The sequence below is a fragment of the Eschrichtius robustus genome, chromosome 15 (genome assembly GCF_028021215.1).
Source record: "Eschrichtius robustus isolate mEscRob2 chromosome 15, mEscRob2.pri, whole genome shotgun sequence".
NCBI classification, from domain to species: Eukaryota; Metazoa; Chordata; class Mammalia; order Artiodactyla; family Eschrichtiidae; genus Eschrichtius; species Eschrichtius robustus.
Window position 1 is genome coordinate 84,056,066 of NC_090838.1, and position 112,549 is coordinate 84,168,614.

Genomic DNA, 112,549 nt, shown 5'->3' on the forward strand with positions numbered 1-112,549 from the left:
AATAAAAACAACTAGCTCTTACATTTCTTTACACTTATGAACGTGATCTTTAGAAAAAGAATTTTTAATGACAACATTTTGGCCTGTTTAGTGTGCTACTTAGTTTTGAAGGAAGGTCCTTGTTTTTTATTAACGTGATGGATTGATTAATCCTCTCAAATATCTTACTTCTTTTGAGTAAATGTGTTTTGCTGATGCATAAGTGCAGTGCATTTAGAAGCAATTGCAATTAGATTAAATTTTCAATTAAAAAATGTGAATATGTGTATTGAAAAAAAAAATCGCACTTTTTTCTTTTTTTCCAAGTTGAATGCAGCCGTTGACAGGAGATGTACACTGATGGATAATTCTGGAGGCACTTGCCACGTTTGGACATAATACATTTCTAGGAAACTTTCAAAGGCAGCTATATGAGCGTTTGGAGTTACATTAGAATCTCTACTTTGTCTCTATTGTAGCTATGTTACTTAGATCTTACTGTAGCTAATTAGGAGAGACATTTCTTTGCAGTTTTCCGAGGACGTCTGAGGTAAACAGTTGCTGTTCCTTCTTGGCACTTCAGTTTTTCCTTTCCCCTATATCTGGGGGCATCAGGATCTCTTTGGAACTTTCTTTAGGGTCTTTGGTTTGCCGTGGTGTGGAACAATGAATACAGTTCTCACTACATGAAAAGCCTCCTTCCTAACCCTTGATGCACACCACTTAATAGGGCGTCAGGCCCTGGTCTTTTCCCTTGGGTAACTGAAAGGGAGTGACAATGTGGGTGGTATGGAGGGCAGGAGGTGGTGTTCCTTTGAAGCTATGTGCTTCGAATCTAAAAGTGCTCAGAGATGTTAGATAAAATATATTTAAGTTGAGGGCTAATCCAAGCTCAGCATTCCTCACCTTTTCTTTAACTGCCTAAATTAAGAAGGCATGCATTCATCACACAGATTAAACGAGATCATTAGTTTTCAACCTCGTAAATGTTACCTAACGTTGAAAGATGGACCATAAGAACTGCAGAACTCTCTGCACATAACCCCAGGGAAACCTCTGCCCCAAGAGACAGCTATATTCTAGCATGACTTCTAGCAGCATAAGACCAGACCCTTAGGAGGACTCTCACCTCCCATTAAAACGCCCATCTGAGAAAGCTCAATGCTGCCAGGAGAATTACTGTTTGTTCTAGCCAACACCTGACACAGGCCCCTAACCCCCCCTGTACCTTTGTATCTCCTACAATTCAGGAGTGTCTTTCTCAAGGACCTAAAAGCCATTCCTTTGAAATGTAATCATCAGGAAGATAAGCCCCTGTCTCCCAGTCTCTGGCGGGGGGCTTTACAAATAAATACCTGTTTTAATCACATTCTTTGGAAATTTTCCAAAGAAAAACAAGCACCTGGATATTAGCCCAGGCTTTGCAAAAGTGCTTTCAAAATGTTGCCTCCCAATGAGATTAAGATACTGACACAGATGGCAGGCTCCATCTCCGGGAAAGACGGCGGTGGTCTCTTCTCTAGTTCATGCTCTCTGATAGCCTCAGATGGAAAAGGTCAGGATTGGTCCGTAGTACACTTCAGGTGTCTGTCTCAAACGTAGAATTCAGAGGTCAATAAATCATATCAGGGGAATTCCCTGGCTGTCCAGTGGTTAGGACTCCCAGCTTTCACTGCTAAGAGCGAGGGTTCAATCCCTGGTGGGGGGACTAAGATCCCCAAGCTCCACAGTGCGGCCAAAAAAAAAAAAAAGTCATCAGAACTTCCTTAAGCCTGTTTCTTAAATACTTTCCTCCGAATTCTTTATTATTCTTCCCCAAAGATATTGAACTCAGAGGAAGCTCTCAGCAGTTGTGAAAGCATTTTCTGATGCAAAAAACAAAAAACAAACAAAAAAAATAGTCTTTATTTTAGGATATCACTTATGTACACCTGCAGTAGAAATGTGGGTTTGTTTGTTTGTTTTTTCCATTAGTAGGAATGGGATGTGCTGAGCTCTATATATCCCTGACCCCCACCTTTTAATCTTAGGAGAATTGATTCACTGATTTGTTTATTCAGCAAGGATTTATTGATCATGTCACTATGCTTTAGATATTGTGCTATTTTCTGAGCACAAAGTTGTGGATAAACTACTTGGGATGTCTGTTCTCATGGAGCTTAGAGTCTAATAATTTGCACTTGTGAAGTTTGCATTTATCAAAATACTAATTGGGGTCAAGGGTGCTTACTCAGTTAAAATTGAACTTGACTGCATATAATGAAAACTCAGCTATATGGCTTAACTAAAAACAGGTTTTAAGTTTCTTTAATAACAAGATATCTGGAGGTAGGAGTCCAAGACTGATGCAGATGCTCACAGAAGTCATTATAAACACAGGCTCCTGTTGGCTTCTTGCTCTGAAATTCATAGCCCAAAGCTTTCATCCTTAACTTCTAGCTCAACTATCATGTGTTCTAGGGCATGGTCTATATAATATCTATTCTTTAAAATGTATTGATGCTTTATGTACATGATTAATTTTTATAAATATTCCATGCTTGCTTAAGAAAATATAAATTCTCTCAAATGCCCGTGATTCTGTTTCAAAAAAGTTTATTTTTTATTTTCTCCTCCCACGAACCTCCCAAGCTGCCCCCATCCCAAGCCCAAGACACCCACCATGGACAACATTTCAAAGTAGCACCTCCTCCCGCAAACTCCACCATTACCCTTGGATCCCCAGTGGTTTCTCACAATTTTCTGTTTCTTGTTACTTTGTTAATATTTTACTCTATTTGCTTTAGTGTACTACTAGTTATCTATAGTTCCCTCTATCCATCCATCAATCCATCTAACTTTTTGACACATTTACTTGTTTTTTTCTGTGGCTGATTTAAAATTTTTCTCTGCTTTTCTGCAGTTTCACTATGATGTGTCGAGGCGTAAATTTCATTTAATTATTTTGCTTGGTATTTGTTGAGTGTCTTGATGTGTGCATTGGTATGTTTCATCAAGTCTGGAAAATCTTAGCCTTTTCTCTTCAAGCATTTCCTCTGCCTTGTTCTCTTTCTCTTCTCGTGATTAAAGTTAATTATATTTAGACATTCTGATTTATTATTGCTATTTCTAATAGTCCCTTTTGTAGATTCTTTTTTTAAAGAGGGGGGGGGTCTCTCTGGATAGTTTCTTCTGACTTGTCTTCCAGTTCACTAATTTCCTCTTCTACCCTGTCTAGTTTTCTATTAAAGACTGTCTTATTAATCAAGGTTCAGTCAGAGAAGCAGAATCACTAAGAGATAGATAGATTTACAGGCAATTTGTCTAATGCAATTGTGGGAACCGTTTAAAATAATCTCTGTAAAGTTTTTGTCTGAGTCTAGAACTTAAGATCTTCAAGGCAAGGGTTCAGGAAGGGAAGTTGGATGTAAAGAAGGAGAGTAGAAATGAACTGGAATCCTTAAGGACAAACTAGAACCTGTATTAGTCTCTCACCACATCCAACTTTTATAATGTGGGTGCTTTGAAGGAGAATCTTGTGCCTTTTATCATGGAGCTAAACATACCTTGCCCAGAATTTGGAGAAGCTGAAGGAAGGTCTGTGGGAAGGTGTGTCAGCTGAAGGTCTGATTGTTGCCCCATTTCAGCAGGGTGAACTAGCCGATAAATGATAATGTGCATGTGTTGCACCAGCATCTGTCACCCCTGCAGTAACTTCCTGAGTATAAAAACAATATGACTGCTGTTTCACTTCCACCTTCCAAATTTTGTGCAAAAATCTCTCTGATAGCCCATTCTAACTGGAAACATGCAAGGATAGGAATCCTGCAAAACGTAGAGCAGCCCAGCTGAGGTGACACACTAGAAAACCACCACGTACACACTTTTCAACCAGGCACCCATGTGTACCACTTTAACTCATACTTAACTTCCATCCAGAATAAAAACAATGGCAAAGTCATGCCTTTGCCTATTATGATGCAGCTACACGATGTTCAGCCAAAAACATGTTAACCCTTTCCCCTAAAAAGGATAAAAACTCTTTTCCATCTTTGAGTGATGTTTATTCTTCTAGTTTTTCCTTTAGCTCAGTCACACTCCTTTCATATCAAATAACTTGAGTAATGAGATATAAAGGTAACTGCTATTAATATATCATGTGTTAGTAGGAGAATGGGAGAGGGGAAGATTTCATATATTATATAAAATATATATTTATATTTCACACACATGTATGTGTACACATACACATTTATATCAAATTGAGGATGAAATATTCATAACCACTACAATCATTTTTGTTACTGGCCATTTGGGAATCAATCTACCACAAACATATGCATAGCTTTTTATAGTCTTTATCTGAAAAGGCTAGTATCTGATGCCTTTGCAGGTCAGTTTTTCTTGCTTGCTGATTTTGCTGTGCCTTTTTTTTTTTTTTTTAACCTATCACTTTAATTTCCTTTGGTTGCCTGGTTATCTTTTGCTGTATGCTGGACATTTTAAGTGAAAAAGTATGTATGGTAATAATTTTTTTTTTTAACTTGGGATCTTAGCTCCCCGACTGGGGATGGAACCCGCACCCCGTGCAGTGGAAGCGTGGAGTCTCAACCGCTGGACCGCCAGGAAGTCCTATAATGTGAGCTTTGAAATACAGCACTTTCCTCCAATGAAAGGATACTAAAGGTAGCTTAATTCAATTTTCCTCTTAATTTTTAGTAATGATTCATGTACAAAGGAAGGTGACTGCCAATAATATAAACAACAGGGGAAAGTACAACTTCTCTGGGGAAGATGTCTGGCTTCAAAGAACTTCCCTTGTCTTGTCTGTGAAGTGGACCCTGATACCTGCCAGGAGTCAAACAGTCCTTCACTAAGAGAAGCAAGTCAGGCTCTCTATCGTTGGTCCAACCTACCTTTTGAGGTTTTTTTCCCACGATTCCCTTATACTGGCATTATATTAAGCAAAAGTAAACAATTCCCCATTTTTCAAACGTGTACTTTATTTTCCTGCCTTGATACGTTTCTCTTCACGTGTGATGCCCATTTAACTTCATCTCTTCTAAAGGAAATTACCTCAAGACCAAGCTCAAATATACCCCTTTTAAGAAGCCTTCCCAACCATGTGCTTTTTTCTCTTCTGAATCCTCTTGGCACTTAGTACCCACTCTTTTTTCCCCCAACTAACCCTGGGCATCTTCATTTCACAAAAGCCCCCTATCAACTGTTTTTTAATAGACTTTGTTTTAGAGCAGTTTTAGGTTTATACAAATATTGAGAAGTACAAAGTTTCCTTGCCCCCGCAAAACACAGTTTCCCCTGTTATTTACATCTTATGTTAGTTTGGTATATTTGTTACAATTGATGAACCAATATTGATACATTAACATCCATAGTTTACACTGGATTCACTCTGTGTTGTACATACTATGGGTTTTGACAAATACATAATAACACGTGTCCCTCATTACTGTATAGTTTCATTAATAGTTTCATTGCTCTAAAAATCTGCTGTGCTCTACCTATTCGTTCCTCCTTCCCTACCCTACCCCCAACCCAACATTTGGCAACTGCTGATTCCAAATAATTGACCAAAAATCCTGGAACTAACAAGCAATTAAAGCAAGGTTAATATACAAAAGTCAATTGCTTTCCTACATACTAGCCATGAACAACTGAAATGTGAACTTGATATCAGTTACATTAGCACCAAAAAAAAAACAAAACAAAACCCTCAAGTGTAACTCTAACAAAATATGTACATAATCTATATGAGGAAAACTACAAACCTCTGATGAAAGAAATGAAAGAAAATCTAAATAAATGGATATTCCTTCATTGCATTTTAAAAGCAAACTCTCCACTCAGTGAGAATCAGTGACCGGCAGGGCAGAGGGGCAACCACTCATTACAGCCCTTGATTGGCTTGGGCTGGCTACACAGGACCCACCTCTTAAATCAGAGATTTAGAAATGCCTTCCTTCACAATGATGGTTAACCAAAACAAATCCCGCAAACAAAGGTAGCCCCGCAGGTGTGCAGCTTCCAGTGAAAAGCCCAGGGCCCTCACCTTGTTGCAGCAGGCAAAGAGGCGACAAGATAAAATACAAACAAGCGTTTCGTATTTATGTATAAGTCCTAAATATTGCCTGGAGCGTACTCATACTAAAATGTAACAAAGTTATTTGTAGCTTAGCCAAAATTCAAATGTAACTGTGTCTCCGGTATTTTTATTTGTGATATCTGACAACCCTACTCCAAGGCCTCACTGTGGCAGAGACTTAGAACACGGAAAAACAACAAATATCTTAGGTGTATTCTGTGCTTGACAGTTTTCAAAGCCTTTCAACTCTTTTCTCTCAGGATCTTACTACAAGTCTGAGAGGAAAGCAGAACAAGCATTTCCATTCTCATTAACCAGATGGGAAAAAAACCCCAGACACCATCCCACCCCCACCACCACCCCCCCCCCCAAAAAAAAAAACCTCACACAGCAAAAAAAAAAAAACAGAACAGGGAACAAGAAATGGAGGGACGCTTACCCAGGTCAGGAACACAGCTGGCTCTGATCATTCTTAAGCCCACCTGTTGAATTAGCCCAGGTTCAACCTTGGAATCACCTAGGGAACTGCCCAAAACCCGCTGATGCCCGGACCCCACTCCTAAAGTCTGGACGTCTTTTAAAAACATTTTACCTATCTACTTATTAATTTAAATCAATTTTTTTTTTTTTTAACCTTTGGACCCTCTTCACCCATTTCTCTTAGCACGTGGTACTTTCAGTGGACTTTTCGGCCTTAAAGGCATCTCTATTTTAATCTCATTAGATTGTAAAGAGTCTGCAAGTCGCAAAATCAGTCCACCGCTCCGGTTACTCATCTGAAAATGTGGGAGGTAACAGTGTATTTCTTAAAGGGCTGTTGTTAAGATTAGGTGAGCGAAAATGTGAAATGATGCCTGGTACAAAGTGAGCGCTCAAATAAACGTCAGCTACCATGCCTTAGAAACACCGTGACTTCGATCGAAGAGTTTTCACTAAAGGGAAATAAAGGAGGACTAACTTTTACAATTCTACTAAATACTTGAGATAACGTGTCGAGAAGTACACACGCCAACGACCGGAAGGAGAACGGCGCCTGCGCAGGGCCGCGGGGGCGGGGGCGAGAGCGGGCGTGCGCAGAGCCGGGGACGGAAAAGCGCATGCGCGGGGCGTCCTGCCCGTGGTGCGCGGCGTCCTCCTCTTGGTGCGCGGCGCTCTCCTCACGCCGTGCCTGTTCGTCGGTAGCTGCTGGGCTCTGACGAGAATGATGGATTTTGAGAATCTTTTCTCCAAACCCCCCAACCCGGCTCTCGGCAAGAAGCCCGCCACGGACTCTGACCAAAGGTGACCCCCGGTCTTTTCATGCTTTGAATGCAGGGGATGCAGTTAGGTTCCGCCCCTTTGTTCCTTCGGGAGGCTGCGCGGGCAGGGCCGGCCAGGTCCCAAGGGGAGCGCGTCGGGCCGGCCGGGCCGGTGCGACGGCCGGGCGCCCACAGGTCGTTCCCGGGCAGGGGTTAGAAGCCGGGGATGGGGCCCGGTTCATAGGCCGCCAGAGCCAGCGGTGCCGGGAGCCTGGGCCGGGGGGAGCGGCGGGGCCCAGGCGGCGAGGGAGGCCCGGGATGCTCCTCTTTCTCTGCGCCCCGGCCCCTCCGGCCAGGTGGGAACCCGCCTGCGGCCCCATAGCGCTTTGCACTTGCAGGCACTCAGCTCCTAGGGGACGGAGATCATTTGTCATTCTCACTGCACGTGTTAGGCGCTTTTGGGTAGAAAAGACGTGCGGTGAAGGATAAGGAGTCTCCTGATTTACATCGGAAGATCCTACAGACCATAATAGAGCAGCGAACTCCATAGGGATATAATAGTTCCTTTAGGTTGAAAAAGGCACTGAGACTGCCACGGAGGAAATGGAAGCAGGTTAGGGAGGGAAGAGAGGATGGGATGGTAGGGAGGAGGTAGATCTTTTAAGGACGGGAGGTGAGGAAAGCCTCACTAATAAATAACATGGATAATTAATATTTGAGTAGGGACCTGAAGGAGGTGAGAGAGGTTGATTATCTAGTGGGAAGAGTATTCCATATAAAGGTCCTGAGGTGGAGTGAGCTAGCTGTGATGGGGTGTTGGGAGCGAAGTGGCCAGAAGGACAATTGGCGTGGAGTAAGAATAGTGGGGCTGGAAGAGAGGAACTCGAGAGGTATTGGGATGGGGGGCGGAGGGGGAGGCAGCTTGTGTAGGGACTTGTAGGTGCCGTAGTAAGGACTCTGGCTCCTACCCTGAGTGAGGTGAGAGGTCTTGGAGGGTTTTTAGCCGAGAGTGACATATTAGCAGGACCATCTGGTTATGTGGAGAGTAGAACGGAGTGGGGGCCAGAGTAGCTTGGATCGTAGTTTTAGCGACAAGAAGTGGTCAGGTAAGGATATATTTGGAATATAAACTATTTTCTCACAGATTGGCTGGGCAATCTGAGAGAGGAGTTAAGGTCAACTTCAAGGTTTTTGGTCTGTATCATTAGAAGGTTAGAGTTGCGTTTCAGATTGCAGGAGGATTAGATCAAGAGTTCAGTTTTGGGGAGTTGCCTGGCGGTCCAGTGGTTAGGACTCGGCGCTTTCACTGCCGTGGTGCAGGTTCAATCCCTGGTCTGGGAACTAAGATCCCGCAAGTTGTGCAGCGCGGCCAAAAAAAAATGTTCAGTTTTGGATATATTAAGATTTTGTCCAGTTGATATCCAGGTGCATATTTGGAATAGGAAGTTGGCTCTGCCTGCCTGGACTCAAATCTCAGCTCCACCATTTGCTAGGTTTGAAGCAGGTTACATAAGCCTTCCGTATTCCGTTTTCTCATCTGTAAAATGGGCTTTTAAACCATAGTGTATATATATGTCATAGGGCTGTTGTGATGTGTGTAATGTGCATGGAACAGCGCCTGGCGCAGAGTCAGCGTAATGCAAGAGTCAGCTGCTGCTGTTACTGCTGCTGTGGTCATTATTGCTCTGCCTAAGGAGAGGTTGCTTCCTACTCCATAAGATGATTCATTACTGCAAACCAGAACAGTGAAAGTCACAGCATTTGGTTTATTGGCTCTTGTAACGCTGGCCTCTGTAGAAGGCGCACACCTTGGTCTCCCGTCTGATGGACGTGACTGAAGCTCTGACTAGGGGCAGATCGGCGTAGTCAACTGTTGGATTGGATGAGGCTGTGAAGCCTGAGCTCCTCCTGTAACTTTGAAAGAAGCACAAAACCACTCTTCACATTCCAGTGCTAGCAGTGCCCTTCCACTCGCAACGTGTTCTTTTGAGAACATACACATCGCCTAGTCCTTGCCTTTATCTGGCGTGCCACTCAGATCTTAAGCTTTTATCTCTTGGTCACTACTTGCTGAGACACAGTTGTCTTCAGACTTCTGTGTCTGTAGCATCAACCATTATTTAGATTTACCTGTACAGTTTATTGACTTGTTTGTTTCTTTTATTTCCCATCTTCATCTTGCTTAGGTTTATTTTTAGTTTTGCTGGAATAACCTCAAGTAGTCATCTCAGATGGTATCTATGCATGTTGAGCTACTCAGTCCTAATGACCCTGAAAACAACTTTTCTTTTTCATCTTCCCACTTGAATATAAGTTTAGTTTTCTCCTGACCTCGGAAGGCACCCTGCATTCTACCTGAAATACTCTTCTCCCTGACATTCCTCTTTGTTTTTAATTCTTACATATCTTTTAGGTTAGGAAAACTTTTGGCCCCCGAATCTAGGTTAAGTGTTCCTCATGTATGCGCTGATACTTAGCACACCATACTGAAGTTGCTTTCTTTTTTTCTCCCAAGTAGATAGAAAGTTCTTAGAAGGCAGGAACAAGGTCTTTTTCATTGTTGTATTCCAGGATTTAAGGTCCAGAGCCTGGTGTATGGTGGTTACTCAGTATTTGTTGAATGAATGGATGATTTATATAGCTGCTAATAGTTGAACATTAAGGTTATGTAATATAAAGTTTCAGCTTTGTGGTTTACTCATAAACATATGTTGACCTTTACTACTCATAATTTTGTACCTTATTTCTCTGGAATATTCGGGGTAGATTTTGAATTTGGAATTTCTTTGTGGGCAAGTTGAAGGTAAACCAAAGCAGTGAATTTTAATGTTATGGTATGAACCCTTTTCAGGTTGAAAAACCCTTTTGTGTTATTTGATATTTTTGCTGCAGAATCGATGGTGAAATAGATGATACAGAAGTTGAAGAAACACGAGAAGAGAAAATAAAATGGAAAGTAAAACTGAAGTGTGAGCAAATTTCCAAAAAAGTAAGATTAAGTTGGTGTATTGAAAAAACAGACAGAAATGGATGTGAGAAGTTGATTAGGGATCCTATTTGTCTCCTTGTAGTTAGCATTTGAGACCAGGTTACTTATATCAAAGGAAACCTAGTTGTTATATTTTAAAAAAAATTTATCATTTAAGAACTTTGTTGTTTTTTAACACGACCTGTTTTTAGTGCATTGTCTTTATTTTGGTTTCCCCTATCTTTGAAATGGTTGTTAACGGTTTCAAAAACTTCTTTCTTTTTCAAATTAGATAAAAAATTTTGTTTTGCTAACTTAACCTTAGTGATTTATAGCTTGAAGCTTGTATTCAGTTGCTAGGACTGCCATAGCAAAGTACCTCATGCTGGGTGATTTAAACAACAGAAATTTATTGTCTTGTGTTTCTTGAGGCTGGAAGTCCAAGAGCAAGCTGTCAGGAGGGTTGGTTCCTTCTGACAGCTGTGAGGAAGAATCTGTTCCATGCCTCTACCCTAGCTTCTGGTTGGTTTGCTGGCAATCTTTGGTCTTCCTTGGCTTGGCTTCCAGAAGCATCATCTTGATCTTTACCTTCGTGTTTGAAGGGCATTCTCCCTGTGTGAATACATGTGTGTCTAAATTTCCCACTTCTATAAGGACACCAGCCATATTGGATTAAAGCCCACCCTGATGACCTCATCTTAACTAATTATACATATAATGGCCCTATTTCCAAATGAGGTCATAATTTAAGGTACTAGGGGTTAGGACTTCAACATAAGAATTTGGGGAGGACACAGTCAACCCACAGCAAAGCCAATATCTGCTCCTTTCTTGCTTTTTCTCTTTTTTGAACTTTTTTTTATTGTGAATTTTAACGCACTGCAAAAGAATGGGTTCAAATTGGCAGTGAGACTCACAAGACAAACATGGGCTTTAATATGATATTCTTTTTTTTTTTTTTTTTTAAAGAAATTCACGTTCTTTTATTTATTTATTTATTTATTTATGACTGTGTTGAGTCTTCGTTTCTGTGCGAGGGCTTTCTCTAGTTGCGGCAAGTGGGGGCCACTCTTCATCGCGGTGCGCGGGCCTCTCACCATCGCGGCCTCTCTTGTTGCGGAGCACAGGCTCCAGACACGCAGGCTCAGTAGTTGTGGCTCACGGGCCCAGTTGCTCCGCGGCATGTGGGATCTTCCCAGACCAGGGCTTGAACCCGTGTCCCCTGCATTGGCAGGCAGATTCTCAACCACTGCGCCACCAGGGAAGCCCTATGATATTCTTATACTCAGCTTTATGAAAGGATACAGGACAGAAAATCCAGCAGGTACAGCATCTTCATCTCCTCAGGAAGCCTCTCAGCTACCCAAGTACATAACTTCTTTTGCCCTTTGGGGCATATATGGCTGCTGTGGACGAGAGCTGTGGTTGACACCAAGAAACTGCAGTTTGGGTTTCCCACACCTTTTTTATGCTATTTTAGTCATGTAGGTCCCAGTCTTTCATGCCCACTTAAAGTTCCCCAGTCCATGTGTAACACCATACAGGAGATGGGCAGGTACAACCTTCTATGATTATCTTAAGGAGTTTCCCAGAAACAATACTGTGAGAAGATGGATACCTAGATTATTTCTAAGTAGGCTTACTCCAGGCCAGGCTCTTTACTTATGAGTGTGTAAAACATGAATGTATAGTATCACAGCTAATTAAAAAGAGAGCACCCAAGTAAACACTATGCAAGTCAAGAAAGCTTTACCCACAGTGCCTCTGATGCCTCCTTTTTCAGTTGCATTCCCTTTTCTCCTCCTGGAGGTAACTACTATCCGAACTTGTGTACTGATCACTTCCTTGTTCTTTACAGTTTTACTACTAATGCTGTCACCCTTCAGAATGCAGTTTTCTCTTGCCTGTTTTTGCACTTTATAGAAATAGAGTAGTGTCGTATGTGCCCTTTGCTGTCTTCTTTTTCTCACCGTTCTGTTTATAAGATTCATAGTATACACGACATATACATGTAGTATATACATAGTATACACAAGTGGCGTATACTGATTTGTTCATTTTCTTAGCTGCATAGCATTCCATTATTTGAATATACTAGGTTCTGGTGTTGGTAGACATTTGGTCTCATGTCCGGTTTTGGGGGTTATGGGCAATGCTGCTACGTCTCTTACTTGTATCCTACTGCACATCTACTCTCCACTTACCGAGGAGTGGAGCTGCTGGGTCTGAGAGTACAAGCATCTTTCCCTTTACCATGATGCCAAACTGTATTCCAGAGTGGTTCTACTGATTTTTATTCCCAAAGGCAGCGTATGAGAGGCTGTATTTCTACTGCTGCTCACTTGATATTTGTTACCTTTCTTATTTTCTGCCATCTGGTGAGATGTCTTCATTGTCATTTAGTTTGCATTTTCTTGATTACTGTTGAGCATCTTTTCATGTTTGTCCAACTTGGATTTGCCTCTTTTGTGTGCCACTTTAAGTCTTTTTTTCATTTTTTTCTTTATTCTGGATATAGGGGATTTTTTTCCCCTTCTTTGTGGATTATGTGTTGCAAGTATCTGCTCATTTTGCGGCTTTCTTTCCAGTCAATGGCAGTTTTTGATAAAAGGTTTATAATTTTAATGTATTCAAGTGTATTAATCTGTTCCTTTATAGTTAATGTTTTATATGTTTTATTTAAATATCCTGAGGTAATAAAAATATTTCCCTACAGTGTCTTCTAAAAGTTTTGTTGTTTTTCTTTCCCATTTATGTTTATAATCACCCAGAATTGATTTTTGTGTATACTGTGAGGTATAGGGGACAAATTTCGTTTTACTTTTTTTTCATCATCATACCCAATTGCTCCAGCACCATTCATTGGGGGGAAAACACTTTCTTTTCCCCCATGAGTCTGCAGTGTCACTGTTGTCAAAAATCAAGTGTTTGTGTTCGGATGGGTCCGTTTCTGGACTCTCTCTTCTCGTCTGCTGGTTTATTTGTCTGTCCCTTCCCCCAAGACCTCACTGTGTTGATTATTACAGTTTTATTATAATAAGTTTGGATATCAAATAAGCAAGTCCTCTCACGTTGTTTTCCTTTAACTGTCTCAGCTATTCTTAGCCCTTTGCATTGCCATATAAACTTTAGAAAGAGTTTGTCAAGTTCCACAAAAAATCCTGTTGGGATTTTCACTTTGGAATGCATTGAATCTTTAGGTCATTTGGGAGAGAATTGACGCCTTTAGAATATTGGATTGTCCAGTCTTTAACTCCTCTTTAATTTATCTCAGTAGTGTTTTATAATTTTCTTTGTAGATGTCTTCCATCTTATATACCTTTTGTTAGATTTATTGCTAGGTGTCTGATGAGGCTATTGTGAATTACATCCTTTCCTTTTTCTTTTTTTTTAAGCACCATTTTCTAACTTGTTTTCTCATTTAGCTGGCATACATTGTTACATAGGAATGCATGGAATTAAACTTTTGAGTTCTTGTAACATTTCTGAAAATATATTGACTTTATTCTCATAGCTGATAGGTAATTTGGCTGAAATAGAATTAGGCTTGAGCTTATTGCCCTGTTTTCTTCTGCTGTCCAGTGTTGCTAGTGTGAAGTCTTGGCAATCTAATTCTAGTTACTTTGTTAAGTATCCTGTTCTCCCTGGAAGCTTTTAGAGTCTTCTCTTTATTCTTGGTGTTGTTAGAGACTGTTCATCTTTTTTCATTCATTGTGCTTAAGTGTTTGGTGAGACTGTTTACTCATACCCTTCATGTACAAGGAATATCTTTTATTTTTATTCTCTTTGCCTTTTTTCTTTATATTCTAAGACATTTCCTCTATTTCTGTTTATCTTCATTTCATAAATCATAATTATCAAGAGCTCTTTCTTGTTCTGTTTTGTTGTTATAGCTTTCTAGCATTTTTAAAAAATATAATACCATCTTGATACCTTTGTGTATTTATTTAAAAATTTTTGTGCTCTTTTCTTTTCCTTGAATTGTATTTGCTTCTTCTGGATCAGGTTTTCTCTTTCTCCTGCTTTTTTGTTTTATTCTCTAGATTGGGAGTCAGTAAATATTTTCTGTAAAGGATAGGCTTTGCAAGCCAAAAGCAAAATTGAGGGTAGAATGTAGCTACTGATATAACAAGTGGGAGAAAACAAATTTCCACAGCATTTTTATTGACAAAATTTAACATATAATAATAATTGAGTTTTTTGTTGTACAGGTTTACTAGTGAGAATGAGGGGATTCTTCTTTTGGGGATAATAATTTGTTTAACTGGAGTTCAAAGTTAGTGTTCCCTATCAAAATGGATTGCAAAGATTCATCTGTTAGTGCTGATCTGTAATTAGACTCTATACGTTTCATCTTTAAAGATGTCTTTTTACTGCAGGTACTGCAGAAAACTCTTATCAGTTCACCAGCATGATTGTTATTGAGTATATTCATTGCTTGGAAGGCATTTTTAAAACTTTATTAGATTTTTCTCTTGAGATTTGTCTTTTAGCATGTCATTACATTGCAGATTAATTACTTCCAGTTGAAGGTTAGGTGATAACTCCTCAGTTGCACAGTTAAATGGATTTTGAAATAGCGATTTCGTTTGCATATACATTAAAATCTGAAAAACACTGCTGGAACTGTAGTTTGGGCCTGGGAGATAAATCTACTGCAAATTTGCTTGAGAATGGAGATCTTGCTTCTTGTTTTAACTTTGGACAGCACAGTGATATGAGCGATGTCAGTAACATCTGTCAACTCATCAAGAGCCAAGGAAAACCACTTGATATCATTTGTCTTATTTTTTTAGTTGTCAAAGTTTCTCCCAGTTTCCTCACGTCTTTGAGAAACTTGTTGCCAAAAGGCCAGTTTTCTTAAACAACTTTTTCTCTGGACAGTTCTTCAGTCGCTGCAATCAAACATGGTTTAATTAACTCACCATCAGCTTTCTTTGGCTAACAAATGAACCACTCAGAAACTTACTTTGATTGCAGCCTCATTTTCATTTTTGGTTTTTGTGAGGAAATAATTTTGTGATGAGATATTTTGCTTAAATTTTCTAATTTTTCTTACCATGGCTTTCCTGTGAGTTGGGATTATTGTGATGAATGCTTAATATTGTCAATAATGTCAACATATATTGTATTCCTTCAGCACTGCTGTAGTATCATTGTATAATAACCGTAATGCTTTGCCACCTAATTTGACAGTAAAATAATCCACACTTTACTGTGTCTTAAATGCATGGCATTCAAAGTCTACTTTTCATGTTTTGACATGGTGGGTGTGCACTGGTAATGAAACAAAAAAGTATCATGACTTGGTGATATGTGACGTATTCAACATGCTGTCAAGTTATAACTGTCAGGGCTTCCCTGGTGGCGCAGTGGTTAAGAATCCGTCTGCCAGTGCAGGGGACACGGGTTCGAGCCCTGGTCCGGGAAGATCCCACATGCCGTGGAGCAGCTAAGCCCGTGCGCCACAACTACTGAGCCTGTGCTCTAGAGCCCACGAGCCACAACTCTGGAAGCCCGCGTGCCTAGAGCCCGTGGTCCACAACAAGAGAAGCCACCGCAATGAGAAGCCCACGCACCGCAACAAAGAGTAGCCCCTGCTCGCAGCAACTAGAGAAAGCCCGCGCGCAGCAACAAAGACCCAACGCAGCCAAAATAAAATAAATAAATAAATAAATAAATTTATTTTTTAAAAAAAGTTATACCTGTCACTGAAATTCATGGTATGCTGAGCATGAGTGTAAAGTGATGAGAGAGCCACAGCCACTTATGGTCTCTTTTGCATCTGCTCAGCTCTGTGAAAGCAGCCAGTGTAATACGTAAATGAATGAGCATGGCTGTATTCTGATAAGACTTTATGGATGCCGAAATTAGAATTGTATATAATTCTCATGTCTCATGAAATGTTATTTCATTTTTTTTCCCCCCAACCATTTAAAAAACGTAAAGACCATTCTTAGCTTGCTGACCATTACAAAAACAGGTGGCAGGATAGATTTGGCCCTTGGTTATATTTTAATGACCACTGCTCTAGATTTCATCACTTGCTTTTGTTTTTCTTTATGTCTCTTGATTGAAGAAAGGCCTGGAGAGCTGATGGATGTTCTTTGCTGGTCTGTTGGTAGGTCTATGTCTCCATAGGCCTTTCTTCTAAATGGGAAGCCTGATCGGGCATTCAGTACGTGAGTGGGCTGTGTGCATCTGTAGATTTCCAGCAGCATAGTAGTTCTTAACCTTCTTTGTGCCATGCACCCCCTTTGGCAGTCTGGTGAAGCCCATGGGCCCCTCCTCATAATAATGTTTTTAAGTGTATAAAATATGTTGGATTATAATGGAAATTGATCTTATTGAAACACAGTTATCAATATATTAAAGAACAAATGTGGTAAGAGTAATATGCTCTTTATAAATGCACTAAATAGTAAGATCCAGCGTTAGGTCTAATTATTGTAATTTTGACATAGTGATGAATATAAAAGATATTTTGAGGTCTGCAATAACTATAATATATGAAAGTGCCTGTGATTTCTAGTGGTGACAGTCGCAGCTGCTGCTAATGCTACTGTGGTTTGTTGCTGGTGTTCAAAACAGAAGAAAATGCCAAATGTCAATTTAGAGGTTGATGAAAATAATGTGTGATTTTTATTACTATCCAAGTTCATTGAATTCTATTTGTAGACCCTTGGCCATGGGCAGGGCAGGCTGGGGCCATCTCTGGACAGCAGGCTAAGAACCCTGATATAGGGTGAGTGGATAGAGTGTTCTTCTGGTGGGAGTTGCTCCCAAATGTCAGAATATGGAGGACTTCACTCTGGGGTCTTAGTACCCATACAAGAAGACTTGGCGTTCATCAGACATTTTAATACATTTCTTTAGCGAATAGCTCTCTTTTTGCCCAGGGTAAATTTTTTTTTTTTTTTAATAAAGTTTTAAAATTTATTTATGGCTGTGTTGGGTCTTTGTTGCTGCGTGCGGGCTTTGTCTAGTTGCGGCGAGCGGGGGCTACTCTTCGTTGCGGTGCACGGGCTTCTCATCGCGGTGGCTTCTCTTGCTGCGGAGCATGGGCTCTAGGCACGCGGGCTCAGTAGTTGTGGCACGTGGGCTCAGTAGTTGTGGCTCGCAGGCTCAGTAGTTGTGGAGCACGGGCCTAGTTGCTCCGCGGCACGTGAGATCTTCCCGGACCAGGGCTCAAACCCGTGTCCCCTGCACTGGCAGGCAGATTCTCAACCACTGCGCCACCAGGGAAGTCCCCTGCCCAGGGTAAATTTTTGTTTGATTGTATTCTGGGTTGGGGGTGGGTGGGCAGAGATAATTTGTTACAATAGCTTTGTTTGTTTTTATGTAGAATTTTAATTCATTCTCATTTATACCCCTATTTCTCACACTGCACCCTAAGCCCAACCTCCAAATTATAACTTGCTTTTTGTTTGTCAAAAATTTGCCAGGAATTTGTTGAACTTTTCTGAATTCCTAATGAGTGTACTTCATTCCCCGTCTCCTGTACACACACTATTTTAGGACTATTAATTTTTATATTTCTGTACTTTTATTTCTGTGGAATTTCAGGAGGCCATATGAGTGCTATATACTATCCTGAATCAAATGCAAGAAAATCTTTTACTTAAAAAAGAAGAAAAATACTTTATGTAGACTCCTTTATAAAACATAAAAAAGTTGTAATATCGTGTTCTTATACTTTCCAAATTATATAGAGAACAACAGACATCAAAGCAATGAGTTTATAGTTAGCTACATGAAGAAAAGTATTTAAGCAATCATTTGTATCCTGTGTATTTTGTTGCCCTCTGAAAAGAATCATATCAATTAGGAATACTTCTCTATAGTAAAACAACATAGTTGATGATTGTCCTGGTTTTATAATGTTGCCAAGTCATCTCATCTCTTCATTTAATACAAATAAGTCAGTTTTGTTACTACTTGTAGTAAAAGGGGTCTGCTTCAGTAGGCTTCCGCATCTTGTGCGGGGGAGGGAGAACACGTAATCACTCATTTGGATCCTCATAATATTTTGATTCAGATGCGCTGAATAGAATTTCACGTTTAATTGAGCTAAAAACTTCTTGTGAACTGTTGCATATTGAATGATTTTTTTGTTCTCCCTGTGCCTACTAAATAAAATTAAAGGCCAGAACCAAGGTAAACATAATAATTATCGCAGGAGTCAGCCAACTTTTTCATAAAGGACCAGATAAGTGCATCTTTTTGACTTTGTGAGCCATATCGTCTCTGTCACAGCTAAGCAGCCATAGAATGAATAAATAAATGAATAGCCATAAATGAATGAATGAGTGTGACTCTTCCAGCAAAATGTTATTTATAAAAGCAGGAGGCCAGGCCTAACCCCTGACCCGAAGCTGTTTACAAGTTTGTTCTATGGTATGCTGGAAAAGGGTGCTCTTTTCTTGAGGACTCGGCGATGAGAAACTTGGAGGCTTGAAGATTGGATTGGTTGGTAGTCTTGTCTGGTGTAATGAAGATAAGATGTACAGTGACGCCCTTGTCAGTTTAGGCAACCTTCTCAGCTTGTTCGGATTCTTTAATCAGGGGGCAAATTCATTTTCTAGGCCACAGTCAACCCTCCAGTGGTGCAGCTCCTAGCTTGGAAGTTAACCATCAAAGGTAAACCGTTAAACTGGACCACCTAATATATTTTGTGATTCTCCTTTGCTGCCTTCATCAGTTATGTGAGGGTGGATGAGACCAGGCCCAAAAGCTCTGGAGCAGGGTAATTGGCCAATTTAATGATAGACATATCATCTCTTCCTGAGATCAGAATAGGAGCCCTTTGGCAGTTGGGCTTTTTAAAAATAAACTTTTTAATTGAAATGTACTGGTTGTAGTTATACAGCTTGATACACCTGTGTCACCAAGTATAGACACCTGTGTAACCAGTACTTGGAAATTTTTATATGCAAAGTGCTTTAAGTTGTCTGCTTTGATCACCTCGGGCTGTTTCAGGGTCAGCTGCCGTACCTGAGTTCCTGTTCCAGTGGATGCCTGTGTTTGTAGCTGTCACCTTGGGGCAGCTCCAACAACAGAGTTAGAAGCCTATTTCTGAAAGTAAAATTAACTTAATTACAGAGAGTGGGGCAGTTCTTCCTTACTTCTCATCATTGCTGCCACATCCTGTGCCACCAGTGCTGTGAGTTATAGGGAAAAAATAGGCTTTGGTATCTGTGATGTATCTTATTACTTAGTATAGCGGATTTTCAATTGGGCCATTACGTGTACTTGTTCTTTTATGAAATGACGAGCTATTGAATTAAACCGTTTAAAAGTGTAGTCTATGCAAAGGGAGAGATAAAATGTGAACTATAATTCTGTAGTTCCTTTGCATCAAATAATTAAGATATGGGGCTTTAGTCTTTCTTTTTTCTTTTCTTTTTTTCTTTTATTGGGGTATAGTTGTTTTACAGTGTTGTGTTAGTTTCTACCGTACAACAAAGTGGAGTTCCCTGTGCTATGCAGCAGGTTCTCATTAGTTATCTATTTTATACAGATTAGTGTATATATGTCAATCCCAATCTCCCAATTCATCCCACCCCCCCCCCCCACGGCTTTAGTCTTTCAATTCAGTAAAGTATACACAGTGTACAAATTCAGAATCTTCCCTCAAACCATCTTTAAGGATATATATATATATATTTTTTTTTTTTAATTCTGGAAAATTTCATATACATAAGAACGCAAAGAATAGCATATGAAACCCCTGTGTACCCATCTCCCAACCTCAACAATGATCAATTCATGGCCAGTCTTTGCTTCTTCTTTATAACCAGATTGTTTTGTTTGTAAACCAGATTGTTTTGAATCATGCTGGGTTTTAAAAATTGAAAATGTAATTTTCACTTAGTTTAGGCACTTTGGAAACTCTACATCACGGAAGAATTTGCAACGTAGAAAATCAAGAAGTAAGGACTATGATGTATATAGTGATAATGATATCTGCAGTCAGGAATCAGAAGATAATTTTGCTAAAGAGCTTCAACAATATATACAAGCTAAAGAGATGGCAAATGTTACTCAATCCTTATCGCTTCCTGAAGAATCTGTGAAGAAAGAGGGAGCAAAGGATACCCAGAAAGGTAAAGGTAAGAGTCCAATTATTTTATCATTTAAAGTTATCTAGAGAAGCAGTCACATTTGTCCATATATGGATGGAGGGGAGGGGTTCGCTTGCATTTTATCTCATGATAAGATCACTTTTCCTGGATCTTTACACCAAATGTGAGCTGGTCACTTGGTGTACAAACGCTCAGTTTGCGGGAGGAGCGGAGAGTGCAGGAGGGTTTTCAAAGGACATGACTACTTTGAAAGGGAGAATGCTGAATCCCTGGCCTCAGCTTGTGTGAAGGACAGGAAATACCTGTTTGCTGTCCTCTAAAGAAGGATGGGTTTAATTAATGTCTGGGATGGTAGTGTATCAGACTAAACTCAGAAATATATTCTTTTAGATTACTAAAATGAAATTAAGCCACAGATATGAGAATAAATGACAATTGTAAATGAAATTCTTAATCTTCTCATTTTATTTTTTTTCCCCTCTTTAAATGTTCTTCTATTTAAAATGGATCTATAGATAAACTTAATATATATAAAATGTTTTCAGTGAGTAATCTGACAGCCATATATGAGTTCATTTAAAACATTTGAAGGTTTTACTGTTACAGTGCTATAGCAGTTCCTACTTAGATCCATTGTACTCTGAACACTTCAAAAGGATCTGGCTGATGGCTAGCAAGATTGATTTCATGAATTATCTTGTTTTTTTCCCCAATAATACCTTATATATTTTCACAAAGAATTAATTTGGGATCTGGAATATATTAATCCAAGAGCTTCTAGAAAGACAGGTCGGCATCATCCTAGTTATTACTCTTTGAGCAGTGGAGAAGTTTTCCTGGATTATTATAGAATATACTTCTTAAGAGTAGACTGCTTTTGTACTGTTATATCATCTTTAAATTTAACTTTCTTGCTTTTAGCTGTTAAACAAAAAAATAAAAATAAAAACCTTAAAGCTGTTCACAAGAATGGTAAACAGAAGAAAATGAAGCGAAAATGGCCTGGCACTGGAGACAAAGGATCAAACGCTTCCCTGAGGAACAATGGCTCACAGGAACAGGTATGAGAATATATGCCTGTCGGAGGACACTGCCTGCCCTTGGATTTTTATCTTGCACCCCAATGGGATCTCCTCTTACCTCCAGTGGGCTCCGTGGGTTCTTTCTCACTGTTGGGCTGCCTTCCCTCACACTCGTTACCTGCCAGCGCCCACTCAAGCTTTAGTGTCGTACCTGTTGCCCCTGTATACATGCACACAAGCCCCCTGATTTCTGAGAGCTGTGCAAAAACAGATTTGGGAGGCAGGGAGAATATAAGATAGCCATGAGGGCATTCCAAAGGCTACAGAGTCTTACAGAATTTCTACTCTTTTTTTTTTTTTTTTTCAGAGCTAAGGGTCTGGCTGGCTATCTATCTATCTATCTATCTATCTATCTATCTATTTATTTATTTATTTATGGGTGTGTTGGGTCTTCGTTTCTGTGCGAGGGCTTTCTCTAGTTGCGGCAAGTGGGGGCCACTCTTCATTGCGGTGCGCGGGCCTCTCACTGTCGCGGCCTCTCTGCTGTGGAGCACAGGCTCCAGACGCGCAGGCTCAGTATTTGTGGCTCACGGGCCCAGTTGCTCCGTGGCATGCGGGATCCCCCCAGACCAGGGCTCGAACCCGTGCCCCCCGCATCGGCAGGCAGATTCTCAACCACTGCGCCACCAGGGAAGCCCCAGAGTTTCTACTATTAAAGTCCCTGGTCTGTTGGTTTTTGACTCCCTCTGGAAATTAAAAATGAATATTTTTGAGCTTTGACCTTATCAGACACTCCCTACCCTCCTGGAATTTTGATTTTGCTTTGTAGAAGTTCCTCTTCCTTGGTCTGCAGATGTAATCACGGTAGAACAATAAGTGACTCCTCTGGACTCTGCTTTTCTGAGGGCTTCTAAGCTGGATGGCCACCTTTTTTTTTGTTAGGATTGGTTCAGGAGGCAAGAGTTGAGGGTGGTAAAATATTAGAAATACCAAATATTATAGATTGAAATGTATTTATATAAAATCTATTTTACAAGGGAGGAATCCGAAGCCCTAGGGTTTAGGTAACTGCCTGTAGTCACAAGGGCCAAGGTAGGGCTAGACCCAGGCAGTTTCCCTTTCCTTTGTTTTGTTTTGTTTTTTTTTTTTTTAATATATATTTATTTATTTATTTGGCTGCGCCAGGTCTTAGTTGCTTCATGCGGGATCTTTAGTTGCGGCATGTGGGCTCTAGTTCCCTGACAACCTGGGCCCCCTGCACTGGGTGCGTGGAGGCTTAACCACTGGACCACAAGGGAAGTCCCCCCTTGCGTTTGGTTTAGATTGACTCAAATGATTATTCAGCCAAAACTGACAGCCCTGCTACATGAGGAACAAATTGTAAACATATATGTTAGAATTTAATAACATAATCAAAATAAAACCCAGAGTTAAAACTGACATATTTATTAGACACGTAATTTTGATGGTGCTAAGTGGAAGTCTGACATTATTGCAAAGCAGATCACATAAATATACAGCCAGCTCCCTACTTTGTACTTAACTGAATTCCTAAGACTGTATGCGGGTATATGGTACGTAGAAGCTGTAAGTTGTACCACAAGTTAACACATTAAAAGTGATTTATGTTTCTAAAGACCTAAAATGAAATTCCCCTTTTGTTTTCGTACCTTTATTGCCATTTTTGAGGGTATATTTCTAATTATGTTTGTTAATTTGAGCTCATCAGTACACTCTGCTCACACGTAGTGAGCATCTCATTGAAATGAAAGATCACACTACTTTCGGTTTACCTTATGATTTTGAGGTTTGTCCCCATTGTTCTAAAGAGCCCTTTTTAATCAGAAGTAGTGGTACTTTCCTTTTAAAATTTTTTAATTAATTTTTTAAAACAAGGGCAAGGTACAGTAAAATATTCATAATGTTCAGTGATGGAATGCTGTTGAAACTGACAAAACATTCATTTTTTTCAACTGATGTACAAAAGTCCACATCTTACCTGCAGGCCAATTCAGAAGAGTTACTTTTTAATGTTTCTAAAGGTGGTTTAAAATAATTTTGTACGGCCTTCCCTGGTGGCGCAGTGGATAAGAATCTGCCTGCCAATGCAGGGGACACAGGTTTGATCCCTGGTCTGGGAAGATCCCACATGCCGTGGAGCAACTAAGCCCATGCGCCACAACTACTGAGCCTGCGCTCTAGAGCCCGTGAGCTGCAACTGCTGAAGCCCGTGTGCCACAACTGCTGAAGCCCATGTGCCACAACTACTGAAGCCCATGTGCCTAGGGCCTGTGCTGCGCAACAAGAGAAGCCACCGCAATGAGAAGCCCGTGCACTGCAATAGAGAGTAGCCCCCGCTCGACGCAACTAGAGAAAGCCTGCACGCAGCAACGAAGACCCAATGCAGCCAAAAATAAATAAATAATTAATTAATTTTAAAAACACATTTTTTTGTACAATGGAATAAAATATTTAACTTTTTATTTCTCACATTTAGTTTTTTGTTTTTGTTTTCAAAGGATGGTAAACCTAAAGAGAAGCAGCAGCCTGTGAGAATGAGTCAGGGATTCATCAACCAACATACGGTGCAACGCCAGGGAAAACAAATTTGTAAATATTTTCTTGAAAGGAAATGTATTAAGGTATAAAAAATGTGTAAGCAAAAATATACTGAAATGTAAGATATAGCAAAAATGTACTAAAACCAACTCCTCTTTCCATTAGACACTCCAAAAGCATACCTGTACAATTCTAGAACCGTTTCCTTCTGGGAAAGTTTCAATTAGAAAATTTTACTGAAATATTCTTTTATGTTTAGGAAAGTAGATAATTTTTTTAAAATGCTTTGTGTTAAAAATATTAAGGACTTGACAGATTTTTAAGCAGATATATATATGTGATGTGGTTATGATAGCTCGTTAAGAATTAGACTGTACTGCTTCTAAGACTTTGTTTTCTTCTAGAATCATTAAGTTAAGTAGGAATTGTAATGACTTAACTATGAGGAATAATGGTTTTTCCTTGTTCCTTCTTTTGGCACAGGGAGACCAGTGTAAATTTGATCATGCTGCAGAGATAGAGAAGAAAAAGGAAATGTGTAAGTTTTATGTACAAGGATATTGTACCAGAGGTGAAAACTGTCTATATTTGCATAATATCCTTTATCACAGGTACAGTAACTTTACTTTTCATAAACATTTACATGAATGTAAAATTTTGAGTGAAACCAGTGTTTTAGCCATGGCAAAATTACATTATCCAAGCTCAACTCAGTATTGAAGTGATTAAATTGTACAGAGATTTTTTTCTTTTTCCCCCAAGCAGGAGTCTTTAGAAATTCTCTCAAATGCACATCCTCTCAACCTGGGTAGTGTAACAGGTTTGTGAGATCTATTCAGGTCCCAGAAAAACTTTCTCTGAATTTCTGCTGTGACATCCACTAATTGAATCTATATTCATGTAATTTACTTCATAAAAGAGGCAGGAATTGCACAGTTTGGGAGTACTCGTTTTCTGCACATTCTGTACTGTATAGAGGTTAATTGTCCCTTAATTTGAAGAATAACCCTAACTCTTCAGTGTAAATGGTCTAGACATGTTGTAAAAATATGAACATAAACATTTTAGGGTAATTGGATATTTGATCAACACAAAAGTTGTTTTCCTTCAGTCATTCAATACAAGAAATCGCAAATTCTAACTTGAGAAATTTTTCCTAGAAGACAATTTCGAAGCTGTACAAATCGATCCTATTTTATACAAGCCTAATATATGAAGGATCCAGATTTGTAAGACATATCATTGTCATTGACTTTAATCCCCCCACTGCAAAAGAATGCTTTAAAAATAATCCCATTTCTCAAAGTATTTAAAATACACATCCCTCTCTTATATCAGTGAAATATACCTGTAGTTTATTTTTAAAGAATGGATATGAAGGAAAAAAGTGTCCTGTGATAGCCAATAAACTTCATAATCATCCTAAAATTAGATTTTTCTTATAACCCAGTTAATAATTTACTGTTTCATATTTTAAATAGAGAATTTGTTTCTACTAGTAGAAAAGAACTTTACGTAGGAAAAATAAAGTTACTAAATTAATAACAAATTATTTTAGTTGGATTACAGTTGTTCTTTTCCTTAACATTTGGGTTAACATGAGTATCCTTGCAAGTTTTACCATACAGGAGCAAAATGTTATCAGGGAGAATATTGCAAGTTTTCACATGATCCACTGACTGCTGAAACACAAGAACTGTTGGCTAAAGTAAGTACAATTTTAATATTTGTTTTTCTTTTTTAAAGAATGCATTTGAACTAAGGGTGGAATTTGAAAAGACACTCACAGTTCCTTAAGGAGAGTGCCTCATAGGGTAGCATATGGGTTATATTAGGACTGATAATCTAAGGATTTACTTCAGTTTAGAAAATTCATTTGTATATTTTTCCTTATAGCTTAAAGGAAAATTTATACTTACTGCTGGTGTAAATTGGAATGTTCTTAAAACCTTTAGTGTAGTTAGCAACCTTAGTGGCTAAGTTAACCAAAGGAAAACAAAGCAAATAGGAGAAATAGTACTCCTGTTATACTCTTAGAAGGAAAGTTAAGGATCATTGGTTGATAAATATTTTAGGGTTACATCAAAACATACTTAAGTAGTTATTTCAAAGTTTTCTTCAAATATTCTTTCAGATGTAAGAAAAGATAATTGAAAAATAATAGTCGTTTATGTTCTTTCGTTTCCCATGTGTTAGTTGGAGCTAGTCTCTTCAAAATTAAACTGAAATATAAGTGAAAATAAAAGATTCTTTTAAAACCAAACCATTCCTTCTTGCGGCAGAAGTTCCCTTGACTATATGCAAATATTTGAAAGTCAAAGGTCCTTGTTTCTGGATATTTTTAATTGTGAAATATGAAGGGTTACCCTGGAATTAGAAATTATACCAAATATTTGGTTGTTTATTAGCATGAATGTATGTGGAAAAAATGATAAATATAAAAGTCATTTTCCAGTTCCCCTTATAGTAAATATTATTAGATGATTACTAGGATGAATATTATTGGAATCTTTAGAAAATTACAAGAGTATGATGATGTACCTGAATTTAATGCATACAAATGATTGTGTGATTTTTTTTTTCCCCCATATTAGGTTTTGAATCCTGAAAAGAAGTCATCATGAAAATAAGAGACATAAAAAGGTAAAATTAATGATTTAACCTTTTTTCCCCCTCTGAAATGTCTCTAGAAATTGGCATGGGGACATAGGCCTTTTTACATTTCTCAAATAGAAGTCTTTTACTCTCCTACCCCACTAAAAACTTATAAAGTATTTGATACATATAAATAGATACATACGTGGATCTCCATGGACCTGCTTCCGTTTCTGGATTTGTCACTGTCTTTTTGTATTTTTATTCTTCTGTTTTGTTTCTTTGTAAATTTACCAAATGTGTATGATTCACCAAATATTATATTTAGTTTTGCTTGGGTTTGGATATTAAACAGTATCATATTCTATACTTACTGGTGACTTGCTATTTTCACTCAGCATTATGCTTGTAAGATTCATTCATGTATATGCATGCAGCTGTCATTCATTTTTACTCTTGTATAGCATTTATTCTATGAATATGTTACAAATTATTTAGTCATTCTACTATTGACGGACATTGAGGTTATTTTCGATTTTTAAAATATAAACTGTTACTATAAATAACTGTTTTACATGTCTTCTGATGAAAATGTGTGTGAGTTGTCCTGAGTGTACCAAGGAATAGAATTGTTGTATCATCTTAAAACTTAAGATAATACCAATCTTTACTGAAGTACTTATAACAGTTTTTATTGCCATCAACTGTGTAAAAGAATTTCTGTTGCTCCCCACTCACTAATGCTTTATATTGTCGTGACTTTAAATGTTTTGGCCAATTTGGTGGGTGTAAAAATGGTGCCGCGTAGCTTTATTTTCATAAAGTTCAGCATTTTTTCTTATACTTACTGGCTTTTGAGCTTCATCTCCGGTGAAATGCCATTAATGTCTTTTGCCTATGTTTCTATTGGGCTGATTGTCCTTTATAAATTGATTTTTATATATAAATTGTTTGTGACGTATGTGTGACAAGTCTTCTCCCATTTTGTGGGCTGTCTTTTCACTTTTTTAAAGGCGTTTCAGTGAGCAGAATTATTTGTTTTGGCAATCTTTTTCTTTATGGTAGGTTTTGTGTTTTGTGTCTTGCTTAAGAAATCCTTCCCTATCATGAGGCTGTAAAGTACTTAAATTTTTTTTAGGTTTTTGTAGTTTTGCTTTTTACATTTATATTTTAATCCTTTGGAAATTCTATCAGTTAACAGTTGTCACAATAATGGTGTTTAAAACCAACCACAAGACTCTCAGTAGCATATAAAAATAAACATTTCTTTTTCCATGCCTCTGCAGATTGGCTGGGAATAGGCTGATACAGGCTGCCTCTGGCTGGGTTGGTTGTGCTTCATAAAGCAGAACCACTGGGATGATTCTGCCCTACATTTGTCTCACTCTCCTCCTGGGACCAAGGGGCTAGCTGGGGCATGTTTTTCTCATGGCATTGGCAGAAGGACAAGAGGGCAAGGTCCTGTTTGTATCACATCACGTTTACTTACAACCCATTGACCAAAGTAAGTCACATGGCCAAGCCCAAAGTCAGGGAGTAGGAAAGTATACTCTACTTTCTGTACTTTCCATGTGGGAGGAATTGCTAAATTACATGAAAATTTTTCTGAAGGGACCTTGAGGGAATTATGCTAAGCAGAATAAGTCAGAGAAAGACAAATACCGTTATGATTTCACTTATGTCTAAAAAACAAAACAAATGGACAAATAAAACCAAACCAAAATCATAGATACAGAGAACAGAGAGTGGTGGTTACCAGAGGGGATGGGGATTGGGCAGTGGGTGAAACAGGTGAAGAAAGGGGTCAAGAGGTACAGACTTCCAGCAATAAAATAAATAGGTCATGGGGCTGTAGTGTACGGCATGGTGACTATAGTCAGTAATGTTGTAGAGCATACTTGAAAGTTGCTGAGAGAGTAAATCCTAAAAGTTAAGTATGTATGGTGTTAGGTGGTAACTAGTCTTATTGTAACAGTCATTTCTCAATCTATACAAATACTGAGTTATGTTGTACACCTAAAGCCAATGTAATGTTATATGTCAATAATACCTCAATAAAACAAAACAAATTTTTAATGACATGAAAAAGAGGGCAGCTGTGGGTATAGGGAAAAGGGAAGAATTAAGACTAATTGATTTTTTTTTTTTTTTTTAAACAGTGTGCTATAGGGACTTGATTTTCTTTTTTTTCCCCATACGGATAACCAATCTCCCAGAACCATTCAACTGAAAAGACTGCCCTTTCCCCACTGATTTGTAATGCCCCCTCTGGTATATATCGAGTTTCCTTCAAACAGGGGTCTATTTCTGGGGTCTCTGTTCTGTTCCTTTTGTCTTTCGCTCTAGTACTCTGCTGCCTTAATTACTGGAGCTTTGTTGGATTTTGATATAGTTTGATAATTTTTCTAATGTTGTTCTTCAGGAGCACCTTGACTATTTTGGACCCTTTTACTTTGTTAGTTTTTTTAAAAACAGCTTTATTGAGGTATGATTTATATATCACTTGTTTTAAGTGTATAATTCAATATTATTTGGTAAATTTACAGAGTTGCATAGCATCACAAAATCTAGTTTTAGAAGGTTTTTGACACCCCCAAAAGATTCCTTTTACCCATTTGCGGTCACTTCCCAATCCCACTGATGAATTTTCTAGATTTGCCTTTTCTGGGTATTTCATATAAATTTCAACATGTGGTCTTTTTTTGTTTTTGGTTTTGTTTTGCTTTTTTAATTTTTGGCTGAGTTGGGTCTTCTTTGCTGCGCGTGGGCTCTCTATAGTTGCGGTGCGCAGGCTTCTCGTTGCAGTGGCTTCTCTTGTTGCGGAGCATGGTCTCTAGGTGTGTGGGCTTCAGTAGTTGTGGCACACAGGCTCAGTAGTTGTGGCTCACGGGCTTAGTTGCTCTGCGGCACGTGGGATCTTCCCGGACCAGGGCTCAAACCCGTGTCCCCTGCCTTGGCAGGTGGATTCTCAACCACTGCGCCACCAGGGAAGCCCCAGCATGTGGTCTTTTGCTTCTGGCTCTTTTCATATAGTATAATGGTTTTGAGATTCATCAGTGCTTTAGCATATATCAGTGATTTTTTTAAAAAATAATTGCTCCATTATTCCATTGTATGGATATACCACTTTTTTTTTTATCCTTTCACCAATTGATAGATATTTGTGTTATTTCCAATTTTTAGTTATTATGAATAATTCTGCTGTGAGCATTTGTGTGTGAATCTTTGTGTTGTGGACATATTTTTTTTTTTTTTGGAAAATGAGAATTCTAATACATTGTCAAAATATGCCTTGGGGATATCACAGAAAATCGATGTTACGAAGCTACCAAATGCATAAATGAATATTCTCTTGAGGAACTTCTCATGTAAGGACTTTTTTCCCTTTTGGTGGTACAATTAGGAACAAGTGGGTTTTGTGGAACTTTTTGGTGCTGGTGGGGTGGCTGTCAATTCAGGGTAGATTTGGACCTGTGTTAATTTGAAGTACTTTTTCATTTCCTCAAGCAGGGATGACTTATTTCTAGGTCATGGGATCAAGAGGTGACTACTTGAGATCACAGAAAACCTTAGGTTGCATCAAGGAAGTATTGGTAGGAGGAAGAATCAGGATGAGCTTATTATTAGCTGTGCGGACATACATTTTTATTTATCTTGAGTAGGTTACTACTTTAGTGGAATTTCTGGGTCTGACAGTAAATACATGTTTAACTTTTTAAGAACTGCCACATTGTTTTACAAAGTGGATGCATCATTTTACATTCCAGACAGCAATGTAGGAGGGTTTTAGTTTCTTCACATCCTCACCAATGCTTGTTATTGTCAGCTGTTTTGATTATAGCTTTTCTGTTAGGGGTGAGCTGGCATCTCATTGTAGTTGTAATCTGCATTTTTCTAATGACTAATGGTGTTGAGCATCTTTTCATGTGCTGTTAGTGGATTCAGATCTTTGCCCATTTTTTAATTGGGTTGTAAGCTTATAATTGAGTTGTAAGAGTTCTTTATATATGTTGGATACAAATCCTTTATCAGATATATAATTTGCAAATATTTTGCCTCAATCTGTGGCTTTGTCTTTTTGTCCCAATTTGTGCTTGCCTTTTAAAAAGTGTCTATTGAAGCATGAACGTTTTCATTTTGTTGTAGTACACTGTATCAGTTTTTTTTGTCACGGATCATGCTTTTGGTGTTTCATCTAAAAATTCTTTGTCTAATCCAAGGTCACAAGATTCACTTTTATGTTTTCTTCTAAATTTTTTTTAATAGTTTTAGCTCTTATATTTATGTCTGTGATTCATTTTGAGTTAATTTTTGGGAATGGTGTGAGTTAGGATCCAAATTTTTGTTTTGCATATAGATATCCAATTGTTCCAGCAAGCATTTTAAAAAACTACCCTTTCCCCACTGAGTTGCCTTGGCACCTTTGTCAAAAATCAGTTGAACTAAATGTAAGGATTTATTTCTGGGCTCTCAGTTGTGTTCTCTTTTTTTTTTTTTTTAATAATTTTTTTTAAAATTTATTTTTATTTATTTATGGCTGTGTTGGGTCTTCGTTTCTGTGCGAGGACTTTCTCTAGTTGTGGCAAGCGGGGGCCACTCTTCATCGCAGTGCGCGGGCCTCTCACTATCGTGGTCTCTCTTGTTGCGGAGCACAGGCTCCAGATGCGCAGGCTCAGTAGTTGTTGGCTCATGGGCCTAGTTGCTCCACGGCATGTGGGATCTTCCCAGACCAGGGCTCGAACCCATGTCCCCTGCATTGGCAGGCAGATACTCAACCACTGCGCCACCAGGGAAGCCCTCCCCTACAATTTTAAATAAAAGTAGTGATAGTGCACTTTTGTCCTAGATGTTAAAGGGACTGCTGTTAATACTTCCTCAATTGACTGCAATCTTTGCTGTGATTTTCTGGTAGATGCTCTTTATCAGATTAAGGAAATTCTCTTCAAATTGTAGTTTTGATAAAAGTTTTAGAGATTTTTGTTTCTTTGTTTTATAATCGTGAATAGATGTAGATGTTGGATTTTTTGGAATTCTTTTGAGATGAGCACGAGTTTTTCTATTCTGCTGTGACGAATTATATCTATGGATTTAGAAATGTTAAGCTACCCTTGCATTCCTGAGATAAACAAAATTTTCTAATTTAAATTAAAAATTTTTGAATGTTTTGGCATAATCATGATATTCTCTTTTCTTCTTAATATCTGTAGCATCTGAAATTATAGCTGCCTTTTTATTCCTTATATTGATTATTTGTGCCTTTTATTCTTTTTTTTAATAAATTTATTTACTTTTGGCTGCCTTTGTTTCTTTGTTGCTGTGAGCGGGCTTTCTCTAGTTGTGGCAAGCGGGGGCCACTCTATGTTGCAGTGCGCGGGCTTCTTATTGCAGTGGCTTCTCTTGTTGCGGAGCATGGGCTCTAGGCACGAGGGCTTCAGTAGTTGTGGCACACGGGCTCAATAGCTGTGGCTCGCAGGCTCTAGAGTGCAGGTTCAGTAGTTGTGGCACACAGGCTTAGTTGCTCCGCAGCATGTGGGATCTTCCTGAACCAGGGCTCAAACCCGTGTCCCCTGCATTGGCAGGCGGATTCTTAACCACTGCGCCACCAGGGAAGCCCCTTTTATTCTTCTTGATCAACTTCTCTGGAGGTTTAACAGTTCTGTTATCCTTTATAAAGAACCAACTTTGCTTTTGTTAATTCTGTTTTATATTAATCTTCCATTTCATTAATTTCTGTTCTTTATTATAGCATTGATTTTACATTCTTCGAGCTTATTTTGCCCAAAAATTGATTGTTTCCTTTTCTAATACATACATCTAAACCTATAAATTTCTCTCAATGTACTATTTGATTTATATCTTAGAACTTTGTTTCATTAAATATTTTTTATCAAGGTAGTATATTTAGATAGTTTTAAAAGTCATGTAGTTTTACAAGGATTATCATGGAAAAATAGCAAAATGGTAGTCTTTCATTTCATGATTATTTCTGTAGATGCTGAAAAGACTTCCTCCAAAATTCAATGCTTGTTTCTTATTTGAAAATAAATACTTGAGAAGATAGGACTGGATGGATGCTTTTTTTTTCTAAATTGTGGTAAAATACACATAACATATTTACCATCGTAACCATTTTTAAGTGTACGATTCACTGGTATTTGAGTACAGGCATATTGTTGTGCAACCATCGCCACCGTGCATCTTGCAAAACTGAAACTTCATACCCATTGAAGAAGAACTCCCCATTTCACCCTTCCCCAGGCCCTTGGCAATCACCATTTTACTTTCTGTCTTTATGATTTTTGACTACTCAAGGTACCTCTTGTAAGTGGAATCATACAGTATTTATCTTTTCGTGACTGACTTATTTCACTTAATGTGTATCTTCAAGGTTCATCCATGTTGTAGCATATTTCAGAATTCCAATCCTTTTTTAAGGCTGAATAATATTCCATTGTATTGGGACTTCCCTGGCGATCCCGTGGTTAAGACTCTGCACTCCCAACGCAGGGGGTGCGGGTTCGATTCCTGGTCGGGGAACTGAGATCCCACATGCTGCCTGGCGCAGCCAAAAAATTAAAAAAAAAAAAAATTCCATTGTATGTATCTACCACATTTTGCTTAACCACCCATCTGTCAATGGTTACTTGGGTTTCTTCCATTTTTTAACTATTGTGAATAATGCTGCCGTGACCATGGATGTGCAGATATCTTTTTGAAACCTTGCTTTCAATTCTGAGTATATACCCAGAAGCGAAATTGCTGGATCCGTTAGAATAGAATAGAATAGAATGTGATAATTCTATTTTGAATTTTTTGAGGAACCGCCATACTGTTTCCCAAGAGGCTGTACCATTTTTACATTTCCACCAACGGTACACAGGGTTCCAATTTCTCCCATTCTCATCAACACTTGTTATTTTCAGTTGTTTTGATAGTAGCCTACCTAATGGGTATAAAAGGTGATTATCTCATTGTAGTTTTGATTTGCATTTCCCTAATTAGTGATGGTTGAACACCTTTTCATGAATATTCTTTTACATGAAAGAATAACTCAGGGACAGGGACTTCCCTGGTGGTACAGTGGTTAGGAATCCACCTGCCAGTGCAGAGGACACGGGTTTGATCCCTGGTCTGGGAAGATCCCACATGCCGTGGAGCAACTAAGCCCGTGCGCCACAACTACTGAGCCTGTGCTCTAGAGCCCACGAGCCACAACTACTGAGCCCTCACACCTGGAGCCTGTGCTCTGCAACAAGAGAAACCACTGGAATGAGAAGCCCGCACACCACAGTGAAGAGTGGCCCCCGCTCAACAGAACTAGAGAAAGCCCGCGTGCAGCAACGAAGACCCAACACAACCAAAAAAAAAAAGAAAAAAAAAAAACTGAGGGGCAAACTGGTTTTTTCAGATGTGGATGTTTGGCAGGTAGATTTTCACAAATGAATGGAGTGACCCTGTCTTTTCAAGAAAAACAACTGAAAGTATATGTTATTGATGATAAAGTTGTGGCTTTTGAGCAAAAATTACAGTTTAGCAACATTTGATCTGCCTCTGTGAGCCCTAAAGCTTTCCTGTACTTAAAGACTTTTTGGTAAGATTGATTGGTGATGATATTAAAGAATGTGATTCTTAAAATGGTATAGAATGAAGCATTCGAAAGATCTGCATAAATTAGTAAGGTAATATTTTCCAAATAAATAATGCATGATATTATAAAATGTGCTTGTGTAAAATATACATCCAACCTACAATGTATATTAATAGATTTTAATGTAACAGTACAGAAAATTTCTTGATGTGGTTTCAGATTCTACATTGCAGCCAGAGATTTGTTTGCATTTGCTTTTAATATTCATTTGCCCATCATTTTATTTTTAGCTTTTCTGAGTCAGTTTTAGGTTTGTTTCTTTAATAGTGCATATAGTTGGGTTTTGCTCTGTGAGCCAAACCAGAAATCCATTTTTTTCTTTTGGTAAGTGAATTAATCCGTTCACATTTATTGAAATGACAGAATGTTTGATTTATAGTTACTATGTGTATTATGTTATCTCTGTGATGGTTTTTCTTTTTTTTGCTCTTTGTTTTACTTTCTTCATCTAATTTTTATTCTTTTTCTTTTTCCACTTTTGTCCAATTACCCTTATTAAGTTTCCATTCAAATCTGGTCTGTATTGTAGTCTTCATTTTTGATGTGATTACTATTTCTTCTGTCATTTCTGGGGTCAGTCAACTCTTGTTTCATTACTTCCTTTTTTTTTTTTTTAATCTTTATTGGAGTATAATTGCTTTACAATGGTGTGTTAGTTTCTGCTTTATAACAAAGTGAATCAGCTATACATATACATATATCCCCATATCTCCTCCCTCTTGTGTCTCCCTCCCATCCTCCCTATCCCACCCCTCCAGGTGGTCACAAAGCACGGAACAGATCTCCCTGTGCTATGCGGCTGCTTCCCACTAGCTATCTATTTTACATTTGGTAGTGTATATATGTCCATGCCAGTCTCTCACTTCGTCCCAGCTTACCCTTCCCCCTCCCCATGTTCTCAAGTCCATTCTCTATGTATGTCTGTGTCTTTATTCCTGTCCTGCCCCTAGGTTCTTCAGAACCTTTTTTTTTTTAGATTCCATATATACGTGTTAGCGTACGGTGTTTGTTTTTCTCTTTCTGACTTCCACAGACCCTAGGTCCATCCACCTCACTACAAATAACTCAATTTCATTCTTTTTTTTATGGCTACTTCCATTTTTTTTGTTCAGTTTTGGACTTAGTTTTTGAATTTCAATTCAAGTTGTTTTTTTTTTTCATATACCTAAATTGGGATATTTAATTCAGTTTGGATTTTTGTGTTAGTTTTCTTCTGTGCATGTTTTTTTTGGTGGAGTCGGTAGCTAAGTTGGTAATTTTTACCAGCTCATGTGTTTTTGTTTTCTCTTTTCTTCTGTAGCTTTGTATGGATGAAGAGTGCTTGTGTCTGCCTGTTCAAGACTATTCAAGACTTGATTTGGAGTGGTTTACAAGATTCCTCATTTAAAGCGCCCTCTTGTGTCATTACAGTAATGTGCAACTCTTCAGTGGGTGGCGCCGAGGGACAGAATGTAGTGTCTAAGTGAAGGGTTGGTCTTCACCAAGATGGTTCCAGCCATTGAAACATATGTGAAACATATGGAAGGAGCATATGTGACAAGAGATGCTGGCTGGTGCGTAAATGTTGTGGTAGTAAATTGCAGAAGTCTCTTCTGATTGATTGTGTTTTCTCAATAAAATAGGAGAAAGGTTAGGCTGAGTGAGGATGGAAGAGAGAAAACTACTAGGTTCCACTAGGAAGACATTGGGATAATAGACAATGTATATACAGCTAGATCTTTTCATGTCATTAAATACATTCACAACATATTTTTATTGTTTGCTCACAGTTTTATGGCTTAAATTATGGTTCTGTGATTTTTTAAAACCAGTTTCCTATTGTTGAACAAAAAAGTTGTTTCTGATTTCTTACTGTTATAAATAAAATGGAACAGTGTCTCTTGCTATACCATTCCTAAACCTGGAGTTCTTAAGTTTTGTTTTGTTTTTTTTTAATTTTATTTATTTATGGCTGTGTTGGGTCTTCGTTTCCGTGCGAGGGCCCTCTCCAGCCGTGGCAAGCGGGGGCCACTCTTCACTGCGGTGCGCGGGCCTCCCACCATCGCGGCCTCTCTTGTTGCGGAGCACAGGCTCCAGACGCGCAGGCTCAGCAATTGTGGCTCACGGGCCCAGTTGCCCCGCGGCACGCGGGATCCTCCCAGACCAGGGCTCGAACCTGTGTCCCCTGCATTGGCAGGCAGACTCTCAACCACTGCGCCACCAGGGAAGCCTGAGTTCTTAAGTTTTTTGTTGTTAAAATATAAGAATGGTTATCTTTCTCATTGGTTCATAAACTATAGTCAGATTATACACTTGTAGAACATAAATTTTAGGAGTGTGGTAATATCTTTAATATAATATTCCAATACAAAATTTTCTAAGCATGAATAATAAGATTCTAAATATGTACTTTTATATAGTGGTATGATTATTATTAGAAAAATGAAATTGAAACTATTATCATAATATTGTTTTATTGCTGGGAAAAATAATAGCATCACTAACTTGGCTGTATACATTAGAGTCCACCAAAGTTAGTGACGCTTCTTAGCAAAGTCTTGTCTGAAAATATGAGTCAGAATTATTTTGGATGTAACCTAATCCCACAAAAGCAAGAAAGGGAATTGCTTATACTCAAGCAAAGGTATATCAGACAAGACCTGGGAAAGGAAGAAACAATGATGGATCCTGGGCCCTTAGCATCAGGAGTGTGTGAGCTGAGAGTGAGTCATCTCTCAGCGCCCATTGCAGTCTTCCATGTTCACTCCATGGCTGTGATAGGAAGGAGGGAAAGGTAATGCACTAGAATCGTCCAGAGGAAGTCACAGGGGAGAGGGGCTGAGTTGATGCTTTAAGAGGGTTCATTACAAGAAGCTTCAATAATTTAATGAAATTGTGCAAGGGAGTGGTTATACTACCTGTAGAATTGATACTTCATGTCTTCTTTAAAGATCACATACAGTTTAAAGGAATTCAAGATCTTGTCATAGGGCACAATTGTAGAAGGTACATTTTATGGCCAACCTGTACGTAAGCTAACATTGGCTGACATAAAGTTTATGTATAAGAAAAAAGTAATTCTTATATTCCAAGAGGCAGTACCCATCTCACCTGTAAACTTAAAAGACCAAGCAGAGATTTGAGGGAGTGAGAATCAGAGAAGTTTAAATAGCTACAACTATCATTATTTTGAAGAGGCAAACATCGCTGTGTCAGTGAAATCTCTTAACTTGTGTTAAATCAAGTTGAGGGAGAGACGTTTTCCCTCAGATGTGCCCTGTGCACCTAAAGCAGCTATCAGGCTGTGGGTCTCTAGTCTGTGGGTTATTACAGCCCTTTCCAACTGGACTCCAGCCTCCAATTTCCACTTTCTTCTCTACAATTCTCTAAAGAGAGCTTTTCCTTAGAGCAGATTTCCCAATGTCCTGCTTCAGTCATGCCTCCACTGTGTTGTACCTTGAATCAGGATCTGTTTGTCTGCCTGGTTGTAAGTGCTCTGAAGTCTGGCCATCTCGGCCGTACGAGGCTGTAGTGCCCATTGGCCTCTGCTCCTCTCTACTCCCTTGGGTTTCCTCTTGTGAAGTAAATCTCACTGACCCTTGATGCAGCTCCAAGCAAGTATGAGTATAATAATACCATAGTTAAAAAAAAAATCTGAACCAGAGGAAATATAAGCAAGAAAGTTGTAATGGGGAAAGCTGTACATGGATTTACATGTCATCTGGTCGGCATGGTTCTCATGGCTGTATTAAATTTATCTCTGATCTTTTTTTAAATTCTTTTGGCTGCACTGCGTGGCATGCAGGATCTTAGTTCCCCGACCGCGGATTGAACCCATGCTCCCTGCAGTGGGGGCATGGAGTCTTAACCACTGGACCACCAGGGAAGCCCTATCTCTGATCTTTTTTGGAGCCCAAACAAAAAGGATGAAGTGGTTATCTATTTACCTCTCATTTTCAGAAAAGAGGGAGGGTGCAAAGCCTAACTCTTCTAATAATACTTTCATAAAAACGGTTCTTACGTAGGTCTTCATTATGGAAATCACTGAGTAGAATGGAGAGAATTCTTATTTCTAAGATTCTTTGTGACAGGTTTCATATAACTTTTTTACGGTCAGTTACTGAAAGCCACGTGACAGCAAAACTCAATTTTTGTCATTTGGTAAGAGAATATAAGTCAAGTATGTAGTCTTCCAGTGTGTTAACTTGATCTAGTTGTAGACGTCAGGAATTCAGGCGCAGAGGTATTGAATGACCTGCTCCCTGTCTTAATAGGATTCCTGACTTCCAGCACAGGTACCTCAGTTCACTGACTAGTTTTAATAAACATAACCATTGAGAGGTTAAAAAAATATTGATGCCTGAGGCCCACTCCCAGAAATTGTGATTTTGGGGAGTTTGGGGGGAAGCCTGGGATGTGGACATGAGATTTTTTAGTAGTTCCCAGATGATTCTACATACGGCTGTTGAAAACCACTGGTCTCAACAACTAATGGAAGTGCCATTCTTCTTGCCAGTAATTGGTTTAAGCTTGAAATACGAATTCATGTCCTCTGGTGTGCTGGAAAAGCTAACATCTCTTGAGATAGACAAGAAGAGGTTAGACGTTGCCATGTCTAAATAGACTCCCAGAACTGATGCAGCTGTCTTAGGGACCTCAAGGGGAGCCAGCTAAGCAGCTGAAGATGACAGAGAAAAGAGATGGGAAGAAGCTGGGTCCGTGAGAACAGCTGAACCATGGAATTCACCACTCTTAGGAGATAGCCAACCTTCAGATCTCATGTTATGCCACATGAAATCATATATTCTCCTTACTGTTTAAGCCATTTTGATTTGGGCTTTATGTTACTTGCAGCCAAAGGCAGGCTAATACATGTGAGCCAAGAATAAGCTACTTTTGTCCATCCAAAGGCCATGGGTCCCCACTCACTGCCCTCTTCACCGGAGGCTGTATTCACCTTCTGGGCTCCTGCAGGCAGCACACAGTAAGAAACGAGTGTATTTATTTTTGTGGTCGACATCTCTGAAATTGGGACGTACTTTACAGTTGATAGAATATCACATTTTCATTGGCAGGTTATTTTTTCTTATTGGTACATTAAAAATGGTGGCTCTTATTAAGCTACTGACATTTAGATTTGGTTGAATGTAATTTTTAAATGAAATTATATATATAGGCAAAAATTTACTGTGAAATAAAATTTGTTATGGGATTTATTTTGGATTAATGAATTATGAAAACATAAAAAGGTTTTTAATGAAAACGAGTGATTCCCTGTATCCTCCCTTTTTCCCACCCCCTTTGTGGGAGGTAGAATTCTAAGACGGCTCCCAAGATTCCTCGTCCCCAGTGAACACGGCCTGTATAACCTGCTCCCTTTGAGTGTGAGCATTACTGTGAGTAGGATGGACTTCACTCCCATGGTTAACTTAACATTATATGCCAAAGATGAAGTGGTTTTTACCTTTGGTGTAACTAAGATCTCAAATCAGTTGATTCTGAGTTAATCAAAAGGGAGATGATCCCAGGTGGACCCTAACTAATCAGATGAATCCTTAGAAGAGACTGGGCTCTTCCTGAAGTCGAAGATGAGAAGTGTCAGATTCCCCTACTAGCCTTGAAGTAAGCTGCCGTGTTTCGAGAGGGCCGTGTATCCAGAATGACAGGGAAGAAACGGGAGCTTCAGTCTAAAAACCACAAATTACTGAATCCTGCCAACAGCTTTAAGAACTTGGAAGAGGTGCTCCAGGCTTGTTTTGTATGTTCCTACCTCGGCCCTCGAATGGGCCATTTCTCTAAGGAGGCCAGATTCCTTTTAATTGAGAAGACAGTCCCCAACTTAAAATGGTTCCACTTAGTGATTTTCACACACGATGGTGTGAAAGTGTTATGCATTCAGTAGAAACCATGGTTGGGTTTTTGAGTTACGATCTTTTCCCTGGGCTAGTGGTATGTGGTGGGACGCTCTCTCATGATGCTGGGCAGCCCTGCAATCATGAGAGTAAACAACCAAGAACTTAACGACCATTCTGAACCCAGACAACCTCCTGTTTTTCACTTTAAGTACAGTATTCAGTACATTACATGAGATAGTCAACACTTGATTATAAATTAGGCTTTATGTTAGATGATTTTGCCCAACTAACTATAGGCTAATGTAAATGTTCTGAGACATTTCAGGTAAACTAGGCTAAGCTATGATGTTCAGTAGGTTAGGTGTATTAAATGCATTTTCAGCTTATGATATTTTCAACTTAGAGTGGGTTTATTGAGACGGAACCTCATCGTAAGTTGAGGAAAATCTGTAGTAGTTACAATCCAAGATCTGGATGCTGTATGTGCTTATTGCTTTTGAGTCTGGTCAGCTGAAGACAGGCCCTGAGAATGTCGTGTGAACTGTCATACAAATCAAAGACAATTTAGGGAGGAGTGGATTCGGCTTTTGAGGAGCTCCCCATCTCTTCTGCCTGGTCTGGGGACTATGGGTACTGGTTTTCAGTTGTCATTTTGGGGCTCTTGATTTCCAAGGTTGCTGTGGAGCTGGGGAGAGGAGAATGAGATTAGGGCAAGTCATTGTCACGAGGCATTTTACCCAGATGCAGCTGTTTTTCTTGAGTAAATTCTCTTTGAATTGTTGTAAGGCTTTAATTTCCAGAATTCTGAAAAAGTTGATTTTCACTGTTTTTGCCAGTGTTCTCTCATGCCTTTTATGGAGTAGTAGGTTTCAGAGATTCTTACTCTGTCATTCCAGAAGTGGTAACAACAGTTCACTTTTAAGTATTTGACTTTTTTTTTTTTTTTCATGCCTGTACTTTAGAAATATTTATCTTTGATATGAAGACTGAATGTGTGCCATTTTCGTAGTCCTTTTATTTCAGAATCCCCCTTTCCTGCCTGGCGGTCCAGGAACTCATCTTCCTGGCAGGATGCTCTTCATTCCTGAGTATTTAGGGCCTTCGCTCCTGCTCCAAATGTTTAAACTGCCTTTTTCAGGGGTTCCACAGAAGTGGCTTTATTTACCGTTCACATAAGTCTTAAATAAATACAAGTTTTGTATCCCAGCTGTATCCTGCGCAAAAATATTTCCAATTTATTTGCCTGGATGTGTTGCTTGGCAGGTAAGTTTGTTACATAATAATATAAACTGGACTTTAATCTTGGACTTCCTGAACAGATTTGTGATTCAGCCCATATCTGCTGACACACGAGCTCTTTCAGCCTTCTGTGTGCCTGAGAACTGCAAGCCAACTTCAACTTCCTCGCGGAGCTGAGCTCAGTTAGGTGAACCCGGAATCAACAGAAATGCTCCTTATTTCAGCCAGAGGCACATAAAACAGTCATTTCAGTCCATGAAGAAGGAAAACCTGGTCCCGGTGAATTCCTGATTGTCTCGGGGGCTGAATGGCTGTCCTTGTGCAGCTGTGAAGGGTTCTATGTTCTTCCCAAGCTGGGGAGGTGATGCGAGCCGCCCCTCAGGAAACAGAAGCCGCCCAGCCTCCCGCAAGACCGCCAGCAGCTCTGCAGGGCTGTGCTCTTGGGGATGCACCTTCCAGCTAGATCTGCACCAGAAAAAAGAAGGGGGAAAATGACCTTGACTTTTGAATGGGATGTGCAGGCCCCTTCAGCTGGGGGACCAGAAAGCAAGAGGGGAAGGAGGAACAGATGGGGAGACACTGCCCCTGTCCTCAGCCTTTGTTCTGTCAAATTTCAGCAAGATACCGTGGCTGAGGTGCTGGAGCTGCATGAAGGACCATGGAACCGGCCTTCTGGGCCCACCCACGAATTAGCGAGGGTCTGTTCAGAACCGTCCAGGTCAAATTGCAGGAGTGGGAAATGGGGGTTCAGGCCAGCACTTGTGTCCATGGCCTCAGGCCCTCACTGGCCTTTCCTCTTTCCTCTGAGGCCTCACCCACATTTTCCCTGTGTCGGGGGCAGCTTTAGCGAACTTAAGGCAAGGGCATCCCTCGCCCTCCACCCTCCATTGGGCTCAGCAGCCCTCACACCCGTTAAATTGCCCTCCCTGATATTCTGGAACTGTTACAAGGGATGTGCAGTGTCTCTGTCTTGTTGAAGGCTGTATTCCCTGCAAGGATCAGGCACATAAAAGGTCCTCACTCACTAGTCATTAATCATTAAAATATTAATTTCCCCCAACCATAGGAAGAAGGGTGGCCCTTTAGGTGAAAAGAATGAAAGTGATTTCTTAAAATGTTTAAGACTTGAAGTGGTAGAGGCCAAACCATGAAACAACGCCGATGGGGATGATGGGTCCTGCTCAAGTAATTCCCCAGACAGGCAGAAAGGAAGGAGGGTGGCTGACAGCAGGGTTCCCCTGTGTGTCAGCCCGGCGCGCACACCTCCCTGTGTGACGTTCGCGTGTGCGTGTGCACGGGTGAGGGGCCCTCCGGGCTTGGCACGGTTCCTTCTCATTTCCACACTTGGGCCTCTTAACTAGTACCAGTCGCCAGCTACCTAGCACGCGCCTCCCAGCTGGTCACCGCCTACCAGTGTGTGTGGATCTGGGGAGCAGAGGATCCCTGGTTGCTCACGTTGGAGGTTGGTGCCCATCAGAGACCACCCGGCACCCCCTTAGGGTCCACAAAGCAGGTTTATAACTTGCTGCATCAAGACAGAGATTGCATTTCTGGGGACTGGGGGCAGCTCAACAGGAGGGAGTTAGGGAAAGATAAACACAGAGTTTTTGAGTCAGTCCTGGGATGGCCTTGGCGGGAGTGGGGCAGAATTTGTCAGGTACAGAGTTGCTGGAAGAGCCGGTGGTCTTGTCTGCGAGTGAGCAGGTGTTAGGAGTTTACACTTAAGAGTTTGCGATGCTCACGCTCTGAATGGGTGCAGTTTCTGGGTGGTGTGAGTCCCAGAGCAGCCTGTTCTGAAAAGCTGTGGCTTCTGTTTCAATTTTCGGTTTCCCCCTAAGGCTGGCTGGCAGCCGAGCAGTTTTTCGCTCTTATCAAAGTGTGGCAAGTAAGAGATGGAGGGATGCTGGGAAATGACCTTCCTGTCCAGCAGTGGGAGGGCGTTGCGTGCATGATGCCCGAGGACACGGCAGGGTGGTTTCTCAGATTCAGGGAAGGCCCTGACTCTGAAGGAACTTCTGCGGAACTCCTGTCTTTTTTTTTTTTTTTATAAATTTATTTATTTTATATATATATTTTTTATTTTTGGCTGTGTTGGGTCTTTGTTGCTGTGTGTGGGCTTTCTCTATTTCCGGCAAGCGGGGGCTACTCTTTTTTTTTGGGGGGGGTGTATACTATTTTCTTAACATTTAAATTTCACCAAGAGTTCAAGCATATGCTAGCCATTTGTTGAGATTTTTGAAATGAAGACAAAATGGGCAAACAGCTTTGAGGGTGCGATGTGTTTAACACTGCACAATATATTCACCAACTAGACAATCGAAGGGGTGGGATAACTGTACACTTAGGAGCACCAAGTATAGGAACAAGCCCCGGAATTGGAGGAAAAACCCGCCATTCAGGACTGCACAGAGGTCCTTGGTTGCCGATAGAATCTCCCCTTGACTTCAGACTTGAGACAAACCGAGGGAGTCTGACAGTATACAAAAACCACTGCCTTCAGTAACAGGATGGACTGGCCAGAGCCAATTCAGATTGGGGGGGCCAGTCTGAAGCGAGCAGGGTTGGCTGGAGGCTGGAAATGCTGCAGCTGAAGTCCAGTCCAGCATCGGCAGATGAGAGCAGCCATGTTCTAAAAAATCGCTGATTTCTACACAAGTCGGGGCGGGGGTGCTGCTCTTCGTTGCGGTGCGCGGGCTTCTCATTGTGGTGGCTCCTCTTGTTGCGGAGCACGGGCTCTAGGCGCGCGGGCTTCAGTAGTTGTGGCGCACAGGCTCAGTAGTTGTGGCTCGTGGGCTCTAGAGCGCAGGCTCAGTTGTTGTGGCGCACGGGCTTAGTTGCTCTGCGGCATGTGGGATCTTCCCGGACCAGGCATTGAACCCGTGTCCCCTGCATTGGCAGGTGGATTCTCAACCACTGCGCCACCAGGAAGTCCCCTGTCCATTTCTTTTGACTCAATTTTTTATTTTGGCCGCGCCCCACCACATTGGAGATCTTAGTTCCCCCACCAGGGATGGAACCAGTGCTCTCTGCAGTGGAAGTGCAGAGTCCTGACCACTGGACCGGCAGGGAAGTCCCTCGACTCACTTTTGATCTAGCTTATAAATTGTGTTCCCCTTCTGTGTGTGTCAGAGGAAAAGGAAATGCAGGCCTTGCATTCCGGTTTTTAGGGCAGAACCTGACTTTATCTGGTACTTCACTTGCTCCACGATGTCCCCTGCTGTGAACGACAGCAGTTTCATTCACTGTAGACCATGGGGGAGGGGACTTCTGAGGCTGCACTGCGGTGGTGGGTGGAGGGGGGAGATCCGCATCTCCTGCTGCTGCAGGAATCTTGCTGGAGAGGTGGTAAGGGTGCGGGGACCCAGGGTAGGGGCTGTGGGGAGGGGAGGAGCGCTGCGAGAGGAAGCTTTTGATCCTGCAGACCCTGAGGGGAGAATGGTTTTGATTTCGTGTCCAGTCTTCTAGGCTCATAATCCAGGGTTGCGATTAAGAGTCCAAATTCCTTCCTTATCCCTGGACTCAGTGAATCTCTTTATGAAATATGCTGATTGAGCCCCTTGTTTCAGCTCTTACTGCTGAAATAAGTAGAATTATGTCACTGCTGGTTATAAAATTAGTCAACTTCTCTTTCAAAAAAAAAGAAAAAAGGCCACAGTGTTTGAAAATCAGCCTCCTGAATGTCCCCAACATGACTCTGCACTCATTGCAAAATGGGCTTCTTCTCTGACTCTCAACTGAGCAGGAATTACACAAATAAGGTGATCGTTTTTTATCACTTTTAAGTGCTCCAAGATTATTGACAAAGAAAAGGATAACCAGGCTGGGATGTGGGCTTTTGAAGAGAAGAGTGTGCTTGGCACTGGGTGGCTGTCCAAGTTCCCCAGAATGGAGGTGCCCCCTCCCTCGGGGAGGTGGGATGGTTGACCCTCAGCAGATGCTCTGCAGAGGAGACCAGGATACAAGGTGTGTTCATTTGCTGTAACAGAGGACCACAAACTCAGTGCCTAGAACAACGGAAATGTATTCTCTCTCAGTTCTGGAGGCTAGAAGTCTGAAGTCAAGGGGTAGGCATGGCCACGCTCTGAAGGCTCTAAGGGATGATCCTTCCTTGCCTCTGTCTAGTTTCTGGTGGTGACTGGCGATCCTTGGCGTTTCTTGGCTGTGACAGCCTAACTCCAATCTCTTCATCGGTCTTCTCTCCCTGTGTATGTCTGCATCTGTTTTCTCTTCTTATGAGGATACTGGTCATTGGGTTAAGGCCCACCCCAATCCAGTATGACCTCATTTTAATTAACTAATTACATCTGCAAAATCCCTATTTCCAAGCAAGGTCACATTCACAGGTACCAGGTGTTAGGACTCAAACATACCTTTTTGGCGGACACGGTCCCGCCAAAACACAAGGCCTGTTCTGCTCCCGAGGCAAGAGGTTGCAGTAGAGCTAGGGTTGGGCCTTTGGGGCCTCCTAAAACTCCGTGTTGCTGGGAAGCCTAACCTCAACCTTTGAGACATACCACTGTAGCCCAGTTTTGCATTTTAAGATATCACTTGTGTGTGTGGCTTTTTTGTTTGTTTGGTGTTAAGGAGTTGAGTATAAGGAGTTGAGTTCATCCCAGCCCCTCAGCCCATAGCATGATCTCATCATCAGTGATGGAGGGATTCTCCCTTATTTTATTTTTTTCCCTTTCTGCCCTGCATCAGTCAGGATAGTTATGCTGGAGTAACAAACAACTCTAAAATCTCTGTGGCTTGAAACAACCAAGGATGATATTTTGCTCATGCTGTGCACAGCGTGGGCCAGCAGTTCACTGTGTCACACAGGTAGGCACCTAAGCTGTCAGCGCAGCCTCCACCTGAGTGGGGCCAGATGCCGTCAGGGAAGGGAAAGAACTCTGCAATAGTGTGACTGAACCACAAGGGGGCAGAAGTCCCCAGAGGTGGGAGAATAGGAGCGATTTGGCCAGATTGGCCAATGTTTGCCCTGATCGCCAGCTCTTTTATTGGGTTGGCCAATTGGGAAAAACTGGAATGAACTTTTTGGCCAACCCAGTATTTTGCGGCTTGTCTGTCACCTTGTCCGTGGGTTTCCATTAAGGATTTCCATCTTTAGGAGGCTCTCACTACTGTTTCCTTCCTACTCATCTTTCTAATAGTCCCTTTCCCAATCCACTGCCTCAGGGCCCTGATCTTTACAAACTAAATTAAAGCCAAGTTGTTTCTGGATGCGATGGGTGGCCTCTCTTAATGCATTCATGTTGGTCCTCATGATTTAAGGTTCTCCAATCATCAGTCTCTAGACGAGTGTTGAGCACCTGCCAGGGAGAGCAGGTGCTGGGGCTACATCAGCAGGTGTGCAGACACGGTGCCTGCTCTCTCGGGATTTCCCTGGTGGTCCAGTGGTTAAGAATCCGCCTTCCAGTGCAGGGGACACAGGTTCGAGCCCTGGTCGGGGAACTAAGATCCCACATGCCACGGGGCAGCTAAACCCTCGAGCCACAACTACTGAGCCCGTGTGCTCTGGAGCCCACGCACCACAACTAGAGAAGCACTCATGCCGGAACAAAGACCCGGCGCAGCCAAAAAAAAAAAAAAAAAAGATGACTGCTCTCATGGAGCTGGGATTCCAGCCAGTTAGATCCAGGATGCTTTGGGCTACAAACAACAAGAATTCCATCTCAAACCCACTTAAACCATAACCACATTATCTCATATAACAGGAAGTCCAGAGGCAGGAAAGTTTCCAGGGGTATTTTGATTGGGACCCCAGCTCCATTTGGCTCTGCCTTTCACCAGGAGGCTTTTTCCTTATACTAGCTTCTTTCATTGTCCGTAAAATGGTTTCCAGCAGCAACCGTGATGACATATTCCCTCTTATTCAGTGGAAAAGATAGAGACCTTTGCAACCATGTAATAAGAAAGCCCTTCCCTTCATTCTGCCTGGGACATTCACTGTGGTTGCCTTGGAGCCTGGAGGGTGGGTGGTGGGTGATCTCCTTCCCCTGAGTCACAGGCTGGAATGAGGAGTGTATTGGTTTACTAGGGCTGCCATCACAAAGGACCCAAGACACAATTATGGAGGCTAGAAGTCTGAGATCAAGGTGTCAGCAAGGCTGAGTTCTGAGGCCTCTCTCCTTGGCTTGTAGATGGCTGTCTTCTCCTCCCTCTGTGTGTGTCTGTTTCCTAATCTCTTTTTATAAAGACACCAGTCCTGTTGGATTAGAGCCCACCCTAATGGCCTCATGTAAACTTAATTAGCTCTTTAAAGACCCTATTTCCCAATACAGTCACATTGAGGTACTAGGGGTTAGGATTTCAACATCAGAATTGGGGTGTGGGTACCCAGTTCAACTCATAACAAGGAGGGAAGGGGCTCTGAGCAAAACAGGTTTCTTTTTGGAAGGTGGAAAAGGGAAATGGATATTGGATGGGCAACCAACAGGCTTCATGCTATGGGGAGAGACAGAAAACAGGTAAACAAATATGATCATTTCAGATAGTGAAAAGTACTTCTGAAGAAAGCGAAACAGGGAAAGGTAATCAAGAGGGATGGCAGATGGGTGAGCAGCATTGGCGAGGGCAGCTGGGACGGCCTCTCTGGGGAGGGGACTTTTGAACCCACCCAAGTGGAGACCGGAATGAGGAGCAGAGCAAGGAGGAAACGACAGATCCAGAAGCCCCAGGGTAGGAATGAGCTTGGCAGAGTCCAGGGGAAGAAAGGAGGCTGGTGCATCTGGAAGCATCACAAGCAGTGGTCCAGGAGGTCGGCAGGGGCCAGCTCACTCAGGGCTCTGGGATTTGGGGTTGCCCACTAAGATCCGGCTGCCCTCAAGGAAACAGGGATCATGATTGAACATGGAATGTGTTGAATTTCCACGTGGCCAAGTAACTCTGCAGAGATACACCTGTCCCGTGGGCAGACTCCAAACCACTGTAAGACCAGCATTGGAGTGAGAAAGACCCCTTAGAGGATGGTGCCCTTTCTCCAGCTTCCAAGGCCCAGTCCCCAACCAAGTTTGGCACTGCCTGCCAGCTGAAGGCGGGAAGGGAGGAATAAGTACATAGCTCATCTTAGCCCACGGGACTCTGGCAAGGGGTGAGGAACAAAACAAACTCTCCCTATGATGGAACTTGATGGCTTGGGTGGGGAGGACAGATGAGTCTAAGAAACAGAGATCTTTATCTCCAGCACCACGTCTGACCACTCGACCAACTGTAAAGGGAAGGAAGGCGAGAGATACTGTCCAAGGGCCACCACATGACGGTTGTGAATCCTGGCTCAGGTCAGCAAGGTATACATACCATGGAGCCTGTTTTTCCTCTAAAAAGTGTATCTAAAGAGCTTCCTGGAGGTAAAGAACTAGATGGAGAAAATCTGATTTCTCATTTGAAGGTGGTGGTCAGACTCAGAAAATTCTGTCAGCCCAAACCCAGTTTTCACCAAGTCATACTCTCCTGTGTGCATGTCAGCTGACCTTCCCATGGCTTTGCCGATGCTGGATTTTGTTGGAAATGCTCCTTGTGAGAGTGAGTTTACCAGGAGATGGCTTGCATGTCCCACTAGAGTTCCCTAGTAAGAACCATTTCAATGCCAGCTCCTCCATGAACTGGTCCCAGCCCTTCCCTCGACCTCTGAGCTTGGTGAACCTGCAGCACCATGCCTGGGGACTTTAACTCTGTTTCTCCCATTGTCCCTGGTGAGATATGTGAAGATCTTATCTCCCAGCCTGAGTATAAACCCTGTCTTAGGCAGGGATCATCTGTTTGCAGAGAACACCCAAAAGGGCTATCTGATGAAACCCACAGGTCAGAAGCCGATTTCAGGAGGCACTGGAGCCCTAAGCAGGAAAGCAGGAGTGGCACGGTTAGAACATGGCCCTCATGGCCCTAAAATCCTTTGAAACCTCTCAGTTCAACTCAGTGAGGTCACTGGTCCATGTCCACTTCCCTTGACTCAGTGGCTGCTTGCGACTATGTCAGCCAACAGTGTGGCGGAGGTGACCCTACGTGACTTCCGAGGCTGGGTCATAAAGGCCATGCAGCTTCTACCTTGTTTTCTGGGACATGCACTCTAAGAGCCCTGAGCCGCCACGTCAGAAGTCTGTCCACTCTGAGGCCACCACGCTCTGAGAAAGCTAGCCCACAGGGAGAGTCCAAGGACAGCTTTCCCGTTGTTAGTGCTAGTCTCCGAGTCATCCCAGCCAGGGCCAGACATGCAAGTGAGTGAATGACCCTTCAGGTAAGCCCAGCCCCCAGCCCAGGAGTCTTCCCAGCTGAGGGAGGTACAGACATTGTGGAGTAAATACAAACCACCCCGCTGTGCTCTGTCTGAATTCCTGACCCACAGAATTTATGAGCATAATAAAGTAATTGTTTTAAGCTGCTAAGTTTGGGGATATTTTATACAGCAGTAATAGAACACAAAACGAGGCTCCCTCCCTGCAAGTGTCCTTTCTTCCCACGAAGAATCAGCATCATCGTCCTCCTGTGTAGATGAGCCCAAGGTGGTCATCCCAGGCCTTGCTTTACATCACGACTTCCTTCAGACCCTTGAGATTCTGAGTCCTAATTCCAAACACCAGGAAATGAAATCTGATTGTCACCACACACGATCACAGTGTTTGCAACACCTAGGCTACATGGATGATATATCTATGTATACTTATGCATACAGTTAGTATATACTGACCACCCTCTTTTGCTGCCTTTGTTTTCATAGCACTCATCCCTCTTTGAAATCACACACTTTTCTTGTGTATTTATATTATCTTCTCGCTTGCTATAGTGTAAGGGTATCATGAGGTCAGGGTCTCTGTCCGTCTTCTCATCCATTGTATTCTGAACAACTAAAACGGTGCCTGGAACACTGTAGATATCCAGGAATATTTATGCAGCTTATAAACCCCTATAGATTTTCATTGTACAAGGTAAAAGTCGTAGAAGTCCACTTTTCTCTCCCTGCAGTGTGAGCTTGGTGAAAGCTGAGTCAGTGGCTGGTGGACCCATTCAAGGCTGACCATGTCTCTCCTTGGGGCACATGCTCAGATGCCCAATAAACCGTGCAGTGACCATGACCATGCAGTTTATTGTGACCATGCAGGGATATTTTGTTTTCGGCTTATTTTCCTTTTAGTTTGCTAGTGTTGTAAGTATAACATTTTAAAAATAAGATGATTTTTTAAAGTTATCCCAAAACCTAGCTAACTTTCCATCCCTCAGGAGCCCGTGATCCAGTTGGCTTGTCCCTCATGTCTTCCTAGTGAATGTTGATTACTACTCAGAAGTCCAGGACAGGCGGGTGGGCTAGCTGTGGAATAGCCCTCCATTCAGGCTTCTCTGTCCTTCCAAAGGAGAGTCTGGTGGATGCACAGATGTGAGAACTGGGGACACCACTGGGGCCTTCTTTGGTTTTAGGGACACAAACTCTCATACATTGTTCGTGGGGATAGAAGGTAGTATAATCCTTATGGAGGAAAAATTGGCCCTAGAGATAGAAAGGCAAAAATGCAAAAAGACAAGTGCATATTGTTGCAGTATTTTAATAGCAAAGGACTGGAAACAACCCAAATGTCAATCATCAAGGGTGACTGGTTGAATAAACAATGGTATGTCCTCATAATGGAGCATTTTATAGGAGAACATTCTATCTGGTTCTATGGGATAATATTCAATATACTGTTAAGGAAAAAAAGCAAGATCAAGGAAAGTGTGAAATGAATTAGTATGCTATCATTTATCATGTGTTTATATGTTTTTAAATGGAAGGGTAAAATGGAAAAAACTTGATTATCTATGGTAGAAGGAGGACATAGGGTGGAGGGGACTGGGTTAGTATATAGACTTCTCTGATTAGAGCTCATTTTGTGAATTTGACTTTGGAACCATGTAAATAGTTTACACAATTCCTTTTAAAAATTAAAGTAAAAAAAGCAATCTCTAAAAATTTAAGGAAAACAAAGCGAATAACCATAACCCTGATTCAAGCTTGGGGCATAACCACAGAGAGAGGAACTAGTCCAAGTTATTTGATTGTACATCCTTAATAGCATGAACCCTAAGGACAAAAAGAACTGAGAAAGAAAAATCTTAACTGTTTTCAGTAATTTTTCGATGCTAATTTTGTTACCATTGCATTGTTATTCTGAGGATTTAAAACAATGTTTAATTATTTTGGTGATTTTGAGAAGGAGGTCTTCAGAATGAGAGAAAGAAGAGCAGATGTAAGATCAATGAGGTTACATGAAAAACCCTGTACTCCTGAGCTGAATTGGAAGTATCAGTATAAACTCATGTAGTGTTTCTTCTTAAAACAAAACAAAACAAAATGAATAGTACTTATTTCCTAGCTCTTTCCACTAAAACCAAGAAACAATGACCAAACCACTACCAATGAGACCTCCTTACACTCAGATTTTGATCTCTAATGACCATTTCCCACTGAAAGGAACCAGGGATCCCTGGGTAAAAAAACTGATAACTTCAGGGCTGGAGCATAAAATATACAAGATGAGCTTGAAACATCTTGTCATACAAGATCACTACAAAACTCTTAAAGACCACTAGGGTCATGTCAAAAAGAATCAGCCAACTTGAAGCAGTTCACAAGAGCCAAAGAGGACAATTTGAGTGACAGGAAAGATAATAACTGCAATGGATTGAAACATACATATCAAATATGTTTAAACCATGAGTTCATAATGTATCCAATAAGAAAACAACTCTCCCTGGACAGCTTGGAAAGATGCCAGGGAACCACCTTGGAAACTGACAAAGGGGAAAAAGTCAAAAATGTATCCAGTCTTTCCTGTACAAACCAAACCTCAGGGTAACCAAATAACTGATGAAGTTTCTCCTTGTAAGGTATGCCAGCTAATAAACGAAGAAACAGTAGCACTAGAATATTATTTGCAACCCCTAAAGAAGTAGCGGATCTATGGAATAATCATCAATAGTTGCTAACATCAGAAAAGAGAGGCAACTGGAGATGATATGGCTCCCCCTGGAAGTACCTATCACCACCAATAAAGTAGTCTTGCGAAAATAAACCTAACTGGAGTCTGATTGAATTTCTAGATATAACTACTGATATATAAGAAATAAATAGGACAGAGGACCATGTTAAAAGACACTACAGACAATGTAAAGCAATTATACTCCAATAAAAATATTAAAAAAAAAAAAAAAAGAAGACACTACAGAGACAGACTCAGGAAAACCCAGACTGTGAGAAATTCTATAGGACAAAGGACCTTCTAACAAGGACAAAGGAGGTTTCTTCCAACAAGCCTCCAGGTTATCTCAATATATGCTAAACCGTGAGAACCACTGCTACAGATTAGAGATTTAAGAAGTGAATCAACAAATTACAGAGCATGGACCTAATTCAAACAAAAAAATCACAAGCCACTCAGAAACTTGAACAATGACTAAATATTTGACGGTATTAAGGAATTATTGCTGATTTTTTTAGGTATGATTGATTGATATTGAGGTTATGCTTTTTTAAAAGTTCTTAATGGTTTAGAGATAGTGCTGAAATATTTACAGATGAAATGATGTGAGGTCCAGGATCTGCTTCAAAATCATCGTGGGGTGGGGTGAGAGCAGAGATGAAGCAAGATTGGCTGTGAGTTGATTGTTGAAGCTGGTGATTTGGAAATGGGGTTCATTCTATTGTCTGTACTTTGGTATATGTTTGTAGTGGTACCTTATAAAAAGTTTTAGAAGCTCCTTGCCAAATAACATGAAACTGTATTACTTGGAAAGGGCTGCAAATTAATACCTGTTAACTGCTAGCTCTTCTGACCTAGCGCAGATTTGAGCTATGAAAGGACACAGGAGAGGTTGGTTTCCATAGGGGAAAGTTGAGAGAGGCTAGAGAACAAGCTATCCCCCAGGGAGGAAGGGCCAGGCATAATCCACAAGAGGGTGGATTCAGGCAGGCATTCATAGGTGGGTACTGTAAGGGCTGGGGCTCAGCGTGGCATTTCATAAACGGGAAGCAGGTTTGATGATGGCAGATCTCAGTGATGCAAATCATTGGTTTCGCTTGGCCTGTGTGGCATCCAAGTCATCATCCTACACAAGTTTGGGGGGAGGGGCACCTGCTCTGTAGTGCCCCCAAATCACTCCTTACCTGCTGGGAGGTAAGAGACTTGTCCTTCGGCACTACCCACCCTACCCCTGGCAAGAAGGAAGGTCACACACCTGCGACGTACTTTCAGGAGCATGGCCATGCCTTGGGCCCGCCCACCTGGTGTTCTGCACAGGCGACAGGGTGGTGTGTGGGCTTCTGACCCATCACAGCACCATTTGGAAACACGAGGCCATGGATGATAGTTTTAATAACATCCTGTAACAACCCAGAGAAGCAGATGTGCCAGGCCCCTGTTCTGTTGTTGGAGAGATTACAGCTGAGCCCAGAGGAGGAGGAAGCAGAATGTCAGAAGCAACTCTTGACCATGTCTCACTCTGTCTGACATAATAACACAAAGAGAGGTGTCCTAGGAACCACCTTGATGTAGGGCTTGATCACTAAACTGTCAGCATGCTTCCTCTGGCTCCACCTCACACCAAGGCCAATACAAAGAATTTTTCAATAGGATGTCGGTGATGAAATCGCACCTAGATGAATGTGCATCTCCTGACAGCTCAGCTAGCTTCTAAATTGTCACTTAAACGGTCTCCCCCACCCCACTCCCAGCCCCAGCAGGCATTTTTTTCCTCAGTCACCTGGAGGGCGTCACCCCTGGGCTCCTCCATCAGAAGTAGGTGGTCCTGGAATCAATCGCAATTCACAAGCATTTTCTCAAACTCTCCATGGCCAGATGTTGCCTTATCAATCTCCCATGTGGCCAAACCAAATTTCTATTGATGGAGCAATCCCAGCGTCACCTCTGTGTTTTCTTATTCATTTATCCCAGTGGGTCCAGCCTAGACAGGAAGAGGGCCAGTTACCCCCCTCCTAGGAGGAACTGGGCTAGCTCACGGTCAGGGACAGGCCAGGTGGGCAGGGAGGAGCCACAGACTTTATTTCTTCAGTTATAATACCAGGTTACGTTTTGAGATATGATTTCTCAAAAGGGAATTAATTCAGGCAAAATCTACATGTGAACATTGGCTCCTTGATCTGGATGAATCTGCACTGGGGTCCAGGCCCTGCCACGGCTCTCTGATGAGAAGGCTGGCAGGCGTGTCACAGAGGGGAATGCAGACAAGAACGTGCTGGGTCGTGGAAGGGAATCCTGCCCCCCCATCCCATGCCGCGTGCACAGGGGCATGATTTGACCCTCAGCATGACCAGAACTACTTCATAACAAGGCTTGACTATAACAATACAGGAGGCTGGACAATCATCTCAGACACATGCCATAAGCTCTTCCCTCCCTAGCTAGTTCAAGCTCACAATGCCACTCAACACAGCATTTTGAAAAGCTGCCCATTCCTCCGTTAAAAAAAAAAAAAGAAAAATGTGAAAGTGCATAATCTAAGGGGAGGGCGTTATAGCAGAAAAACGTGTGATGGCAGTAGTTTGGGTTTTGGGGCTGCGCTTTGGTGCCACTTCCTGGGACAGAGTGCAGCGCTGCCCTAGGAACGTAGGGGACAGGCAGATGGGCAGTGGGCAGGGTGGGGAGAGATGTCTGTTGCAGTCAACGCCTGCAGCTGAGTCTTTGAGGAAGAGAAATGAGCCCAGATTGCTGCACACTGTGACCCCATGGCACCCTCAGAAGTCATAAGGGGACACAAAGATGGTGACCTTGGACACGTGGTTGGCCTGGAAGGAGCGGTCCAGGTATTCGGACATATCAACATCCACCTCCAGTGTCTGAGGTCCCTCCAGGGTCTGGACCAGGATCAGCTCCCCTGTCTGGCGGTCCGAGCGCTGCATCACAAAGTGGCCGCGGCTGTTCCCACCCACGATCCCAAATCGCAGGCTGTTGGGTCCAGGCCGGCCGGGGGCCGAGGCCGTGGCCATGCGGAAGAGCGTGATGGGCGTCTTCAGGTTGGAGGGCAGAGAGAGGTAATGGAAGGAGATGGTCTTGGGCATGTGGTGGCAGGGCCTGCTGTCCATGGGGCAGGGGTTCCGTTCACACTGGCTGGAACAGAGAGGCAAAACGTAGGGACCCGTCAGCCTTGGGGGAAGTCAGGAGGGGCTGCTCTGACTGGCCCACCCGCCCTCCTGCAGAGGCCACTGGAGTGACCCTTCCAGCCATGGGTCCCTCGCCACGGGTGCTCCAGAGCCACAGGCCAGTGAGTGTGGCTGGCGTCAGGCCTGGCCATGACTCACCTGTATATGTATGTCTGGGTGTGCATGCATGTTTATATATGCTATTACTACCGTTTTTACAGAAAAATAAAGCCGGGGAAGATGAAATAACAGTGGTGCTGGCATTCAAACCAGGTGCCCATCCTACACGTGCTGAGACCCCAGCAGTTAGCTGGCAACGTCCTGGATTGTGGTTCTCCACATGTGGTAGGCTTTCTAAACACCCAGTGTCTGTTCTTTTTTTTGGGGGGGGGGTGCACCCCACAGCTTTTGGGATCTTAGCTCCCTGACCAGGGATCAAACCCGGGTCACGGTAGTGAAAGCGCCAAGTCCTAACCGCTGGACCACCAGGGAGTTCCCCCAGTGTTCACTCTTAAAGCAGGACATCCTGTCTTCCTCAGGCATGTGGAGCCAGGGGTCGTGTGGAAGTGCTTTGATAGTTTTCTACCTTGTCCAACACAAGAGACAGATGCAATTTAGTGATTTTGGTGACTCAGATCGTCACCATTAAGGAGGTCAAATAGCACTTCCAGATGTTAATCAGGGATGTCCCCAAAGGCTCTGACATACAGATGACTACGTGATCCCTTCACTAGATCACTACGTGATCTTCACTCTCAGTGAATAACTGCCACTCTTCAGCGCCACCGACTTTCATGCTGCTTCTAATCTGCTTTAGCCTTAAAAGCAATTCTGGCAGCTAAACGAGTGAGGTCAATGCATTCTAAAGACAATCTAAGGCTCCTGTGATCTCTTTCTCAGAAGAAAACATGTGTACTTTGTGATAGCTGCAGTTATTCTCCTTAAAAGCCTGTCTCCCACCTTTTGAAAAAAAAAAAATAAAGTCTGTTAGGTGCTGAGGTTACTAGAAATCGAACTTCCTAGTAGCAGTGGAAAAGCAGAGTAATATAATGCAAAGTGTACAGTTACCATGTGAACACAGGAAATGATCCTCTCCTGAACCTGTGTAACAGATACCTGCCTCCTGGCCGCCTCACCATGGCCCTCTTGGCCTCCCCGTCAGCAGGGAAGCTCTCAGAACATCATTCTTAAGTGCGCAGGGCAGCAGTGCATTCAATGCAACCTCTAAAGGGAGACGGGAGCTCTGAGAAGCCAGGCTCCTGGCTCCGTGCCGTTCATCAGACATAACTGTACCTTCTCCCAAGACCATCTAGGAAGAATGCAGCCCAGCCCCCCAGGAGGCCTGGGTGAGGGATGTACGTGCTCAGCCATGGGTGGCCCTGGCTATACTCACAATGGAGAGGTCTTCACGTAGCTCACGTTGCCGCTGCCCTCGGGGCACTCGGGGCTGACGCACTGGAAGCCTCCACCCGTGTTGATGCACACGGTACCCCGGGGGCACACGTGCTGCGGGCTCACACACTCATCGACATCTGAAATACCGGACACCCAGTGAGGGTGAAGATCCCCCGACACCCCCTCCATCACTGATGGGACCAAATGAATGGCCGCACAGGCACTGGAATGAGGTGCTCCACACGCAGTGAACTTTCCAAATACCCAATGCTGATTCTTAAAACTGGAAGTCTGGTCATCCTTAACCATTTGAAATCCAGATCTGGTGGAAGTGCTGGGGAACTCCCCTCCCTGGATCCCATCCTCCTCCCCCGGCCATGACAGGTTACGGAGGTGCTGGAGGGCACGGACGAGTGTTACTGGTCACAGCACTTCTCTCAGACCTGCCTCCTCCTCAGCCAGAGGGCCCAGGAGTCTGCCCTCCGTGGCTCATATCATGCCCTTTATATGTTCTCTGCTCCCTTCACACGTGAGTTCCCGGGCTGGAGGCTGGGTTTCTTCCCAACCTCCACATAACCCTACGTGGGCCTTCATGAATACTTGTGGGATGGAAGGATGGATGGATGGATGGATGATGGGTGATGGCTGTCTGGATGCTTTCTCCCTCTAGTCCCAGGTGACCCACTCCTCTGAGCCCCGCAGTGGAGCCCCACTAGGACGTCACTGGGGAGCTGCCTGTTCTCTCAGGTTCCATGTCAGCCCATGGAGGAGCCCTCTGCCCTCTCCTCCTCCCCCCGTAGTTCAGAGCCATAGTCTGGGACCACCTGCCTCTGCCACGGCCTCACTCACCCTCACAGCTCTTGCCATCGGCCAGGGTCCGGTATCCGCTGGGGCAGGCACAGCGGTAGGAGCCAGGGGTGTTCACACAGGCGTGCATGCAGAGCCGGGAGCGCCCCTCCTGTCCGTAGAGCTCGCATTCATTCACATCTGGGGACAGAAATGCCCAGTATGACTCCAGGAGCCACCAGGCGGGCGGCCACTAACCATGACCCAGGATGGCTGCTGTGTCACCATCTCTGTCAGCTGTGGCTAACTGGCTGGGTCGGGTGTGGCCACCAAGCCCTATGCCCGGCAGGGCATGCAGGAGCGCTCCCCTTTCTCCCAAGCCAAGGACCCCGAGGGCTGCAGGGAGGAGTCAGGGAGCTGATGAATTCGACCTTAGGCCAGCTCCTCTAAGGCCGATGACTACCTGGGGAGACCCTGCAGAGGCTGTCAAGTCAGGCCCAGCAGCCCAGGGAGGAAGGCGTGGGGCTGCAGACCTAGACTCCCACCCTGGTTCCCAGCCGCACCTTAACCCTCCTCATCTTTAGGAGTGGTGTAAGAGGGTTTCTGCTGCTGTAAAATGAGGCTGTTGGCACCAAACGGCCAATTCTTAGGTTTGAACCAATGGTTTGAGTTGTTTTCAGAAGGAACTTCGATAATCGGGAGAGGTTTGCAAAAGTGGGCCAGTCAGTAAAGCTAAGCGGAGAGGGGACCAGAGAATGAGCCCAGGCCCCTGCACAGCTCCGGGGGGCGGAGTGCGGGGAGCGAGGGGGCTGTCTACGGTCACAGCGACTCTTAGCTCCTCCCTGCCACCTGCCCTGCGATCCCAGCCAAGAGGGAGCGGATAAGGGACCTGAAGGCTCTTCTAGACGAGTGTGCGTGGCCGAGGGGAGACCGGGGACCCCTAGCTGCTTTCTCTACAGTCTGGTTTTCTTAGGACAGCCCCTAATGTCTTCGCACTAGCTGTGTCCTAGCAACCATCTGCGCCACACTTACCTAAGCCGCAAGGTGGGCGGGCCTTCCTGAGACCACGCCCAGGAAGCCGCCCGCCCGCGCGCACTCGGCCCCTGGGCGAGGGCGGGGTGCGCCCGGGAGGGCTGCAGGTGGGAGCTCCTCTCCCCGCAACCCCAGCGTCCCCCCTTCCGCCTCCCTCCCCGGGCCGAGCCCGCGCCTACCCTGGCAGACGCTGTGGCCGGCGGCGCCGCTCAGGTGGAATCCGGCCTCACAGCTGCAGTGCTGCGTCCGCTCCACCTGCGCGCATCGCGGCGCGCGGCTGAAGGCGGGGTCCCCCTCCTCGCTGCCCTCGACGGCGACTGCGGGGAGAAGACACCCTTAGGGCCGGGCCCGGCGCACCTGGGCCTGACCTTGGAGGAGCCCCGAGATCGGGGCGTGGCCCCTTCTCAGAGCTTACTCTGGAGTAGGGAAAGGAAAGGCACGGAATTAACCGAAACCCAGCCGTCGGTCCAGGGCCCACCGGAAGGGGCGAAGGACAGGGGACGCACCCGAATAGAACGACGCACGAAAAGCAGGCCAGACAACTGCACCCTGAGGGCCGCAGTGCCGTTAAATCCGCGTTTCACTTACAAAGGCTTAAAACACCAAAATTCTAGCCGTGATCACTGTAGTTGAAAACTATGGAGCTTATCGAAATAATGCCATTTGCAGCCACATGGATGGACCTCGAGACTGTCACAGTGAAGTAAGTCAGACACCGAGAGACAAATATCATATGGTATCGCTTATATGTGGAATCTAACAAAAGGGTGCAAATGAACTTATTTACAAAACAGAAATAGAGTGACAGATGTAGAAAACAAACTTCTGGTTACCAAGGGGGAAGGAGGGAGGGATAAATTGGGAGATTGGAATTAACATATACACACTACTATATATAAAACAGATAACTAATAAGGACCTACTGTATAGCACAGGGAACTCTACTCAATACTCTGTAATGGCCTATATGGGAAAAGAATCTAAAAAAGAGTGGATATATGTATATGTATAACTGATTCAGTTTGCTGTACAGCAGAAACTAACACAACATTGTAAATCAACTATACCCCAGTAAAAATTAATTAAAAAAAAAACTATGGAGCTTAAAACACTACTTCTTTTTCAGGGTTCTTTTTTGTATTTTTAAAATACTTTCTTAAAGTGTCTAAGCTTTTTGTTTGTTGTAACGAAGAACATAAATCAATTTTCTTATCAGAAAAAAGTGTTAGTTTTTGAAAGTTTTCAAAGGATTGAGAGCTCTCATATGGTCAGAAGAGACTGCAAAGGAATCGGTGGTAGGGCTTCCCTGGTGGCGCAGTGGTTGAGAGTCTGCCTGCCAATGCAGGGGACACGGGTTCGAGCCCTGGTCTGGGAAGATCCCACATGCCGTGGAGCAACTAGGCCCGTGAGCCACAATTACTGAGCCTGCGCGTCTGGAGCCTGTGCTCCGCAACAAGAGAGGCCGCGATAGTGAGAGACCCGCACACCGCGATGAAGAGTGGCCCCCGCTCGCCGCAACTGGAGAAAGCCCTCGCACAGAAATGAAGACCCAACACAGCCATAAATAAATAATAAATAAATAAATAAATAGGGGGGGAGAAGCCGTGAGGCTGCCAAGAAGGCCCTGTTTCCACATAGGGCAGCCCCAGGGACAGGCGCTGTCAGGGGGCCTCTGGGCTCTTCCTGAGAAAGTGCCCAGCAGGGTGACTCAGCTGAACGGAATCACGACACATTAAGCAGCAGATCTCTGGGGACAACATTTAAACCTGACCTTGAGCTGGGTCCAATGCAAGGATATCAAGTATTGACAAAGCTTGTACTCTCTGGACACCAATTCTTATCCCCCCACCAAGATTCCACTCAGAAATCAAGACAGTCAGACAGGACACTTCAGGCTTTTCTGGCAAAGGAATAAGACATCTTTAGGTTTTGACTTTTTTTTTTTTTTTTGACTTCATGGCATGCAGGCTCTTAGTTCCCTGACCAGGGATCGAACCTGTGCCCCCTGAAGTGGAAGCATGGAGTCTCAACCGCTGGACCGCCAGCGAAGTCCTGGTTTTGATTTTCTTATATAAGAAATGTTGGCTGCAGCATAGTGTAGAACCGCCACCCATCCGCCATAGATTCCTTATCATTGGATTTTCTTGGCACCCGCAAAAACAGCCACAGTGTGACAGCTAGACCTTCAGGCTGGACAAATGTTGAGACTCGAGTGTGGGTCATAACCTCATCACCAGTCGAACGTCTAGTTCATCCAGCTCTGAAAATACTTTGGCCTGTGTCAGTAACTATGAATTTTGCAGGATGTGATGAGAGCGTCTGCAGGAGAAGCTGTTTTGCTGACGTGCAGAGGAAAAGTCAACCATGTGAAGGTGGCAGCAAGGAAGCTTCTCAGGCCAAGTTCCCAATCTGGAGGGTTTTCAGGGTGGGGTCAGTCCTTCCACTTGCATTTTCTTCCATAAGAAGGATCAAAACTCTGGTTCCAAAAAAGAACTAAACTCCATCCCAAATAACCACTTCAGGGAACCAGAGGGATCCTTGGATGTAAAACAGAGAGGACATCCCGCCTAGTCTGCCTTTGGTGACCCATGACCGGGGTCCTACTTCTCTCTCTGCAGCAGACCGTCCTCCCCCAGCCCCACAGCCGCTACGTACCAGTCTGGGCCTCATGCTGACAGCGGCTCCCCGTCCTTCCCGGAGGACAAATGCATTTGTACTGGTTGACACCTTCCACACATGTGCCACCATTCTGACAAGGCTGGCTGGAGCATTCGCTGATATCTAGGAAAATAAGTAAGTTTCAAATACAGGTATGTGAGTTCTAATTCTAAAATGAACAAACAGAAAACAAAGATGGGGTCACTTTCTTTCCATGGCAGGATGACTCCAGTTTGTGACCTCCCCACTCTGCCCATGCCACCGCCCCTCCCAGCAAGAGCAAGAGCTGGGAGGGGGCCAGTGGGGCTGAGATGTATAGCCTACCCTCATTCAGCAGGCCACGGACCCTGGCACACGCTGCGCCCACCTGGAGCTCTACCTGTGGGAGCTGGCCCATCACCCAGCTGTGTTCCACCCAGGGGCACCATTTTCTAATTTGCAGTGTAGACGCTGTAGCGGAGCAGAGGCAACTACCTGTGGCCTGTGCCCACATTGCCTTTGCATCGAGCCTTACAGCCCCCCAACTCTGCCCCTATCAACCAGCACCCAGGTAGAACACCTTCTGAACAAGAACTCAATTCAGAGGGTTATAAGAGAGAGGGGTGGCCCATCAGAATGTCCAGGGATGGGGAAAATGAACTCTTTCCAAATTCCCACCCAGACACCCTCCTGTGCTCATTATTTCCTGTGCGACCAGGGAGGAGTTAATCTTGACCTTGACATTTCCTTAATGTTGGAAAAGGGAAATGTTCTTTGCTTATATACACAACGGTCCTGTGGAAAATATATATAGAGATATATTCAACGTGTTTAAAATTGTAATAGGTTTAGGGACTTCCCTGGCGGTCCAGTAGTTAGGACTCGGCGCTTTCACTGCTGGGGGCCCAGGTTCAATCCCTGGTCAGGGAACTAGGATCCTGCAAGCAGAGTGGCGTGGCCAAAAAATATGATAATAATAAAATAAAATAAAAATTTAATAGGTTTTAATAGATTTTTCTCTGTGTGGTAGATTACAGGTAATTTTTGCTTATTGACAATTTTTTATACTCTTCTGTTTTTCCAAAATAAATTTTCTAATGAGAAAAAATGATTTTTTAAAACCCTCAGCCCACATCTGCTTGTTGTGAGTTCCTGAAGCCCAGTTTTAATACACAGAGCACAGGCCGTTTCCACCAGAGAGGAAAGGTTTGTCAGTTCACTGACTTGACCACAGCATCTTGGGAAAGAAAACTGGAAGCACCTTCTTGTTGGCATAAGAGCATCCTTTCCTGCTGTGTCTATCAAGAGGGAGGAAAAGGTGCTTTGCTCCTGATGAGAACAACAGCCTTCCTGTGGGTGGGTTGGCAGGGACTTTGGCTTCTCTTCAGCCTCCTTGTAATTGGGATGTTACGTAGACGATTACATGGATTCTATTAATCGTGAAAGGACCCAGACCATCCAAATGCTGCTTATCCCTGGAGAAGGAGCCATTCCAATTCCTCAGTAACCTCAGCCTGGGGAGGGGAACCTCAGCGATCCCCCCCTCTACGTTCTGTTTTCAGACGACCGGTTCCCAGGAATGTGTCTGGAACGACACAAATGCCCCAGAGCTTGGAATTTGTTTCTGCCCATTGTCCAGCACCATCATTGCTCCCCAGCAAAGTCTGAAAGTGGGCAGATCACTAGGCCGGGAAGTTACGGGCAGAGAGCCAAAGACCGTGAACCGGAGAATCTTTTGGTTTGGCTCCGGGGCGGCGACCAGCACCATTGTCTGTCCCCTGCTGGGCTTCCAGTGGAAGGCACTGAGTCTAGCCACACCTGGCTGCACCTGGCTGGTGTGGGTGTGGGTGTGCGTAGGGTGGGATGGAATCATTGGCTTGATAGAGAAATGCAGAGGTGCCCCGCTCCCGTCTGGATCTTGTTCCCCAGGATTTTCATTTCTAGACAGGCTCTATTCGACTCTTTATTTCTTATCTTGATACAATGTCAGGCATTCCATGGTCTGATGTCCAGTTCTGGCGCCCCATCTGTGACCTGACTGAGGTACAGTTGTCATCACATTCTTATCTGTCCAAGCTGTGGCATTTAGCTAAATGCATGGCAACTTCAGAGCTATAAAAGAGGGCACTGGCAGACCTAAATAGACATTTCTCCAAGGAAAGCATACAGATGGCCAACAGGCACATGAAAAGATGCTCAACATCGCTAATAATTAGAGAAATGCAAATCAAAACTACCATGAGGTCCCACCTCACACCGGTCAGAATGGCCATCATTAAAAAGCCTACAAATAACAAATGTTTGAGAGGGTGTGGAGAAAAGGGAACGTTCCTACACTTTTGGTGGGAATGTAAATTGGTGCAGCCATTATGGAAAACAGTATGGAGATTCCTTATGGTAGAGTTATCATATGATCAGCAATCCCACTCCTGGGCATGTATCTGGAAAAGACGAAAACTCTAATATGAAAAGATATATGCACCCCAATGTTCATAGCAGCACTATTTTTATTTTAATTTATTTTTATTTTTTTAATTTTTGGCTGCGTCGGGTCTTTGTTGCTGCACGCGGGCTTTCGCTAGTTGCGGGGAGCGGGGGCTACTCTTCGTTGCGGTGCGCGGGCTTCTCATGGTGGTGGCTTCTCTTGTTGTGGAGCATGGGCTCTAGGCGCACGGGCTTCAGTAGTTGTTGTACGCAGGCTCAGTAGTTGTGGCTGGCGGGCTCTAGATTGCAGGCTCAGTAGTTGTGGCGCACGGGCTTAGTTGCTCCGCGGCATGTGGGACCTACCCGGACCAGGGATCGAACCCGTGTCCCCTGCACTGGCAGGCGGATTCCCAACCACTGCGCCACCAGGGAAGTCCCCATAGCAGCACTACTGACAATAGCCAAGGCATGGAAACAACCTAAATGTCCATCGACAGGTGAACTGATAAAGAAGATGTGGGGGCTTCCCTGGTGGCGCAGTGGTTGAGAGTCTGCCTGCCGATGCAGGGGACACGGGTTCGAGCCCTGGTCTGGGAGGATCCCACATGCCGCGGAGCAACTGGGCCCGTGAGCCACAACTACTGAGCCTGCGCGTCTGGAGCCGTGCTCTGCAATGAGAGGCCGCGACAGTGAGAGGCCCGCGCACCGCGATGAAGAGTGGCCCCTGGGCTTCCCTGGTGGTGCAGTGGTTGAGAATTCGCCTGCCAGTGCAGGGGACATGGGTTCGATCCCTGCTCCGGGAAGATCCCACATGCCGCGGAGCAACTAAGCTCGTGTGCCACAACTACTGAGCCTGTGCTCTAGAGCCCGTGAGGCACAACTACTGAGCCCGCGTGCCGCGACTACTGAAGCCCACGCGCCTAGAGACTGTGCTCCACAATGAGAGAAGCCACTGCAATGAGAAGCCCGCGCACTGCAACGAAGAGTAGCCCCCGCTCGCCGCAACTAGAGAAAGCCCGCGTGCAGCAATGAAGACCCAACACAGCCAAAAATAAATAAAAAAAAAAAAAAAAAAAAAAGAGTGGCCCCCGCTCGCCGCAACTGGAGAAAGCCCGCGCGCAGCAACGAAGACCCAACACAGCCAAAAATAAATAAATTTATTAAAAAAAAAAAAAAGATGTGGTATATAAACAATGGAGTATTACTCAACCATAAAGAAGAATGAAATATTGCCATTTGCAGCAAGGCGGATGGACCTAGAGATTATCATACTAAGTGAAGTAAGTCAGACAGAGAAAGACAAACATTATAGGATATCATTTATATGTGGTATCTAAAACAAATAATACACATCAACTCATTTACAAAACAGAAACAGATTCACAGACATAGAAAACAAAATTATGGTTACCAAAGGGGAAAGGGATGGGGGAGAGATAAATTAGGAGTTTGGGATTAACAGAGACACATTACTATGTATAAAATAGATAAACAACTAGGTCCTACTGTATAGCACAGGGGAACTATACTCAATATCTTGTAATAACCTCTAATGGAAAAGAATCTGAAAAAGTATATATATATATATGTATATATATACATATATATATACATACATATATATATATATATATATATATATCTGAATCACTCTGCTGCATACCTGAAACTAATACAATATTGTAAATCAACCCTACTTCAATTTTTAAAAAAAGAGGGTACTGGCAGAGACTATGGAGAGGCTGGAAAGCCAAAAGCATGGATGATAATTCCATTTTAATCTTTTTACTGAGCACTTACTGTTTCCCTGGAACTAAGCTAAGTGTTTTACATGCACGAGCTGATTTTTCCTCTTTTATTTGTTTCCTGTTGTTTTATCATCTTGCTTCAAATTTTCCATTTCTCCAATCACCTCATTTCTAAGGTTTTCTGATTTTTATTTATATTGTCCTTTCATAGTTTTTATCTTTTTAAAATTTCTTTCCACTTGTTTGGAAATACTAGGTTGCAGTTTTCATCTTTTTTTATGGTCATGTCTTTCTGGGATTTCTTCATTGACTGTAGAGAGTTTATTCTCTGTATTTTTAGAATAATTTGTATGGAATTTGGCAAGAGTCCTTTTCTGTTACTCATATTGAGGGGAAATAAGATTTCCCGCATAGCTTTTCTGACTTCCTGACTCTTAATCTCCCCCTTTAGTTGTTTCTCAAGGTGGCTCATGCCTTCTCTGCTCTGCCCCATCCTCTCTCTTACTTTTACCTGGACCATCCCTTTCATTTGCGCCGATTTTCCTTGTTGGGCTCAATTTGGATTCTCCTCCTATTCGAGTCTCCTCCACACTGGAGCTTTGTCCTGAGAAGTTTCCAGAGATCCTCGGGGCCAGATTGCTCCAGCCACTGAAACTTCTTGATGCAAAGGTAAACCCCACACCTGAGAAAACTGACCCAGAAAGGCCAGTACTGAGCCGGATCCCCATACAATTATTGGATTTTCAAGAAAAACTAAAAAATCCTGTGGGCATCCAGGCACAAAGACCAAGGTACTTATGATAGCAACAACAGTATCAGTTAAAACAGGAGACGTGGAAGAACACATTTAAGATACTCAAGAAAATGTGAGACAGGTATTTTATGTCCAATCCAACAGTCGTTGGGTGGTAAAGCTGTACACTTTCAAGAACTCGGGGAATTGCCCCCCTGAGTCCCTCTTCAAGGAACTACTGGAGAGAGGTCAGCAAGAGGACGGTGATGCTTACCAAAGATCAGCATCACAAGAAGAGAGATGACGGACAGCAGGGACTTCCCAGCAGAAGTATGTACCGCCCCTTTGCCCAAACAGTACAAAAATCTCACCAGAATCTGATCAAGCCTCTGGAGTTAGCTACCAGTTTATAAGAAATACAGAGACCCAAAACTTACAAACTTCCAGTCATAAGATAAGTACTAGGCATATAATGTACAATGTGATGACTGTGGTTAACTCTGCCGTGTAGTATATTTGAAAGGGGGTAAACCCTAAGAGTTCTCATCACAAGGGAAAAAAGAAACCATTTTTTTTTTGTATCTGTAGGAGATGATGGATGTTAACTAAACTTCCTGTGGTAATCATTTCACAATCTATGGAAGTCAAGTAGTTATGCTGTACACCTTAAACTTACACAGTGCTGTTATGTCATTATATCTCAGTAAAACTGGACACACAGACAAAAGAAATGCAGGTCATGTTAAATGACCCCACAGGGATGCAGTGAGCAAGACCAAGGCTGTGGGAAACAACCCATTTTCTTCAACAAATAAACTGCAAAGGAATGGGAGACGGGGAGGAGGAGGAGTCGTCTTCTTCAAGACGACTATGGATTAAAAAGGTGTAGGAGACACATCAACCAACTGCGATGTATGGAACTTATTTGGACCCTGGTTCAAACGAAGTGTTAAAAATATGAGAGACAATTGGAGAAACGTTTACCCTGACTAGATATTTCAAGATATTAAGAGATTTGCTGTGTTGATAATTACTGGGCTATGAGTAGCTGAGAACCATTAAACTATTCTTTCTACTTTTGAATGTTTGAATTTTTCCATAATGAAAAATGCTTTAAGATGGCTTGTCTTGATGAATGGATAAAGAAGATGTGGTACATATATATATACACATAATGGAATATTACTCAACCATGAAAAAGAATGAAATAATGCCATTTGCAGCTACATTGATGGACCCAGAGATTATCACACTAAGGGAAGTAAGTCAGACAGAGAAAGACAAATACCACACTGTGGCGGGGGCGGGGGGGGTGATGGAATGAGAGGTTGGAGTTAGCAGATGGAAACTATTACATGTAGAAGGGATAAACAATACAGTCCTACTGTAGGGCACAGGGAACTACATTCAATATCCTGTAATAAACCATAATGGAAAAGAAAAAAAAGCTTGCTTGTCTCGGCATTGGTTATGATTATAGAAGCAACAGAGGAATAGTTAAGTATAGAATAGCCCTTATGAGGAAGTGCTTCATAATCATTAAAAGTTATGTTTAGAAAGAAGAGTTAATGGAGATTAACTTGCGTTAATATCTACACACAGAAGATGTTGAATATGTAAAATTTGCATATATCTGCTTAGATAAAAGTCCGGAAGGAAATTCATAGTTTCTAAATATAATCCCCCATTCATTCATTCACTCACTCAAGCATTTGGTAAATCAACCAGCCAGTCAGTTTCACAGTAACTAATTATCAAGTGGCTACTATATCAAAGGTCTTTCAATTGCTGTTTAAAGGTCTCTGAGGAAAGGTCTCATGATATAAAGGCAAGGGAACTGAAGCTGTGCTCTATTCTGACTTCAAGATAACCTTCCAGACACCAAATCCAGTGCACGACCCTGATTTTCTGCAGTCTCCCTGTGGTTTGCCTCTGCAGGCTCTTCCTGTCTCCTTTGCCCTCCTTTGTCTGGGTCCTGAGCTACTTCTTCTTCTTTTTTTTTTTTAGAGGCAGGATCTGATATGAGTTTATTTATTTATTTATTTTTGGCTGTGTTCGGTCTTCGTTGCTGCACGCGGGCTTTCTCTAGTTGTGGCGAGCGGGGGCTACTCTTCGTTGCGGTGCATGGGCTTCTCATTGTGGTGACTTCTCTTCTTGCAGAGCACGGGCTCTAGGTGCGTGGGCTTCAGTAGTTGCGGCACGTGGGCTCAGTAGTTGTGGCTCGCGGGCTCTAGAGCGCAGGCTCAGTAGTTGTGGCGCACGGGCTTAGTTGCTCCACGGCATGTGGGATCTTCCTGGACCAGGGCTCGAACCTGTGTCCCCTGCATTGGCAGGCGGATTCTTAACCACTGCGCCACCAGGGAAGTCCCCTGAGCTACTTCTTTTCTCTCTCTCCCCTCTCCTCTGGGTGCTCATATCACTGTCCATGGATTTAAACACCATCTTTATGCTAATATTTCCCAACTGCGTCTCTCTGACCCTCCTTTGCCCTTGACACCAGACTTTACATCCAACTGTCCACCTAACTCTATTGGGAAAGGAAGTCTTTGGCCCCCCACTAGGCCTGGCACACTCCCTCAACATGAGATAAAGCATCCCCACGGCCTGTGCTGGGTTTACCACCTCGTGTGGCCATATCTTTCCCTGCTTCCTGCTCCACGAGTGCTCTTGTGTTCTGCTGCAGTTGTATGTGGATGGCCCTCAGGCACGCCCTCAGCTCCAGTGTTTCAGCTTCCTTGGGGAAGTGGAGGGGCGGGGAGGAGGGTCCTTCCACTGCATGCAGGTGAGCTGCCCTGTGCAACTGCTGCTGAGAGAGACCCGCACGCCCTCATCTCCAGTGTTTCAGCTTCCTTGGGGAAGTGGAGGGGCGGGGAGGAGTGTCCTTCCACTGCACACAGGTGAGCTGCCCTGTGCAACTGCTGCTGAGAGAGACCCACCCGCCCTGGGGGGCGGGCGCCCACGGCTGGAGCTGGTCTTGCTCTGTCTACTCTGCGTGAGGACGGCGTTGCTCCAGCCAGGGCCTGACCCCTTTGTGTTTTCCTTGGCGACTCCAACACCGAGATGCCGTGGGCAGAAAGTGCTTGGAGCCTCGCTGGGACTGGTAACCAGGGCACGGTACTGTGCCCGATGGTCTCCGCGGGTTGAATGTATGGATCTCTACTGGGATGTTGCACAGACATGCTAACGTGACCAAAATGGAATTCTGATCAACGACCCACACACAGGTTGTTTAAAACAAACCTACCGGGCTTCCCCGGTGGCGCAGTGGTTGAGAACCTGCCTGCCAATGCAGGGGACACGGGTTCGAGCCCTGGTCTGGGAAGATCCCACATGCCGCGGAGCAACTAGGCCCGTGAGCCACAACTACTGAGCCTGCGCGTCTGGAGCCTGTGCTCCGCAACAAGAGAGGCCGCGATAGTGAGAGGCCCGCGCACCGTGATGAAGAGTGGCCCCCGCTTGCTGCAACTAGAGAAAGCCCTCGCACAGAAACGAAGACCCAACACAGCCAAAAATAAATAAATAAATTAATTAATTAAAAAAAAAAAACCTACCAATTTACATTCCCACCAAGAGAAAAAAGAATAAAATAATGCCAGTTGCAGCCACATGGATGGACCTAGAGATGATCATACAAAGTGAAGTCAGACAGAGAAAGACAAATATTACATGACATCACTTACATGTGGAATCTGAAAAAATAATACAAATCAACTCACAAAACAGAAACAGACTCACAGACATAGAAAACAAAATTATGATTACGAAAGGGGATACGGGAAGGAAAGGGATAAATGAGGAGTTTGGGATTAGCAGATACACATTAGTATATATAAAATAGATAAACAACAAGAATTTACTGTATAACACAGGGAACTGTATTCAGTATCTTGCAATAACCTGTAATGGAAAAGAATCTGAAGCCGTACATCTGAAACTAACACAGTGTTATAAATGAACTATAATGAAATAAAAACAACAACCCAAAACAAACCTACATCTGTCGCTGGGTCTTCATGGTCTCATGCACCCTGTCTGGCAGCCTGGGAGCCCCGCCTTCTCTTCCTGCTCACATCCCACGTGGGATAAGTTCCATCAGTTCTGTCTCCAAGTTTACTTGCAATCTCCCCTGCTGCTTCTCTCCCCTGGACCTGCTAACAGCCACCTAAGTGGTTTCCCAGCGTCCATCTCTTCTCGTCACCTCCAGTGCATCTCTACACAACAGCAACGTGCCCATCCAATCAGCACAGCCCAGTACCCAGTGAAAACTGGTTGAATGAATGGATGAATGACGGTTTAGAAAAAGGGAGGGTGGGGATGACGAATGAAAACAATTCTTTTTTCCCCAGCGTGGCGGTAAGGGACAAGGGTATTTATTTCTCTCGTGTTGTTGTTTGGTTACCCATGTTGTCAAAGGGACGAGGTCTGTGGCTATGATTTCCTCAATTCAGGAAGCTTCAAATCTTAAAAAACATGCTCTTCTGAGTAAGAAGGGAAAAAGGGAACTAATCCAGGAAGCTCAATGGCTGTTTTCCATCCTGGAGTTCTGGAACCTTCCTCTGCCCACTGCGTTTCTTGATGGTATAATTATGTGTCATTTCCTTCCATGCCAACTTGTGTTCATCACCTTCATCCAAGCAGTTGCCCGGATATGGGGTGAGGGGCAATTATTAAAGCACTGCCAAATTCTTCGGTGACACTGACCTTTTGGGTCTTGAGATAAATTCCCTGTAAGTAAGAAGATGATTTCCCCCCTGAGGCCACACCCACAGTGACTACAAGACTCCTGACGTGGACGAGCTGTAGCTGCTGATAGGATTCTGGGGCCGCTCCGAGGCGGGGGAAGGGGAGCCCTGGATTGTTGAACTCCAGCCCGTGTCCTGCCCATGCCCTCAATGCTGTCCCAACTGGTCGCCAAATAGCAGGTAGAAGCACTACTTCTCCTTCTTGACAGGCTTGGGTGGCCCCCCTTTGAGGCTCCTGCTAGAGACAGCATCCATTAATCGAATAAATTCCTGCCCAGAACAGAACTGTCCGTCAGGCACCGTCCACTCACTTGGAGAGCGGTCATGTCCAACAGCTGGTTGGGCACCTTGGTCATGACATATGAGTGTTTTTGTTTCATCACCACCCGACGGTGAACTCCATGCCCAGTTTATACTTAAACTGTAAGATGCAAAATATCCCTCTGAGATCTCAGTGTGGACTGGCCACCGCCTCGTTCCCTGAGCCAGTGCTTCTCAGGTTTTTAGATAGTAAATGTGGCCCTCGTAGAAGTCCAGGGTGGGCTACAGCAAGCCGTCCTCGGGCACGGAGGTCAGGGAAGAAGGACCAGTGGGCAGAGAGGAGGCTGGGGGAGAGGGGAGGCCAAGAACACACGGCGAATCTGGAATGAGCTGGGAAGTTCAAGGTGGAGAATGAGAAGTACCATGTTGGACAATGGGAAAGACCAGTAGACTTGCTGGTCACGCTTGGCAGTGGTCCTCCAGGGAAGGTGACCTCCACATCTCAGGAGAGGGACTGCTCAGTGAGACTGGGTGCCCTGATGTTTGTCAGGGCTGGCTCGACCTTCCCAAAATGTCAGTGCAGGGGAAGGTATCTCACCTGGTCATGCCCTACTGTTGGCTTACACCTGGCAGCCCTTCTGACTGGTTAGGGCCCAAATACATCAGCGCTTCAAAACGTTCAATATCCTTTTTGCTTCTGGCAGTGGCAAAAACCAACAAAGTGGTGTTTCTCAAAATTCAGTTAACGTCAGAATCGTTTGAAAAATGCAGGTTTCCCAAGTCTCATCCATAAAGATCTCACCCAACTCGGTAGACCTGCTGAGGCCTCAGAGCCTGTGTTTTACAAGCTTTCTGGGTGACTCTGGAGCACCTAAAAGTTTGGGAACTGCAGCACACAGGCCACAATGCAGTAGGGCTCTGTTTTCCATCGGGGGGGTCCTGCTGCAGGGAGGTGAGGTGCTAATACATAATTAACATGTGCAAGGTCAAGAGGGCAGCTGGCAGACACACCCAGGATCCTCTGGGAAGGCATCCTAGTCAGGCTGGTAAGATGACCCTGGGCTGCTTTGGGTCCCAACTTTGTCAAGCAACAACGTATTCCTTTGTTCCTGACCCTCTGGTGTTTCTTACTTATCTGCCTAAATATGCATTTTTCAGCTATCTTCTCCTTCGAACCCATCTTTTCATTTAAACCACATGATGCTCACTGTAAATGTGTATCACCACTGTGGGCTGAGTATGGATAAGACCTGAGCAAGAAAGAAAACTTGCACTTGGGTAAAACGTGCTTGCCCACAGCACCGCCGGGGGAGCATGGGCTGGTGCTGCCCTTGTGAAGAGCAGCATGGCAGCACTTGGTCCAAAGGAAGTGAGCGTGCAACCAACTGCCCCCCAACTCCAGCCCCATATACAGGGCCCAGAGACAAACAGAGGGGATCAGAAGACCTTGTCAGCACTGTTTGTGGTGGTGGGGAGGAGACTACCATCTGGGTGTCCATGACAGGAGTACAACAGGTGAGATGTGCCCACACCTCATGGAAGTTGGTGGGGCCATCAGAGGCACCTGGATGCTCCGAGGAAGAAACCAACTGGGGTCAGTAACTCAATCTGTAAGTTAAAAATACAGACACCCAAAGCAATGACAATGAAATGCTGTTGTGGTCCCACCTCTGCTACCATAGTTTAGCACACATAAGGTGCTTTTCTTGGATGGAGATCTTTCAGGGTCAAGGGTAAATCCAGATACTGGCATTTCCCCCTGGTGTGTCTGCAGGTCATGTGGCTTGATTTCCTGGCTGGTTCCCAGATAAGTCTGAGAGCTGGTACCTGTCATCAACCTTTGAATCACTGTTCTTCCCAGGAGGGGGAAACAGAAGTCTAGGTCCATGAATGTGGTGCTGGTCGCCCTGTGCTTCTCATATCAACCTACACTCGTCTTCAGAGATGGCCTCTTTTTTTGTTTTTTAACGTTTAAAAAAATATTTTATTTATTTATTTATTTGGCTGGCCCAGGTCTTAGTTGCGGCAGGCGGGCTCCTTAGTTGCGGCATGTGAACTCTTAGGTACGGCATGCATGTGGGATCTAGTTCCCTGACCAGGGAACGAACTCGGGCCCCCTGCCTTGGGAGTGTGGAGTCTTAACCACTGCACCACGAGGGAAGTCCCGAGATGGTCTGTTTTCTGATGTTCCTTTATATTTTCAAGTTATTTATGCATTTGAAGTCCTCTCCATACTACTCTTGACAACGGACTTATTTATGTAATATTTGCGTTTTCCCCTTCAATGCTTGGGCTAAAATCATGGACATTCTGTCCCAGCAGATGTCCCGTGAATCCTGTTCTGAAAATGAACAGGATATCCGTGACATTTTGACCATATACTTTTAAAAAGCCAACAAATTATGCGTGCCAAGAAAGTACTGTTTTCAAGCTTAGCACAGAGAAAAGAAGCTTTTTCATGCCTCCCTCTCATCCCAATGGTCTCTCCTGGAGCCTGTCTCCACCAAGTCCTAAAGCAGTCACAAAGGACACCTGAGAAATTTCCTCAACCCTACAGATCACCAAGAGGCTCGCCAATAAACTACAGCCCCAGAACAAAGCAGCCCAAAGGAGGAACATTTCTCTGTAGTACCACTTCTTGCCCCTCCCCTAACCCACAGAAGACTTCTTCCCCAACTCTGGGGTCAGAGTGTATGGTATGAATCAGTTCAGCCTGTTCCCCAGCTGTGTGGCCTTGGGCAAGATCCTTCACCTCTCTGTGCCTCAATTTCCCCATATGCAAAACAAGAAGACTGAATCGTTGGGAGGGTCTGGCGAGGGCTTCTGTAGATAGAGGCCAGCCCAAGCCAGGCTGTGGTCATCAGACACGCTGGCTGCTGTTCTGCGGTTGAGGAATCAGGCAGCAAAGTGTCCCCCGGAATGACCCTTCCCATCTGGCAGGCCCCTGGGGAGGAAGGACCGTACCTCTACAGCGGGGCTGCTCTCCTGTCCAGGTGCCGTTGGGAAGACACACCACGCTGCTGGGCCCAACCAGCCGGAAGCCAGCGTTGCAGGTAAAATGGACTTCGTGATCCACTAAGTACTTGCTCCCAAACTTTCTGCCATCCGGAGGGGTGCTCAGAGCAGGGCAGGAAACTGTAAGGAAAAAAAGAAGGCCCACAGCCGTTTAGACATCACTCTGGATTACACGGCTTCTCACCCGCAGTGCCCTGGGGTTGAGTGCCTGCTCCGGGCAGTGCACTGGGCTGCACATTTCATTTTTTCTTATTTTTTTGGCCGCACCGCGCGGCTTGCGGGATCTTAGTTCCCCAAGCAGGGATCGAACCCGGGCCCTCAGCAGTGGAAGCACAGAGTCCTAACCAGTGAACTGCCAGGGAATTCCCTGGGCTGCACATTTTACATACCACGTGTCACCGAACCCTTAAAGCACTCTTGGACACAGGTAGTGCATGCCCGCTTGGTGACAGATGAGGAGACCGCAGCTCACAGACTCCCAGGCTCGTGGGCAGGGCCTGGCAGCCTGGGAGGGTGGGAGCTGGGACCCCCCCCCACAGGGCCCACACTCTCGCTCTGCTCTCTCAGAGCCCCAGACGTCCCCAGGGATTCCTTGGTTCTCCTGAAGGGGCCTCCAGGCCTTGGCTTTTGCCCTTCTCTCTGCCAGGAATGTTCTTTCCCCAGAACTGCCCATCTCTGGCTGCTTCTCACTCTCCAAGTCTTGATCCGAATGCCCTCCACCTCCCAGAGGGTTCTCTAACCACCATGTTCTGCTAAAACCTCCCCTGTGAGCTCACTTTGCTTTCTTCTAGCATGTGTAACTGTTGGCATTATCTTATTGACGCGTTTGTTTCCACGTTTGTTGTCAGTTCTTCCCTCAGAATGCAGCTCCAGAGGGCAGGGACCTCGCCCAGCCTCCTTTCCCTGCTGTATCCCGGCACCAGCCCACTGTCTGGCACATAATGAGTGCCCAGTAAATAATTCTTGACCGAATGAATGAGTGAAAAATTGTTTACTGGGTTCTTACCATCTGCCAGGCACCATGTTAGGAGTTTGACACTTAGTGAACAAAACAGATGAAACCCAGCTCTCGGGAAGCCCCCTTCTAGCAGGGGAGACACGTGATAAGCAAGATCCACAAGCAAATGGCAAGGAGTGACAAGAGGTGACAAGTGTCATGTAGAAAATAAAGTAGGGAATAGTGCTGGGGATGCCAGAGGAGGGCTCAATTTGGGTATGGTGGCCGGGGAGGTCTCCCTGGGACAAAAAGTTGAGTGAGGTGAAGGCATGACCATGCAGATATCTGGGGAGGACAGAGGGATCAAGGTGGTGCAAAGGCCCTGAGGTGGGTGTGTGCCTGGCAGGTCTGAGGAATGTCCAGACCACCGTGGCTGCAATGGAGTGGATGAGCTGGACAGTAGTTGCGGATGAAGCCAGAGAGGCGTCAGGGAGCGACATAGAGCAGTGTCACCTGGCATAGAAAAGGAAAGAAAAGGCCACATAACTGGCTCTCGGCATGAGATGGGGCCGCTGGAGGGTCTGAGGAGAGGCAGAGAGTGACCGACCTGTACGCAAACAGCATCACTCTGGCTGCAGCTTGAGTGCAATGTCCAGTGCGAGAGAGGACAGAGAGGGAGGTAGAAGCCAGGGGCAGGATGAAGGCGGCTCAGCCCAGGGTGGGAGCAGGGAGCCAGGAGAGATGGCTTCAACCCTGGCTGTGCTGTGAAGGCAGAAGCAACCGGATTTCCTGAAGGACCACCGTGGGCTGGAGAGAGAGGGGGGACGCTCCCCGTTCCTCCTCCACCTGCAGCAGAGCGCCACGCGTGGTCCACGCTTGTCTAAAGGGAGAGCGTCCCGAGTTGTGACAGGTTGGGTTTGGATTTAGCTGAGCTGGAAATTCAGAGCCACTTCTAACACGTTTTAAAGTAGGTTCCAAGTGTCATTTGTAAAACTATTTTCAGGGGTTTAGACAGATGAACACGAAGCTATTGCTTCAGCTGTGTAGGTTGTAGTGCGTGATGGAGGATCGCTCAGCATCCCCCTCGAGGGGGGCATCTGCCCACACGTCACTCTGGGGGCACTGGGCAGCCACCTGCGGCTCTGCCCCAAATCCCACCTGTGTCCTGGGAGAAGGGCAGGAGCTGGCCCATCCCCCGAGGACTCTCAGTGCCCTTTGGTTACTGGGGAACACCTGACCATGCTGTGTCACCTTCCTTTATGAACCTCCAAGCGGGCACCCGTGGTAATGACCTTGTGAGCAGGAAGCCAGGATGAGCCCACAATGCAATGCTTGGGTGCTCCCAGCTAGCTGTCTCAGTCCCTGTACATACACGACTTTATATTTCTCTCTGAAAAATCTACTACTGCATTGTGCTGAAAAGGATTCAAAATGCTTTGGGGGAAAGGAGTAGGGTCTCTTTGGGGAAGAGAAATCTTTAAAACCCTCAAAAAAGAAAACCTATCTGCTGGAGCAACTCACAGGTAAGTGGTACCAGACTGGATGGAGTCAACATCTCCACACAGCTCCATAAATGTCAGTAGACTTAATGAAATGGATACATATTAATTAAAAATCAATTTGCAGGGACTTCCCTGGCGGTCCAGTGGTTAAGACTTCGCCTTCCAATGCAGGGCTTGCGGGTTTGATCCCTGGTCGGGGAGCTAAGATCCCACATGCCTCGTGGCCAAAAAAACCAAGACATAAAACAGAAGCAGTATTGTAACAAATTCAATAAAGACTTTAAAAACGGTCCACATCAAAAAATCTTAAAAAAAAAAAAAATAATAGCAAGCACTTCCCAAATGGGAGCCGAAGGTTTCTGTTGGGTGGAAAGACATGCCCCTTGGCTGGTTCATTTCATCATGATCGTGTCTTGGTGAGTCTCCAGGGCCACAGGGAAGCTGTCTACACCTTCCCAAAGGAGGACAACATGTAAGAATGAGCTTGGCAGTGAAGCAATCCTGGCGATTTGGGAACATGATTGGAATGAGGGGCCGAGATAAGCCCTAAAGCTGATGGATTGCGATGTCCCTAGGAAAACAGGAGGGAGAAACTTAGAACACAAGCCAGAAAGAGGAAGGCCAAGAATTTTCCAGGACTAGAAATTATTCTTCCTGACTGCCTGCAAATGCCCTTCTAAAAAAAAGGAAAAGATAATTTTCCCACTACGTGCAGTTTGATCTGGAGCAAGCTTCTGGCTTCCCCCGTCCCCTGTGTGGCGCCCCCCCTCCCCTGCAGGCAGTCCTGACAGCTGCCAGCCCCATGTCCAACACACAAGAGAGACAGAACGCATGACAGCGACTCTTGAAAAAGAGAATTGGCCACTTTGAAAAATCTTGTATGGTTCAGAGAAGAAAGACCTTGAACCTGGTGACAAGAGGATTAGTAATTTAACCATAGCTACCTTTCTGTATATACTCGTGGACAGGGACCTCTAACATGGACAGAGCAGTTGTAGAAATTATCTCCTGCAGATTCTTCTTGGAAACTTCCAGAAACGGCAGGAGCTCTGATCCCATGAAAACAGAAAGGATCTGTGTGGGTGAACCTCTAGCAGAAAACAAAATCACCAGAGCTGGGACCCACTACTGCTAACTCACTTCTCTTGGCCTCAGTTTCCCCATCTGCAGCAGAAGGGAAGGATGCCCTGCCTGCCTCTCGGAGTCCGGCTGCGATGAGCCCCACCAAAGGCTGGGGCCTCTTGGCGCCTTGGAAAGTGTGAGGGCTTTGGCCGGCAGGTCTAGTTCTGCACCCGTGGAGCCAAGGAAAACAGGAGTCGACTCAGGGCTGTGGAGACTCTGGATTTGCTACCACAGTCGCTGAAAAGGTAGGAAATCCGACTCAGGAAACTTCATCTCACACCACAAAGAAGGCCCTTGAGAAATGTGTCTTAAGTGAGTAAATGATGTCAGATATTCCGTAGGTTCACGACTCAGAACAAACATACAACCTTCCCCCGGACCCCCATCAATCATCCTGAGGAGAGGCCAGAGGAAATCCAGCCGCCCACCCCCGGGCCTTGACAGCATGGAAGCCGTCACTGGGACAACCAGGAAAAGACCCAGAGTCTGTCAGTGCCCTACCCCCCAGGGGAAGGGGTCTGGGGGGCCCCCAGTAACCTCACAAGACAAACGGGACTTGCCCTCAGCAGCCCCTCCATCCCACCCCACCGCACTAACGGGGGGCTCCTGGAGGAGGGAGTACTAGTGTTCATGCCGGGAAAACGGAAGCCAGTGTTGGTTCATAGGCTGTACCCGGCGGGTCACAGGAGTGCGGGATATTGATGGTGGGAAGGCCGTGTGGGTTCGGGAGGGCATGTGTGGGACCTCTCCGTGCTTTCCATTCAGTGTTGCCGTGAACTGACAACTGCTCAAAAAAAAAAGTCTATTAAATTAAAAAAAAAAAAAAAAGGAACTACCTAGGGTCCACCTGGATAGGGAAAGGGAAGGGAGAAGCAGCTGATGCTGTGAAAGTGGTGCCTTTCGACAATTCTCTGGAGACGATATGCAGACGTGAGGGTTGCTGAGCCTGGAACGAAAAGGTCTGAGAGGAAATGGGTGCCACGCAGATGATGGGGGCAGACGGCTGACAGATGCCTTCTTCACACTCTCCCACCCTCCAGCCCCAGACAGAAGTGGAGGCAGGGGAAGGCCCGCGACTCAATCCACTGCAAACCCTGGCCAGGCAAGGGAGATCAGGGCGGGGAGAGGACCCCGGGGCCCGGGGTGGGGACTTGGGGACCCACCTGGGGGCGTGTCCGGGCCCGCTCTGCTCACAGAGCTCTGCAGCGCCACCAGCCGGCTCTTCATGTGACGGACGCCCTCAGCGAAGCGTGTCTCCTGGCCCTTCAGCAGCTGCTGCAGCTGGCGGATGGCCGAGAGGAGTTGCTGTTTGTTGGGACAGTTCTGGGGAGAGAGAGAAATCACCACCACCAGCAGTATGGGGGCTGCTTCAGTCCCATCCTCCTTCCGTGGGCTTCCAGAAGTCACCCGGCCCCTGGGCCCAAACACCCTGGAGAGTCACCGAGCACCAGGTAAAAGTGGCCCCATCAGGCGTCCCGACATCTGTCGGGTTAGGTCACCAAAAGGCGGCCTCAAGTGCACGTTAACGGAGGCCCAGTTCCCCCCTCAGCGAAAACAAAAGTCCCACTTTCAGAGCGCAGGGCCGAAGCGATGGCTCTAGTGATTGGGTGGTGGAACAGTTACCTGAACGCAATGTGCCTTGTATCAGCGGTCTTACCCCAAAGAACCCCCGCCCCACCCCCACCCCCCAATTCTTCACTTTAAGTTAATGCTCTGAAATCTGGGCCTCAGGGAACCTTTTTTTTCTTTCTCCCTTGGATTTTTTTTTTTTCTCCCTTGGGTATTTTTCACAGCAGATGGATGATAAAACATATAAAACAGGTAAAACAGGGATCCCCAATCGTTCTTTTTTTATATATATAAATTTATTTATTTATTAATTATTTTATTTTTGGCTGCATTGGGTCTTCGTTTCTGCGCGCGGGCTTTCTCTAGTTGCGGCGAGCGGGGGCTACTCTTCGTTGCGGTGCGTGGGCTTCTCATTGCGGTGGCTTCTCTCGTTGCGGAGCACGGGCTCTAGGCGCGTGGGCTTCAATAGTTGTGGCACACAGGCTCAGTAGTTGTGGCTCACGGGCTCTAGAGCGCAGGCTCAGTAGTTGTGGCGCATGGGCTTAGTTGCTCCCCGGCATGTGGGATCTTCCCGGACCAGGGCTCGAACCCATGTCCCCTGCACTGGCAAGCGGATTCTTAACCACTGCACCACCAGGGAAGCCCCCCAGTGGTTCTTATACTTTCAAAAATCTAACAGGGCAAATAAGAAAAAACTCAGTAGAGTTAAAGAAACATTCACTAGAAGTCAACACCGAGTTCTGACAATTTTTAAAAACCTTAAAAAATAGAAAAAGGAGGCTTGTGTTTATTCTGATAAAGACTAACTTAAAGCAATACCCAGCATCATGCTTAGTGATAAAAATCTGAAGGTTTCTGATGCTAATTGCCTTTAAGAGCCAGGAAATGAACAGGAGGAAAGGAGAGGTGAATACAGTGGGCAGTGATAGGACCATGGCCGTGGCTCACATGGGCGTTGTGTGTTACCTCAGCATAGCCTGGTCCAACCTGACTCATATGACCTGCACAGAACAAAGGAGAGCAGAATGGTGGTTTTCTCTAGGGATAGGCTTGCGGATCCCTTTTTATTTTATTTTTTCTACTTATTTTTTTTCTACAATGATTATTAGTTTTATAATTAGAAAAAAATGTCTAAAAGTCCGCAGGCGGCAGGCAGGCATGTGGCCTCTGCAGCCTGGGTGGCTTCCAGCTTCGCCAGTGGAGCACCGCCATGGCGGTGGAAACAGAGCTGCAGCCTCTCTCCCAGGGAGGCTGCCAGGCCGCTGCACCTTGGAGATCTCACCAAACAGATGACTCATTGGCCTGGTTCAATGGATGCTTTTGACAAAGCTGAATCCCCAGTTGCCCCTGGAGCTCGTTAAACCATGGGGGCTCCTTGGCCTCCACCCTAACCAGGGCCTGACGGCGCCTGGCCCCAAACGCAATTTCTGGGAAGGGAAGTTCTCTTTGTTTTCCTTCTTCTTCCCTTGTTGCGGCCCTTCCCACGCAGGTTCTGGGCACCTGGGCAGTGAGCTCCTGCAGTCCCCTACCTGCCCAGCACAGCACAGCCATCCACCCGGTCCTGATTTCCCACACCCATCTCCCTTCCCTTTATTTATTTAATTCTTTTTTAAAGATTCCTTTTTTTTTTTTTTTTTTTTTTGATGTGGACCATTTTTCAAGTCTTTATTGAATTTGTTACAATATTGCTTCTGTTTTATGTTTTGGTTTTTTTGGCCACGAGGCATGTGGGATCTTACCTCCCTGACCAGGAATTGAATCCGCAACCCCTGCATTGGAAGGTGAAGTCTTAACCACTGGACCGCCAGGGAAGTCCCCTCCCTTCCCTTGAAAAAAATAAAAAAGAGCCGCTTTCAGAGAGATGGCTTTGTGGCTCATGTGTGATTCACATTTCTGAAGTTCCTCATAGTTTACAAAGCTACTTCCTACTTCTAAGAAGACTACTGGCTCGCAGCAACCCTGGGTGAAGAAGGCCTGGGATTGTCTCTATTTCACAGTCAAGGTACAGAGGCTGAAAGTCAGGTGACTTGTCCCAAACCATGTGGCTCATGAGCGGTAGAGCCAGGCTGGGGGACTGCTGACTACCGCCCCAGTGCCCCCGCCAAGCGCTGCCTTATGCCCTAGGGCATTTCACAAATGCCCTTGTGTGGTGAATGGTCTTATTGATTAATCTGCACTAGGGACTGATAACTCTGCAACCCAAGCAAAATATCCCACAGGGGTGGGTTTCTAACTCCCGTCCAGACTTCAGGTTGGGGAGGAAGGGGAAGTGGGGACAGGAAGTGGAGAGGGGTGGAGGAGACAATCTCACACACTGAACCAGGCCAGCAGTTGCCTCCAGGGCGTGATAGCTGGGAGACGGCTGTCCCAGGGGACAGGGGAGGGCTAAGTTTTGAAGTAGGGGACAAGAGATCAATGCCAAGGCCTCTGCCAGGAACCTGGGGTTGGGGACATGGGGCTCCAGTCAGTACAGAAAGAAGGGCAGCGGGAGTGGAGCGAACGGGGCCTCTGGGCAGTCAAGTGAGTCGAACCCCAGTGCTCCTGGGTCCGGGCAAACTGTCTTCTGATTGCGGTGGCAATGCCCCCGAGCCCTCCTTACCCCTGCACCGTGGATGGCAGGCACCAGTGGCTTTTCCTCAAGGTGCTCGTTACAGGTGAGATGTGCTCATCTCTCCAATCACAGTGGAAAAACCTTCCAGATCAAGCACACTAAGGCCACATCCCGGCGGGGAAGGAGGGGGAAGGGTGGTGGGCGGACTTGCTGAGGGAAAGTCAGGAAATCTCCATCCTTGCCTCTGACCTCACTGGAGTGATTCTAACAGAACAAAGTGTTAGAAAATCCTTGTGAGCCCAGAAATAAACCCATGCATATATGGTCAATTAATTTATGACCAAGGAGCCAAGAATATACAATGGCAAAAGGACAGTCTCTTCAATAAATGGTGCTGGGAAAAACTAGACAGTAACAGGCAAAAGAACGAAACTAGACCTCTCTCTTAACATCATACAGAAATCCACTCAAATTAGATGGAAGACTTGAACATAAGACCTGAAACCATAAAACTCCTAGAAGAAAACACAGGCAGTAAGATCTTTGACTTCAGTCTTGGCAATGATTTTTTGGATTTGACACCAAGAGCAAAGGCAACAAAAGAGAAAATAAACAAGTGAAACTAAATCAAACTGAAAAGCTTCTACATAGCGAAGGAAACCATCAGCAAAATGAAAAGGCAACCTACAGAATGGGAGAAAATATTTGCAAGTCATCTGCAAAATATCTGATAAGGGGTTAATATCTAAAAATATACAAAGAACTCATACAACTCGATAACAAAAAATAAGAAACAAACAAACAAACAAAAATCTGATTTAAAAATGGGCAGAGGGGCTTCCCTGGTGGGGCAGTGGTTGAGAATCTGCCTGCCAATGCAGGGGACACGGGTTCGAGCCCTGGTCTGGGAAGATCCCACATGCCGCGGAGCAACTGGGCCCGTGAGCCACACTACTGAGCCTGCGCGTCTGGAGCCTGTGCTCCGCAACAAGAGGCCGCGATAGTGAGAGGCCCGCGCACCGCGATGAAGAGTGGCCCCCACTTGCCACAACTAGAGAAAGCCCTCGCACAGAAACGAAGACCCAACACAGCCCCCCCCCCAAAAAAAACCCATGTCAATTCATTAAATATTTAAAAAAAAAATGGGCAGAGGATCTGAATAGACATTTTTCGAAAGAAGATATTCCAAAGATGGCCAACAGGTACATGAAAAAATGCTCAACATCACTAATCATCAGAGAAATGCAAATCAAAACAACAGTAGGTATCATCTCACAACTGTTAGAATGGCTATTATAGAAAAGACAAGAAATAACAACTGTTGGTGAAGATGTGGAGAAAAGGGAACCCTCGTGCACTATTGGTAGGAATGTAAATTGGTGCAGATACTATGGAAAACAGATTGGAGTTTACTCAAGAAATTAAAAATAGAGCTACCATATGGTCTAGCAATTCCAAAGGAAACAAAATCATATCTCGAAAAGATATATGCACCCCCATGCTCATTGCAGTGTTATTTTCAATAGCTAAGACATGGAAACCACCTAAATGCCCACTGATGGGTGAATGCAAAAAGAAAATGTAGGAAAAGCCATAAAAAAGAATTAAATCCTGCCATTCATGACAACAGGATGGACCTCGAGGACATCATGCTAAGTGAAATAAGACAGAGAAAGATGAGTACTGTATGATCTCAGTTATATGTGGAGTCTGAAAAAAACCCCAACACATAGATACAGAGAACAGATTGGTGGTTGCCAGAGGCAGGGGGTGGGGGGGTTAGAGAAGTGGGTGAAGGGTGTCAAAAGGTCAAAACTTTTGGTTAGGGGCTTCTCTGGTGGCGCAGTGGTTAAGAATCCGCCTGCCAATGCAGGGGACACGGGTTCGAGCCCTGGTCCGGGAAGATCCCACATGCCACGGAGCAACTAAGCCCGTGTGCCACAACTACTGAGCCTGCACTCTAGAGCCAGCGAGCCACAACTACTGAGCCCGCGTGCCACAACTACTGAAGCCCGCGCTCCTAGAGCCCGTGCTCCACAACAAAGAGAAGCCACCGCAATGAGAAGCCCGTGCACCGCAATGAAGAGTAGCCCCCGCTCGCCACAACTAGAGAAAGCCCACGCACAGCAATGAAGACCCAACACAGCCAAAAATAAAAAAATAAAATAAATAAATGTATTAAAAAAACAAAAAACTTTCAGTTATAGGATAAATAAGTTCTGGGCATGTAATGTACAGCATGGCGACTATAATTAACAACAATATATTGCATATGTAAGAGTTGCTAAGAGAGTAGATTTTAAAAGTTCTCATCACGAGAAAAAAATTGCAACTGTGTGCGGTGATGAATGTTAACTAGACTTACTGTGGTGATCATTTCACAATATATACATAGAGCAAATCACTATGTTGTATACCTTGGACTAATACTATTACACATTTATATTATATTATACAATTATATCTCAATAAAACTCAGTGGGGGGGGGGAGACATAAAGTTTGCAAGGAAAAAAAAAAAGGAAGATCCTTGTCTTCTTGGCAAGGCAGCATGGCAGGGGCAGAGCCAGGGTGCCAGGGCAGTGGAAAGAATGACTGCCTCTCGACATGAGGTTTGATGGGTCTGTGCAGCAGCCGCTACTAACAGGGCAGTCCCTTGATCCCAAAGTGCTGGAAATGGAGTCCACAGGAGCCACGCTCAGAATCCATCACCTGCAGTGGACCTCAGCATATGCCTCAGAGGCATAACTGAGTTTATCTGCAGAGATGGATGACAGGCTAGAAAGCTTCGCACCAAGTCAAATGCTCAAGAGGTCTGCACCTTGGGGACATTAGGGGGCATCATGGGGACAAATCACGTCACAGGAGGGGGACTGAGAACCTAAGTGTTTCCCCTTTTCAAACTGAGAAAGCTTTATCGTTTTGCTTGATCATAAAAATAAAGCATGCTTCCTGCAAAACCATTCAAAACGCAGAAAAACACATCAGAACAAAGGACAAGTCCCATGACCGAAGACAACCACTGTTCATTTTTTGTGAGGTTTTAACTTTTGGATTAGATACGCATGCACACACACACACAAGCATCACCTTGCAGGTGCTGGACCAAGGGACGCAGGTCCTACGTTAGCTCTTTACTCTCCACTCTGGGTTGTGGCATCATTTCCACGTCAACGAGCAGAGCAAAAGTTGGACCCTGAGCTTCAATTTCACTTCTGATCCTCTGTGTTCTTTTCTGTCCAAGAAGGGGGTCTCCTTGCCTCCCTCCAGTTGTCTGCCCACTTCCCCTCCCACACCCGCCATCTGCGCTGGCCCAAGAGAAGCCACACATGGGAACGTATCATTTCCTTCTTTATAAACATAGCTCGTCAACGAGGTCGGCCCGAGGGGGCTGCGAGGGGCTGCGAGGGGCTGCGAGGGTCTCAGAGGCTGGGGGACAGGAAACAGGCTGGACCCTCAGGTGTCACCCATCTGAATTTCAGCCTGGCCCTGCCACGGTGAAAGCTGGCTTCCCATCTCAGGGTCCCAGACCCCAACTGTAAAAAGCAACCGCCCACTTGGGCAGGAAGGCTCACAAAGGCTATGACTGGGCAAAGGTCAAATCCAGGCAGTGGGGTCGGGGTGGGGGGGGAGGTGGGGGAAGGGCTGGGAAGAGGAGGGCTCCATACCAGGGGGAAGGAAGGCGTATCTCAGAGGAAGCTGCCAAACCAGGGCCCCCTCGCTAGTTGTGGCGAGCAGGGGCTACTCTTCCTTGCGGTGCTCGGCCTTTTCCTTGCAGTGGCTTCTCTTGTTGTGGAGCATGGGCTCTAGGCGCGTGGGCTTCAGTAGTAGTGGCACACGAGCTTCAGTAGTTGTGGCACGCAGTCTCAGTAGTTGTGGCTCGCGGGCTCTAGAGCGCAGGCTCAGTAGCTGTGGCTCACGGGCTTAGTTGCTCCGCGGCGTGTGGGATCTTCCCGGACCAGGGCTCGAACCTGTGTCCCCTGCATTGGCAGGCAGATTCTTAACCACTGCGCCCCCATGGAAGCCCCTTCCAGGACTCTCATTTTTAATATTTTTCTCAAAGAGAGACCCTCAAATGGTCTAAGTTTGCATCCTTTCAATACTTGGCTCCAAGCCTGGCTTATGCCATTGACAATAAATAATGAAAATTAGTTTCCATTTCTTAGAGTTAATAACGTATTTGTAACGGAACCAGGAAAAGACATGCAGTGAAACTCTTCCATCCTTGAGTAGGAAAAAGATCAAGATTTACCGCTTCTGGTGTCAAACTCTGCCTCAGAGGGCTGGGTGCTTCACTGAACTCAACACCAAGGGCAGTGCTTGCAGAGAAGACCAGAAGCAGAGAGACAAGTAGCAACAGCAGTCACCCCAGCCAGCTCTTCCTGAGCTGGGATGGAGGTGGCAGAGGTGGTTCTAGAACACACCTGCCAGTGCCGAGAGCCAGGCGGGAGGGGGCTGAGTCAGGCTCTTGGGAGCAAGGAGGTCACAGACCTATCCTCCATCCAACCCACCACACCTCCAGGGAAAGTCTTGTCCATCTTCTCTCCAGCCCATTCTCTCACATGGATCTAATGGAGACGCCTCAGAGCTTACAACACCCCTCTTCCGGGGAGGCTGAATAGCTCCCGAGGCCCCACCTGCTGGCCCAGGGGTGGACACAGACAAAGACGATGTGTGTCCCCCAGCTCACCCCATCCCCGTGCCAGAACTCGGTAGGCGGACCTTCCCACCCCATCCAGGCCTCCTTGCCGTCTGGGCTCAGTCTACAAATGAAGCCCAGCTCTCAAAGCCCTGAAGGGCCCAGGCATGGGGGGGCACAAGGATGGGGGGTCCTTGAGGCGCCATTCTCACGTGACCTGGCTCGATGGTCATCCTGACAACGACAGTCTTGGCACAGTGACTACTTCTGAGCGCCATCTCAAGGACAATAGAGCCCCAGACCCCTCCAGGCAGCCACGGATGACCCCTTGGACCTCGGAGGGGCCATCTCACGCTGGTTTCTTCTAAGCCACAGCTATGTGTCATGTCAGCATGTTATTAATGGGAACACAGATGTTTTGATGCCTTTAGATCTATGAAAGGACGGAGCACACTTGCCAAGTGTGTGCCTGCTAGCCAAGGCTCGAGGCCCTCTGCATCTGAGTCATGTAGAATTTGCACATGATTTTTTTTCTCTGGAAGTTTTTTGTTTTGTTTTTTTAATTTTAGACCAAATCAGAAGCAGGTTATAACTCCTCAGCTTCTCTCATCCCAGTGACCTTGACCCAGCACCCACACAGAAGAGTAAAGGAAGGACACTTCTGGGGTAAGTGAGGGAATTTTGTTTGGGGAGGTGCCCAAGGCCCTTGTCTTAGGGTTCTCCAGAGAAACAGAACCAAGAAGAACCAATTGTATCTGTACACACCCTGTAGCGAGAGGGAGAAGGAGAGAGATTTATTTTAAGGAATTGGCTCATGCAAAGTGTGGGCTGGAGACCCAGGGAAGAGTTGGCACTGTAGCTCCAAAGGCCGTCTGGAGGCATAAAGCCCTCCTTCTCTGGGGACCTCAGTCTTTGGGATGAAGCCCACCCACATTATGGACGGCAACCTGCTTTACTCAAAGTCTACCATTTAATGCTAATCAAGTCTAAAAAAATACCTTCACAGAGACTTCCCTGACAACCCAGTGGTTAAGACTCCATGCTTCCACTGCAGGGGGCGCAGGTTCGATCCCTGGTCAGGGAACTAAGATCCTGCATGCCGCACCGTGCGACCGAAAGAAAAAAAAAAAACCTTCACAGCAACATCGAGACTGGTGTTTCACTAAATATCTGGTCTAGCCAAGTGGACAAATAAAATTAGCTATCACAACCCTCCAGCAGAGTCTCCCTTTGTGTACTCAGGGCATTTTGGGTTCTTACGAGGCCGGCTGCCCAAAATTCTATATTTGTGCCCCAACCCAATTCTTGTCTACTTTTTGAAATGGCCACGGGAGCGATGACAACAGTGGGAGCCAAGAGGCAGCACTACCACCACACCGCACACAAGCGAACTCGTTAGATGCTCACGGCAGCCCCGGGATATGGGCACCATTATTACACCCACTTCACAGGCAAGGAAGCCAAGTAGTCACTTGGCCATGGTGACGCATCCAGGATTGAAATCCCAGCAGCCTCCTCCAGACCCTGATGTGACACTTCAGAGAGGGGTCCACGGAGAACCCCCAGGAGCCCTCCTCTGTCCATCTCCCGACTCCTCTCCTTTTCTAGCACCCCCTTGACGGCCACCTCTGGTCACCTCTCTCCTGGCCCCTTTGCATGCCTGAGGGCAGAGAACAAGTTGTAGACAACTTGGAATCCTCATCACTGAGGACAGGACCTGAGTGCACACGAGATGCTCATTTGAGCAAACCAACAAAACAGATGAATGAGGAGCGAAGGAAGATGTAAGTGTGAGCCCAGGGCAGTCTTCCTCATCTTACTCCCCAAATCCACCATATTCTTTCACCTGCCTGCTGCCCAGCCAAGCTTCCAGTGGCCACATTCACCTGCAGACTTGGTTGTGCCTTTAACTGCATCACTTTACCTCCAGCAAATATCTCCCCTAACGCCCAGCCCAGTGGGGAGCTCCGTTCACACACACACACACATACACAATACACATATACACATACCACATAAACATACACACACATACACACATACATATACACCATACACACACATACACAATACACATATACACATACCACATAAACATACACACACATACACACATACATATACACCATACACACACACATACACAATACACATATACACACACATACCACATACACAATACACATATACATACCACATACACATATACACATAGATACACACACACACACACACACACACACACACACACACACACATATAAAACCAGCCACTATCCCCTGTGGAGCCCCCTGGTACTGGGCCTTCCCCTCACCTCTCTCCATAACTTGAGGACTTCCTGGCTGCAGAAATGGGGCATGTTTTGCTTACTTCCTTTTGGGACTTGACCCAATATGAGTAGAGAAGGAGAGAGGAAGTTGAGAAAATAAAGAGGAAAAGAAGAGGAAAAAGAAACTTAGTATATTGCACCTTCTCCTCACTTATTCATTTTTTGTTTGATTTTTCTTCTTTTTTATATTACATTTTTTATTGTGGTATAATTGACATACAACATTCTGTTAGTTTCACATGTACAACAGAATGGTTCCATAATTCATTCATTTATTCATTATTCCACAAATATTCACTAAGCATCCTACTTCTTGCCAGGCACTGACGTAAGAAACGGAGCCATCATTATCTCATTTAGTCCTCCTTGCAGCCCCCCTAGGCAGGCATGGTTATCCCCATTTCACAGCTAGAGAAACTGAGGCTCAGGGCGTCCGGTTGGTCAATGGCAAGGCTACCTTACCAGTCACATTGTGCCCAGTCCACCCACTGGGAAAGTACGTTCTTCTTCTCTCTTCAGCCCGAGGGAACCAGGACGAGGGGCTCAGAGGCCCCAGTTTGCTAGCCGACCCTCTCAGTCCCCCCACCGTCCCCCCCAACACACACGCACGGACCCTTTGGGGAACCTCAGCCCACGTGTGTGCACATTCACACATGACCCAAGATTTCTGCGACTTGTGAAAGTGGACATCTGGATCTGACCGGGTCTCCTGGGGCTGACGCCAAGGAGGCGGAGGGCGCTGGGGGGCCTGGTCCTGGCGGGCAGCGTGGGCAGAATGAAGGGGACTGATGAGGTGAGTGCGGTGGGCGTGGCCATGCGTGAGAGGTGGAGCCTTAGAGTCCTTATTCTTAAAGTGACTCACCTGGATGGTTGTTAAGGCTGAATGACATACGTGGTGCGCTTTCTGATCTTCCTACCTTCGCTAGCGAAAAATCCCAAGCGTTTCTCCGTGAGCAGGCAACGGTGCGACAGAAACTATCCTGCCCTGTACCTGCACCTGCGTCCCACCTGCTCTCCCTGCATCCTCCTGGGCCCTCCTGCAATCTAAGCTTCCCAAAAGACAGAGGTCAGAACCCCGACATGGGACTCACTGGGCTAAAATCAGGGTAAGATTCTCAGGTTTCTGGAATAAGAACATAGATATCTTTGGGCAGAGGCCATTATTCTGCTTACAGAGCCGTATGTGATCAAGCCCTGCCACCTCCAACTGTGTCCAGATCAGGCACCTTCTGTGTCCCAACATTCAGACCTCCTCTGTGTTTCTCCACACACCTCAGCAAGCTTACTTCTACCTCAGGGCCTTTGCACTGGCTGTTTCCTCTGCCCAGATTCTGCCCCTGGTCCTTGAAAGCCAGGCTCCTGTCTTTCCATTTTCCCTTAGAAGCCCCCTTCTCAAAGAGCCCTTACCTGCCTACTGAGTATAGAGCAGCCTCCTGGCCACCCTCCAACACAAGACCCCATTTCCACGGTCTGCCTCCAGATACTTTCAGGTTTGTCTTGTTTTTCTCTGCCTGCTTGGTGAGCCACGTGACAACAGGGTCTGTGTCCAGCTCATCGTTCTCTCCCCTAACACGTACTGAGCCCTCATGTTGGACCTGTTCTTTGAATGTCACTCATTTTCTCCTTCCGACAACCCCATGAGACAGGCATCTCAGAGGAGGAGGCTGACTCACAAGAGGCAGGAACTTGCCCCAGGTCACTCAGCCGGGAAGCATGGGAGCCAGAACACACATCAGGCGCTCAGGGTCTTATCCACTGGCTACACTGCCTCGGGCCCTGCTGCCTTGCCAGACCCAGAAGATCACCCGGCAGGAAAGGCTCTCAGGACATAGTTGTAGAATGAGCACATTACCTTACTGGTTAGGTTCCTTCTGGGAAGGTAAAATCTTGAATTACGCAATCAGAGAAGGCGCTGGGAGGTGATACTGACAAGTTTGTATGTTTTTCACACCACAGTGTAAATGACTGATGGTGTCTGATGCTTCTCTGGAAGAAGCTTTTCTTTTTGTCTTTTTTTAGCCTACAGACACCCGTGGCGCTTTCCCTTTCTTCAAATCAGCCAAGAGTCATCTGATTCTCTCGGCTCCCTGGGCCGTGCACCCAGTGACCGATCACACTCTGCCCCCAACCCCTCCTGCAGAGATGGGAAATCCAGGCTAGGAGAGCAGAGGGAAGGGCATCTCCTGAGCTGGCAGTGCGCCACTTCTGTTGAGGGTCTAGAGGTAACCTAATCCCCGGCATAAAGAGAAATGTCTGAGTCAGGAGCCAACCAGATGACAGCAGTGAGGTCAGGGGGCAGCCTAGGGTCTCCTGAGTCCCTGGAGTTGCCATCCCACCCCCACCCCTCCAGTCTTTGATGTGAATGATGTCACGTCTCAGTCTTACCTGGAAACCCAGCCCCAAGATGAGCTCCCTGGGCTTTGCTTCCCATTTAAGCTGCTTCCCTCTGGAGAGTCTGGCGCCCAGACTGCCAGAGGGACACACGTTTTCCCGCATACAGGGAAAATCGATGGTTACTTCCTCGAGATATAGATTTACTTACTGAAATGGGTAGGTTTGGGTCCTGTCAAATTGTAGGTGCCTATTGTTTTCTTAAATGAAGATGTCTGTGACATCCTTATTTTAGGTTCCAGGCAACTCCAGAGAAGCAGGGAAGACTCAGGCGGAGGGTTTGAAAGGACACAGAAAGTTCTACCCACTCAGGGAGTCTGCCCCATTGTCCCCAGGGCCCCAGGGCTGCACAAGCCTTGGGAAAGTTGGTAGAAGCATGGCAGCCCACCATTGCCCCTATAGATCAGGGGCACCGTCGGGCCTCTGTCAACAGTCAGGGGATGGACACTCCTCCTGGGGCAGCTGGCTGGGAGGCAGGTCGAGGTGGGTGCATGGAGGAAGGGCCCGTGCCCAGATGGTGGGGTGAGCAGCTCCGCAGGCATCTGGCTTGGTCTGCCTGGAATCAAGTCCAGGGTCAGACAGGATCCTCCAGGGGGAGCAGGCCTGGGAGGGCATCGGTTCCTGCCTGAAAGACTCCAGGCCAACCCGAGAACCCAGGGCACTGCCTTCTTCCCCAGCTGTTCACATCCGGTTCACACCCTCAGCACTTGCTGCCCAACGCCCCCGGGGGCCAGAAACTGCCCCACGGAGCAAAGGGGTCTCCACTCTTCTCTGTAATCAGGGCCGTCCTTGACAGGACTTGGAAAGAGTCCCCCTCCTGAAGGTGCCAGGGGAAGGTGGAGGCTGCTGGAGAAAGTGGAAGATGCCAGGACAGCCTCTGGGTCACCCATCCTCACCCTGACCCCACCCATTCATCTGAACACCGTCTCTGGGGGGAGTAAAGCCCTGGATCACTACTGATGAAGGTTTGCAGAATGGCAATCTCTTCCTCCCCACACCCACACCATCTGCAAGGAGGCTCTGCCAGTCTTCCCATCCAGAGGGAGGTCTGTTTTCCCATCTCCGGATATGGGCGGGTCTTGTGACTTGCTTTGGCCAACAGAATGCACTGGAAGCGATATACCAGTTCCAAGGCTGGCTCTGGATTAACCACATTGTCTAGTTTCTGTATGTGATGTTTTGACATCTGGGGCCACGCTGACTTGGCACAGACTGCCCTTCTGTGGCAGGGCCAGCAAATTCCTAGAGGCAGCAAACAACACAACACCCTTCCTGCCCGTGCCCAGCACACCTTTGGTAGCAAACCAACAGAACCAGAGCCCATCCGCCTGCTTATCTGGCTCCGAAGCTTGTGAGACACTAACACCTGTCCAGTCCCCGCCAACAAACCTGGGCTTCAGCATCAGACAACTAGGGGCAGCCCTATACCGCCATCCTGCTACAATTATTCCAACTAGCCAGTCTTAACCCGGTTAGTCCCCTTAACCTGTCTCACCCATTTCTTCCCTCAAAACCCCCAGTAAAGGCTTTCCAGAAGTTTCTCTCCCTCTCTCTCTGCCTGCTGTTCTCTCTGTAGCCCAACTTGGTATGACATGCTCCCTCCTCGAGAGAACTGTAAGTAACACACGATCTTTTCCGGCAGTATCTCCTGATCTGTTGGCCTCACCACACTTGGAGGAAGCCAAAATCCCAGCTTCATTTTAGAACCGCGTCTCAAGAAGTCTTGGGCATTCTGCTAGCCCTGGCCCTTGACCACTTTCTACCATGTGAAAAACCCAGGCTAGCCTGCTGGAGGATGAGAGGTTGCATGGAGCAGAGCCACCCTGGACCAACCAGCCCCAGCTAACCTGGCAGCCGTCCACAGATGAAGAGGAGCCCAGACCCGAACAGCGGAGCCTGGAGCCAGTGAGCAGAAGAATCCAGCTGAGCCCAGCTCAAACTGCCACCCTGATCGGCCAACTCCAGGTCTAGAGCAGCCCTTTCAAAACCGAATGCAGGGTCCTTGTCTGTTTTGTTCCCGGCCTGGGCCATGGCAGTCACCAAATACTTGTTTTATGAAATGCCCCATTTTCAATATGGATGATTCACATGTCCCCGTAGCTTCCGCTCACCCCCGTGTATTCTTATAATACAGGCGCTGGTGTATAAAACCCTGCTGCAGGGTAGCAAATACTCCTGGTGCTGCGAGCACGGCAGATACCTTTAATCAAGCATGGTGGCCTTTTGTGCTGAGTTCTGAAGTAAACATCAATCCATCTCAACCTGGAGTCCAGCCAATCCAACGCAACTGGCAGTAGAATTGACATTGATAAGCTGACCATACTACACCGGGAAGGAACATACTTGGGTTTTCATATTTCCACCCTTCTTCATCTCATTTGTTCTCAGACCAGGGAATAGGTCTCAAACCCTCCCCACCTCCTTCCCTCCCGACTCAGTCAGTGGGGGACACTGGATGGGGGCATTATCCCCCCTCTCGCTCCTTCCTCTGGCTTTGCTCCCAACATGAGGATTCAGCTGCCGCTCCCTCAGGCACATCAGACTCCCCAGCGTGGGGATAATGGTGCTACCGTTGGCTGCTTTCAAGTTTCAGGGTAGAAAAATGGTAACATCCACAATAGGAAAGTGATTTGGGAAGGCCTAAGGATCGCGGATTAAAACATCATTTTCCTGAGAATGTGTTCAAAAAAACAAGGGAATAAGCCAAGAAAGAGGAAGACATATGATCTAGAAAACATAAACTCCAGCTCAGGCCAAAGTCCCTGGGTAGCCACAGGGCCATGAGCCCGGAGAAGGTCAGCAGAACTGGAATCCAGGGGGAAAGCAGCCCGACAGAATATGGACTAGGGAAGAGATTATTGGAAACAACTGTGCTTATGTAGAGGACGAACCAGGCAAAAGAGAAAAATCTTGAGGAAAACCAAAGAGTTACACAAGAAAGGAAATTAATCATAGTAGACTACTTGGCTCTGCAGCGAACAATGGAACAAAGTACTCATCTGTCGTTACAGGAGATCAATTGTTTAGAAATGGGGAGTAATTTCCAGGGCATTTAAAAACAGTTGCCTCAAGAGAGAGTGAGGACTGTGGAACAATTTCTTGAAAGCCACGAGCTACCAAAAGTCACCCAAAGGAAAAAGGCTACCCTAAGTAGTGCTGTATCTGTCAGAGAAATTGAATTCAGAGTTAAAAACCTTCCAGAAAAGAAATCTCCAAGCCCACATGGTTTCATTGGTCAATTCTACCAAAACATTATACGAGGAACTGACACCACCTCTACACAGTTTCTTCCAGAAAACAGAAGAGAAGGGGACAGCTCACAACTCATTTTAGGAAGCTAGCATTACCCTGGTAACAAAACCAGGTAAAGACAGTAGAAGAAATCCATAGATGAGGGATAGCAAACTGTGTCTGTAGAAAGAGGGCCAGAGAGTCAAATTTTTCAACTTTGCAGCCCATAGGGTCTCTGTTGCAACTGCTCACCTCCGCAATTGCAGTGCAAAAAGCAGGTATGGATGACGTGTAAGTAATCAGTGTGGACAGATTTGACCAGCAGTGTACTAGATGTGGCTCATGGACCATAGTTTGCTGACCCCTGCTATACACCAATATCCCTCATGAACAAGATAACAAGAATTCTCACAAAATATTAGCAAGTAGAATCCAGAAATATAGACGATGTATACGATGCCATAATCAATTAGGGTTTATCTGGGAATGCAAGGCTGGTTTCAAAATTAGAAAATCAATCACACAGCATTGTAAATCAACTGTACTTCAATTTAAAAAAATTAAAAATAAATTTAGAAATTCAGTCAAAGTCATCCAATTTAATAACAGACTGAAGAAAAACCACAGGATCATATCAATGGAAGCAGAAAAAGCATGTGATAAAATTCAACATCCATTCATAATGAATACTCTATCAAACTATGGCTAGAAGAGAACCTTAACCTGACAAATGGCATCTGCAAAAACCCACAGCCTAGCATCCCACTTAATATTAAAAAACTGAATGCATTCTTCCCAAGTTCTAGAACAAGGCAAGAATGTCCACTCTCTTACTCAGCACAGTACTGGAAGTTTAAATACGTGTAATAAGGCTAAATAAATAAATAAATGGCGCATGGATTAGAAAGGAAGAAATAAAATTGCCCCTATTCACAGATAACATGATTGTTTATGTAAAAAAGTCTGAGGGAATCTACACACAAAAAAATGCCCTATAACTAATAAGTGAGTTCCACAAAGTCACAGGACACCATGTCAACACAGAAAAGCCCACTGAATTTCCATATACAAGGACTATAGCATTGGAAATGAAAAAATTTAAAACCTAATACCACTTAAAATAGCTCCAAAAATGAAATACTTAGATATAAATCTAACAAAACATGTTTATGTTGGTAACTAAAAAATGCTGATGAGAGAAATCAAGGAAGATCTAAATAAATGGAAAGACATATTGTTTTCACAGACTGGAAGACTCAATATTGTTAAGATGCCAATTCACCCCTAATCGATCAATAGGTTTAGGCAGTTCCAATCAAAATTCCAGTGGAATTTTGTAGATAGAGACAAGCCGATTCTAAAATCTTAATGGAAATACAAGCTATAATAACTGCAACAATTTTGAAAAAGAATAATAAAGTCTTAAAATCTATCCAATTTTAAGTCTTATATAAAATTACAGTAACGGGACTTCCCTGGTGGTGTAGTGGTTAAGAATCCGCCTGCCAATGCAGGGGACAGGGGTTCGATCCCTGGTCTGGGAAGATCCCACATGCCTCTGGAGCAACTAAGCCCGTGTGCCACAACTGCTGAGTCTGCGCTCTAGAGCCCGCAAACCACAACTACTGAGCCTGCGCACCACAACTACTGAAGTCCATGTGCCTAGAGCTCGTGCTCCGCAACGAGAGGCCACCGCAATGAGAAGCCCGTGCACGGCAACAAAGAGTAGACGCCAGCTCGCCCCAACTAGAGAAAGCCCGTGCGCAACGAAGACCCAATGCAGCCAAATAAATAAAATTACAGTAATCAAGATAGTGTGTTACTGGCAGAAATAAACCCATATGATGCACTGATTTTTGACAAAGTTGCTAAGACAATTCAATGGCAATTCAACAGTCTTTTCAACAACTGCTGTTGGAACAACTGGAAATCTACATGCAAAGTATTTATCTCAACATAAACCTCACACTTTACACAAAAATTAACTCAAAATAAATTACAGATCAAAATGTAAAAATGCAAAACTACAAACATTTTAGAAGAAAACATACAAGAAAATTTTCATGATCTGGGGTCAAAGAGTTCTTAGACTTGACACCAAAACCACGATCGATAAAAATAAAAAATCGATCAATTGGACTTCATCAAAATTTTAAATCTTTGCTCTGGGAAAGACACTGTTTAGACAAGCGGCAGTGAATGAAATAATGCCATTTGCAGCAACATGGATGGACCTGGAGATTATCATATGGAGTGAAGTAAGTCAGACAGAGAAAGACATATATCATATGACATCACTTACGTGGAATCTAAAAAAAAAATGATACAAATGAACTTATTTACAAAACAGAAATAGACTCACAGGCTTAGAAAACAAATTTATGGTTACCAAAGGGGAAAGGTGGGGTGGGGAGAGGAATAAATTACAAGTTTGGGATTAACATATACACACTACTATATATAAAATAGATAATCAACAAGGATCTACTGTATAGCACAGGGAACTATACTCAATACTCTGTAATAACCTATATGGGAAAAGAATCTGAAAAAGAATAGATATATGAATATGTATAACTAACTCACTTTGCTGTACACCTGAAACTAACACAACATTGTAAATCAACTATACTCCAATATAAAATTTAAAAAAATTTTTAAAAGACAAGCTGCAGGGCTTTCCTGGTGGCGCAGTGGTTGAGAATCTGCCTGCCAGTGCAGGGGACGCGGGTTCGAGCCCTGGTCTGGGAGGATCCCACATGCCGCGGAGCAACTAGGCCCGTGAGCCACAATCACTGAGCCTGCGCGTCTGGAGCCTGTGCTCCACAACAAGAGAGGCCGCGATAGTGAGAGGCCCGCACACCGCAATGAAGAGTGGCCCCCGCTTGCCACAACTAGAGAAAGCCCTCGCACAGAAACGAAGACTCAACACAGCCATAAATAAATAAATTAATTAATTAAAAAAAAAAGACAAGCTGCAGATAGGGAGAAAATATTGGCAATTCACACATCTGATAAAGGATTTCTATTTAGACTGTATAAAGAATACTCAAAACTTAACAATAAGAAAACAAACCACCCATTTGGAAAATGGGCAGAGGGCCTGAACAGACACTTCACCCAGTAAACTATTCAAATGGCAAATAAGCACGTGAAAAGATGTCAATATTATCAGTTATTAGAGAAATGGAAATTAAAAGCACAATGAGATACCATTCTATATCTATTAGAGTGACTTAGAAACAAACAAACAAACCTGATAATATTAAGTGCTGGTGAGGATGCAGGGCAACTGGGTCTTTTATGTATTGCTGGTGGGAATGCAAAATGATAACAACTGATATGGAATACAGTTTGGCTGCTTCTTACAAAGTTAAAGATACACTTACCATATAACCCAGCAATCCCACTCCTAGATATTTACCCAAGAGAAATGAGTGTTTACATTCACACAAAAGCTGTATGGGAATGTTTATGGCAGCTCTAGTCATAATCACCAAAAACTGGAACTGATACCATGGGTGTCATTCAGTTCAATGGCTGAATTGATTTAAAAAAAGCTGTGATATGTCCACATAATGGAATACTACCCAGCAATAGGAAGGAACTGTGCATCCCCAGAACAACATGGAAGAATCTTAAATGCTTTATGCTAAGTTAAAGAAGTCAGAGTCAAAAGTCCATGTACTTTTTGCTTCCATTTATATGACATTGTGAAGATGAAAAAACTATAATGATGAAGAACGGATCAGTGTGGCCAGGGGCTGGGGTGGCCAGAGGGTGTGACTACATAGGGCATGATGATGTCATTTTGGGGTGGTGGAACTGTTCTGTCTCCTGACTGTGGTGGTGAGTACCACATATAGAACATAGTTCTATGGTTAAAATCACGGAAATGTACACCAAAAACATTTCTTTCCCATTAAACTGTAAAAAGCAATGTATCAACTGGGAGTGGACAACCAAAAGAATGAATCTCTAATGGTGGAATCTGGAACCCTGTGACATGTGATCACAAGGAGAGGTTTTGGAGAAGGGGAAACGTTCTGAAATGCCATAGCCCCCCCTCCCCACAGGCAACGAGGAGGCCGAGAGCCATTGTGGGGGAAGAGGGTGAGGCGTGGGGTGTGTTAAATGTTCTCCCTTTCTTGTCTCCCCAGCAAGGCTGTTTCTCTTCCTGGGGGAAGGCCACAGAGTGGGCAGTAGTGTTGGGAAAGGGCCCCCACTTACGGGATCCCCACATTGCTCAATCTCCCCTCCTTCCCCAGGACCACTGGCTCTCCAACAGCAGGTCACAGAAATCTTGCAAAGTGACCCAGGACAGATGTGCTGAAAAGTCAGACAAGGATTAGGGGTGAGATTCCCCCGACTACATAGGACTTTGGGTGAAGGACAGTTTCACTAGAACTTTTACGGCTTAGGGATGCACCTACCTGTGCTTCTGGCTTTGAGCTCTGGGCCTCAGGTTCTGTTACGTAATCTGCAAAGTGGGTGGGACACCCCACTGTTCTGTTGGGTGGGTTGATTGTGGCCCTAGACTAGGCTTCTGCTGCCTGGTGGCTGAGTGACTTCCTGCAGTGGCAACTCACCGCATTCTGCACTCACACGGGCCCGTGTTTGGTCTGAACTGAGTTCTCCCTGCCTGGAACCCCTTCCTGCGCCCCAAGGGCTTCTAGGTGGCCACGGATGTGCCTGTCAGGTATTCAGTCCATGGGTTGAGAGTCTGCAGGGAAGGGAAAAGGCTTAGAGACCAAGGAGAGAGATTAAATTTACTCCACTCCTTCCTGGTCATGTGAACTTGAGTAAGTCAGAATCTCCCTGGGTCTCAGCTCCCTCATCTGCAAAATGGGGATGACAATAGTTCCCGACTCACAGCGCTGCTCTGAGGATAAAGAGCCTGGAAGATGCTTAGCAAAGAATCCAGCACTCATCACTCAGCGAGCTTTCTTTCCGTCTGCCATTACTATTATTGTTATGGACGGTATTCTTGGGGTAGCTGCCCCACAGCCCACGGGACACGCCGTCACAGAGGGAGGGGTCTCCAATTTCCAGAGCCAGTCTGGTGATAGCTGGCTCTGAATTGAGCAATTCCAGTCTCACCTTTGGAAGATGCATTTTTATCTGCATTCTTATCTTAATTTTAACCATGAGTTTTTACTGCTTAATGTAAAAGTGAATCTGGTCAAGCACATAAGTCCAGTGGGACTCCAACAGACACAAACGTCAGGGAGAGAAAAATTAAACGGCAAGCTGCCTGCAAGTGTGGGAAAGAAATGCAGTCCCAAATCTAAGATCCCCTAGGCTCAGGTGAGGCTGCTTCAGAAACCTCCCACCTGTCTCTGCCTGGGAAACGCGGCGAACTGCTAAGAAAGTTCTGAGCCTTTAAAAGTTGGTGGTGGGGCTTCCCTGCTGGCGCAGTGATTAAGAATCCGCCTGCCAATGCAGGGGACACGCGTTCGAGCCCTGGTCCGGGACGATCCCACATGCCGCGGGAGCAACTAAGCCCGTGCGCCACAACTTACTGAGCCTGCGCTCTAGAGCCCGTGAGCCACAACTACTGAGCCCACCGCCGCATCTACTGAAGCCCGTGCGCCTAGAGCCGGTGCTCCACAACAAGAGAAGCCACCGCAATGAGAAGCCCGCGCACCGCAACGAAGAGTAGCCCCCGCTCGCCACAACTAGAGAAAGCCCGTGCGCAGCAACGAAGACCCAACGCAGCCAAAAATAAAATAAATAAATAAATTTAAAAGTTGGTGGTGGTAAGAATGATATTTCAGTTAGAAATTTAAATGTTGGAAGTTGGAGGGGAGGGGACAACCTCTACCCCTAACTGGGTGAGCAGGGAGCTCTTCTGGAGACCTGAGGAAGACCAGTGTCTCATAAATCCCAGGGCAATCTTTCTGCAACGCTCGGTTCTCACGCGGAGCCCTCTCTCTCCCTCCCCCCAGCGGACCGAGGCTTTCGCACAAACTGCTCGGCTAGACCAGCCCGGGTTCTCCCAGACGCCCGGCCCGCGATGCATCCGATGACAGATGGGGGGGATCTCACGCTTCTCTCTGAAAACTGAACCCCAGCTCCAGCCTCGCTCCAAGCCCCCAGGCCGAGCATTCCGGTGGAATGTGGCGAGCCCAGGTCCTCCGGCCTTGGCGTGGCCTCCCCTGCAAGCGGGACAGCGGAGCGGCGGGAGGGACACTGACCTGGGAAGCCCGCGGTTCGGGGCAGGCGAGGAAAAGCAGCAGGAGGAAGAGCGCGCGGGGACAGTTGGGCACCATCTTGCCAATCGGAACCTTTCTGCTTGGGAAGGGGAAATAACTTTGTCTGCCTTCCCTGCCGAGGTTGTCCCAAGCCGATGCCGCAGCCGCCCCTGCGGGGAGCGGGGCTCCGCGCGGCCCCGAGCGGCTCGGGCAGGGAGGGAGGCGGGAGCCCCGGAGCGCAGCCGGGCCCGCCGCGCTCGGGAGGCGCAGTCCCGGGTCCAGGTGCGCCGCGCGCCGACCTGCAGCCGCAGCGGCCAGGAGCGTCCGCAGCCGCGCGCACGAGACAATCGCTGCGAGGCGGGGAGGCGCCAGCCCCTTGGCCAAGGCCGAGGAGGAGGGGCTGCCCGGCTAGGAATGCGCCTGGGAGCGCGCCCAACCCGCGCGGCTCCCCGAGGAGGCCGGGCGCGACGCCGAGGACGAGCGCGGGCATCCTCAGCGCCCTCGCGGGGGAGGCGGCCGAGGCGGCGCGCACGTGCGTGCGGGAGCCCGGGAGCCCACCCCGCGCCGGGCCGCTGCTGACCCGCCCCTTTCCCGGCTGGAGACACTGAGGCGGACATCACCCAGCCGAAAGTGGAGCTTCAAACCCAGGTGCGTCCAACTTCAGAGCTCACGTGAGGACATCTTCCTCCGCGGCCTTCGGAAGACAGGACTAGAATGGCCAGGAGATGGGCTTCATGAACTTAGACCCAGTTCTCCACCCGAGTAGACTAGTGTCTTTTTCAACAATGCTCTCAGGGTACAAGAACACACACGCACGGTGACTCAGAATCGACAGCCCTCCTCATTTGCTGTCCTCCACTCCCCAAACGGAAGGAGAAACTCAGTTTGGTCTGGAGGCCGGGTTATGGGAACACTGGATGCTTTGCTGAGGTCGGGTGGGAAATGCCGCTGGGAAGGGCAGACATGAGCAGTCTCAGTCGTTGCATCCAGGGGCTGAGGGAGGAACCAGATGGCCTCAGCCCCAAGCTCCTGGAAAACATTATTTAAGTTCTTACTGGAAGAATGTTTTCAGAAGGCAACACTGCAGATGTCATGTTGCACACCAAGTCTGGCCAAGCCTCAAATCTATTTTTCCTTTTCCGAATTTCACTTAGCAGAGCCCACTCAGAGCTCAAGGCACAGAGCTCAGAAGGCTGCAGCCTCAGAGCAGGAACTGTTTTCCTTTGGAAAGGAAAGTTGGGGTCCCCTGGAAAGCGTGGCGCCTGGTGCGGCCTGGCCACCTGGGCAGGAGTTACCCAGGAAATCCTGCTGGGTTGCCCCCTCCACCTTCCTGCCAGAGGAAGGAGAGCAGGTCTGGTACTCTTATCTGCATTCCTGGGGAGATGGCTTGAGAGAGACCTGGGCGGAAGATTGCTTTTCCCTGTCCAGGTGGAGGGCGCTGGGCAGCAGTGACCTGAGCCCGGGCGGCCTGTGGAAATAGAGGTTTTCTGCCTTTGCTGTCTGTGCCAAAGCCCAGCGTCCCCCTCTCTGTCTGCACTCTCCCCACCCCTACCCCCAAGGAAGGATTCCTTCTGGTCACCGTGGCTGTGTTTATTTTGTATTTTATCCTACCTTGTGTTTACATGGCAGCCCCCAAAGCCAAGGCTTCTCAGCCGTGTTCCAGCTGTGCGCTGGAACCAGACATATGTGCACAAGACCTGTTCTCCTCTTGAGCCCTCTGAATGGATTCATAAAGCTGGAAGGCACTCCTGATTTCACCAGTGAAGAAAGTGAAGCTGGGAATGGCTGAGTGACTTGCCCATGGTTTGCAAACCCAAAGGTCTCCAGAGCAGGGCTGGTTCCAGCACAGGCTACCTTCTCCCACATTTTACTTAAATAATGCAATCATAGGATTTCAGGAATTTTATTTACAGGAACAGAGTTTTTCCTGTTTTTTTGTTTGTTTGTTTGTTTTCTTCTTCTTCCCTTCTTCTTCTTCTTCTTCTTTTACTTTTCAAGCATTTCTAAGTTTCAACACAGATTTTTTTTTTCCTATTACCAATTTCCATTTGTTTCCCTTGTCCTATGGCTGACTTCTGTCTAGTGCTCTGGCATCTGCTCTGAATTAACCTTCTAAGGTCCCACTGCCCCAGCAGTACTGTCCCTTCTCTCTCTGTCCTCAACTGCCCTTGACCTGTGGTCATCAAGGCACACCCTCCACAGCCAGACTTGCCAAGGCTGCGAAGAGCAGACAGACCATGAGAATAAGCCAAGTGCCCTCTATTCAGGGCTCCGAAAACTAACCTTTGACTTAATAAGATGGGCCTACCTCGATATTGTTTCTTCTGTTCCTCTATATTTCGTTTTCAAGAGACTATTCTGGAATGTCAGGGGATGAAGGGGGTCTAGATGTCTAAAGAAAATATTGTTAAAGCCTTTTGGCGGAATCAGTTGCCATCTCCTGGGCTCAGTGCTGTCTCTCTGATACACTCACATTCCCTGTGTAAAGTGGAAATACAAAATGGGCGAGGAAGTTATGCTGTAGAAATCTGTTTAAGACCCGATCAGAAGCAGCACCCAGTCTAAATCAACCATTCCAGAGCGGTTTCCTGGGACCCTCACAGTGACTGACACGTCGCTTTTTCTCTTCCGGGTTTCTCGGGCTTCTCTGTGGCTGAATCTTGTCTGTCATCTCATTCTGAGCTGCTTCTCCCTCTTTGTCTCCTTCACTCACCTGTATCTGTGATTCTAAGTGTAATCGACCCCCACTAAGCACCTGCAAAGGGGCCCAGGAACAAAGCCCAGCGTGTGAGCCTGACCCAGGATAACGGGGTAGGATCAGGGGGAGGATGGTCTGGCAGGAGTGCAGTGACTTAGTCCAATTTACTCTTTACACAAATATTTATCAGGTGCCAGCTCCGAGCACGGCCCTTTTGTGAGGGGCTACGGGATGCTTTCACGCTCAATCTCGAGCCCCAGCCAACAAAATCGTGCACTCCTGTGTTGAACTTTGAAGACTGTCGGCTTCTGTATGATGTCATGACAGCTAGAAGAGACTTTCCTCCCTACAAAACCGTTTCCAATTTTATAAAATGAAAATCTGTAGGAAAACAGATTCAATTGTGCCGTGATTAAAGACCAAACGCCAGTTAACGTCTGCCAAAAGGAGGAGATGCTGCAAATGCATGAATGCCGTTCCACAGTGAAATCCAAGTGCCTGCGGGAGGGGCAGAGTATGGATGCAGCCAAGGACACACAGCCCTTGAAATCAGACACACCTGGGCCGGATCTTACCCACTACATGTTGCCAGTGTGACCTTGCAACTCTCCGAAGCTTTGCAGGTCTCAGTTTCCTCAACTATGTATGGAAACAGCATTTATCTGAAGAATTATTAAGGGGTTTCAAAATGATGACTATAAAGTGCCTAACACAGTGCCTAGCGTATAGTGATGCTTAGTTAAAGAGTCGTTGCCTAAACTGACTCATGGTCCTCCACACGGGGACAACATGAGAAGGGAACCAACATTTCCTTAACACCTGCTGTATGCCAGGCCCTCTGTTGAGCGTTTCGTGAATGTTCTTATTTATTCCCTCACAACCCAGCAAAATAGGTCCTATTATTATTCCCATTTTGCAGACTGGGAAACTGAGGCTTAGAATGCTTGATCACCCAAGATCAACATCAGGTTAGTAATCGGGAGAAACAGGATTTACACTTGGGTGTGTCCGATCCCGAGGAGCAGGCTTTCTGCTGCATTAGAAACTAAACACAAGAATTTGCTCATTGTTCTCCTCGGCCAATGTTTGATATCTTCTAAGGCAGATGTATCAAAATTAGCTTCAGGAGTAATTTTTCAGGGATACATTTTTACTGCAAACTGAGATTACACCTATACAATTAGGCCTGATTATAATAACCGTCAAGGAATTGTTGAAATTAATTCCTGGGTCTAGAATTTCATACGTAATATTGTTCAAAACAGGATGGCTTTGCCAGATGACTCTATATTTGTCCCTCCGGATGCACTCTGCACCCGTTCCCACCCTGCCCTCTGCCTCGATGCCAACCTGTAGGGATTGCATCAGCACCCTTGGGTGCTCTGTCCTCTGGCTGTGTGTAGCAGGTGGAGGCGCTCAGTGGGAGGTCCTGAGCTTGACTCAAGCTGGCTGTGTCCCTCGATAGAAGATCACTGCTCCTTTCAAGGCGATCTGTTCCCCATCCCTCTCTTTCCCTGGGATTCCAGCAGCCCCTCTCCCTCTCATCCTCCTGGGTCCAGAGATAGGAAGAGCACCTGCATTAGAAGCCCTGGGATAGGGCACTCCCCTGGTTGGCGTTTGTACATCCTGCTCATATCCTGTAAATAAATCATCTGCAAATTATACTAAGTTGAGCAAGCCATCTCTCGGCCTTTGACTGATGGAGTGACCATTGGCAATAAGTTGAAAATATTTTTTCTCCCCAGAATTGTGGCTCTAACAGGAAATGAGGTGACATATACACATGATCAAGCTTGTGCACACACCCTCTCTGGGCGAGGCACTAAGAGGTTACTGACAATCTTTCCCCTTAGTAATACAATACTATTTTTGTCTAAGGTTGTAATATACCCAGTTAAAAATACCCCTATACCACCTCTTCAGACTCCCTAAATGCAGACTCCCTTGGCTGCGTGACCCAGTTCTGACTGATGAGATATAAGTGAGGTCTGGTGAGTGGGGCTTCCAGGAAAGCCACTTTCTTGATAAATAGAAACAGACTCAACTGGTGTGTGTCCTTCTTCCTCTTGCCTGGAGCATGGGCCCAATGCCTGGAGGTGCAGCAGCCACCCCATGACCATGAGGACCAGATGGAAGTTTAGAAAGAGAAAAGGCATATGTTCATAGTAGCAGTATTCTCAATAGCCAAGACATGGACACAACCTAAATGTCCATCGACAGATGAATGGATAAAGAAGATGTGGTACATATATACAATGGAATACTACTCAGCCATAAAAAAATAAAATAATGGTATTTGCAGCAACATGGATGGACCTAGAGATTATCATACTAAGTGACGTAAGTCAGAAGGAGAAAGACAAATACCATATAGTATCACTTATATGTGGAATCTAAAACATGACGTAAATGAACTTATTTACAAAACAGAAACACAGTCATAGACATAGAGAACAGACTTGTGGTTGCCAAGGGGGGTGGGGTGGGGGAGGGATGGATTGGGAGTTTGCCATTAGCAGATGCAACTATTGTATAGAGAATATATAAACAACAAGGATAAACAACAAGGTCCTACTGTATAGCACAGAGAACTATATTCAACATCCTGTGATAAACCATAATGAAAAAGAATATATATATATGGACTTCCCTGGTGGTGCAGTGGATAAGAATCTGCCTGCCAGTGCAGGGGATACAGGTTCAATCCCTGGTCCAGGAAGATCCCACATGCCGCGGAGCAGCTAAGCCCATGAGCCACAACTACTGAGCCCACGTGCCACAACTACTGAAGCCCACGCGCCTAGAGCCCGTGCTCTGCAACAAGAGAAGCCACCGCAATGAGAAGCCCACACACCACAACGAAGAGTAGCCCCCGCTTGCCACAAATAGAGAAAGTCCGCGCACAGCAACGAAGACCCAACACAGCCAAAAAAAAAAAAAAAAAAGAATATATATATATAAAACTGAATCACTTTGCTGTACACCAGAAATTAACACAACATTGTAAATCAAGTATACTTCAATAAAATAAATTAAAAAAAAAGAAGAAGAAAGAAAGAAAGAGAGAAGGCAGAGGGAGCTTGCTTCCTTAATGATTTCTTTGAGACATGCCAGTCCTGGGCCTCTTACTTCCAGATGTCTTGTTTGCTAAGAAACATAAATCCCTGTTTGGTTAAGCCACTGGTAGCTGGATTTCTGTTTCATGCAGTGGAACCCAAATCTATGAGTCCATTGGGATATAAATGATATAAATATAAATTTATATATAAATTTATTTTTATTTTATTTTTTTATTATTTATATGATATATGTATAAATATATAAATGATTAAATAAATAAAAGGTGGGGGGGGGCAACAACTCTTCCTGACAGAAAAATTATGATCAGTAAAAGTAGAAAAAATGTAAAAAATAGAAAAGTCACCTTTAGAACACTACAGTAATAATTGCTGCAGGTAAGATCCACCAATGAATGCTAAAATTAGTGGGTAAATATTTAAGCAGAAACAGGAGTTTTGCATAGCTTCAAAGTATCTCCCCCAAAATATTTACAAATATTAGAAAGGGAAAAATTTAAATTTACAGTGGATCAATGAGGCATATCAACATCAATATCATGTACCTTCTGACCTGAGGCACAGAGAAAGGCGCATCACTTCTGTGACATTCTTGCCCAAAATGCATAGCATCAATCCAATCATGAGAAAAAAATGAGATAAACCCAAATTGAGAGACATACTACAAAATACCTAACTGGTATTATCAGGCAATGAAAGATCTGGAAGACAAGGAACTGCCCCAGATAAGAGGTGCCTAAGAAGACATAGTAAACGCAGTGTGGTATCCTGGAGTGGGTTCTAGAACGGAATATGGACATTAGTGGAAAAACTGATGAAATATGCATAAATGCTGTGCTTTAGTTAATGGTATTGTATCAAGGTTTCATTCACAGCTTTGACAAGTGTTCTGTGGTTATATGTTAACAAAGGGGGAGGCTGGATGAAAGGTGTAAGGGAACTGGACTAATTCTGCAACTTTTCTGTAAATCTAAAATTACCTCAAAAAGATAAAGAAGCATGTCTGTATGTTATAAAATTTGATTTTAAAATTTCATCTTATATCAATTATGGTAAATTAGGATATTCAAGGACTTTTCCCATTTTATCTAATTTTTCAAATTTATTAGCATAAATTATTGGTATTATTCCCTTATTATCTTCTAAAAATCTGTTGGATATGTAGTGAGAGCCCCTCTTTTATTCCTGATATTGGTAATCAGGGCTCTCTCTCGCTCTTCTCTCTTTTTTTTTTTTTATAAATTTATTTATTTTATTTATTTATTTTTGGCTGCATTGGGTCTTCATTGCTGCGTGCGGGCCTTCTCTAGTTGCGGCGAGCGGGGGCTACTCCTCGTTTCAGTGCATGGGCTTCTCATTGCGGTGGCTTCTCTTGTTCCAGAGCGTGAGCTCTAGGCACACGGGCTCAGTAGTTGTGACTTGCGGGCTCTAGAGCTCAGGCTCAGTAGTTGTGGCGCACGGGCCTAGTTGCTCTGCGGCATGTGGGATCTTCCTGGACCAGGGCTCGAACCCGTGTCCCCTGCATTGGCAGGCGGACTCCCAACCACTGTGCCACCAGGGAAGCCCATCGATCTCTTTTCTTTTTTTTTTTTACTAGTATAGGTAGACATTCATTGATTTTGTTTATCTTTTCAAAGAACAAACTTTTAGCTTTGTTAACTTTATTGTTTGTTTAAATTTCATGGGTTTTGGATTTTTTAAAAAATTGAAGTATAGGGGACTTCCCTGGCAGCGCAGTGGATAAGACTCCGCGGTCCCAATGCAGGGTGCCCAGGTTCAATCCTTGGTCAGGGAACTAGATCCCACACACATGCCGCAACTAAGAGTTCACATGCCACAACTAAGGAGCCTGCCTGCTGCAACTAAGACCCAGCGCAACCAAAAAAAAAAAAAAAATCCTTTAAAAAAAAGTTTGAAATATAGCTGATTTACAATATTAGTTTCAGGTGTACGACATAGTGATTCATTATTTTTACAGATTATATTCCATTTTAAATTATTATAAAATAATGACTATATTTCCCTGTGGTGTACACTATATCCTTGTTGCTTATTTGTTTTATAATTAAGAGTTTGTATCTCTTAATCCCCTACCTCTATCTTGCCCTTGTCTCCTTCCCTCTCCCCACTGATAACCACTTGTTTGTTCTCTATATCTGTGAGCCCATTTTTGTTTTGTTATATTCTTTCATTTGTTTTATTTTTTGGATTCCACCTGTGAGTGATAACAGAGTATTTCTCTTTCTTTGACTTGATATTACACTAAACATAATACCTTCTAGGTCCATCCATGTTGTTGCAAATGGCAGAATTTCATTTTTTTATGGCTGAGTAGTATTCCATTGTATACATGTACCACATCTTCTTTATCCATTCATCTGTTGATGGACACTTAGGTTGCTTCCGTATCTTGGCTATTGTAAATAATGCTGCTATGAACATTGGAGTGCATGTATCTTTTTGAATTATTGTTTTCATTTTCTTCCAATATATATCCAGGAATGGAATAGCTGGATAATATGGCAGTTCTATTTTTAGTTTTTTGAGGAGCCTCAGTACTATTTTCCACAGTGGCTGCACCAATTTACATTCCCAGCAACAGTGCACTAGGGTTCCCTTTTCTTCACATCCTCACCAGCATTTTTTATTTGTGGTATTTTTGATGATAGCCATTCTGACAGGTTATCATTCTGACAATGATATCTCATTGTGGTTTTGATTTGCATTTCTCTGATGATTAGTGATGTTGAGCATCTTTTCATGTGCCTGTTGGCCATCTGCATGTCTTCTTTGGAAAAGTGTCTGTTCTGGTCTTCTCCCCATTTTTTACTCAGGTTTTTTTTTTCTTTTTTTTGATATTGAGATGTATGAGCTGTTTATATATTCTGGATACGAGCCCCTTATTGGTCATATCATTTGCAAATATTTTCTCCCATTCAGTAGGTTGTCTTTTCGTTTTGTTGATGGTTTCCTTTGCTGTGCAAAAGCTTTTAAGTTTAATTAGGCCCCATTTGTTTATTTTTGCCTTCAGAGACTGATCCAAAAAAAATATTGTTACTATTTATGCCAAAGAGTGTTCTGCCTGTGTTCTCTTCTAGGAGTTTTATGGTTTCAGTCTTAACTTAGGTCTTTAATCCATTCTGCCCCCCTGCAGTATTGGGAATGTAGACCCTTAATTGTGAAGGCTACTGCTGAGCTGGGGAACAGAGTATGGTAGTAGGACAAATTAGAACACCACCAAGCTTGATGTTCTTACTGAAATTCAGGAATTTTTCTTGAATAAATGCTCCCTAGGTTGCTGCAAGACAGGTCAATTTCCAGAGTTCTAAAAAGGTTAATTCTGAAAGTTTTCATGAGGATTTCCATTGTTTTTATGATAAATTTTCAGAGGTCCTTAGTCCCCATTTTCTCTGATGTCACCCCACATTATGTTTTTAAGCAGGCAGTTTACAGGGTTGGACTCTAGCCAAACTTTGTCTCTTACGTTAGCAGAAATCTTAGTTTCATTTTTTTAGCCTTAGATGGGTGTATGGAGTCTGTACCAGCATACATGCGTAGCTGAGGGCAAGCCAGTGATTTGGGAGGTTTATACACAGAATACGGTTCTTTCTTTGCTTCTCTCTTTCAGTAATTCTTTCACTTTCCAGCTGTTGTGGTTCTTCTAATTTCTGTCTTCCAGCTCAAGTAAAATTCAGGTTTTATATCTGGGTTTAATCTCCACTTGGCACAAACTGTGGCCTGCCCTGAGTGTAAAAGCCATAAAAATGGGAAATGCACCCAGTACAATTCCCATCATCCAAGTGTTGAGTACCTTCCAGTGTCTCCCTGTTTCTGTCTGTCTCCGATGTCTTCAGAGTAGCTGTTATTTAAATTTTATCTAGAGTTGCTGTCTGCGGGTAAGGTTGGTTCAATAGAAGGTAATTCTCCATTATCAGAACTTGAAATCCACAAATACATTTTATAATAATAAATCCATTATTTAAAAAGCAATTTCTTAGTGAAAAGGCCAGCTTGTTCATTCCCCACTTAATTTTCTTTTTTAAAAAAAGAAAGGGGACTTCCCTGGCAGTCGAGTGCAGGGGAAGTCTCCGCGCTTCCACTGTAAGGGGCGTGGGTTTGATCCCCGGTCAGGGAACAAAGATCTTGCATGCCACGCAGTACGGCCAAAAAAATAAAAATAAAAAAGAAATTGAAAAAACAAAAAGGAAGATAAAATTTAGAATAGAATATTTTATTATCAGTATGTTCAGTAGCATTAAAAATAAAATAGACACTGTCTTTAACTCTCTGGAGTCCACTATGCCTCAAGGAAATGTCCACTTATCAAATTAAGAACCAGAGAATCAGAATTATGACTCTTTATGTAGAGACAAGAATTTCATGGCTAGAGTGAAAGACAACACAGTAATATAAAATGACGTAGCAAGGGATAACCAAATCATAGAAAGTATATTTCAAGTTTTGATGTGCAGTTCAACCTGCCTGTGGCACCTCCCTCCCTCTGACCCTGAGGATCCAGAGTTGAGAAAAGCAATCTAGGAGACAGGCTCCCACTCTGGCCTGAGGGACCTGGGGCCAAGGAAGCTTTCCTGGTTCCTTATTTTCTCATCTGTATAATGAGCTCAGAGGCCCCTTGGAGCTTTCAAGTTCTAATTCTGAGAGAGACTGGAAATATACCAAAAGGAAAAGTTTTTTTTTTTTTTTAACTTATTTTTGGCTGCATGGGGTCTTCGTTGCTGCGCTTGGGCTTTTCTCTAGTTGCGGCGAGCTGGGGCCACTCTTCATTGCCGAGCACGGGCTTCTCATTGCGGTGGCTTCTCTTGTTGCGGAGCACGGGCTCTAGGCTTGTGGACTCAGTAGTTGTGGCTCACGGGCTCTAGGGCGCAGGCTCAGTAGTTGTGGCTCACTGGCTTAGTTGCTGTGCGGCATGTGGGATCTTCCCGGACCGGGGCTCGAACCCGTGTCCCCTGCACTGGCAGGCGGATTCTTAACCACTATGCCACCAGGGAGACCTGAAAAGTTTACCTGAAAAGTCTTTTTTTTTTTTTTTTTTTTTTTTTAACCAGGATGGTGGTACTCTTTGTGTACAGTTAAAAATTTTTACAAAATTTTATCCCTAAATTGGCATTTGGTAAGTAAAAGTAAATGAATAAAATTTTTGAAGGCAAGAATTAGAGGCCAAAAATAGAGATTAGCCCTCTTCAGAGACATTACTTTGGCACCATCTGCTGGATAGTGTTTAAAAGCATTCCTGTACATAAACTTGCACTGCAGCTTCTTATTATTTCCCAAATGATTTAAAGGAAATATTTTCAAAATTATTTACATCCGAATTCAGTACCATACCAGCTTATGTTAGTAGGAATTTAGCTGTCAATCCACTATTACTGAAGGGGCATAGGACATGCCTTGGGTAACTTCATTTTTTTTTTTTTTTAATTTAGTTGCTGATTCTTTTATTCAGTATTAATGTATGTCCACCATGTGCCAAAAAGTGGTGTCACATGATTTTGGCAGAGACCATTGTTGCTCATGGAATACCACAACTCTTCCATATTTCCCAGGAGTGCCCCCTTCCCTTGAAGGTCAGGTGAGAGGGAAATGAGCCCTTGTGCTTTGGATCACCAAAAATTCTGTGTGCTTCCTTCATCCCTCATTTCTCTGCCAGAGAGACTCAGAACCTGTATCAGTTTTCTATTGCTGCTGTAACAAGTTATCACAAACTGGTGTCTGAAACAATTCAAACTTATTATCTTACAGTTCTGGAGGTCAGAAGTCCAATATGAGTCTCCTTGAGCTAAAATCAAGGCGTGAGCAGGGCTGAGTTCCTTCTGGGGGTCCCCAGGAAGAATCTGTTTCCTTGAGTTTTCCAGCTCCTTGAGGACACCTGCCATCCCTTGGCTCATGGCCCCTTCCTCCATCTTCAAAGCCAACCATGGTGGCTCAAGGGCTTTTCATAACGCATCTCTCTGACTCATGTCCTGTAGTCACATCTCTCTCTGAGTCAGTTGGGAAACATTCTCTTTTTTTTTTTCATTGGAGTATAATTGATTTACAATGTTGTGTTAGTTTCTGCTGTACAATGAAGTGAATCAGCTATATGTATACGTATATCCCCTCCCTTTTGGACCTCCCTCCCACCCATCTAGGTTGTCACAGAGCA

General features: G+C 44.8%; 2 protein-coding genes across 4 annotated transcripts; one reads left to right on the forward strand and one right to left on the reverse strand.

Moving 5' to 3' along the window:
* Positions 1-7,172: 7,172 nt before the first annotated feature.
* On the forward strand, positions 7,173-36,052 carry ZC3H8 (zinc finger CCCH-type containing 8). Of its 3 annotated transcripts, none has more exons than XM_068564276.1 (9): positions 7,173-7,342; positions 10,192-10,288; positions 20,142-20,379; positions 21,274-21,413; positions 23,894-24,016; positions 24,417-24,528; positions 25,532-25,641; positions 26,528-26,576; positions 35,477-36,052. In XM_068564276.1, the coding sequence occupies exons 1-8, from the start codon at positions 7,263-7,265 to the stop codon at positions 26,555-26,557; spliced, it is 930 nt and encodes a 309-aa protein (XP_068420377.1). In that variant the 5' UTR covers positions 7,173-7,262; the 3' UTR covers positions 26,558-26,576; positions 35,477-36,052. The 3 variants fall into 3 exon arrangements, with proteins under 3 accessions (XP_068420377.1, XP_068420378.1, XP_068420379.1); XM_068564277.1 differs by having other exon boundaries at positions 35,587-36,052; XM_068564278.1 differs by lacking the exon at positions 10,192-10,288 and having other exon boundaries at positions 20,147-20,379.
* Positions 36,053-50,804: 14,752 nt separating this feature from the next.
* FBLN7 (fibulin 7) lies at positions 50,805-101,101 on the reverse strand. Its single transcript, XM_068565072.1, is given in 9 exon segments — positions 50,805-55,342; positions 56,768-56,906; positions 57,619-57,756; positions 58,767-58,904; positions 61,243-61,368; positions 74,097-74,267; positions 78,872-79,031; positions 100,615-100,740; positions 100,742-101,101. Coding segments are annotated over 9 exon segments (1,731 nt in total). The 3' UTR covers positions 50,805-54,969.
* Positions 101,102-112,549: the final 11,448 nt, after the last annotated feature.

Coding starts and splice junctions, on each gene's coding strand:
- ZC3H8 (XM_068564276.1), top strand. CDS start 7,263: ATGATGGATTTTGAGAATCTTTTCTCCAAACCCCCCAACCCGGCTCTC. Junction 7,343..10,191: donor GCCACGGACTCTGACCAAAG/GTGACCCCCGGT, acceptor TTTTTGCTGCAG/AATCGATGGTGAAATAGATG. Junction 10,289..20,141: donor GTGAGCAAATTTCCAAAAAA/GTAAGATTAAGT, acceptor ATTTTCACTTAG/TTTAGGCACTTTGGAAACTC.